We start from the raw sequence: 140,867 nt of genomic DNA, 5'->3' as shown, positions 1-140,867 counted from the left end.
AACAAGCACAGTTACATTTTTCACTTAGGGGTAATATAGACCTTGGTGACAGCTGGTTCTTTTACCTGTTCAGGAAGCGTGAGGTCATTCCATGGACCAGCTGGATGACATCACCGTGACGCACAGGCTGAGGAGGACCACTGACCACCAGCTCCTGTCTAGCAAAGACACATTAGACCAGGACTACCCTTCCCATCAGACCCCCTACAGACAAGTAACCCACCTGCCAGGGTCTTTAACAATCCACCAATTGTTGATGTCTTTAAAAGGGTAACATGTGACCTGCTGCTGGTGAGAACTTCCTCGCCCATTTTCATATCTGATGACAACAAACAGAAAGTGGTGTCTATGAAACATGAAGACAGTTCACTGATTAGCCCTCGTGTGCATGAACCCAGTACCTGACTGGATAGTTGGCTTTGTGTGAGTGGAGCCAACAGGGGATTGGCTGAGAAGCTGAGCTCCTTAAAGTCACCTGACTGCCATACGCAACTTCCAGAGGCTGACCTTGAGTGATTCTGGAGAGGCCACCCTGCACAAAATCAGTCAGTCACTCAATGTTTGTGCACAACTGCTGCATGTGACTGTTACCTGAAGGCCAGCCTGGAAGGCGGGGCTCATCAGTTGGTCATGTGGTCCACTACGGTTCAAGAGACTCAGGTGAACGTAGAACCAGAACACATATAACAGAACAGGAAGTACCAACAAACACACCACTCGACACACACACTGAACACAGACACTGAACTACACACACACACACACACACACACACACACACACAAATTAAAGCGATCAATGTCAGCAGCTATCAATAAAATGTTTGAGTTGGGAGTCTGGACAGTTAGAAACTCAACATTCCTGTTGAACTGCAGGTTTGGTGGTAAATGTAGCAACAAACAAAGACTCACGTGACTGACTTTGCGGTCTCCAATCACATTCCAAGTGTGCACAGAGGCTATGGTCAGCAGCAACAGGTAGGAGAAAACACCTGTGTACTTCACTCTGACATCACACACACACACACACACACACATTAGAAACTGTACGTGTAGATACGGCGAACCATGGTTGCTGAGAACAGTTTCTTACCCTACAGCAGCAGAACAGGATGCTCCAGATAGGAGAAGCCAGCAGATCCTGGTGCTGCTCAGTAGGACAAAACACACGTTATGTTCTGGTCAGCACAAACTTAGAAACATTATTAATTCTGAAAGAAATTCAAGCTGCAGCAGCATACATCTTCTAAAATAAAATAAAAGTGCAAAAATGGGAAAAAGAGAGGGGAAAAAATGACACAAATAAGAAAATAAACATCATGTTGTGTCTGTTCTTTAGCCTTTTCAGGGTCACAGGGAGGGTACACAATGGGCGAAGGCAGGTCCACCCCCAGATGAGTGGCCAGTTCATCGCAGGGCCCATGTGAGCATTTGTGGGTTCAGTTCCTTGCTCAAGGGTACCTCGGCAGTGTTCTGGGACCTACTACCCTCCGTGTTCTGTCTGCACTGGGGCTGGAACCACAAAACCTCCACTTCTCAGCCCAGTTTTCAACAGACTGAGCTGCCACCACCCGAAAAACATATACATTAAAATATACATTATTTACATGATTATAAACTTATTTACATATATGCTGTGATAAAACCAAGAAAAAGAAAGAAAATACTATATAAATATGATGTATAATAACACATTTATTAATGTACAGATATCTATAATATCATGTACAAATATATGAAAAATGTTGAGAGAAAAACTGTGTAAAGATCAGTTTGATGTTATTTCAGTCATTGCTGCAATGCAGTCTTCTGGCCAGGGATGCCTGTCCTGCTGACAGGAACGGACGTGTGTCCAGGAGCCTCACATACAAACACTTATAGACTTCATATTGAAACCTGGCCTACACCTGAATCCAAGCACATTTGCATTATAAATCCCAACCAAGATGGAATTGACCACAACAATTAGAGTACCAGGCCCCTCCCGCACCAAGTAATACATATGCAAATATATATAAAAAGGGGTCCCAACAAACCATCAAATCAACCAGCCATGAGTCCCAAAGAAAAGAATTTTACTGATTGATGGAGATACTCCTCAAAGAAGTGGAGGCACAATAAATATTGTTTGGCACAGCGATAACAGAAGAGGAATTCTAGCCTGTACTAAATGAAATCAGTTTCCATTTGAGTTTCATGCCCCACCAACATGGTTTGAGTCCTTTAAACACAGAAGGCTTGTTGTGTATGGACACAGGTAGGACCTGGCTCCTGGCCATGTCACATTCCAAATGTGGCCCCCAGCTCCACAGTTCCATGAGGATGGCCCTTGGGGCCCTAAAGCAACTAATGAACCAGTCCTTTCTCTGCTCACTGCTCCATTTGCAACATCTCCTGATAGCACTTAAAAGGTTAAAAAATTCAGTGCTGAAGTTAAAACTCTGAGATTGCCAACAGGCAATGTGTGTGTGCGTGTTAACAATGTTTTAGCTATGAATCCTCATATTAAAATAATCAATGTTAATCATCACAGCTATGATCATGTAAGCATGAACCGGTGTGTTTTTGCTTAGTTTAGACCAGGGGTGCTTACACTTTTTCAGCATGCGAGCTACTTATGAAATGATCAAGTCAAAATGATCAACCCATTACAGTGGGACCTCTACTTACGAAATTAATTGGTTCCGGAAGTTGTTTCGTAACCTGAAAATTACGTAAGTAGAGACGCGTTTTCCATGTAAATGCCATAATCCATTCCAAGCCCCCAAAAATTCAGACATAACTTTTTTAATAAATCATAAAAATGCATCAAAACATGTAACAAATACATGTTACAATTAGATTACCGCACAATAAATGTAGGAATTCAGTGCAAGGCTTCTCCAGGAACAAAATGAACTTTATTTCAGGCTAATCTTACATTACTAGCAACGAACATTAACACTTGGTGCAACACCGCCATCTAATGGGCAAACATACGAACACCCACAATAAATAATACCACCAACAATAACATATTTAACACTATAGAGGTAGTCTCTGTTCCACGGTTAAAAGTTCACCAAGCACAGAGCAGGGGAGCGGTCAATCACCAAAATCTTATTAAAATTAATACTGAAGCACAAGTTGGAGAAACTAATATCACAATTAAGTGTGGACTGTTAAATATTAGATCTCTTTTGTGTAAATCCCTGTTAGTGCACGACCTGATAGCGGATCATCACATTGATTTATTCTGTTTTACTGAGACCTGGCTTCAGGAGGAGGAGTATGTGAGCTTAAATGAATCTACTCCTCCTACCCATCTTAATTATCATATTCCACGTGTTACTGGTCGAGGAGGGGGAGTGGCAGCAATCTATCACTCCAAGTTATTAATTAATCCCAGACCAAAACATAGCTTCAGTTCATTTGAAAGCCTGACTCTTGGCATCACTCATCTGAACTGGAGGACAGAAAAGCCACTTCTGTTTGTAGTTGTATATCGGCCCCCTGCTGGGCCACATTCAGAGTTCCTATCTGAGTTCTCTGACTTCTTATCTGACTTGGTCCTTAGAACAGAAAAAGTCATTATCATTGGAGACTTTAACATCCATATGGACGTTATAAACGACAGCTTTAGAAAATGGCTTCATTTCATTACTTGAGTCAGTTGGTTTCCTCCAGCAGATAAACCAACCAACTCACAGCTTTAACCACACCCTAAATCTAGTTCTGACTTATGGTGTTGAGGTAGAACATGTGTCAGTGTTCCCTCAGAACCCAGTCCTGTCAGACCACTCTTTGATCACTTTTACATTTATGATTAAGGATTCTTCTATGCTCAGAACAAAGTCTTACTATAGCAGATGTCTTTCAGATAACGCTGTAGCTAAGTTTAAGGAAGTGATCCCTGTGCTGATCCCAGGACCACCGTGTGTTTCCCCAGGGATCAATCATTATAATCTTAGCCCTGCTGAGGTTGACTCTATTGCTGAAGGTGCAGCAACCTCACTGAGAATCACGCTTGATTCTGTTGCCCCCCTGAAAAAGAAAATAGTAAATCAGAGGAGGTGTGCCCCCTGGTATAATTCACATATCAGGACCCTCAAGCAGAAAGTGCGAAGACTGGAAAGGGAAAGGAAGTGGCATTCTTGTAAGATAGACAGCTACCATGTAGCCTGGAAAGACTGTCTATTAGTTTACAAAAAGGCCCTTCGCAAGGCTAGAACAGCTTATTTTTCTTCTTTGATTGAGGAAAATAAGAACAACCCCAGGTTTCTCTTCAGCACTGTGGCCAAATTAACCAAGAGTCACAGTGTTTTAGATCCACGTATCCCTTCTTCCCTTAGTGGTGAAGACTTCATGAGCTTCTTCACTGATAAAGTTCTAGCTATCAGAGAGAAAGCTAACCAGGCCATCCCTACAACTGGACCATCACCAGATGTGCCGACTGTGGGAACATACAGGGTCTCCAACGAGCCCTTAAGCTCCTTCAGCCCTATATATTTTTCTGAGGCGTCATCGCTAATTCAGAAATCCAAGACCACTACGTGTCTTTTAGATCCCATCCCAACACACCTGTTGAAGGATGTTCTACCACTGATAGGCAGTTCTATCCTGGACCAGATCAATGGTTCTTTAGTGTCAGGTTATGTACCCCGGTCCTACAAGGTGGCAGTGATTAAGCCGTTGCTTAAAAAACCATCACTGGATCCTGATGTCTTGGCAAATTATAGGCCAATATCCAACCTTCCTTTTATCTCTAAAGTTCTAGAGAAGGTGGTGGTGACTCAGTTACTGGAGCACCTGCAGAGGAACAGCCTGTTTGAGATGTTTCAGTCAGGCTTTAGAGCTCACCACAGCACAGAAACAGCACTTCTTAAAGTCACTAATGATCTTCTCATAGCTTCCGATCATGGACTGGTTTCTATGCTGGTTCTGCTGGACCTCAGTGCTGCTTTTGATACAGTTGATCATAGCATCCTGTTACAGAGACTGGAACATGTGATTGGGATTAAAGGGACAGCACTAGACTGGTTTAGATCATACTTATCTGATAGATACCAGTTTGCCCATGTCCACGGCGTTCCCTCCTCATACAGTAGGGTTAGCCATGGAGTTCCTCAAGGTTCCGTACTCGGACCAATCCTCTTCACATTGTACATGCTTCCCTTAGGGAACATTATTCGGCAGCATGGGATAAATTTTCATTGTTATGCTGATGACACTCAGCTTTATTTATCCATGAAACCAGAGGAGACAGAGAAGTTAGTGAAGCTTCAGACCTGTCTTAAAGACATAAAGTCCTGGATGTCTTCAAATTTCCTCCTCCTTAACCCAGGAAAAACTGAGGTCATGGTGTTTGGTCCTGAACCTCTCAGGGATAGATTAGATCACATGATCACTCTAGATGGTATCTCATTAACATCTAGTCTCTCTGTGAGGAATCTAGGAGTAACTTTTGATCAAAATCTCTCCTTCAACTCACACATTAAATTAGTCTCTAGAAGTGCCTTTTTTCACTTGAGGAACATCTCAAAGATCAGGAAGCTACTGATGCAGCCTGACGCTGAAAAGTTAGTCCATGCATTTGTTACTTCCAGGCTGGACTACTGTAACTCCTTATTATCAGGGTGTCCAAACAACTCTTTAAGAAGCCTCCAGTTGATCCAAAATGCTGCAGCCAGAGTTCTGACAGGTATTGACAAAAGAGATCACATTACTCCTGTACTGGTGTCGCTTCATTGGCTGCCCGTTAAATTTAGAATAACTTTTAAAACCCTTCTTCTGACCTACAAGGTCCTCAGAGGCCTAGCTCCATCCTACCTGGAGGAGCTAGTGATACCCTATCAGCCCAATAGACCGCTCCGCTCTCAGAATGCTGGTCTACTTGTGGTTCCCAGAGTTTCTAGGAGTAGAATGGGGGGCCGGGCATTTAGCTACCAGGCCCCCCTGCTTTGGAACCAGCTCCCTGTCCAGGTACGGGAGGCTGACTCCATCGCTACTTTTAAGATCAGACTCAAAACCTACCTCTTTGAAAAAGCTTACTGTTACTAATTCAGTAGTTCCAGCTACTATCATAGACAGACAAATTATCATACTTAGGGGGTCGTCTAATCGTTAGGTCACATCTTAGTTATGCTGTTATAGGCCAAGGCTGCCGGGGTCCGGAAACATGATCACCTGACAGGCCTCTGTCACTCCACTGGGTCATGGTTTCCTCTCCTTTCCTCTTCTCATCAAGCAGACTAGTTATGTTGATTCTTGTGTAGTTTTTCTGCTTCCCCCCCCCCCCCTCTATTTATTTGCAGGTATCACTGCCATCGGAGCTGCATAATGACCGCCGGCCCCGTTGAAGTGATTGTGCATATTTTTTGTTTGTGTTTCTGTGCTCTGTGCCTCTCCTCTCCCTCTCCTCTCCTCTCCTCTCCTCTCCTTCTCCTTTTCCTCTCCCTCTCCTCTTCTTTCCTCTCCTCTTTCCCCTCCTCCTCCTTCTCCTCTCCTCTACCTCCCCTTCACTCTACCTCTCCTCTCCTCTACCCCTCTCCTCTCCTACCTATCCTATCCTCTACCTGTCCTCCCACCTCTCCTCTCTCTTTACCCAGCCGGCCATCAGCAGGAGGGTCCCCCTACATGAGCCTGGTCCTGCTCAAGGTTTCTTCCTGTTAAAGGGGAGTTTTTCCTTGCCACTGTTGCTTGTCTGGGGTCAGGCTCTGGGATTCTGGAAAGCGCCTTGAAACAATTTTGATTGTATAAGACGCTATATAAATAAAGATTGATTGATGATTGAAATAAAAGTTAAACGAAGGCGACGCTGGGATACACACAAACCTGTACATATTGACATCCCTCCTAGCCAATGGGATGACAGGAAGATGCTAGGCGATAGCCAATGGCAGAGCAGCTACAAGCATGTTTACGTTCGCTATACTCCGCGAGCTGCGAGTAGCAGCGGTAGCGTATTTTTGCCTTTCGTATCCTAAAATTTCTTTCGTAACAAGAGGAAATATTTTCCCGTTGAGACGTTTCGTAACCTGAAAATTCCGCATGTAGAGACGTCCGTAAGTAGAGGTCCCACTGTATATTTATTTAGAAAACTATTGAGGATTCTTACAATTTATGTTGATGTACGTTGCATAACCACGTCGCACCACAAAACATAATTAACGATGTACATTTTTTGCCATTGTCAAAAACAACTGGGACTTTAGTTCCTTCCCCTTTCTCAGCTCGCTTGAGCAGTCCGAAAATGCTGCTCCACATTTCCCTTCTTTGGTATTGCGATGGTAGACTGGCAGATGAGGCAAACGCACTTTGAAAATGTCATTGTGAAAAATCCTCCTCCCATTCCGTATGAAAGCGATAAGTTTTATTCTTCTTACTTGGTCCCCCACTCATTTAAAACCCTTTCTTATGTTTAAGAGAAAAAAATGAAAGCAAAACATTAGCAGTAACAAACTGACAAGCTTGTTAGCTTTGCTGCACTTAGAGCTGTTGTTTGCACATGCACAGTGACTTAAGTGTCAAAAAAATTCAGATGTTATCCGACTGGGTGCCCTTTATATTAATCAAGTGACGAGATGGATGATAGGCCGATGTCTATATATTTTTTTTATTGTCATGCAATCTACTGATAGTACCTTGGCGATCGACATATTGAGCACCCCTGATTTAGACGTTGAATGCTCTTATTTAGTCATCATCTAAGCGCTGACAGTCCATGCTGAGCTGCTAGGCCTACGGTACCTCATGTCCCTGGAAGATGTTGGAACAGACAGAGTTTGTTCCAAAAACAAAAGCTATGTAATGTGGACCTGGTTGTAAATTGGCTTAGTGAATATAAAAACTAGCTGTTAGTATTCGGGAGCAGCACAAGGCGTCATCCCAAGTCTGGAGAGGTCCAGTTGGCCTGGTGAGCGTTCAGGTACCTCGGAGACCAGAGGCAGTGCGGTGGTGACTTGTGTTCCAGTTGACTGATTATTTGGGTTTTATTTGTCTTAGTTTATTTTTTGACTCACTGGCTGTTGTAATCCTGACTCCTTTTTGATCTTCAATAAATGCTGGGGGACGTTTTGAAAAGAACAGCCTTCTGGTACTCTGTACCACATTTTTTGGACATGAACATGCAGACAGGTGCCTTATGAGTGGAAAGGCATTTCCACCTTTTCTTCCTCCTCCCCAAAATCGAGGCACTGAAGAGGAGGCTGAAAAAATCCTTTCAACAACACCAGCTCTGCCAAAGTTGTTAACGGGTTTTCTGCACCATTTCACAGTTTTATATCCACTAATGTAATCACAAAGACCTGGGTGTGTTCATTACTGTTAACTGCTAATGCGCACATCACTCTCAGGAATGCCCTTTTAGACATTCTAGTAGGATCTCTGTGTCAACTGGTCTTGTCAGGGTTTTTCTTGAATGTGTTTCACAGGTGTCACCAGTTGACTTCTTCAGTTCTGAACTGGAGAGACCTGGATGATTGAGATTCTACACAGATACCTTGTAGACATTATTAACAGTCTCCCTGCATCACCTCGGAGGGGCGCCATCGGCTCAAAAGCACTAGAAATGTGCGTACACGATGTTTTTGTGCATCCCTTCAGGGTCCTCCTCTCTGCCACTGGTGAGACTCACCTGTTGGGCCTGTTGTGGAACCGCAGGTAAGAGAAGAATGCCAAAAGCACGAAGAAGATGAGCACAGACTCCAGCAACATGAAACGTGACTGAACAATCAGGGAGTTCTCTGGAAACACAAAACGTGCCAGGTGTCAGTGTGCATATGTTATTTTAAACTTTGGGATGTGAGGCAGCAGACCTGATGGTGAAGGTGGTTTCTGAGGAGGACTCACCCAGCAGAACTAGCAGTGCAGTCCCCAAAGCTGACAGATGGCAAAACCTGAGCTCCAGAGTGAGCAGGTAAACCAAAGGAACACAGAGAGCTCCACATACAGCAGGCAGACACCGCAGACTCCACACACTTACATTGTTGGGATACTCTGTGCAACAAAACAAACCCACCCACACCAGAGATAAACTTCTTCAGTCAAGCTCAGGTTGGTTCATATGATGCTTACCTGCTCCAATTTGGTTCCAGGCGTAGTTCCCATTGAATCCTCCAAGATAAGCTGGAATAAACACAATAGTAACCCCCAACTATTCTCATGTTGACTGTGGGATCTTCTTAACTAACCTCCAAGAGAGAGGATCATGTGACCCAGAGGTGGTCCACTGTCATCGATGAAGAAAACTTGCTTCATGTAGAGAGACACAAACTGGCCATAATACACCTCATCAAATCTGCACCACCCCAACACACACAGAAAACAGCATCATTAAAAAATAAATAAGACTTTCTAACAAACGTGTGTGTGTGTGTGTGTGTGTGTGTACAGCTCAGGCATGGACACTCACACCACAGCATTAGGGTAGCTGAGCTGACTCAGTCTGGTCCACAGAGCTACTACTGTCACCAACACCAAGACCACGTCCACCTGAAGAGTTGCCACCAATGGAAGCTGCAGATGCATGATGGATACCTGCCAAGAGGTGAGACGTGTAATGGATGGATATATATATATATATATAAAAACTCTAAATATGTTTCATTTAAATTATCTAAGCTATCATAGCATTACATTCGATGTGATTACTCAACACATCGGGTTACCTTTATCTGCTGTAGCTAAAGCTAACTGCTAGTATTTATTGTTGCAAGCCACCCTTCATCCATACACTCATTCTTTCCATCATCATCATTGCGCAGAAATGCAGCAGCTGGTATTAAGACCTAACAATGACAGATTTAATCTTCAAAATAAGCACAAACATGGCTTCATGGTGTAGGTAAAGTACCGGCTCCACGTCCGCTGTTCTCCGGAGAACTTTCTATCTGTGGCTAAAAGCTGCCGTTCGATGCCTGTTGTGTTTAATTGTGGAGCTTCTTCAACTTGTATAAGCTTTCATCGCACACTCGTACTGCGGTACGTGCTGCCACCTCCTGTACGGAGTTATATTACATCGGTCAGGATCAGTCATTAGTGCAAAGAAATGATCACAACATAAATCCAACGCCCCCCTCACAAAAAAACCCCCACCCCAAACACAACTCCATCTTCAAACTTCTATCTTTAAGATAACAATAGAGGACTCTTCAGCATTCCCTTACCTCCCATCCAAAGAATCACTCCAAATTCCACAGATGTTAGATCTCCAAATCATATTTCTGATTACATATTCCACCTAAATAAACATTGAAGAAACTTTAGATTAAAGACAACACAGCTGTGAACTTGACCTTTACATAAAGATTTAAGTGTGTGAAACAGTCAGGAATTCTCTCTCAACAGTCAACAGGTCAGTAAAGGTGTTTAAGTCATGTGTTATCTCATCATCAGATCTGTCTGTACAGATCCAATCCACTTTATTTTTTTAGAACACAATTTTAAATAAACACAAAAGGTTCCAGAATGCTGTACAGTAAAATATACACAATAAAAAACATAAAAAATAAAGAAAACAATTGGTCCCCTCTGAGCTTCAGCTTAGTGTCAGGAGCCCTTGGGAGTAGCTGATGTGAGATCAGCTGAGTGTGTAAAGCTGCAGGAGCTCAGCGAGGTACGATGGGGCAAGACCAGTTACAGTTTAAAAACAAATAAACAAATTTTAAAATGGATTGTAAAGCGAAGGGGTAGCGAGTGCAGTGAAGCTAAAATCAGTGAAATATGCTGTGTTGGATCGCAATACCTCTCGTGTGTCACTGCCGATCGCAAATTCAGTGGTTCCCAAACTTTTTTTCTCAAGCCCCCCTTTGATGATATAAGAACATTGTAAGCCCCCCCCCCCCACCCCTCCCTGCACCCGATCCCACCCACCCCAAATCAATCACACCTCCTTTGTTTTGAATAAATTAAATAATACATAAAGATGTTTTCTTTCTAAAATATGTACATATCACTTCATATTTCGATTTTACAGTTTTTATTGTTTGTTATGCTGAAAAATAGCAATACTAACAAACTTTCAACTCAATTTAAAAATATAATTACCGGTATATACAGAGCTGACATCATAGCAGCAGAGAGCCTCCATCCTTAAGAAGAGCTTTAACTGGGACTCTTCTTCCTCACTGAGTTCCCTACTCTCCACCATGTTGAACAGCAGTGAGGAATTTAAACTGAATTCACCTTTTCAGACCAGATTTGATCCAGAACACTGGAATGAATCCAGAATAACAAACACAGTTTTAACCAGAATTTGGCATCTCAGTTAAAATTAATATTTGTTTCTGAAATTGAATTCTAGTATTCATCCAGCATTCAGACAAGTAAATTTAACTTCATATTTTAACATTTTAATTTAGGAACAGTGCAACACCAACAAATTTCAAACTGAAATGAAAACCAGATCTGCATCAACATCATTCGTGCTACAAGTGCTACATATCAAATCAGTGACTGGTGTGGGCTTGCTTTGCTTTGCAAATTTTTTCAAAGCGGGGTTGCTGTTTGGAAATAGCCACTCTCAGTTCATGCTCAATGTTCAACTTGGATCTATATTTGGTCTTAATTGCAGCAACTGCAGAAAACTCTGTTTCACGTAAATAGGATGTGGCAACAGGCAACAGTATGTCCATAGCTCTTTGGCCAAGTAGTGGGTAGTCTTTCTCCACTCCAAACCAAAACACAGCCAGTGAAGTGGACTGTAGTCTCTTTCTTGAGTCAGATGTCATGTCAATGTACTGTTCTTACTCTGTGGCACTGAGGTCTGCAGGTGCAGTTGCTTGAAAGGGGTCTCGTATCCAGTCATATTTTGCAGAATCCTCAGGGAAATACCTCCCAAAGTGCTTTTGCAGGGCTGAGATATGAGCCTTCATACATCGAAGAATTGTATTTTCCAGCTCATTTTTTTCAAGGTATGCTTTCAGGTTTTCAAAGGAGTCCACATTTCCCTCTGCAAGCCTTCTCTCCCACATCTTCATTTTTTTGTGAAAGAAGCTATTTTGTCTATGAGTTGTGGAAGATGAGTGTTGGTACCTTGCAACTGTAAATTCAGTCCATTTACCTTCTGAAATATGTCACTGAGATAGGCAAGCTTTTTAAGAATTTTTCATCATGAAACTTGCGGGCAAGACCATGCCCTTCTTCAGTCAAGAAAACTCCAATCTCATCCTTCAGTTCAAAAACCCTGGACAGGACCTTTCCTCGTGAAAGCCATCTACACTCACTGTGCCACAAAAGAGCTGTGTGCTGAGATCCCATTTCTTCACATATTGAAGATAAGATTCTGGATTTCAGGGGTCTGGATTTTATGTAGTTGACTGTTGTGATGACATCTGTCAACACTGAGTTCAGTTCAGGACTTAGCTCTTTGGAGGCAAGTGCCGCTCTGTGAAGCAGGCAGTGTGTCTATTGTGCTTTGGGGGAGACGCGTCTGATGAGAGCTTGCAGTCCACTGTGTTTACCAGCGATCGCCTGAGCCCCATCTCTACAGACTCCCACAGTCCTCCCACTTCAGGTCTGCCTCTTGCAAATAGGTGTCAATAATTAGGAAAAGCTCCTCTGTAGTGGCTCTGTTAGGGATATATTTGCAGAAAACAAATCCTCTTTTATACCTTCCACATCAATATACCTGACGTATGTTATTAACAGACTGTCTTTATTACTGTCTGTTGCCTCATCCATTTGCAGAGCAAAACGACCATCTTTTATCTTTTCAATAAGCTGCTCTTCCATATCTGCAGACGATGAAGAAGAGGAATTCGGGATGTTGGACACTGAAATAGCGCAGCTGTTTAATTCAGATACAGAAGATAAAAACTTTGATGGTTTTGTGGCGGAAGAATGAATATTTTGTTCAATAAATGTGTCGAAACTCACTGTTTTACTTCCATTGTCATTTTTTACTGTATGTTTTAGCATGCCCGTAATAATACGGTGCGCCTTATGTATATTTTAAATACAGATATAGCACCCATAACTGAGACTGCGCCTTTAATTACAGTGTGCCTTATGGTCGTGAAAATACGGTATGTTTACATAATAAAAACTGCAGTTGAATGATTATGGTGTTACACTTTTAAAATCTCCATAAAGCAACATTTAATTATGAAAGAAAAAAGAAGTGAATGACAGATGAGCTAACTAGATAACTAGCTAGCTGTCAAGATCAGATAGACATATTCACAGGTAACTTTGGAGACGTTTGGCTGAGAAGTCTTAATGTGCATATTGTCACTTTATAAATACTAGTTCACAATAACACACGCCACAGCACTCACCACAACCAGGAAGAACAACTTCATTTCTTTTTCTCCTCTTCTCAGGTTCTGACGGGGTTCAGCCGTTGCTGGACCTATACAGGCCATCTGTCACAGCCCCATTCCCCTAGGTCCTTCCTGTCCCTCTGCCCCAGTAATTTTCCACTCTCCCTGCCTCTGCTCCACTCTACCTGCCAGCCACTCCCACCCCGTCAGCTCAACTCCACTAACCTGCAAGCACAGCTGCAGTCGATTTCCAATCAGCCTGGCTTATAATCCTCCCCTGCACTCTCAGTCTTTGCCAGATTGTTCTTCAGCGCTTCCATGCATGACTCTTCAGCACTTATCTGCCTTCGCTGCTGCTCATCCCCAGTCGGCTCTGCTACTTCATCGGCCTCATCGCCTGTAAGCCCCTCTCTGTCACTCCTGCCCACTGTAAACGGAACTGTACGGGTTCACGTCCACCCCCTCGGCTCCACATTCCGGCTCTGCTCAAACCCAATCCCCGAGCCCGACACCCATAGACTCTGTGTGGGCCCTGAGCCTGAAGAACGGACTGTTTCCTGTGTTTCCTTGTCTGCCAGAGTTCCTGTTTGCCTGTGTACTAATAAAGGGTCACTACCAACGGTTCCAGCTTTCCAGAGTGCTGCTTTTGGGTCCAAATTGCTCCTGTCACACCATCAGCCGTTTACGGACAAACCGTCACTGCTCCCTCGTTTTCACCTGGAAGTGTCTGTTGTTTCTTACAGTGGGAAAGATGTACCCACGAGGGTTGTTCCGCTATCCGCACCGCTGTAGGTGTCTTCAGCAGGATCTGGAACGGACCTTCCCAGTGTGGGTCACTCCACTTGGCTCTTCGAATGCGCTTCACCCACACATAATCTCCCACACCAACGCTGTTATCTTCTTTCTGGGGAGGCAAAGGCATATCTGGCAGATTATTCATTCTTTGAACATCTTTTGCTTGCAGCATTTTTCTCATGTAATCTGCAACTGTCATTTCTACTTCATCATCTCCTGTCTTTTGTTGGAATGGAGGTAAGACGTAAGGTCTTCCATACATCATTTCAAATGGTGACAATCCTGTGGTTGCATGTGGTGTAATATGCATCCACAATTTTACTAAATCTAGACAATAAATCCATGATTTTTCTATTTCATCCATGCATCTTCTTAACCTTGACTTGATTGTGCCATTTGCTCTCTCTACGAGGCCTGCACTCTGTGGATGATTCTTTAAACTAATGTTAAATACTTGTCCTACCCTGTCAATTATTTCATTCACAAAATGTGATCCATTGTCACTCCAAATGACTTTTGGAACCCCAAATCTAGGTATAATTTCTCTACATAGTGCTTTTGCTACCGTTACTGCATCTGCTTTTGCTGTAGGAAAAACTTAAATCCATCTAGTAAAAGGATCAATTAACACTAAGCAATATTTCTTTCCTTCACAGGGACCAAGTTCAATGTAATCCATATAAATTGTGTGAAAAGGATAGGATGGTATAGGTGTTTTACCTTTCTGTGGCTTAATACCTCCCTGAGGATTATGCTTCAAACAAATCTGACATGCTAAACAAATTTTTTTTAGAGTAAGGTTGAAATCCTATTGCATAGAACTGTGATTGTACTACCTTCACCATCCCTCCTGTTGAGACATGGTAAGGCTCATGGCTCACAATAGCCGCCCATCTATACATATTTCTTGGCAATACAGGTTTTCCATCAGGCATTGTGTAAATTCCATTCACTATCTTAGCACTGTGTTTTTTCCATTGCTTTTCTGTCTTGCTGCTGTGTGTTTGCATGTCCCTCAGAAATTGTCATGATTCAGTTTGGAATTCAATCAATCTCAATCAATCTTTATTTATATAGCGTCTTATACAATCAAAATTGTTTCAAGGCGCTTTCCAGAAACCCACTTCGCTCTGGGCCTTGACACAATGTGACAGATGATACCATGTTGGCAATCCTTTGACCTGGACCGCCGTTCCGGAACAACGTACAACTTCAAGCGGACCCCGACGACGCTTGTCAAACCATTTTCTCCGAAACACCTTTACAAACACCTTATCTCCATTGCATTGTGGTGCTCCTCTGCTCGTCGAGCCTCTGTTGTGCCTCTTCCCGCTGCTGCCTGTCAGAAACATATGTGGATATTCTTTTATGAAGAATAGCCAAATAGTTAACATAGGCACGCATTTCATCTTCAAGAGGTGCCAGACTTGGGTCTTTGCCACTTGTGCGCCAACATGGAGTTGGCATTCGTCTGCCTGTCGCTAGTTCATGCGGTGTCAAATGCAAATCGCGAAGTTCACTCAAGCGGCAAGCCATCAGGGCGAGTGGGAGAGCTGTCACCCAGTTCAAGCCTGTATGTTGACAGATTTTAGCAATGCGATTTTTCAGAATGCCATTCATTTTCTCACAAATGGCTTGACTTTGTGGATGATAAACAGCTCCGAGTCGCTGTTTAATCCCCAATTTTTGGAGGATCAGCTTTACAGTCTTGTCCACAAATTCTCTACCATTGTCTGAAGATATTCGATCTGGAAGCCCCCACCTGCTGATGACTTCGCGACACAAAAACTTTGCGACCGATTGGGCGTCTTTTCGTTTCGTTGGACATGCTTCGACCCACTGGGAGAACCTGTCCACAACAGCCAACATGTATCTTTTACCTTCCACTGGTCTAATCATGACAACAAAGTCAATGACTAGTTCACGCATGGGACCTGTGGGCGTTGGAACATAGCCCAGAGGAACTGTCACCCTACGGCGAACATTGGGCCAGATTCACGAAGCGTTCTTACGAACAAATTTGTTCTTAAGTCCCACTTACGAACAGTTGACGAAGATTGTGGCATTCACCAATTTCTTCTTATCCTGGATTTATTCGTAGGTAAGAACAAATCCTACGAACACTCAGGAGTACTCTTGCGCACATTTCAGTGCCGACATGTTGGTATGGTTGGGTTTTCTTCTCTTGTGCAGTTCAATAAAATTCAATATTACAATGATAATTCTGTCATATTTATTTATTTATTTGTTTATTTCCTATTTTTGGTGATTTACGGAGAATTTTAAAATTACGTAAATGTGCCAATGACTTAACATTAATCAACCAAATTGGAAACCATGCCAAAACTGTCTTTTTATTTGATTTTATCTTGATTTATTTTATTAGGGGATCGAGGATATGCCCTGGCTCCCTGGTTGTTGACACCACTGACCAACCCTCAGACTCCACAGGAGTTTTATTCAATCAGATGCATGCGCGCAGTCGCTCCACCATTGAACGCACCATCGGCATGTTAAAGGGGCGCTGGATGTGTTTGGACACAGAGCCACAACCCCGTGAGGCTGTGCGTCCTGACGCAATGATGGGGCCAGACTGCAGGCACGCGGTTCACGTTCGAGCGCGATTAATTGCCCGTTTGTGAATAAAATGCATTATTGTCACAATCCGAGCACAGCTTTTACACGTTTATTTTTTTTTTACATTCTTATTTTTTTACATTCTCGTTGATTTCTTTAAGCGTGTTGGCTATAGTCATCAGGGTTGAGGCAATTTTATCAAGCGTGTTAGCCATCCTTTCTTGATTGTGCAACACGGCGTCAGAAATCAGGCGTGGAGAGGCAAGCTTTGGGCATTTCGCTTTGGGCATTTGGCTGCTTTTTGCTCTGTCTACAGGGTCCTGCTGCAGTTCCTTTTATGGGCATTAGTGGGCGGTGACTTATGCTAATCGTATGTTAATTAGACTCACCTGGCACGCGCTTTCAATTTACGAACAGATGGCATTCATCAATCTAAGAACACAGCTGCGAACAATTCTGGGGCTTACGAACGCGTTGATGAATCCGACGTAGGGTTTTCTTAAAAAACTTCTTAAGGACAACTTAAGAAAGAATCTAAGAAGATTCGTAAGAACATATTGGTGAATCGGGCCCATTGTTTCTCAGGCAGATAGCACATCGGCCAATGACATAATCAATTTGCTCAAGCAGATAAGGAGCCCAAAAACCATATTCTTTGGTGATTTTTCTTTTCACCTCCCCCCTTGCAACATGGGCCAACCCATGTGCCTCCAGGATCATCAGACCCAAAAGATCTGGGGGTGCCATGATCGGGCCCTCAGGATTTCTCCAGAGGCCAGAAGAATCTTGGATGGCCCCCCGATCCTACCAAACTTGTTTATCCAAGGGAGAAGCGTCATTTTGCATGACAACAACGTCCTGTACTGTGACCTTTTCCTCTAAAACTATTTCATGAGTGAACAAAAAAACCTTGCCAGGCTTGTTTGCTCCCATAACTGCTTTTTCTGCATCATCGGCAGCTTTATTTCCTCGTGTAATCCTAGACTGGTCGGTTTTGTGTGCTGCACATTTAGCAATAGCTATTTCTTTTGGTTTCATCATAGCTTGTAGAAGTTTCATGATCTGAGCATCATGCTGAATGGGAGAACCATCTGTCTTCTTGAAACCTCTACTCTTCCACACTGCCCCTAAAGGAATCAAGTTCAGATGCGTCAGAAGTGTAAAGAGGAAAAAGAAAAATTCAATAATTCATAAACTACTGAGCTCCTTCAAGAAAAATACAAAGTGTATAATTCTTATACATTATCATTAGTTATCAATAGAATATTAATTAGAGTGTTCTTATCATTGTTTTATTAAACTGTAGCTCCACCTCTAGCTCCATCTCTTAAAGTTGAGAACCACTTCCTGTTCACTTCTGCTAGTCAGAAAGTGAACATCCTTTCTCCCTAGCCCGAGCTGGCCTCTGATTGCAGGCCCCACACACAGCTGCACAGTGTGAGCCACACCCTAAGATCCGAAAGGTCCAAATCAACCAACAACGGATAGAACCAATTTTTCAAAATACATTTAAATAAGGTTCTCTAAAGATATCACATAAACATGTAAACCTGCAAGAAGAAACTTGAATATTTCTTGGTCTTTCTTTGTTCACCACTGCTCCAGCATCATACATCTATATGTGTGTGTTTGTGTGTCTGTGTATTTGTGTGTGTTTCAGAACTGTGTGGTCCTGCTGGATCACACCTCATTTTCTTTGTCTCAGCACAGACTTATATGATGTTTCTTCACTACCAGGACCACCCTTAGGTCCTCTTTAGCTTCAGATAAACTCTCAAACGTTCTATCTGAGGTACAAAAATGATTTTCCTCTTTTTCTTCTTTTTTTTTAGAATTTCAATTAATCACACAAGTCTTTCTGCCTCCCCCTTTTTCCTTTTTCTTTTTAACAACACACTATAACAAAGTCCCCCATAAGATAAATCTCACAAGGACAGGGAAGAGAGAGAGAGATGGGAGAAAAAGAGAGAGAGAGGAACAGGAGGGGGTTAAACAAAACACATTAACAGAGTTCCGATCCAATCACGCACACACACCATCTGCTTGTGCAGATTTAGCCAATTTAAGACATGTCTGGCGCCGCTGCCATAAACCACAGTTTTTTGCGACTGCTCGCACTAAATTTACATCCCTGAAAAGTGGGCACCTGACCGTAAAAGAGTGTCTTCAAACGCACTCGTCAGCCATGTCAGAGAGGATACCCCCGACCAGGTGTTAACCCCAGTTTTCCGGACACTCGAAGGAGAGAGACCGGCCCGTTACAATTGTCCTGAACCTGCGGCTATTTCCTGGCCATAACACGACACATCCAGTGCCCGCACGCTCAGTTGCCAATCCTGTACATAACACAGTGTACAGACCGAAATAAGATAAATTCAGAATCAGCTGTCCCTTTTAGCTGAAATGAGCAGTGCAGTAAATCTCATGGCCTGTTTCTCCTCCAGAGCCACTGCTTCAGTCTTTCATAAAACACAAAACAGGTCAAACAGGTCAAACAAAAAAGGTCAAATTGAAAAATTTAGAAGGAGCATTCCTCAACATCAACACAAAAATGTACACCCACACTAATTATCTTTATGGTGTGTCTAAATTACTCCCCAAAAGCTTAATTGAACTAACCAGCACCCCAATATGTGAAAAGATGTTCACTTTACTTGCCGGCTTGGAGCGGGAGTTGGTCCGAGGAAGCAGATGGAGAAGAAGACAGCCACAACGGATCGTGTCCATGATGCCAATTTTGTGGTAAATTTCTTCTGGTGATAGTTGAGATGTGCTGATGAAAAAGGAATCTTCGTAGACACTGACTTGGTTATGAGAGATTTTTATTGGAGAGAACAGTCAGGCATCAATTGAACACTGCAGATTGTCCAAGGGAGGTTTCGTGGTCCCGATGGTGAAGATCTCCCAAGTGCTTTGTTCGGTAGACCCTTATATATGGTCAAGTAAACACATTCCTTTCTAGTGACCCCAGCACTCCTTCACAGCACCAAATCACGAGCACAGGACAGGACACAGATGGGACATGTTGATATGGTGCCATGATGGCTGAAGAAGAAGATAAGATCTCTAAAGCTAAGATCCTCAGAGGTCAAAAGTCAGGATTTGCTAGGGATCAATACACATTCTTCGGACACTACAAGATTGCCATTCTTCCCTCTCATTTCCTCGGCCTTCGAACTCCTGGATGGGGCCACAATATTCACAAAACTGGACGTGCGCAATGCCTACCACCTGGTCCGTATTCACAAGGGAGATGAGTGGAAGACGGTGTTCAACACTCCCGCACAACATTACAAGTACCTGGTCATGCCCTTTGGCTTTACCAACGCCCCATCAGTTTTCCAGGCATTGGTCAATGATGTACTCCGGGACATGTTGAACCAGTTCGTGTTCATTTACCTAGCTGACATCCTAATCTTCTCAAAGAATATGGATGAGCATGTCCACCATGTTTAGACCGTCCTTCGATGCCTCTTGGAGAACTTGCCCTTTGTCAATTCCGAGAAGTGCAAGTTCCACACTCCTTCTGTCTATTTCCTGGGATTCATCATGGGACCGGGGAGCTTGCAGATAGACCCTGCAAAAGTTTCTGCCCTTACTTCCTGGCCCACGCCCAGCTCCCACAAACAACTGCAGCGATCCCTGGGATTCGTTAACTTTTACAGGAGGTTCATCAGTGGCTACAGCACAGTGGCGGCCCGCCTCACTGCATTGACCTTCCCCAAGGTAACCTTCAGGTGGTCAGCTGCGGCCAATGAGGCCTTCCCAGCCCTCAAGGCAAGATTCACTTACCCTATCCTGACTATGCCGGACCGGGAGAGACAGTTGGTTGTGAAAGTACATGCCTCCGACGTGGGAGTGGGGGCTGTGCTCGCTCAGTGATCGACAGAGGGCCAGAAGCTACATCCCTGCACATTCTTCTCTCGGAGACTCTGGCCTGCAGAACTATAACATTGGCAACCGCGAGCTTCTGGCCGTCAAGTTGGCATTGGAGGAGTGGCATCGATGGTTGGAGTGGACCAAGCAGCTGTTCCTGGTGTAGACAGATCACAGAACCTGGAATATATGCGTACAGCCAAGAGCCTTAACCCTTGACAGGCCTGGTGAGCCCTTTTCCTCACCAGGTTCATTTCACCCTTGCCTACTGGCCAGGATACCGTAATATGAAGCCCGACGCATTGTCTCGTCAGTTCCTGAGGGACTAGGATATGGTCTCCCGTCCGGACACCATCCTCTCCACATCGCATCTCGTCGCTTCTCTCACGTAGGAGATAGAGGAGAGAATCAAGGCCACACAGGAGGGTTAGCCAGGGCCCAGCGCATGTCCAGAGAAGTGGCTCTTCGTTCCTCCTTCACTGCGGTCGGACGTTCTCCAGTGGGCCCACAATTCTCACCTCACCTGCCATCCTGGCGTACAGAGGACCATCAACGTGTTACGGCAGAGATTCTGGTGGGGTTCCTTGAACGAAGACACCCGGGGCTTCGTCAAGGCTTGCGCCATCTGAAACTGCCACGAGGCCTCCCACCAAGCTTCTTCAGGCCTCCTGCATCCCTACCGGTCTCTGGTCCCACATCTCACTGGACTTTGTCACTGGTCTGTCCATCCAGGGCCACACCGTCACCTTGACAGTGGTGGACAAGTTCAGCAAGATGGCCCACTTCGTGCCTCTGTCCAAGCTTCCCTCTGCCAAGGAAACCGTGGAATTAATGCGACACATATTTTCCGCCTGCATGGGCTTCCGGTGGATCTGATGTCAGACCGAGGTCCCCAGTTCACGTCATTCTTCTGGAGGGAGTTCTGTACCCTGGTGGGAGCCTTTGTCATCTGGGTTTCATCCCCAGTCCAATGGTCAAACACAGAGGATGAACCAGGAGTTGGAAACAGCTCTTCGCTGCATGGCTTCACAACACCTGTCATCCTGGTCTCAACAGCTCTTGTGGGTAGAATGCGCCCACAATACGTTGACCTGCCCTGCCACTGGACTGTACCCCTTTCAATGTGCCTATGGTTTCCAGCCCCCCTCCCTGTTCCCTGACCTGGAAGAGGAGGTCTCTTGCCATTAGTCCAGGCCGTAATCCACCGATGTCATCAGTCATGGGCTCGAGCCAGAGCTGCCCTGCACCGCTTGTTCTAGATTTAATTGGCAGCCAGTGAAAAGATGCCAGTACAGGAGTTATGTGATCTCTTTTGTCAATACCTGCAACATTTTGGATCAGCTGGAGGCTTCTCAAAGAATTATTTAGACCTCCTGATAATAAAGAATTACAATAGTCCAGCCTGGAAGTAACAAATGCATGGACTAACTTTTCAGCATCATTCTGTCAATAATTTCCTGATCTTTGTAATGTTTCTCAGGTGAAAAAAGGGACCAACCACCGGGCCGCAGACCAGTACTGGTCCGTGGATCGATTGGTACCGGGCCACACAAGAAATAATTAAATATTTCCATTTTATGTATTAGCTGAGTCTGAACGATCTTTTATTTTGAAAAACCGTTTGAGGAATGACCGGATTCTCTCGGTTATGTCTTACACGCCAAAATTGAACCCACAAGCAAGCAAATAATGGCAGAATACCCTGAAATCACCACCACAGCACTGAAAACCCTGTTGTCATTTCTGACATCCTATCTGTGTGAAGCTGAATTTTCTGCAGTGATAGCAACCAAAACAAAACAACGGAGTAGACTGGGCATAAGCAACACACTTTGAGTGTCATTGTCTCCCATCACTGCCAGGTTGAGACCGTCTCGTTGCAGAGAAACAAGCACATGGATTTGTCGTTATTGTGAATTAAAATGTTCATGAAAATAAAATGTTCTTTATATTTGTTTTTGTGGCATATCTGTATCTTATTTAGAAAGGATGTTTAGAGAGTAGAAGAGAGTAGCGCTTGTGAGTCTTCGCAACCACACTTATCTGACAGTTCAACCCTCCCGGGCCGCAGTAAAATTGTCAAACGTTGACTGGTCCGCGGTGATAAAAAGGTCGGGGATCATTAAGTTAAAGGACAGATTTTGGTCAAAAGTTACTCAAAGATTCCTCACACAGATACCAAATGCTAAACTAGATACCAGCTACAGTGATCATGTGATCTAATCTATCCCTGAGAGGTTCAGGACCAAACACCATGACCTCAGTTTTTTCTGAGTTAAGGAGGAGGAAATTTGAAGACATCCAGGACTTTATGTCTTTAAGACAGGTCTGAAGCTCTGTCTGCTTTGGTTTCATGGATAAATATAGCTGAGTGTCATCAGCAAAGCAATGAAAATGTATTCCATTCTTCCAAATAATGGGCCTCATTCTTTTTATTTGATTTTATCTTGATTTATTTTATTAGGGGATAGATATGCCCTGGCTCCCTGGTTGTTGACACCACTGACCAACCCTCAGACTCCACAGGAGTTTTATTCAATCAGATGCATGCGCGCAGTCGCTCCACCATTGAACGCACCATCGGCATGTTAAAGGGGCGCTGGATGTGTTTGGACACAGAGCCAAAACCCCGTGAGGATGTGCGTCCTGACGCAATGATGGGGCCAGACTGCAGGCACGCGGTTCACGTTCGAGCGCGATTAATTGCCCGTTTGTGAATAAAATGCATTATTGTCACAATCCGAGCACAGCTTTTACACGTTTATTTTTTTTACATTCTTCTTTTTTTTACATTCTCGTTGATTTCTTTAAGAAAATCAACGAGAAATTATCTGGTCCTACTTTCCTTTTGCTCTTCACTCAAGATCAAAGGTAGGTTTTAACAAATAGAAACGGATCTCACAAATATAGCTACACAAGAGTGTGTATTTGTGTCTTACATTATTGACCATCAAGTGCATGATGGTCTTGGGGATCAGGTCTCTGACAGTGCGGTGAATGATGGACAGGTATGAATCCACCAGGTTCCTAACAATCTCCAGCTGAGGGTCCAGACTGTGGATGTGACCATCTCCACTGGCCTCCTCAACCACCTCCTACACACCGGTTCACTTTAATCAGAATACACATACAGGGGATAGATATGCCCTGGCTCCCTGGTTGTTGACACCACTGACCAACCCTTAGACTCCACAGGAAATGTTATTCAATCAGATGCATGCGCGCAGTCGCTCCACCATTGAACGCACCATCGGCATTTTAAAGGGGCGCTGGATGTGCTTGGACACAGAGCCACAACCCCATGAGGATGTGCGTCCTGACGCAATGATGGGGCCAGACTGCAGGCACGCGGTTCACGTTCGAGCGCGATTAATTGCCCGTTTGTGAATAAATGCATTATTGTCACAATTTCAGTCTAACAGTCTTGATTCACTTCAAAAAGAAAAAATAAGAGACCAGTTTCAGAGCTTTTACACGTTTTTTTTTTTTTTTTTACATTCTCGTTGATTTCTTTAAGCGTGTTGGCTATAGTCATCAGGGTTGAGGCAATTTTATCAAGCGTGTTAGCCATCCTTTCTTGATTGTTCAACACGGCGTCAGAAGTCAGGCGTGGAGAGGCAAGCTTTGGGCATTGTGCTGCTTTTTGCTCTGTCTACAGGGTCCTGCTGCAGTTCCTTTTATGAGCATTAGTGGGCGGTGGCTTATGCTAATCGTATGTTAATTAGACTCACCTGGCATGCACTCTCAACTTACGAACAGATGGCATTCATCAATCTAAGAACACAGCTGCGAACAATTCTGGGGCTTACGAACGCATTGATGAATCCGACGTAGGGTTTTCTTAAGAAACTTCTTAAGAACAACTTAAGAAAGAATCTAAGAAGATTTTTAAGAACATATTGGTGAATGCGGCCCAATGTTTGTAAGGGAGGCATGTCCAAGTTTAAAAGGATTGGTCCAAGTACAGAACCTTGTGAAACTCCATGGCTAACCCTACTGTATGAACTGTACTTTTCACCAGCAGCTTTAGATTGGCTTCTATGTCTGTGTTTCTATGTGTAACTGCATCACGTTCACATATTTTATTTAATCTGTAGCTAGCTCAGTATCCAATGCTCAGAGAGGAAATTAAGCGAATTGTTACTCAGCACATCAGAGACCGAGAGAGTTGCACAAAAGATCACATGTGTCCACCTAACTTCTGCAGTTAGTTTGTTAGCAATGCAAATGCTAATGCCTGTCTCTCTGTTTAGGTAATGTTGGTAATTGATATTGAGCTGTCTTACATCATTACAAACCATGATGACTTCATTGGCTTTGCAAAGTAAGTGATGTTTTGATTTAAACAAGGTTGGCATCATCACTTTTCCCTCCATACAAAATTGCCAGAATATTCTGGTTTTACTTTCACTGTTCTGGTTCTGCAGACATGAGCGAAGCATTTTGTGAACATCTCCAACACCTGAATACAGTATTTTTAACAGCTCGACAGCAGCACTGCTGAGCTCAATATCAACAACAAAGAGATTTACAGAAAAAACATGTCTGTGTCTGTCAGTGCTCAGCAGAAAAGCAGTCAGATAAACAAGAAGACGACAACAGGAAACCAGGCAAGTGTGACGATGGTGGTGATGATGGTGGTAGTGATGATAGTGATGATAATGGTGATGATGATGGTGATGTTATTTTTTTATTCTGTCATGTCATCTGGCCTCAATTGCCATGGCAATCAGGATGAGCTGTGGGTATGAGTGGAACCAGGAAGCAAGTTTCTAAGTCTAGGTCAGGGTCAGCGGGTCAAGCAAAGGACAGTGAAGGAGGGTGACAAAGTCCAGATATTGCTGCCATTGGGAGGTCACATGGGATTTTTACCAGAACCTTTTCTCTGGATTAGAGGCCTCTGTTGAAATAACATCTATAGTTTTAGGCGAGAACTTAACCTGACATAAACTTTTCAGGAACGTGTACAAAGATTACCGTCAGCTGGAGCTGGCCAGTGAGTCCCAGGAGGAGGTGGACAGCTGGAAAGCTTCCTTTTATGGGCTGGAGTGTACACTGAACGCACCATGGTATATAATACTATACAGAGTTTTTACTGCTATCCTGTGTTCCTCTGATTTGTTGTGTTTGTTTTCTCTTGCAGGACAAAGAGAAGGTAAGAGTGTGTATGTGTATTCTGATTAAAGTGAACCGGTGTGTAGGAGGTGGTTGAGGAGGCCAGTGGAGATGGTCACATCCACAGTCTGGACCCTCAGCTGGAGATTGTTAGGAACCTGGTGGATTCATACCTGTCCATCATTCACCGCACTGTCAGAGACCTGATCCCCAAGACCATCATGCACTTGATGGTCAATAATGTAAGACACAAATACACACTCTTGTGTAGCTATATTTGTGAGATCCGTTTCTATTTGTTAAAACCTACCTTTGATCTTGAGTGAAGAGCAAAAGGAAAGTAGGACCAGATAATTTCTCGTTGATTTTCTTAAAGAAATCAACGAGAATGTAAAAAAAAGAAGAATGTAAAAAAAATAAACGTGTAAAAGCTGTGCTCGGATTGTGACAATAATGCATTTTATTCACAAACGGGCAATTAATCGCGCTCGAACGTGAACCGCGTGCCTGCAGTCTGGCCCCATCATTGCGTCAGGACGCACATCCTCACGGGGTTTTGGCTCTGTGTCCAAACACATCCAGCGCCCCTTTAACATGCCGATGGTGCGTTCAATGGTGGAGCGACTGCGCGCATGCATCTGATTGAATAAAACTCCTGTGGAGTCTGAGGGTTGGTCAGTGGTGTCAACAACCAGGGAGCCAGGGCATATCTATCCCCTAATAAAATAAATCAAGATAAAATCAAATAAAAAGAATGAGGCCCATTATTTGGAAGAATGGAATACATTTTCATTGCTTTGCTGATGACACTCAGCTATATTTATCCATGAAACCAAAGCAGACAGAGCTTCAGACCTGTCTTAAAGACATAAAGTCCTGGATGTCTTCAAATTTCCTCCTCCTTAACTCAGAAAAAACTGAGGTCATGGTGTTTGGTCCTGAACCTCTCAGGGATAGATTAGATCACATGATCACTGTAGCTGGTATCTAGTTTAGCATTTGGTATCTGTGTGAGGAATCTTTGAGTAACTTTTGACCAAAATCTGTCCTTTAACTTAATGATCCCCGACCTTTTTATCACCGCGGACCAGTCAACGTTTGACAATTTTACTGCGGCCCGGGAGGGTTGAACTGTCAGATAAGTGTGGTTGCGAAGACTCACAAGCGCTACTCTCTTCTACTCTCTAAACATCCTTTCTAAATAAGATACAGATATGCCACAAAAACAAATATAAAGAACATTTTATTTTCATGAACATTTTAATTCACAATAACGACAAATCCATGTGCTTGTTTCTCTGCAACGAGACGGTCTCAACCTGGCAGTGATGGGAGACAATGACACTCAAAGTGTGTTGCTTATGCCCAGTCTACTCCGTTGTTTTGTTTTGGTTGCTATCACTGCAGAAAATTCAGCTTCACACAGATAGGATGTCAGAAATGACAACAGGGTTTTCAGTGCTGTGGTGGTGATTTCAGGGTATTCTGCCATTATTTGCTTGCTTGTGGGTTCAATTTTGGCGTGTAAGACATAACCGAGAGAATCCGGTCATTCCTCAAACGGTTTTTCAAAATAAAAGATCGTTCAGACTCAGCTAATACATAAAATGGAAATATTTAATTATTTCTTGTGTGGCCCGGTACCAATCGATCCACGGACCAGTACTGGTCTGCGGCCCGGTGGTTGGTCCCTTTTTTCACCTGAGAAACATTACAAAGATCAGGAAATTATTGACAGAATGATGCTGAAAAGTTAGTCCATGCATTTGTTACTTCCAGGCTGGACTATTGTAATTCTTTATTATCAGGAGGTCTAAATAATTCTTTGAGAAGCCTCCAGCTGATCCAAAATGTTGCAGGTATTGACAAAAGAGATCACATAACTCCTGTACTGGCATCTTTTCACTGGCTGCCAATTAAATCTAGAACAATTTTTACAATTCTTCTTCTGACTTACAAGGTCCTCAGAGGACTAGCTCCATCTTACATGGAGGACCTAGTGACACTTTATAACCACAATAGACTGCTCCTTTCACAAAATTCTGGTTTACTTGTGGTCCCCAGAGTCTCTGGTAGAATGGGGTGCCGAGCATTTAGCTACCAGGCCCCTGTGGAACCAGCTCCCTGTCCAGGTACGGGAGGCTGACTCTATCTCAACTTTTAAGATTAATCTTAAAACCTTCCTCTTTGAAAAAGTGTATTGTCAGTAATTCTGTGGTTCCAGTTATTATTCTAGTCAGAAGAATTTAGAGGGTCTAATTATAAGGTTAACATCTTAGTTATGCTGCTATTGGCTGTGGCTGCCAGGGGCCACAAACGTGATCACCTGACAGGCCTCTGTCAACCTTTCACTGCTTCCTATCCTCTATTCTCCTGCTGACCCACTCATTTGTTATACCAGCAGTTTGTTATAATTAATGTACTTGCATGATCTCTGCCTATTGTCTCTTCTACCTGTCCTCCCCCCTCTCCTCCCTCTCTACCCAGCCCCCATCAGCAGGAGGGTCCCCATATATGAGATTGGTCCTGCTCAAGGTTTCTTCCTGTTAAAGGGGAGTTTTTCCTTCCTGCCACTGTTGCTTGTTGGGGTCAGGTCCTAGGATTCTGTAAAGCACCTAGAAACAATTTTGATTGTAACAGATGCTATATAAAGATTGATTAATTGAAAGAAAGAAAGAAAGTAAGAAAGAGACATATCTAAAGTATGAAAGAACTTCCACATACACAGGGTACACAATTTTACAGGGTGGTTCCTGCTTTTCAGAAGTGTTAACCAGCTCTAAACTTTCATGCATCAAAGCACCTGTACTGTGTGACTGACCCTCCTACCAGAGTCGTGATCCACACATCAGCACCTTCTGAGTACACTGCCTTACAGTGTTGACCAGCTCGACAATCACCATGTCCACACATTTCTGACATGGTTCTTTGGTCTGAGCAATCAGACGTTTCACGATAGTCTCAAAGGCCATATCTGGTGTGAAAAGACCAGTCCTGCAAAGATGACAACACATGAAGTTACAATTTGGTACACACATTCTATCACATGTTCAGTCTGACTTCAACTTGCCTTATTCTGTGGATGTTCTTAATGACGTAACTGATCTCTTTGCGTAGAGTTTTCTCATCACTCTCCAAATGAAATCACACGCACCAGTTTCAATCCAACAGGCTGCTGTCTGACAGAGTGTGTCTGACAGTGTACATGGATGTGCATGTGTTACCTTGACCAGCTCAAAGGGAAAGCGTTCATGGAAGATTTGATTCATCTTGGCTCCTCCTGACAGCTCGTACGTGTCCACCTGATCTCCAGATCCTTCAATACACTTCTAAAAAGTCCACTGCAAACTGCTGTACCATCCTGTTACAGAAACACTTATAATAACACACACTAATATAATAGTTTTCTCTTCTTTAGTTGCCATAGTTTTCGTTCTGGTATGTATTCATGTGATATGGAGTACCTCAAAATATATAGTAACATACATGGTTTATTGTGTGTTTAGTAATCACTGGATTGTACCGTATTTTCACGACTATAAGGCGCACCTAAAACACAGATTTTCTCAAAAATCGACAGTGCGCCTTATAATATGGAGTGCCTTGTGTGTGGACTGAGTTCCAAAATCTGCTGTGCGTCTTTGGTGGGTGCACTACGGTAAGCGCTCCGCCAATCGATTAGCGGCACACATCCGCGTAAGGATCCCCTAAAATGGCGCCGGTCAAGCGAGATGAATGAATGAGGCTTACTTTAAACTGCAGGTCATCAAATATGCGGTTGAAAAATGGCAATCGAGCAATCTTAGTGTTTTCGCTTTATGAGGAGGCGGCATCTCTCCTTACACGCGAGGACAACTGTTGCGCAACGGCTGCCCGCGGATTACCAGGAGAGGGCAACCATCTTCCTCACCTACTGCCGCGACAAGATAACCGCGCCCAGCCACATCACCAACATGGATGAGATCCCTCTGACTTTTAACATGCCTTTGACCCACAAAGTGGAGAAAAGGGGACCAGCGATACGCACAACGGGGCACGAGAAGTCGTCGTTCACCGTGGTTCTCTGCTGCCACGGAAACGGACAGAGCGAACACTCTTTCACAAAGACTATGAGGCAGCGGCGGGCAAGTTATGCCACCATATGCGGGTGGATTGTAGACGCATGGGCTATGATACCGTCTTCATGTATTGGAAGAGCTTTCACAAAATCAACGCTGAACCGGAACCGGTCGGTGAGTCCGATTCAGATGATTAAGAAGAGGAATTCGGGATGTTGGACATTGAAATAGTGCAGCTGTTTAATTCAGATACAAAAGATGAAAACTTTGATGGTTTTGTGGTGGAAGAATTAATATTTTGTTCAATCAATGTGTCGAAACTCACTGTTTTACTTCCATTGTCATTTTTTACTGTATGTTTCAGCATGCGCCTAATAATACGGTGCGCCTTGTGTATATTTTAAATACAGAAATAGCACACATAACTGAGACTGCGCCTTTTGATACAGTGCGCCTTATGGTCGTGGAAATACGGTACTGACTGAAGCAGAGCTTTCGTCTTCCGTCCTGGATCATCGGGTCTGAAGTTCTTATATTCTGCCACCTCCTTCTCGATGGACAGGAGCTGACTCTGAAGTTTGCTGCGTAACCCTGGCAGTGTGTCTCTGATGTGATTGGTCAGTTGCTTGGAGTAACAGACAGTGAGAGTCAGGTTATAGCCAGGAGGCTGCTTTGGTTTTTATCTATGTGCTCATCTATGGTGTAGTTTATGCATGTATGTGAGTCTTTCTACCTGACTGAGGACTTTCTGTAGGTGGGCAGTGCCCATGCGATCAGCCAGGTATCTGTATGAGGGGTGCGACAGGAACTTCCTCTGAGCCTGAAGTGCTGCTGTGATGTCTTTCTTCCCATCTATGTCTTTCTGCTGTGGTTGACCACGCCAATGTATCCTGACAAAGTTGAACTGTGTGAGGCGTCTGTGCGACATGATGATGTTCTAAACGTGTGACTACCAAGTCTGTTTCTGGACCCATATCATCTGATTACCTTATCAGACTGAATGCTTGGATTATTAAGTCTAAAATCATTCAGTACATCTCCAGAAGGTCCACTGTTCTGACTTCTGAGAACCACTGATCAGAAATGTCTCTTGCCAATAAGTTTCAACAAATTTCTCATCTCATCTTCTTAATCACTTTATCCCTTTCAGGATCACGGAAATCCGTAGAGCGGCTCACCCCTGGATGAGTTGCCAGTTCATCTATGACTCAGGCATGTCAAACTCAGTCCTCGAGGGCCACGATCCTGGCGGGTTTTCTAACCCACTGAACGCATTTTCAGCCTGGTAGGACAGAAAACCCAGAAGGATCGTGGCCCTCGAGGACTGACATGTGATCTATGTCATCTAATATGAGCATTTGTGGGTTTGGTACCTTGCTCAAGGGTACCTTGGCAGTGCTCTGAAGTGTTGCGGCACCTTCCCCTACTACTGGAACACCTTCCATGTTTTGTCTCCTCTGGAGCCCGAACCAAGAACCCTCCACTTCTCAGCCTAGTTCCCTACAGACTGGGCTATCAACGCCCCGCTCGAACAAATTTCTGTCAACACCATTTCACAGATTTGATCAGTTTGTGTTTCATATCAATGTATAATTTACTGAACACACCATCACATCAATATAGTATGTCCAAATGTCCTCAAGCCACTTAGAGAGCAAGGTGTGCCACGTACTTGCATACCTCTGCGTAATGGCAGCAGTTTGTTCTCCAGAATGTCTCTAGCATCAGTTCCTTCATCCATCAGGTCCAGTTTAGTGATGACTCCGATGCTCCTCAGACCTGAGCAGAGAAACACAAACAGCTAATTTCCTGTCTCTGCAGGAGGTTCAAGTCCCTACAACACCATACTGAGTCTTTGTAGTACTACTATGACCCTGTGGTGGCGCTAAATCTTTGGGGACTCTAACCTGATGGATGCACCCTTATCATCGTGTTCTTGTGTGTTACAAAATTAGCATGCGTGGCCACTTTTCACTCCAAACATGCCTACAGTCCCACAGACTCTCCTGAACTGTTCATGGAGTTCTGATAACAGGTTTTAGATATGGGTGAGTTGTACTGGACCCACAACCTCGCTGCAGGACATAGTGGCAATAAAACCAGTCTCTCCCTCAAATACCATATGTGTTCTTTGTATGTTTGTGCACTCATGTGTGTCAACTAACAGTGTAAAAAAAGTCATCTCCCCTCCTCTGTGGACTAACAAAGGATTCTTCTTCTTCTCCCGGTGAGAGGTGTAAGTGGAAGACAGAGAGTGAGCTTCTGTAAAAGCGTTTGTTTCTGTAGTTTTGGTGCAGTTTGTTTTTGTATTAGTTTCGAGTGTGTGAGTGTGTGGGTATGTGTGGTGGCCAGGTGTGTGGCAGTCATGGCAGCCAAAGGCGGCTTGGTCAGGCTGAGCAGGAAACATGGAGTATAATTGGGCTTGGGCTCTCTGCTCAGCGTGGCAGCGGCTCTGGCTGTGGGGCAAATAATCAGACACAGCTCCGTAAAGTCCTGCGCGATGGTGCTGTTTTTAGCGATAGTGGAGCAGGTGAACATGTTGGTGGAGGTGGGGATCTCTATGAATGGGCTGTTTGTTCAGGTGGCTCCACTGATGCAGTGAGGATCACCTTCTCTAATGTGGCTCCCTTCATTAGTGATGAGTTTCTAGAGAACTGTGGTGTCACCCATTAGGAAGAGCCTATTCTGTCCAATCACACGTTAAAACAGTCTCTAGAAGGGCCTTTTTCCCACTTATATTATATATTCGGAAATTATTTATGCATCATGATGCTCAAAAGTTAGTCCAGCATTTGTTCCTTTCAGGCTGGACTATTGTAATTCATTATTGTCAAGAAGTCCAAACAAGAATTTTAAAAATTATTCTAGATTCAGTGGGCAGCCAATGAAGAGACACCAGTACAGGAGTTATATGATCTCTTTTTTCAATACCTCTACCTGTAGCATTTTAGATCAGCTGGAGGCTTCTCAAAGAATTATTTGTTCCTCCTGATAATACAATTATAATAGTTATACCTTTAGCAGTAAATAAGCTCATGAAGTCTCCACCACTAAGAGAAGAAGGGATACGTGAATCTAAAACACTGACTGTGGTTAATTTGGCCACAGTGCTGAAAATAAATCTGGGGTTATTCTGGTTTTCTTCAATTAAAGAAGAAAAATAACCTATTCTAGCCTTACAGGGGGCCTTTATATAGGCCCCCTGTAGGTATCGATTTTACAAGAATAACACCTCCTTTCTAGTTTTTGCGCTTTCTGCTCGAGGGTCCTAATGTGTGAATTATACCAGGGGGCACACCTCATCTGATTTACTATTTTATTTTTCAGGGGGACAACAGAATCAAGCGTGATTCTCAGTGAGGCTGCTGCACCTTCAGCAATAGAGTTAACCTCTGCAGGGCTAAGATTATCATGATTGATTCCCGGAGAAGCACTTGGTGGTCCTGGGATTAGCACAGGGATCAATTCCTTAAACTTAGCAACAGCATTATCTGAAAGACATCTGCTATAGTAAGACTGTGTTCTTAGTATTAAGATTAAGATGAACTTTATTCATCCCCGTGGGGAAATTGAATAATATATAGAATATAGAAGAATATATAGTATAGAAGAATCCTTAATCATAAATGTAAAAGTTATCAATGAATGATCTGACAGAAGTGGGTTCTGAGGGAACACATGTTCTGACACATGTTCTACCTAAACACCATAAGTCAGGACTAGATCTAGGGTATGGTTGAAGCTATGAGTTGGTTGGTTTATCTGCTGGAGGAAACCAACTGACTCAAGTAATGAAATGAAGCCATTTCTAAAGTTGTCATTTACAACGTCTACATGGATGTTAAAGTCTCCAATAATAATGACTTTATCTGTTCTGAGGACCAAGTCAGATAAGAAGTCAGAGAACTCAGACAGGAACTCTGAATGTGGCCCAGCAGGGGGCTGATATAGAACTACAAACAAAAGTGTTTTTTCTGTCCTCCAGTTCAGATGGGTGATGCCTAGTGTCAGGCTTTCAAATAAACTGGAGCTGTGTTTGGGTCAGAATCAGAATCAGATTTATTGCCATTGTTCATGTAATACACAGTATTACACAAGCTAGGAATTTGTCTTGGTGTGACGCTGCGACATTCAACATAAAGAAGACAACACTAGAATAAGATAAATAAAATAAGACATATATACAGTATATATATAAATAGTAAGAAATAGTGCAGGTCAATGCAGGAGTAATGTATTGTTCGTGAGTCTGACTGGCTGCTGTACATGGTGCTTAAGTGATAAGTCACTTGGCTCAGCGCTCCCCAGGGATCGGCCCGCCCCTGGCTGTCGCTCCTGCAGATGAAGGGAGGAGGAGAGAAACGAGTCACGTTCAAAACCGAACCACAACGAAGAGCCCTTAGTTCACAGAGCCAGGCTGGACATTTCCAACGCAGCTACGCCTGGACTGATGGCAGCACATTGCAAAGTACAGACCCTGGTTCACAGGCACATAGTGAACTCTGCCGGGCCAGAACTAATGGACGCCCAGACCGTGGGATCTCTATTGGGCTTCATCAGGATAGCCAAAAAAGTGCTACAACTATGGAGGAATAGGCTCAGCAGGAGCAAGATGAGCCTTCTTATGGACTACAGGCAAGGGACCCAACCAGATCGCAGCAATCCATTCCCTGAGGTCAACTTGAGTGTCCATTACAGAGATCTGGACAGTCCTCTCCTCAAGGTACCAAATACATTTAACCTGCACACAATGGTCAGGAAAACACTATACAAGAATTGAATGAAGGTGCTGAACAAGAGGGGACTGTGTGAAAGAACAACCAGCATGTGGACTGACAGGCTTACTGGAGGTTACTGCATAAGCCACCCCTAAATACTGGACTGCCGACCACCAGTGGAGACCCCTTCATGGAGTTGTTGCCTCAAATGCTTTTATCTTTGTGATGAATCCTGCTGTGTCAAGCCAGAGGCCATTCTCTTGCCTCTGTGAGAGTTTTCCATGCGTACAGTGAGTGTGAGAGACTCAGTGTTTTTTTTTTAATGTTTCTAATCATTTTGATGAAAGATTTTCTATTAAAAAATTTATTTATGGAGCAGGGTACAACAGAAATCACCAAAATAAGATGGTGATTTATATGTGGAGGAAACACAAAATAATTGCCAAAGCTGTTCAAGAAGCTGCCTCATTGTGGCGCTGCAATGTCCGGTGCAGGCTCAGAATGGAATTCAGCTTTCACAAAATGATCGACGACTTTCTCTTCGAACCACTTCTGTGACACCTGGTGTTACATAAACATTGTCTGCACTGTCATTGTCTGCGCTGTCAATGTGCATTTTGCACATTTTCTCCAAGAGTGAATGAACTGCAGACAGACAGACAGACAGACAGACAGACTTCAGGTATTTTAAAATGTGGTTTGTGATGCTGTGAAATTGTAAAGAAAGTATGTTTGTAAAAATCAAATCAAAATCTTCAATGGTGAAAACAATACTCAGCCAAAGGAAGGGTTAGCAAAGACATACTTCTTGTCTGAAATATTTTCCTTTACAAATGTAAATAAAATTGGCATTGTTGAATTCATAGTAAATATTATTTTCCTAAAATAAAACTTCAAAGTTGCCTCCGTAGTTTTTACTTTGTTGAAGTTATTTGCTATTTTTTGCTGATGGTAATGTTCTCTGCCCTAAAAGGGCTTTAGGATTTGAGGGTCTCAGGACAGAGAATGTCACAACTGTGAGGCTTATAAAAGGACTTATTGAGACATCACAAATTTGCACAATAATGTTAAAACAATGTCAAATGCCTCAAGTACTTTGAAAAGAATAATACTAAGTGCACTTTTGAAGACATACATTTTCTATCTAAGCCTGGACCCCCAACACAAATTTGAAAACAATCAAGCTTCATAATAACTTGGTACGCAGTGCACTGACCTTGAGGATCAACCTCCTTGGCAATCTTCAGAGCATCAGAGTTGGCGAGGTCAGAGTTTGCAAGGGAAACAGCCAATAGGAGGCAGTTGTCTTTGGTGACAAACTGCATGATTATTTCTCTGATCTGGTGCTCAATGTCGGGGGGCTGATCCCCCACTGGGACCTCTGTCATTCCAGGGAGATCCACCAGAGTCAAGTTCAACACTGTCAAGACAAAAAGTCTGTTTTAAAAAGGCCCACCTTCACTTCAATTCAACTTTATTTACTTAGCATCTGTTAAAGATTCTGGGAAGTAAAGCAGCTCTGAGAACACAGCATGGCCTACTTCATTGATGCACACATGTGTGTATGTGTGTATCTTTTACCATTAGGGGAGTAGACTCTCAGGTTTATTGGGACCGGGCTGATTCCTTTATTCTGTCCAGTTACTCGATCTGTTTCAGCTTCGATCTCCTGACGAACCTCATCAAAGTCTGTGAACTTCCTCCCTTTACAGTGCAAGAACTCTGCATACTCTGCTGAGAGGATAATGAATCAGTTACAGGGTCCAGAATGTGACATCATAGCACATGCACTCCTGATAGCTGACACTCACCTGTTGGACAGTTGATGAGCTGCAGCACTAGGGGTCGTCGAGTGATGATGCCTGAACCACAGGGCAGGAAGTCCCTAAAAGCCATTGAGGACAGAGGAAGTTATGTAAAAATCTTGTGGTCCTGGAGGTCTCAATGTTTTTAGCTTCTCATATTTGTGGTGTCATTTTTGTCAGCTGATCATTGAAGAACAGAAGCTGAGAAACTCTCAAAACCACTGAAGAAGAACGATCTGTGGTGATGTCATCAGTTCAAATAATGTCACAGTAACAATTGTCATGACAACATGTTGAGGTGAAGTGCATGTGTAGAGGATGAAGATGGGACTTTTGGAGGAGAGAAAAGGAAGGATGAGGTGCTACATAGATTCCAGCTTCGTGTTATTTTCCAATGTTGTCTATTCCTGTTGAACACGGCGACATCTGCATTGTTACTGGTAAGGTGAGATGTGATTTCCTCTTCTCACCACTTCTTTCACTGTGCTGGTGACGGTCCACTTCTTAATCAATTATACTTCCTAAAGCTAAGTAAATGTATGTTCCATTAATTTGTGCACCAGTTGAATCATTCCACTTCAGTTAGCATCAGTTAGGTGTTGTGAGGGTTCAGACGGAGCAGCTTCGGAACACAACTGGAAAAGAATCAGCAGGCAAATGAAAATGAGATGCAGATGTTAAAATGAGATGCAGATGCTGCTCCTTCTCCTGCCATGACCTTCAGCTCCTCTTCTCCTCCACCACTCTTTACGAAGCGGTTCTACAAAATTCTAACGCACACATCCGATGCGGCTTTTCACAATAAAGCTCCAGTCTGACGGCCCGATTAACTCTTATGTTCTCAGCTGTTAGACCTTCTATAGACAGAATTCTATCCAGAATCAGAATTCAGCACTATTATCTCAGTTTTTCCCCAACTGTGCAATTGGCTGTTGAAATTCCTGACCAGCAGACCATAGGTAGAACTTCAGGACAATGCGCATTAAGCTATCAAAACTAGACAAATACATCCAGCATCATCACACTGACCATGTGTGTCCCGAGGATGTGTTCAAAGCCCTGCTGACCCATGACTGTACTCAATCATACTCATTCTCAAGTCAGATGACAACTCTGGTGGGTATCATCAACGGGGATGAGTGACAATACAGGAGCGAGGCGAGCCACCTGGCCTTGTAGCGCAGACAACAATGTCTCTCTGAACATTGAGAATACGACCCCAGCGTGCTCCTCTAACTATCAATTGTTCATCAGTGGAGAGGGTGGGCACCAGGTTCCTGGGTGTGGACGTCACAGAGGACCTCTCCTGGCCTGCCAACAACATATCACTATGCTAGGAAGACTCAGCAGCGCCTCTACAACCTCCAAAAACTGGGGAGAACTTGCCCAACTCACTGCTACCACAACCTGCCATGGAGGAGACTGTGTCCAGGACAGCAGGCTCAGTCAGACTCAACCAATAAAAAGGAATTTTTAGCATTTTTTTCCGGGATCATGAAACTTCTGACAGATGCAACAGAGAACCTTTTTTTGATGAAAAAATTGCTTTATTAAATGTTTTCACTACAGCGGAATGACTTGAGAATGTGCCATCACGTCTTGGCTTGAAAATGTCAAGGGACACTAATTATTTTAGGTAATAAGTAATTATTATTGTATTATTATTGACATTAATATTTCATTTTATTATATAAAGTTAATTATCGGGTAAAAATTGCATTTTCATAAAATGACCGCTGAATGTATTTCTGATGGGTTAAAATAATTAAATGGACCTGGCCACTTTGCCCGGCGACCGGTTCGTAATTATTATGCGACACCATGACGTCACTTTACGTGCGCTGTAAATGACGCCGTTGTCCGAATACTAACTTTAAATTGAGTGCACTACGTAGTTCACTCAATCCATGTCCCCCATGTAGTGAGTAGTGAATAGGGAATGAGTGTGTGGTTTCGGAAACAGCCGCTGTGTCCGAAACCACCTATGCCCTAATAGTGCACTCAATAGTTTGTACGCCATTTTGAAATAGTGTCCGAATTCTTAGTGAGCATCGCTGTACCCTATGTAGTGCACTCAATGTATCCCACAATGCACTGCGAAAAGTAGTGTACAACCAATGCACCCTAACTCGGTTTGATATAGGACATTTTTGGGAAATAAGAAATCAATGTGTAGTTTACAATTGTTTTCAGTAGGGGTCCAATATGATCATCTTTACATATTACAACATAAATGTGTTTTTGGATCGCAATACTCTCACATGTGTCACTGACGATCCGCGTGTTCTCTGAATGAAGACTTTAAGAAGAAAAATGCCAATTTCAAAATGTATTGAGCAAATAGAACCAATTCAAGATAAAAATATTACAGAGCTCTGGGCTAATTCAAAACCCTACAATAACAAAATCAATTGTCAGGGCATGAAGTCTGACAACCTAACTATCCCTTGACCCAGTCTTTTATAGAAACACATAGGCAAATTATTGATGCTAATCCAGTCCGATGTTGTCTTCTGATTGGATGAGCTCGTCTTCTTGTTCCAGTTCCAATGGATGCTGGCACAGTTCTTGTTCTCCGTTGTTTCCCAGATAGCCAGGTCAAAGTTCACATTCTTCTTGCAGAGGAACTTATCAACACCACTAAACTATGCTGTCCACTTTTACGATGGATGTTTAACACTTCCAATCTGACTGTCTCTCCTGATTACAATTATCTAAACAGCCATGTCAAGGGAGGGTCAACTGACTACCGTATTTTCACGACTATAAGGCGCACCTAAAACACTGAGATTTTCTCAAAAATCGACAGTGCGCCTTATAATATGGTATGCCTTGTGTGTGGACTGAGTTCCAAAATCTGCTGTGTGCCTTTGGTGGGTGCACTACGGTAAACGCTCCGCCCATCAATTAGTGGCACACCTATGCGTAAGGACCCCCTAAAATGGCACCGGTCAAGCGACATGCGTATGAGGCTCACTTTAAACTGCTGAAAATGGCAATCGAGCAGCTGCAAGACATTTTAATGTAAATGAGTCCATGGTCAGAAAGTGGAGAAAACAAGAAAGTGAACTGCGCCAAGTGAGGAAGATGAAGCTGAGTTTCCACGGGAACAAAGCAAGGTGGCCCGAGCTGGAAGACCGAGTGGAACAGTTGGTTGTGGAACAGCGAACAACTGGAAGGGGCGTCTCTACTGTCACCATTCGACAAAAGGCCAAAGCGATTGCTGAAGAAATGGACATTGAGCATTTCCAAGGAGGTCCGTCTTGGTGTTTTCGCTTTATGAGGAGGCGGCATCTCTCTATATGCGCAAGGGCAACTGTTGCGTAGCGGCTGCCCGCAGATTACCAGGCGAGGGTGGCCATTTTCTGCACCCACTGCCGCGAAGATAACCGCGCCCAGCCACATCTATGAGGCAGCAGCGGGCAAGTTATGCCACCATATGCGGGTGGATTGTAGACGCATGGGCTATGATACCGTCTTCATGTATTGTAAGAGCTTTCACAAAAGCCGGCATCAACGCTGAAGCAGAACTGGTCAGTGAGTCTGATTCAGATGATGAAGAAGAGCAATTCGGGATGTTGGACACTGAAATAGCGTAGCTGTTTAATTTAGATACAGAAGATGAAAACTTTGATGGTTTTGTGGTGGAAGAATAAATATTTTGTTCAATAAATGTGTCGAAACTCACTGTTTTACTTCTTTTGTCATTTTTTACTGTATGTTTTAGCATGCGCTTAAAAATACGATGCACCTTATTTATGTGTTAAATACAGATATAGCATCCGTAACTGAGACTGTGCCTTTTATTACAGTGCGCCTTATGGTAGTGAAAATATTGTTGTGGTTCTTGAACGCAACTCATTTCTTCCCTCCTCCCTTCACCTGCAGGAGCGACTGCCAGGGGCGGGCCGATCCCCGGGGAGCGCTGAGCCGCTGACGCACCTGCAGCTCGTTGTGTTAATTCGGCAGCTACTTAAACTCCCCTCTCGTTGCCTCCTGTGCCGGATTGTTGTTTCGCCACTGCATCTAGCTCCCATCCGTTGTGATTTCTAGTTTTATTTAATTTTACTATTTAAAGTTAATTCTAGCGTAAAATATTGCATTTCCAAAAAACGACCACTGAATGTATTGGGGTGTGTTTCAGATGGGTTAAAAATAATTAAATGGATCTAGCCTCTTTTACTGGCGACCGGTTCGTAATTATTATGCGGCACCAATTATTAGGCTCACGTCATTTTACGTGCGCCGTATTGTCCGAACGATCATTTTAAATTCAGTGCACTACATAGTTCACTCAATCCATGTCCCCCATGTAGTGAGTAGTGAATAGGGAACGAGTGTGTGGTTTCGGACACAGCGACAGACAAGAAACAGAAGGGGAGGGGAAGAAGGAAACACTCGGGAACTCCTAACTCATTATTCTTTACTTTGAGTTTATTGTAGCCTTTTTGGTGTCTCCTGTCATGTCCTGGTGGATTCTACTATCAAAGTGAAGAAATTTGGCCTTGTCCTCACACCTTCACGATCAGACTTGGTTTTATGGGTTGGGGTTAGAGAATGTTTTAAATCTATGAAAATCCACGCAAAGATGTATGTACAGGGATGTGTGTTTGAAAAATCCAAACCACCGGGGGGCGACACAACTGAAGGGTGACGTGATGAACTAGGAGGATGTGCTGATTGTCTCCCATTTCAAGTTTGTGGGATGGTTTGTGTGGTTGTTTGCTGGGGTTCTCTGCAAAGCAAATTTCCCCTTTTTTGTTTTTTCCTAACCCTCAGTGATAGCACAATTATGTTATGTCATCACATGTTATGTTAATGACATATTTCTAAATCTGGCAGGAGGTCTAAAGTTCAACCTGACCAAGTCTTACTTAAGGGGCAAGAGAGTTCAAAATCACAGAAAGAGATTTCCACTCCAAATTTTACTAAAGTTAATTGTTTATTTTGAGCTTTTGGAAATTTTAGTTCATTTTGGAACTGGCATCTGAGTCCACAGTTCCCAGGATGCATTAAAAGATAAAGGTTTTCCAAGTTTAGACCATCACAAACCAATTCAACCAGTCTGTCACTGGTCTGAGGAAAGCGCCAGAGAGATGAATTAGAAACCTAAAATAGAAAGAAAAAAAACTTGAAAAGACCTAATGGGGTTGGGGTTAGTGGGGTCACTGGTCTGGGGTCACTGGTCTGAGGAAAGCGCCAGAGAGATGAATTAGAAACCTAAAATAGAAAGAAAAAAAACTTGAAAAGACCTAATATGCTACAGAACAGAAGTTTATTAAATTATTTATGGGTGAAACTGGAATTTCACAGAGAGATTAAAAACAAGAGAAACAGAGTCCAGAGGGAACAAGCAGCAATGATTAAACAGCATTTACAAGGGGAAATTATCAAAATAAAAACAATTAATATCATTTGTACTGCAGAGGTGAAAGTTGTTGACCTGGGTGTCAGATTAGACATAATATATGTAAAATAGGCTCAGAGGTGGGTGAGAACACAACATAGGAACTCTTGGGAGAACCTGACTCAGAGAGCTTGTCTACCTCTATTGATATCTTGCCAAGTGACTATTGAAACAGTAATGTTTATTGACAGTTTATGTAAACAAAATTTGATCAGCCACCTTCAAAATTGAGTCATTTTAGGGTGATGAAGATAAATGTTTACCTAGTATCCACACGGACCTCTCAGCAAGGGGAACCAATAGGACTGCTGCCTCCCACAACAGCTTTTTTGATGCCCCTGCTTATTATAAGATCACACCAAGTTATTTTTTTGTGTTTGACAGTGTAGCTTTATAGATTTTATAGAGTTTGAGACACGTTGGCAAACCAGCTGATGGGAACACCAAGTAGATACAGCCTGGACACGTGATCAGGAACGAACCCAAGATCATCCGATGCTCTGGGTCTCAGATCATCACACATCCTCACTTGGGTGACCCAGCCAGGGTAGAACACTTCCTTTTACCATTAGAAATATTTGGATCAACGTGACTAACAAAGTCGACCTGAAGTGTTGACTAAAGTGTTGATCACTTTACAAAGAATTACACTTTGAAAACTTCAGAAGTTTGAGGCATCAAATGAAGACTGACTTTAAATATGTTGTGGATTTTGTCCAGCACTTATCACAACAGGCAGCTAACTGGGTCTAAAAAGAACTGTTTCCAAAAGCTTTAAATTCTTTCATATTTGCACCATACAAAATGTTGGGCAAGCCAATACAATAGTTGCTGTCATGGTAACAGCGCTGATGCCTTAGTCCAAACAGCTTCACCGACACTTCAGGATGGTTCGTTCCTGCTGTGGATTCTGAGCTCAAGGTCACCACTGTACGAAAACCAAACATTTTCAGCACACGTGATAGAAAAAACTGCTTTCTTGTATTTTTAATCATAAATTTGATACAGTTCAACATAAAGTCAGACACAGTAGCATCAGCCACAGTCCTAATATTAGCTCTATCATACATGAACATCTGTTATTCATCGTCTCAACTAGAAAGTTTACTTCAGTCTTTGTTAGCAGTTAGCATTTAGCAGTAAATCCAGCAGCTTTGGGCTGTCACGTGTAGATGTGGAGGGGAAACCATCTTCGAGCTCTCCCACGGATCAGAAACTCTGTGCTTCAATCAAAAAGCACAACTTTAGAAACCAGTGCCAATACAGCAAGAATCAGAATGAAGTGCATTTCAGGAACCAATGGGTGATGTCAGGTCTAACATTATAGAGACAGAGCAGAACCTGGAGCCACGGACAGGCCAACAGTCCAGAACCATATTAGCTGAGTGAGGATTAGAACCCAAACGAAAATGACTCTTGGTAAAGTCAATGTATAGAAGAGCCGTTCAGGTGAAGTTCTTCCTGGCAGGTTATTATGATGATGAACACATGACCAGTCAATGGGAAGCATCAAGGAGAAACAGGATATGATATAAGGAGTTCAAAGAGGAAACATGCAACTAAAAAGTGGCATGAAGGTCAACAGGTGGTTTCACATCCATCATGGAGGAGGCAGATGTTGACCACAGCTCTGGGGAGGCTACAACAGTTTTAATGGTTAAACCATGTTGGATACTTATTGATTACCATAATTCACACTTCTTCATCCTTTCGCGGAAAGTTGGAGCTCAGCTGTTGTCGGTGTTACGGAACTCTCCGTTTTCAGTGATCTGCAGGGAAGAGGTGTTGCTAGGAGACAAGCCGTTTCGCTGCGACGTGACTGTGTAACGCTCCTTCAGCTGAGTCAGTGCTGCCATCAGACGACTGTTTGCTGCATCAAGACTTGTGATCCTCTTCTCCTGAAAGACAGAAGATAAGTGGTTCTAGGGGACCTTTCTCAATAAAACCCTACATTTTACAGTGAAAGTACCTGAGCCTCTATGATCTTCTGTTTGGAGTCCACCACGGCCTGCATGTCAGAATGGTCCTTCTTTAGCTCTTCTTCTACTGCCATTAACCTGCATGACAGGTCACATGGTCAGAGACTAGCGACTGAGGAAACCAGGGGGAGAGGAGAGAGAGAGAGAGATAGAGAGAGAGATTTCTTTTGGATTTTTCAAAAACTCAATTTAATTTGTCATTACAAAAAACAAAAACATTATCCAAACAAGAAGAAAACAGAAAACACACATTCAGTTGAGGAGGCCTCCAAAGACCAGCTCCTCCTCCTCCACCAGACATAGTTCATCATTCAGGCACCATGTGCTCTTAAACTCTTCAATACTGTTCGTTGCTCGGTAAAAATTAAACTCCGTTTTTATCCGAGCTTTGACCATCCTAGCGAAGATGGTCTGAAGATCACAGTCCAGAGACCCGCCTATCTTGTTCCTCCTGCTCACGTAGATGGCTGGTTTCGTCTGACATATAAAGAAGTTCAGCAGCTGGCATTTAGCTTTCCCTCTCCTGTGGTATCTGAAACCCAGATATATAAAGATAGTTTGTGAAAAAGCTTCACCAAGCAGGAAGAACATCTGATTCAGCAGCAGGAACAGCACAGAGAGGCGGTTTTTACTCGGAGAAACAGTGGCACACCGTCTCTCTATGGTCACAGAACACTCGGCACCGATGTCTGGGTTGATATGCGATAAGAACCCATTGACTGCGATGGCCCCATGAAGGATTCTCCATTGTAGATCCCCACCCCTCCCGGTTAGAGGTAACTTGTACAGGGACCTCCACTCTGGCCTCTGGGTCTCTGTGAGGGCCAGTTGCGTCCTCCATTTGGTGTCGATACGGCCTGCCAAGCTGCGTTGGTTTAGAACCTTGACCAGTGTGTTGTACATAAGCTTCCCCGACGAGGAACTTAAATCGACAGGCTGCACCTTTCTCAAGAGTGGTTGCGAGCCAGGAACATTCTCCAACACTGGCGTTAACCTCACTTCTGGAAAGGGGTCATCATGATTGGCTGGTTTCCATCCTTTACAGAACTCGCTCACCAGCTCCAGCTCACTGGCCGCCAGTTGGTGTCTCCATCCACCCAGCATCTGGTTCAGGACCCTCACTGACCTGCACCTGTGTGCCGAGCCAGCGCTGCTGCATTGTCCAACCGGGGGCCACACACGTTGACCAACTGCCTCAGTGTGAATACACCTGTCTCTTGCATTTTCTGGGCCAGTTGTGGTCCTGCCTCATACCTGAAACGGGCCCCATAGACCATCGGCTCCTCCAGAAGCCAGAAAATGGAGTTGCAAGTGGTCCGTCTCCCCTGTGTAAACAACTTCCATACCTGAAAAAGTCTGTTGTAATACCCTGGGAGTTCATCCAATCTGACCCCTGTTAGGTCCATTTAAATTAGGGTTGCTGCCAACCTCATTCCACCACATCGCCTCAGCACAGCTTGAGCCACAGGTCTCCAGACCAGATCCAATGGACCACACAGCAGCCTTTGGACAAACTAGAGCCTGAAAGTCGCTCCTCTGCTCTCCAGGTGGACCAAGCCAAGTCCTCCTTCCTCCCTCTGCAGAAAAAGGACACTCTGTGGTATCCAGTGCAGACGATCCCAGAAGAAATCCACCATAACCGCCTGTATCCTGGACAGGAGGAATTCTTGGTCATAAAGGCTTCATCACCAAGGTGGATGCCCAAGTACCTCAACCCCCTCTGCCCTCCAGGAGAGCCCCCCCGGTAATGTTAGCTGCTTACACCATTCTCCCAATGCCAAGGCTTCAGTTTTGGCCCAATTAACCTTTGCCGATGACAGTTTGTTAAACCTAGTAACAGTTTCAGAGAGGTTAGTGATGTCGTTCTGACTACTGATGAAAACAATGTCATTGGCGTAGGCAGACGCAACATAACGCCTCAGACAACCTGGAATGATGAAACCCGATAGCTCTGCTCTCAGTCTCTGGAGGAGGGGCTCAATAAACAGAGTGCAGAGCATCCCTGACATTGAGCAGCCCTGCCTGATTCCCCTCCGGACAATGAAGGGAGCACTTAGGCCACCGTTGATCTTCAGCACACTCTCAATGCCACAGTACAAGGCCTGGATCCTGGCTATGAAACCTGGGCTGAATCCGAAGGCCTGCAGCGTCCGCCACAGGTACTGGTGTTCCACCCTGTGAAAAGCCTTTTCTTGGTCCAGAGAAATCAGACCAAGCCCACGACCCAATGAACCAGAGAGGTCCAAAATGTCTCAAATTAAAGCTATGTTGTCAGAGATTGAGACCTGCTGGGCACACAATACGTCTGGTCCACATGGATCACCCTCTCCATCACCTTTCTCAGCTGAGTTGCCAACACCTTGGACAGCAGCTTGTAGTCGGTGCATAGTAAGGACACCAGGCGCCAGTTCTTTACGTCCTGTAGGTCCCTTTTCTTTGGGAGGAGGGTAAGGACGGCTCTCCTGCAGCTCAGTGGCAGCCGACCTTGGCTCAGACTGTCCCTGAGGACGCACAGCAGGTCCTCGCCGAGAACAGGCCAGAAGGCCCTGTAAAACTCCGCTGGAAGCCTATCAATGCCTGAGGCTTTCCCACCAGCCAGGCCATGCAACGCTCTTGTCAGTTCCTCAGCGGACAGAGGAGCATCAAGCTCTCCGTTGTTGTCTTCACCCACCTGGGGTAGACCGCTCAGGAAGGACTGCTCCACCTTAGGCTCTTCCCGGCATTCCTTCCTGTACAGATCCCTGTAGTATATGACCGCCCGCTGGCGAATCTCAATAGGCGAATCTTAACCTCAAGCACCTGTCCATTGTTGGCAAGCGAGGCAGAGAGCGTTACCAGCTGAGAACCTGGCCGTGGCTATTTCACACACATTTCTCTCGCCGCTGCCTTGCACTTCCTTCAGGCGATGACCTTTGCAGCAATATTTCCGCAGACGTGCTGTTAATAGACAGACCTTGACTTCCTGCTGGTAACGTATTGCGTCACTTCCTGTCTTCTCAATCGTTCGTTGGTTGCATTGTGCACGGGGTGTTGTATTCACTTAATATTGAACACTTTGAACACTTTGTGTGTTGTATTCACTTTAATTAAAATTTGAACACTTGGGACATTCTAGTCGCCTGATAACAACAGTGAGAAATAACCCATATTAAACAAATACAGGGCTTCGCCGATTATTAGCGCTAGCATGGCCTCACCGTCTGTTTCACCCGGTGTCTTTGTCTGTTCAGCGTGTGAAATGTTTAGTTACTCCTCTGCCTCCCTTAGTGAAGGGAATAGGTGCAGAAAGTGTAGTTTATTTATGGCTATGGAGGTGAGACTTAGCGAGCTTGAGACGCGGTTCCGCAGCTTGGAGTTAGCTGGAGTTGCGTCAGGTAGCCAGGATAAGCTAGCTGCTGCGGAGCCGCCTAGCATAGCTACAGCTAGCGGTCCCCCGGCAGCAGCCGAGCAGCCGGCTAGCCAGGTCGGCTGGGTGACGGTTCGTAGGAAGCGTAGCCCAAAACAAAGGCCCACGGTGCACCATCACCCGCTTCCCGTGGCTAACCGCTTTTCCCCACTCTGCGACACACCCGCTGAGAAACCGACCCTGGTAATTGGCAACTCTGTTTTGCGCTACGTGAAGCCGACTCCAGCGACCATAGTCAAGTGCATTCCGGGGGCCAGAGCGGCGACATAGAAGCAAATGTATGGCTGCTGGCGAGACGTAAACGTAAATTTGGTAAAGTTATTATTCACGTCAGAGCCAACGACACCCGTCTTCGTCAGTCGGAGGTCACTAAAATTAACTTGGAGTCGGTGTGTAACTACGTAAAAACGATGTTGGACTCCATAGCATTCTCTGGTCCCCTCCCCAATCTGGGCAGCGATGAGATGTTTAGCCGCATGTCGTCGCTTCCTCGCTGGCTGTCACGGTGGTGCCCCGAAAACCAGGTGGCCTTTATAGACAATTGGAGCACTTTTTGGGGGAAATCTGGTCTGATTAGGAGAGACGGTGTCCATCCCACACGGCATGGTGCCTCTCTCATTTCTAGTAATCTGGCTAATTTTATTAGACCCAAAGTGACCTGACAATCCAGGGTCCAGACCAGGATGCAGAGTTGTAGTCTTACACACCTCTCTGCTGCTTCCTTAGAACCCTCATCTGCCAACAATAACATATTTAACACTATAGAGGTAGTCTCTGTTCCACGGTTAAAAGTTTACCAAGCACAGAGCAGGGGAGCGGTCAATCACCATAATCTTATTAAAATGAATACTAAAGCACAAGTTGGAGAAACTAATATCACAATTAAGTGTGGACTGTTAAATATTAGATCTCTTTTGTGTAAATCCCTGTTAGTGCACGACCTGATAGCGGATCATCACATTGATTTATTTTGTCTTACTGAGACCTGGCTTCAGGAGGAGGAGTATGTGAGCTTAAATGAATCTACTCCTCCTACCCATCTTAATTATCATATTCCACGTGTTACTGGTCGAGGAGGGGGAGTGGCAGCAATCTATCACTCCAAGTTATTAATTAATCCTAGACCAAAATATGGCTCCAGTTCATTTGAAAGCCTGACTCTTGGCATCACCTATCTGAACTGGAAGATAGAAAAGCCACTTTTGTTTGTAGTTGTATATCGGCCCCCTGCTGGGCCACATTCAGAGTTCCTGTCTGAATTCTCTGATTTCTTATCTGACTTGGTCCTTAGAACAGACAAAGTCATTATCATTGGAGACTTTAATATCCATGTTGTAACGATGTTGTGACGTTGTAAATGACAACTTTAGAAATGGCTTCATTTCATTACTGGAGTCAGTTGGTTTTCTCCAGCAGATAAACCAACCAACTCATAGCTTCAACCACACCTTAGATCTAGTTCTGACTTATGGTGTTGAGGTAGAACATGTGTCAGTGTTCCCTCAGAACCCACTCCTGTCAGACCATTCTTTGATCACTTTCACATTTATGATTAAGGATTCTTCTATCCTCAGAACAAAGTCTTACTATAGCACATGTCTTTTAGATAATGCTATAGCTAAGTTTAAGGAAGTGATCCCTGTACTAATCCCAGGACCACCGTGTGTTTCCCCAGGGGTAAATCATTATAAACTTAGCCCTGCTGAGGTTGACTCTATTGCAGAAGGTGCAGCAACCTCACTGAGAATCACGCTTGATTCTGTTGCCCCCCTGAAAAAGAAAATAGTAAATCCGAGGATGTGTGCCCCCTGGTATAATTCACATATCAGGACCCTCAAGCAGAAAGTGCGAAGACTGGAAAGGAAGTGGCATTCTTGTAAAATTGACAGCTATCATGTAGCCTGGAAAGACTGTCTATTAGTTTATAAAAAGGCCCTCCGTAAGGCTAGAACAGCTTATTTTTCTTCCTTAATTGAGGAAAATAAGAGCAACCCCAGGTTTCTTTTCAGCACTGTGGCCAAATTAACCAAGAGTCACAGTGTTTTAGATCCACGTATCCCTTCTTCCCTTAGTGGTGAAGACTTCATGAGCTTCTTCACTGATAAAGTTCTAGCTATCAGAGAGAAAGCTAACCAGGCCATCCCAACAACTGGACCATCACCAGATGTGCTGACTGTGGGAACATACAGGGTCTCCAACGAGCCCTTAAACTCCTTCAGCCCTATATATTTTTCTGAGGCGTCATCGCTAATTCAGAAATCCAAGACCACCACGTGTCTTTTAGATCCCATCCCAACACACCTGTTGAAGGATGTTTCACCATTGTATAGGCAGTTCTATCCTGGACCAGATCAATGGTTCTTTAGTGACAGGTTATGTACCCCGGTCCTACAAGGTGGCAGTGATTAAGCCGTTGCTTAAAAAACCATCACTGGATCCTGACGTATTAGCAAATTATAAGCCGATATCCAACGTTCCTTTTATCTCTAAAGTTCTAGAGAAGGTGGTGGTGACTGGAGCACCTGCAGAGGAACAGCCTGTTTGAGATGTTTCAGTCAGGCTTTAGAGCTCATCACAGCACAGAAACAGCACTTCTTAAAGTTACTAATGATCTTCTCATAGCTTCAGATCATGGACTGGTCTCTATGCTGGTTCTGCTGGACCTCAGTCCTGCTTTTGATACAGTTGATCACAGCATCCTGTTACATAGACTGGAACATGTGATTGGCATTAAAGGGACAGCACTAGACTGGTTTAGATCATACTTATCTTATAGATACCAGTTTGCTCATGTCCATGGTACTCCCTCTTCATACAGTAGGGTTAGCCGTGGGGTTCCTGAAGGTTCTGTACTTGGACCAATCCTCTTCACCTTGTACATGCTTCCCTTAGGGAACATTATTCGGCAGCATGGGATAAATTTTCATTGTTATGCTGATGACACTCAGCTTTATTTATCCATGAAACCAGAGGAGACAGAGAAGTTAGTGAAGCTCCAGACCTGTCTTAAAGACATAAAGTCGTGGATGTCTTCAAATTTCCTCCTCCTTAACTCAGGAAAAACTGAGGTCATGGTGTTTGGTCCTGAACCTCTCAGGGATAGATTAGATCACATGATCACTCTAGATGGTATCTCATTAACATCTAGTCTCTCTGTGAGGAATCTAGGAGTAACTTTTGATCAAAATCTCTCCTTCAACTCACACATTAAATTAGTCTCTAGAAGTGCCTTTTTTCACCTGAGGAACTTGACAAAGATCAGGAAGCTACTGACGCAGCCTGATGCTGAAAAGTTAATTCATGCTTTTGTTACTTCTAGGCTGGACTATTGTAATTCTTTATTATCAGAGTGTCCAAACAACTCTTTAAGAGGCCTCCAGTTGATCCAAAATGCTGCAGCCAGAGTTCTGACAGGTATTGACAAAAGAGATCACATAACTCCTGTAATGGCGTCTCTTCATTGGCTGCCCATTAAATTTTGAATAATTTTTAAAACCCTTCCTCAGAGGCCTAGCTCCATCCTACCTGGAGGATACCTTACCAGCCCAATAGACCACTCCGCTCTCAGAATGCTGGTCTACTTGTGGTTCCCAGAGTTTCTAGGAGTAGAATGGGGGGCCGAGTATTTAGCTACCAGGCCCCCCTGCTATGGAACCAGCTCCCTGTCCAGGTACGGGAGGCTGACTCCATTGGTAGTTTTAAGATCAGACTTAAAACCTACCTGAAAAAGCTTATTGTTGGTAATTTTGTAGTTCCATTTACTATCATAGATAGAAAAATTATCATACTTAGGGGGTCGTCTAATCATTAGGTCACATTCTAGCTGTGCTGTTATAGGCCAGGGCTGCCGGGGTCCGGAAACACGATCACCTGACAGGCCTCTGTCACCCCACTGGGTCAGGGTTTCCTCTCCTCTCCTTTCCTCCTCCTCATCAAGCAGACTAGTTATGATGATTCCTGTATAGTTTTTCTGCTCCCCCCACCCCCCCCCCCCTCCCCCTCTCGCCACCTTTCGGAGCTGCATGATGACCTCTGGCCCCGCTGACCCGTTGTATAGTGTATTTTTTTGTGTGTTTCTGTGCTCTGTGCCTCTCCTCTCCTTCTCCCCTCCTCTTCCTTCTCCTTCTCCTCTCCTCTCCTCTTCTCTCCTCTCCCCCTCCCTCCCCTTCTCCTTCTCCTTCTCCTTCTCCTTCTCCTTCTCCTTTTCCTCTCCTCTCCTCTCCTCTCCTCTCCTCTTCCCCCTCTGTCAGCAGGAGGGTCCCCCTACATGAGCCTTGTCCTGCTCCAGGTTTCTTCCTGTTAAAGGGGAGTTTTTCCTTGCCACTGTTGCTTGTCTGGGGTTAGGCCCTGGGATTCTGGAAAGCGCCTTGAAACAATTTTGATTGTATAAGACGCTATATAAATAAAGATTGATTTGATGATTTGATTTGATTTGATTTAGGGAGTGTATCATCCTCCTCTGGCCATTCTTCCGTTCCAGGCCAAAGAAAAAGTGAGAGGGGGCATCCATCTGGGCGATGTGTTGGAACCTTGAGCGGACCAGAGCGCCCTGAGCAGCCACACCCAGCAGGTCACCTAAAGCAGATGATTTAGTCTTGAGAGACTGAATATGCTCTCTTTTTCCTGCCAAAAGTTGGAGCTCCACCACTTCTCTCTCCAGGTCTCTCATGGACCTGGCCATGTCCCTGCTGGCATTGAGGGTGTACTGCAGACAAAACTGTTTGATGTGGACCTTCCCAACATCCCACCACTGATGAGTGGAGCTGTAACTGTGTTTTGTCATTTGAAAATTGCTCCACAGGGTTTTGAAGGCTTCATTAAAAACATTATCATGCAACAGTTGGGTGTTAAAGTGCCAATATGCACTTGCACATTTTGCATTCCTTATATAAGCAACACAACTTACGAGAGAGTGATCAGAGAGACCAACCGGGCTGATAGACACCCTCTTAACTATATTTATATGGTGCCTAAAGAAATAGAAACGATCCTTCCTGGCCAGAGAGAGCTGGTTCCCCCTGGAGTGGGTCCAGGTGAATTTTCTCTGACCCGGATGGAAATACCGCCACACGTCACACAACTCACAAGCCTGCACCAGCTTTCTGAGGGTACTTTTTGATGGCAGATGAGGTTCCGGGTGGTTCCTGTCCAGCAGGGGGTTCTCTGTGCAATTAAAATCTCCGCCCAGGAACAGAAACTCATTGTTGTTACAACTGGCGACAACCTTCTCTACCTCGTTTAGCAAAAGCAGCCTGTCCAACCCAGCAGTGGGAGCATACCCTAACCCTAACCCCTTCCTCTACAGAGGAGGAGAGAGGTACAAAATCTCTGGAGAAGAGGACCCCCACCCGTCCACTGTTGCTGCTCCTATGGCTAAGAAACAGCTGCCCCGCCCACTCCCTTCTCCAGTCAGGCTCATTGTCCGGAGTGCTGTGGGTCTCCTGAAGAAAGGCTACGCTCAGTTTTTTGCTGGTGATGAGGACGAAAACTGAGGCCCTTTTCGTGTCCTCCCGAGCAACATTAATGTTCAGAGTTCCTAACCTGATATCTGCCATGATGAGGCTGCATGTCAACCCCCGTGAACATGGACAGAGTGTGTAACCTAGTCGGCGCTCTCATGACGAGACCGAACCTTCAGCAGCAGTTTTTTGAGGCGGTATAGTTCCTGGTCAGTAAACGAGGGCTCGCCGAAGCTCCCAGCCCTCACAAGGTGCTTGGCGGACTCATGAAATAGCTGGAGGTCCGGGAAGTAGTCTACCTGTACAGACCTCATCCCCTTTGTGGTCCTGAGGAAAAACCTAATCTTTGAGAGAGAATAACCATGATGTGTCTCCACCTGAATGTTATCATTATCATTAAAAGTCTCCTGCATGTCTCGTGAACTGTTGCTTTCCTGTGTGTCTAACAAAGCGTTTTGTGCACTCTCTGTGTCCGTTGGGGTGCTGTGTGTGTCCTGTGATTTGTGTGTGTGAGGTGAGTTGTTTATGTGTGCACCGTGGTGTAGAGGTAAGATCGGGCCTAAAAAATCCAGCCCGACCCGACCCAGGCCCGCGGGCATTAAAGCCCGACCCAGCCCAAGCCCGACCAATTTACTTGATTTGCAGGCCCGAGCCCGAAGCAAACCCGAAATTATAAATTAAATTAATTAAATTATAAATTAAAATAGATGTAAACTTGCGGATGCGGAGGGAAGATTACATTCACGACATACTAACGTTTTGGCAAAACGTATGCAAAGCGGCTTTGCGCACGTTTCCCAAAGCGTGCTCTGGCTCTACACTTCCTGTTTAGTAGTAGTTATATAGCAATTACCTTACAGCGCCTTCTCTGTTTTATCCAAATTATTTATTTATAATAAGTATTCCTTAGTTTAGTATCCACACATCGTTTTAGTGTATATTTTTATAAACAAATATTTATTAAAAAAAAGTCAGCGAGAGAGAAGCCCGGCCCGACCCGACCCGAACGTAATGATTGACATTTTACGCATTTTAAGCCCGACCCGAATTTCGGGTTGGGTCGGGCTCGGACTCGGACTCGGGCTCGGTCTTAAGATCTTACCTCTACCGTGGTGGGGAGGTTGTGTGTTTCGACCTTACCATGACCTGCCCGTCCTGGAGGCCAGGTGTGTCCACCGCCGGCTCAAGAGCAGGAGACACCTGTTCTTCGGTGGACAGTTTCTTTATCTTATCATTTTTTACCTTTGTATCTGTATTCTTTCTTTTGGTTGATACATTGAGGCTGTTCTCCACGACAACATCCTCCATCTCTAGGACAGTCTCAGCCACTCTTGTGGCTGTCATCAGCTTCATCAGCTCCCTGGTGAGAAACTCACTCCCTAGGTCCAGGTCCAGCCCTGCTGGCTCCTCCACCTCCACGGTCGTGACTACCATTGTGCCCTGTGTGTGTCCCAGTGACTCTGTGTTTGTGTTGTGCGTAAGTGTAACATTACCTGTGTCACCCTGTCACTGCCCCCGTCGTGCATGCGTGGCGCTGCGCTGATGGGCGGGTCGGCTGGCCAACGAGGGAAGGAGAGCGTTTTACCTGCTTATAATGCTGTTCATTTGCAGATCTTTGTCATCCTGCCGTCTGTCCCGAGAGCCTAGCTCTTAAGTTGATTAGGAGAGGCTCAATGGCCAAGGTATATAACTGTCCAGAAATAGGACATCCCTGTCTTATTTCCCATTGAACGCTCATTGGACAGCTCAGCCCACCACCAACCATCGCTAAACAACAAGCACCTCATGCTTCCAGAACTAGCATACACCATGTAGTGTCCCTCTCCATGTCTCACCCTGAAGGACACGTCTATTGTCTGTGTTGGACACTTGAGGAACATGAAGCACTGCCTCCTGAGCAAGAGCACGTGCCTTAGTTTATCGCTCCTACAGTCCAGACCCACGGTCCTCAGACCACTCGCCATCTTCCTGAAGCCCTGCAGCTCCTGCTCCAGAACCTCATTAGGGATAAACGGGGGAACACTTGAGACAGTGACCCGAGTAAAGGGCACAGCGAGCAGGAAAACCTGCAGGTACGCGCCATTCAGAGTCACCCCCCTTGCCACCAACTCAGCCACCAGTCGCTCCTCTTTCACGAACACCACCACTCCTCTATTCATCCTGGAGGCGTGGGACAGGTTAGAATGTCCCACATGGTCTCCTACGGTCAGGAGAACCTCCTCCACCGGCACCGACGGGTCAGGCTGAACCCGCACCCCGTGTCGGATTGAAAGAGGCGGCGTCACCGATGACGCCATCCCCACCATAAAACAGGACGAACCCTCCGCCAAACTGCACCAAACCACTCGACTACAACCACCCCGATGATAGTGGCAGACACACCGCCAAGAAGGGGAAGACTCACAAACTTACAGAAAACTCAGCACGCTCTCCAGCAAACTCCCAGCACGCGGTCAGCGAGAGAGGGCGAGAGAGAGAGAGAGAGAGAACATAGGACAGGAGCAGAAAAGGAGAGAAAAATGAGGAGATTGACAGAAATAGAAGTAGACGGGGCAGAGAGTTTTACCTGCTGATAATGCTGTTCATCTGCAGATCTTTGTCATCCTGCAGTCTCCTCAGTCGACTCTCTGTGTCCTCGAGTCGAGCCTGGCACACACACACACGCGCGCGCGCGCACACACACACATTTTTGCTGATTTCTAGGGTCTGTATACAGGGCTCTCTTTTATGAACCAGCATCAGTCAGCTGACCTTGGGTGTTGCCTCCTCACCTGGTATTCCAGCAGCATTCTCTGGTTCTGCTGATCCTGGATCAAAAGTCGGGCTTCACACTCATCCTGACGCAATGCTGCAATTCGTAACTTTTCCTGTAGCAACGCAATCTCCTGCTGATACTGTACAAACCAAATGAAGTATAAAAGGTTATTTATGCCAAATCCTCTCAAATATAAAATAAACATGTAAAAAAATTAATTAAAAAGAATCTCCAACTACACATAATGGTGGAAAATTTGTGCCGAATGTGCAAAATATTCTGTTGTAGTTTGGCCTCCATAACAGGTGGTGGCGCTCGTAAGAAGAGGGTCAATTTAAAGAGACATGACAAGAATCAGATAAAAACCAGAAGAAAAAGTCTAACCCTCCAAAACATCTTTTCATCCCGTGAACCCCAACATACAGCCAGAATCAGTAAAGAAGCAAAATGTACCTTCTCTATGAGGGAGTCGTCATTTCGATCTTCATCTGCATCACCATAGGAGGATGCAGAGTTCATGTTGAGCAGCCAGGCAGCAGTTCGGTCCAGAGCACAAGGAGATGGAGCCTGAAAACAAACAAGCTTTAAAGTCTGTTCGGCCCTGTTCTGTTCTATTCTTTACTATCCTCTTCTAGAATATCTCTTTAGCAGGGGGAAAATTGGCCTTTTCAGATTCCCCATAATTCCTAAGGGCAGGGTTGTGGCTAATTGGTGAACGCTGCAGGCTTTATGTCAGTACTATAAGCTTCACCTTGTTTGTATATTGTTTTAATAGACATACTAGCATTACAAATGAGGAAAGTTGAACATTTAGTCAACATTTGGACTTAAACTGAACCAGTCTATGAAAGAGTAGCCAATCAGCTGGTGATACCAAATGTATGGCACTCACCCAAATACATCAATGGCAAGAAGGCAAAGGACAGTTGCAGTGGGTCAAACCCCGTACCACACCCCATATGCCATCAGCCTAATTTGAATTATTTTCTAGAAGTATGAGATGTGGTGTGTTATAACGGTGTGTTATATCCAGCTAGTGGGAAATGGAGGAAAGGAGAGGAAGTGGGGAGGTGTACAGTGCGCATTTATGTTTCACTCTTATGATACAGTATAACAAAATTCAAAGATTTAAAGATCAATCTACATTCAAAAGCAGGCAGACCACACAGTGGAATATTTTAAATAGAAACCTGAATTTCTTTTCAAAGACTTCATTAATGCCTGCAAATACATCAGCATTCCTGTTGAAACAACAAAACCCCACTAAACCTTAAATATCTCAACTAAAAACAGACTCTTAGGAAAGACAGACTTCTTTAGGCTAAAGGACTGGGAAATAAAGTAACATACAGAGGTCTAGCAGAGCATCAACTGGATTGTTGACAAACTGGAGGACATTTCTCCTCATTCCAGAGGCTTCTTCAGTCATTAACAGCTTTGTCCTGACTTAAGTTGAGACTTTTTGTTCCCACTTGACACAAGAGCTGTGCTTCAACATATTCAGAGCACTGCCGAGGTGCCCTTGAGCAAGGTACTATTCCTGTTACATTCAGAGTGCCTTTCGAGGACAGCTTCCTCAATGATTATATCTCCATTCTTTGTATGTTTATGTATATGCTAATAATGTGTAAAAATTGTGATTTTCCCCTCTGGAGGTTGGTAAAGTCTGCTTCCAGTGTGCCACTCTAACCTCTATCTCAATGTCACTAAAACAAAAGTATAAATATTTGCCCACCCTCACCTCAGATCTCATAAACAAATCAACAGTAGATGGCCAGCCAGGCATGGGTGTTTCAGATTGCATGTTTTTCATTCTGTTCAGTGGTGGCAATGGATGGGTGCTGTGGCAATAGTAAATGAAAGTAAAACCTGTGTGAAAAATGTTTGGTTAAAACAAAAGCTAAAATATTGCACTGATGCAAGCATCCAGACCCTTTTAGGATGATTTGAAATTTAGCTATCTTTTATTTCGATGTTTTAATTTAGGATGTTGACATGAGATGTTCCTGCACCTTGATTGTAGATTCAGTTGACTGGACATGATGTGTATATATATAGAAGATTACAGTTAAAACCAAAAAGGTCAGATCAACTGCCTCCAAAACTCAGAGACTGCATTTTATTGAAGCACAGATTAAGGGAAGAAACTCCTGCTTAAGAAGGATTCAGAAGGGCAACCATCACTGCAGTTCTCCACCAATGACAATCCAAGGTTTATGAGTGATCACAAAAATGTCAGAAACTGATGTAAAGGTTGTAATCAAGAATGACTTGTTCTGATCTGGTCTGATGTCCACCTGCCTGACACTGACAGGGACCATACAATCAGCATAGTGGGGGAAGGGTTAGGTTAAGGGGTCAGATGCAGCAATGAACCAAGCAAGTGCTGAGGAAACCCTAACCCAGCATTACCAGTTACAAAAACCTGCAACCCTACAGCCATACCTTGGCAGCAGGTCTTTTCTCTGGACTGTCCCCTTTTGATGAGGATGACATCTGTCTGAGTCGTGATTGGCTACTGTTCGGCCAGTCTGGACTGGACGATATCATGCTGCCTGAAGCAGGGCGGGGAGGGTAGGCTGAACTTCCACCCCCACTGGTAATGTTTGGAGGTGTCCGACCTCGAGGGGGTCCTGCTGGGGTAGAGCAGGGGAGCGGAGGCTGATCGATGCGTCTCTGAGGACATGAGACGTTTTGACGCAGGGGGATGGTGCTTCCTGTGAAGTGGGACAACATCAATGGTATTACCAGGTCAGTAGATCATAGAGTTTGATTGAGGGTGTAGTTGTCATGCATGCCGTACCTGGTGTCTCTGATAGAGACAGTGCACGTCTTGAGTATTCCTCCCCGCTGCTGCTGCTCGATAAGGCTGACATTCTCTCACCCCTCTCGGGTCCTCCCAGCCCCACTGACATCTGTGTAAGGAATGCTGGTTTGGTTGCTGTGGTGTTCCTGTCTTCAGCATTGCCCTGTGAACCCACAGAGCCATCTGAAGGTGGGGCTTCAGTCTGTTGCCGTGGGGATGTAGTAGTCATGTGATAAACAGGGTTCTGGAAGGACAAGGGAAGGAGCCCTGTCCTACGCTGCCATTGGATGTTGTCAATAACATCGCCTGAGGAGGATTCCTGCAGGTCAAGCAGGGACAGACTGCGATTTTCATTGGTCAGTTCTGCCCCTTCTTTTCGTCCCTCATTGGTCAGTTCAAAGGCCACCTCATTTTCGTTGGGCTCAGAGTAGGATGAACTAGGAGCTGGAGAGTCCTGAGGGCCTGCTGGAAATTACATTGCAGCAGAGGAGAAAGAGAAAGGTCAAAGTGAGGTCAAACATCAGAGATTGAATTAAAGTCAGAGTTCCACCTGATGTTGGCTGCAAACTGGAGCCTTTTGTGACAAAAAATAGGTCTTTGTTCTCTGGAGTTGGCGATGGAAGTCTGGTGAAATCCACCACCCTGCACACAAAGCAATAAGACTGGTAATTGTGTCTGAGTCAGTAAGCACCATTTATGTGCTAACTTATGTTCTGTGTTAATAGAATACTAACCCTCCATCACTGTCACCCTGTAGGCCAACGGAGGGATTACAAGTTGTCAGAGGTGGAGAAAGGGGTGGGGACGGACGAGGTGGGGATCTACTCTGCCCCACATGATGGGACAGGGGAGAGGAAACTGACATACCCCCTTGATTAACCACACCCCCTGGATTAGCAAGAGCTGCTGACATCTCTCGGAGGATCCGAGGGAGTGGAACTAGCTTCACTAAGCAGACCTGTGGTGGAGAGTGGGACAGGTGAGACAGAGACAGAGTGAGACTTTTAACACCACTTTTAGTTACTGTGAGAATAAGTATTCTATTGTTATCATTTAAATGCATTTGTATGTTTAGCACCTAAGTAGCTGAAGAAGAAACAGAGTATTTTTCACCTATCTTGATTTAGTACACTTGTCCAGAGCACCAGATTTACTGTGAGATTATCTAAAACCTTAAAAGCATCTTGGGAGGAGGTGAAATTCCACAAATATAACGAGATAATGAGCTGATGTGAATAAAGGAAGGAGGTTTGCAGAGGAGCAGCAGAATGACGTAGGGTGTTCCAGAGTGAGCTGCTGCTCGTTCTCCCTTGCAAGGTGTTGGATCGCAATACCTCTCGTGTGTCACTGCTAATCCATGTGTTCTTTGAATGAAGACTTCAAGAACAAAAATGCCAATTTCAAAATGTATTTAGTAATAGAACCAATTCAAGATACAAATATTACAGCGCTCCGGGCCAGTTCATAACCCTAGAATAACTGAGTCCATTGCCAGGGCATGAAGTCTGACAACCTAACTATCCCTTGGCCCAGTCTTTTATAGAAACACAGATGCAAATTATCAATGCTCATACAGTCCAATCTAATCCTTCTTCTTGGATGACCTCGTCCTCTTCTTCCATTCCCATTTGATGTTGTTGCAGTCGTTGTTCTCCGTTGTCTTCCCAGATGGCCAGATCAAATTCACATTCTTCATTCAAATAAGCTTATCAACACCACAATGCTCTCCCGTTTTACAATAGGTGTTTAACACCTCCAGCCTGACTTCCTCCTGAGATCTAAACAACAATCCTGTCAAAGGAATGTCTCTGATCTTTAATACACTTGCTAATGATTCTACCATGCCTAACTTCTAAAGTACTTTTAAGAGAAGACAGGAACATATAGTAGAACACATGATAACAAGATAAACACAACTCTTCAATTGCCACCTGTGTCTGTGTCTTTCGTCACGCAGGGTTTTGCTGTGTTGCTCTGTTTCAACTCTAACATAAGTTGGTCCTTCGAGCTGTATACCGACATCTGTGAGGGAATCTCGTCAGCGGGATGCTGACCACCGAAGACTGTGCACAGCCAGAACCCATCAATGGGGGTTCTGTATCAAAGACCTCGGTCGTGAATTTGACGCGAGGTCAGTTGGGTGGCCTCTTGAGATGAGAAGTCCTCCAGTGACGGACTCCGAACTACATTCTGGTGAACAAACGACATAGACGGGTAAGTAGCATTCCCGCAATTGACTGAGGTTCATTTGGGGAACCAAGACCCATCGGTGGTCTCGACAAAATTGTCGTGGGGATCCTATACTATCCTCCTGAGTTGGAAGCAGAGGCAAGACTTGTCTGCCTCATTGAGGTAGAAGCCTGACAAGTACCAACGAAGGATTTTAAAGGAAGTATAGAAGTCTGAGATTATATGTCCTGTAGAGACTCACATAACTCAAACTGGGACAAGGATAGGCAAAAGACCAGTTCGAAATCCCTCCATGTTGTAGATACATGGGGTCAACAAATTTTGTCAAAATATGGCATGATCAATTTGGATTTGATGGACAATTGGATAAACCAGAGAAATTAAGGGCCTTGATGAAAGAAATAAAAGAAAAGACAGAATCTGTCCAGGCGTCCAGGACCCCCAATAGGCTTTGGTGATTCATTCATCACAGTAGCAGAAGCAAAACCTGGCGTCGAAGATGTTTTTCCAATGATAGAAGTCGCCAAACCAAACAGTGGTGTAGGACTTCAACCCCACACAATGCTGGTCTACAGGACCTGGACACCAGAGGATTATGAAAAAGCTTGTGCTGAAATTCCTAAGCCCGACACAGACATCGAAGCTTGTATAGAGGGAATAAATGAGTTAATTAGAAGTTACTATACAAATGGGGCAGAAACACAAGTCCTGATGACTGTCTTAGGCCCTAAATGGTCAACAGTCAGAGGAAATTGGACTCCCATAGAGCAGGCAACAGGACGGCCCTGGGCCCATGACACAAATGATCTCAGAACTCAAATTGATGGTATATTTGGGAGAATGAGAGGCAAATTCACACACTGTGCTGATTATAGTGCCATAAGAAGGTGCAAGCAGAGAGAAAATGAATCATATGAAGAATATTCTCATAGAATGAGAGATGTGTTCCGTCAGATAAGTGGTATTCCGATAATGACAATGGGCCATATCAACAGCAATTAAAAATAGCACTCCATAATGGTACACATGCAGAAATAAAAGACTTCGTAGAGAACCACATGAGAGCATTCCCTACAGTATCTGTAAATGAATATGAAAACCATGCCATGCACGCAGAAAGGCATATGAATAAGAAAAAGGGAAAGAAAAGTAGTGAAATATTCCTAGAAGATTAAGTCAAAGCATGTTATTAAGAACAAAGAGGAAGAGGTCACGGCAGAGGAGAGATAATAGTTGTCATTATTGTTGCAAGCCAGGTCACTGGGCAAGAGATTGCAGGAAAAGGAAGGCGGATGAGGAAAGACAGAAGAGAGAATAAGGGGGAGGATAAGTCTCATCCATGGGACACATGACTAGATGTAGAGGAGGTAGAAGTGAATCTTGAGGAGATTTTTAGTGTAAATATTAAAAGACCTTAAATTCAGTTGGAAGTTGAAGGGAGTTTTGTTATGGTTTCTTGTGGATACTGGGGCAGGAAAGACAGTTGTAAAAGATGCTGTTCCACACATTAGGAAATCAACAAACACAATGAGACTGAGATCAGCAAATGGAGTTGTAAATAAAGCAAGACTGTCAGAAGATGTAAATGTTATAGACCCGGTGTCAGGATTACGAGCTAAGACTCAAGTGATTCTGTCACCACAATGTCCAGTCAATCTATTAGGATGTGACTTAATCTCTCAGTTGAGGATTGCACTGTTACCAAGGAAGAAAGGACAAATTAAAATCCAGCACATGACTACAGAAGTAAATGTGTTGGAAGGCCTGGATGAGCTAGTACCCTATTGGACATTAGATGTCGTAGAAAATGCTGGTCCAGCAAATTTCGTTAGATTTGTAAAAGATAAAATATGTGAGCTTGTGTTAGACACAGCTGAATGGCACAATCCACATACACTGCATGTAACCATGCATTATGGTGGACTGCCAGATCCAAAGTATGACAAGAAGTTTGCTCAGCTACCAAAGACAGTTACGGGCGTGGCACAAGATGTCTATGTTCATGAAGAAACTGCAGTGATAATGGTAAACTGCCTGCCATCAACGGCAATAGCTTTGTATCACGTTCCAGGCTCAGTCACACACATATCAGTAGCTAAGCCAAAGGATGGTATGTGGAAGCAATTAGGATGTCAAGCAAGAATGTGGTCGGCCTTGATTGATTGATTGATTGATTGATTGATTGATTGATTGATTGATTGATTGATTGATTGGAAACAGGCGGGTCCAGATAGATTGTACAACAGCAGATACAGAGTGTGGAAGGTCACGCTGAACCAAAGAGTGGCTTTCACTCCCTCGCAACATCTCAGTGTTGAGCATGAACAGACATGAGGTTTGTTTATGTTAAAAGAGAAAGAGAAGCTAAGTTCACTCTCTCCTAAATTGTGGTCATAAGCACCTGCAGATGTAGGATTGATTAAAGGAGCAGAACCAGTTAAAATCAGACCAAAGAATGATTATAGGCCTCATCAGAGACAATATTCCCTTAAACCTGATGCACAGGAGGGGATAAAACTGGTCTTACAGTCACTACTGAATCTAAAAGACATCTCTGAGTGCAACCATCTCCATTTCTTTAATTTTTCCTCAACCTTCTCAACAACATTCTCCCAATTCTTTCCGACCATGCACTAATTTCCCAGATACACTCCAAGATATCTCAGGCCATCCCTCCTCCAGGTCAGACCTCGAGGGAGAACGGGGAGGCCCTGACGCCACTCGCTGACACCCAGGGCTTCGCTCTTCCCCCAGTTCACCCTCGCAGACGACACATCACAGAACTTATTAGTAATGTTTAAAACTGTGTTAATATCTTGGTCTTCAATAAAAACAACCACATCATCCGCAGGCCTTGAACACACAAGCAAAGCTTATGGAGGAGGGGTTCCAGGGAGAGCGCGTAGAGCATCCCAGACAGAGCACAGCCCTGTCGGACACCTCTACAAACTCTAAAACAGGGGTGTCCAAACTAGGGCCCGCGAGCCAACTGTGGTCCTCGGTCCATTCTTAATTGGTCCGCAAGACATTTTATGAATAGAATATGGCCCGCACTTCAACTTTTGCTTGAGTGTATTTTATGTCTTAGTTTTAACACCAGGGGAGCTACTGTTGGCATCAAGGCAGTTGCTCCACCAAAAAGGACTGCTTTTGTGCACCACTTTCTTATATGTGTGTTAACAAGAAAATTGCAGAGTACACACCGATGTGTACAGCGCACACACTGCACATGCAAAAGCAGCTCATCTCATCTGATGCAGATTTGCTCCTTGATCATTTGTCCAGATTTTTGGCATGAGTGGTGTCAGATCAGCTTGATGGCCCGATTTATATACCCAGTCCAGCTGATACTCACCAGAATCATTTACTAAATTTATATGCACGTCCAGTTCGGTCTGTTAATGTTGATAACCGTTTCAAGTAAACGTTATTAGGTGTGCTCCTAAGCCTAATAACTTAAATAACAAGCTTGAAATTTACCAGTTCCATTTTCCCCTTTATTGTTTTTTCTCTGCACTGTAAATCTTCTAAGAAGAAATCTTAGGCTGCTGTTCTAGGAATGAGCTACCAAAGCTTTTTCTGAATAATTCAATAAAGATCCATTTATGGAAAGCTGTGATGAAGGCAGTTTTGTCATTAATTATATTCAACAATATAACATATTTGACCACTTTTAATTGATTTTTCTAACTTTAATACACTAAAGTTAAGGCTATATACCTAATTTCTAGTAAGTGACCCAGCCCCTCCTATATGTTTATGTATGTGGCCCTCGGTGAAAAAAGTTTGGACACCCCTGCTCTAAAAGGAGTGCACAAGCTGCCATTGACCTTCAGCACATTCTCAATGCTACTGTACAGCAGCTGGATCTTGGCTATCAGACCAGCGCTGAACCCAAACCTCTCAATAGTTCTCTAGAGGAAGCTGTGTTCAACATGGTCAAAAGCCTTTTCTTGGTCTAAAGAAAGTAGACAACACTCAACCCTGATGAACTGGAGATCTCCAAAACATCCCTAATGAGTAAGACATTGTCTACCATGGACCTGCCAGGTACACAGTACATCTGGTCCGGATGGATGACCTGCTCCATGGCCTCCCTTAGCCAGATGGCCAACGCCTTGGAGAGAATCTTGTAGTCTGTGCAGAGAAGGGACACAGGGTGCAAGTTTTTTTTATGTCCTGCAGGTTTCCTTTCTTCGGCAGGAGAGTGATGACAGCCCTCCTGCAGGACAGAGGCAAGGAACCGGTGGTGAGACTCTCGTTGAAGTCCTCCAGAATGTCTTGAGCGAGAATGTCTAAGAAGGCCTTGCAAAACTCCACAGAGAGTCCGTCGATGCCCGGGGCCTTTCGGCCCTGCATTGTCTGTAGGGCCGTGTGCAGCTCCTGTGCTGTCAACGGGCGCTCCATCCAGCAGTTGGTCTCCTTGGAGACCCTGGGCAGTCCTTGACTAAAGACACTAAAACCACTCAAACAATCCTCACTGTCTTTAAAATCAGTCTTGTATAATGACGTGTAAAACTCCACCGCTCTCCTCCTGATCTGCCCCAGGTCATTCAGCTCCTGCCCCGTGTCCAACAGCAAGGAGTGGATGAGCTTCCTCTGCCCAGACTTACTCTCAAGGCCAAAGAAGAAACTGGAGGATGCATCCATCTCCAAGGTGTCCTGGATTTTGGACCGGACCAGGGCGCCCTGTGCTCTGGCACCCAGCAGGTTGGCTAAAGCCTCTCTTTTTTGTCTTGAGGATTTCAACAGATCCTCCATTTCCTGTGGACTCATTCAAACATTCGAGCTCCACTATCTCAGTCTCCAGATCCCTGATAGATCCGGTGACGTGACGAGTAACATTGAGCGTGTGCTGCTGACACAACATTCTTATCTGTATCTTTCCGTGGTCCCACCATTGTTTTAGGCAGCTAAACTCGCCCTTTCTCTGCCTAAACCCAGCCCAAAAGTAACTAAAACTCACACCGGAGGCTAAAACTGAACTAAAATACCAGTAGGCGCTTCTTGGTAAAATGTTGTTAATGAAAACAGCACATAAAACTAAAGCATGATCAGTAAAACCCACTGGCATGATACTACATGATTTAAACACATTAAAATTGTGTTTAAAACAGTAAAAGTGATCTAAACAAGCTAAAGACACCATATCCTCTCTACCATGTATACTGTCTGCAGCCTGTGTGAGTCCTTCTCCACACCAGACCATGGGAGTAGACCAGCTGCCTCAGGACCTGCTGCAAGGATGGATGCGGCTCTGCGTGGTTCCGATCTAAAACCTCATCTTCAGTACAGTTAAAATCACCACCTAAGAGGAAATAATCAATAGAACCACACCCCTGGAGTTTGTTGGCGAATGTCCCTAAAAAAGAGCGTCCTCTCTGCACCACTGTTGGGAGCATACACATTAATAAAAGCAGCTCTGAACTGGTCAAACTGGGCCGTGATTAAAAGACACCTTCCTTGAACAACATGATCAACAGTAAAAGATGTTGGGCTTAAACTCTTAGAGAAGAGGATCCCCACCCCAGCACTGAAGTCTGTGCCGTGGCTTAAAAACACCCTCCCCTCCCATCTACTGCACCAATCAGCCTCATTAAAAACATCACTGAGTTTCTTGCAGAAACATGACACTAATCTTCTTTAAAATCATTCTTTCAAACACTAAAACTCATTTTTTCTCCAGTCTACCTCCATGTATGTTTAAACTCCCAATCTTAAAACTACTCATTAAAAGTGGAAGATAAAATAAAACAGAGAGTAATAAAACAGTGATTTGGCTGTGTGTGGACACATTTTAATCAAATGTCCTGCTTCACCACAACCAAAACACTTCATGTGCGCTGATGAGGCGAACAGAACATAATCAAAGTCGTACACCTGAACTTTAAAAAACACATTTAAATCCTCATCGCCGTTATTAAGGATCATATAAACCTGCCGGCGATGAGACACTACGTGTTTTAGTAGTGGAGATTTACATCCAGACATGACTTTTCTCATAGGAGAAACAATCTTGCCATGTCTGGACAACTCCCAACACAGAAACTCATCCGTAATGAACGGGGGCACGATGGACAGGGTAACTTTGGTGGCCGGCTGACCCGGAGGCAGCGCCGCCTCGAACTGAAATGGAATTTGATTGTGAAATGTAAATTGAGTGCAAAAGGAGGAAATTGAAATGGAATTTGATTGTGAAATGTAAATTGAGTGCAAAAGGAGGAAATTGAGATGGAATTTTATTGTGAAATGTAAATTGAGTGCAAAAGGAAGGGTTGAAATGGAAATTTAGGAGAGCAGATGAAGTCCGTTTGCCACCTCATGCATTTGCAAGAAACAAAGGTTCAAAGGAGACCAGTGTCAAATGACTGAGGGGGGGAACATTCTCAGTCATTCAACTTCTTGCACCACCCAGAACACATGCTGTGAAGGCACCAAACACCTGCGGTGCATGCAGCGCGCACCTACTGTGTTGACGTCCTGTGCTCTGTGCATGCAGCACACACATGCTGTGAAGACGTCCTGTGTCCGCGCCTCAGAGGCGGGCCTTCAGCTATATAAGATCAGAACTGTGAACACTTAATAGAGATCTCTCCGCATGCTTCCATGCATGTATCCTGACCAACTGACTGGAATAAACCATCTCCTACACAGTAACTTAGATTAATTGTTTACTTCTCAAAAGGGCTAAAAATTCCATGACAAACTTGGTGTCAGAAGTGGGATCCTGGGTACATCCGTCGGGACCCGACCGAGGGGCTGGCCACCTGAATCCACAAAAGGCGATTCATCCTCAAACCCCGCAATCGTAAGGAGGAGGAGGACCCAGTCGGTCCCGATCGACGGTCACGGGATTCCTCAAATTCCACGGCTGAATTTAAATTGGTAAGATGTATTTATCCTAATATTTGGAACGAATTACTGCGTAGGATAGACGCTAACCTTACTCTGCTAAATGGTGAGTGCCGCTAAACAGCTTAAATAAATACGGAAATCCTGTGAGATCATTGAGGAAAGACCAGGTATCAAAGTGAAAATCCCGTGAGCAAGAAAAGAGGCAAGGCCAGGTATCAAAGTATAAATCCTGTGAGATCATTGAGGCAAGACCAGGTAATAAAGTGTAAATCCTGTGAGCAAGAAAAGAGGCAAGACCAGGTATCAAAGTGTAAATCCTGTGAGCAAGAAAAGAGGCAAGACCACGTATCACAACGTAAATCCTCCTCCCCATCCTGGAGGAGGGCAACCCTCATGATTGCGTGGCGGAACTCTTGGTGTCTTGTTCCCCATGTCCTGACCTCATGGATTGTTCTCTTTGTCGATGGGTCAGCACCCCGGGATCCGGACACAGGCCGGTGCAAAGCCGGTTACGCAGTCTGTGACTCCTGCGACACTGTTGAATCTGCATCATTACCATCCAACTACTCAGCTCAAGCCGCTGAATTGGTGGCCCTTACCAGAGCTTGCCACCTCGCAGCCAACCAGTCGGTTACCATCTACACCGATTCTATGTACGCCTGTGACGTAGTTCATGACTTTGGAGCATTGTGGAATCACAGGGGTTTCCTCAAGTCTGACGGTGCTCCTATCTTGAATCATCGGCTAGTGGTGGCTCTTTTGGACGCTGTCCTTCTCCCCTCACAGATCGCAATCTGTAAATGCACCGCTCACACTACTCTCTCTGACCCTGCTTCTGCAGAAATCTCACTAAATCTCTTACAGAAATCCGGGCACGTGTGAAAGCACCACTGCCGTCTCCAGTGGACCAACAGCTCCATCCGTTACATCCAGAGGACTACGTGGTGATCAAGGACTTCCGGAGGACCAGGTGGAACCAGAAAAGGTGGCAAGGTCCATTCCAAGTCCTGCTGGTGACTCAAACCGTGGTGAAAGTAACTGAGAGAGCAACGTGGATCCACGCGTTCCACTGCAAGAAGGTGCCAGAACCGAAGGAGCCGGTCAGTAGGGAGTGAAACTAGCGTCCCTGCTGCTCCAAGTGGCGTGCCAAGCCACCAACGAAAGAACAAGATGAGCCTCCAAGGAAAGCCTTTGCATCCCAGGCGATGGACCGACCTGATCCTGAGAAAATTCCTGTGTGTCCTGGGTGTGATATCAATCGCAGCAGTACTACTCATCTTCTCCCTAGCACCACACAAGAAACCGGACTTTACAATTCATCTGAATGTGAACTGGAAGAGGGTTATAAAGATGGACTAAGTTGCTGATGTATTTCAAGTTTACTGCCAAAATCAGGTTGATCCAAGTAGGATCAAAAGGGGGGAATTGAAATGGAATTTTATTGTGAAATGTAAATTGAGTGCAAAAGGAAGGGTTGAAATGGAAATTTAGGAGAGCAGATGAAGTCTGTTTGCCACCTTATGCATTTGCAAGAAACAAAGGCTCAAAGGAGACCAGCGTCAGCCGGCCGGAACACATGCTGTGAAGGTACCAAACACCTGCGGTGCATGCAGAGCGCACCTACTGTGTTGACGTCCTGTGCCCTGTGCATGCAGCACACACATGCTGTGAAGACGTCCTGTGTCCGTGCCTCAGAGGCGGGCCTTCGGCTATATAAGATCAGAACTGTGAACACTTATTAGAGATTTCTCCGCATGCTTCCGTGTGTGTATCCTGACCGACTGTCTGGAATAAAACCATCTCCTACGCAGTAACTTAGATTAATTGTTTACTTCTCAAAACGGCTAAATATTCCGCGACAGAACCTTCCACCGACACTGATACCAGCATCCACCAGCCGGTTCACCTGCTCCACCTTCTCCACAAAAAAAGACTATGGCCCCGTTCATCCAGGCAGCCGACTTCATGGACCCATGTCCGATCACCTCCCCCACAGCCAGGGCCACCTCCTCCACAGTGTACAGAGACCTGGCCCCCACCTTAACGCCATGTCTCCGCGTTAACCGGGAGAGATCCCCACTACCACCACCAACCACCATGGCATCAGACACCAACCAGCCAGACGAACGCTGGCTGGTTACACTCCAAAACACCGAAAAACTAAACTAATAAACACAAGACACCACCAACACCTAAATAAACTATACCGACAAAAACCTAACAAGAAAACAGCTTAAACAGCTTGAAAAGGTTGAAAAATTCTCAAATCTCAGCTCACACCATGCTCCTCACAGAGACAGAGAGAGAGAGATTTGATTTTTCAAAACTCAATTTATTTTGACATTACAAAAACCAGGAACATGATTCTTATAACAAGAAAAGCAAAAACAAACAGTCAGTTGAGGAGGCCTCCAAAGACCATCTCCTCCTCCTCCACCAGCCATAGTCCATCATTTAAGCACCGTGTGCTCAGGAACTCTTCAATATTGTTCAGTGTTTGGCAAGACTTAATCAGAGAGATAGAGGGAACATGTGTGGCCTAGTCTGTAGAAGTCCACAGCGTACCTCCTCATCACACTCTGGTCAGCTATTTGGGAGCTCTTAGCATGTTTTAGCCTTTTTTCTTCTTTTCTGTCCCAGCATCTTTCTCGTTGCTGTCATGTATTTCTTTAGCCGGTACCGTTTCCTTTCGTCGAGGAGGTCGACTCCCACAGCCCTCTGTAACGTCAGCGCACTCTTCAAAAACTTTTCTGGGTCTGGGAAAAAATCAGCCACCTTCACAGACTGGCCGAAGGTTTCATCCAGGAAGGTGGTGATGTCCTCCAGGGTATACAGGTCCCCAGTAAGGGACTGGGAGTCCGCTACAGACCCACAGTCGGAGTCAGAGTCAGACTCCATCACCTCCTCCCCTCCCTCATCAACAACTAGCATCTCTACTGGCTGATCAGGGAGCTGCACACCAGCAGCCTGACCTTGGTCACCACTAACCACTGAAGGGAATTGACTTTATCTTGTTACTATGTGTTCTATCATATGTTCCTGTCTTCTCTTAGAAGTACTTTAGAAGTTAGGTATGGTAGAATCTTTAGCAAGTGTAATAAAGATCAGAGACATTACTTTGACAGGATTGTTGTTTAGACAGTTGTAATCTCAGGAGACAATCAGGCTGGAGGTGTTAAACATACGTCGTAAAAAGTGACAGCATTGTGGTGATGATAAGTTGATTTGCATGAAGAATGTGAACTTTGATCTGGCCATCTGGGAAGACAATGGAGAAGAAGGACTGTACCAACATCAAATCAACATCGTCCACACAAGGGGAAGTTTGCAGTTGGCAGGGTAAGAAAAATTATAGATTTTACTGACATGATGTGACATGACAGAGTCAATGGGTTCCGATACCTCTTGGTGTCAGTGGATGCATACACTGGCTGGCCAGAGGCGGTTCCCGTAGAAGTAGAAGATGCAAAAAGTGTTATTAAATTTTTGATTAATTCGACACATGGTTTCCCCAAACAAATTAGGTCTGATAATGGAACTCATTTTAAAAATAAAGATTTACAGGAAGTAGAAAAGGCTTTAGGCCTTAGACATGCATTTGGCATCCACAATCACAAGGGAAGGTAGAAAGAATGAATCAAGCTCTGTTAGCTCCCGAACAGGATTCACCCCCTTTGAGATCGAGCGGGGTGTTCCCTTTCTGGGACCAGGAGCAAAAAACCCATAGGCCAGCCCAGCACTTTTATGAAATCTTATTTTGTTCAACTAAAAATGACTCTCTCAGTTTTCTCCCAACAGGCAACCTCTGTAACCACAGTCAGTGAGGATCCAGGAATTCCACACACAGCTGAGTGGGTCCTTATGAGAGTCATCAAGCAAAGTGGTCAGAGCACAGGTGGACTGGTCCCTTTGAAGTTGCATAGCGAACATCACATGTTAACCCTAACATCCTAACATACTAACACCCTAACACCTTAACCCTAACTCTGGTATCACTGGAATCAATGTACCCCAGCAGGTAATTCACAGAATGTGTTTCTGACCAGGTGAGGGGAGAACTGAGGAAGCTCCGGCCCCAAAAAGCAGCTGGACCGGATAGAGTCTGCCCCCGGCTCCTCAAGACCTGCGCTGCTGAACTCAGGGAGCCGCTACAACGGGTCTTCAACCTCAGCCTGGAGCTGGGGAAAGTGCCCACCTTATGGAAGACGTCCTGCATAATTCCAGTCCCCAAGAAGAACAGACCGAGTGAGCTGAACGACTTCCGGCCGGTGGCACTCACCTCACATCTGATGAAGACTCTTCCTCAACCTCCTCAGGCCCCAGGTGCAGCACGCTGAGGACTCCTCACAGTTCGCCTACCGGGACAAGGTCGGTGTAGAGGACGCCATCATCTACCTGCTGCACCGAGTCCACTCGCATCTGGACAAGGGGAGTGGCACAGCGAGAATCCTCTTTTTGGATTTCTCGAGTGCCTTCAACACGATCCAGCCCCTTGTCCTACACGACAAGCTTCTACAGATGCGAGTGGACCCCTGCCTGGTTGCTTGGATCTCCAGCTACCTCACCGACAGGCCGCAGTTCGTCAGGATGAAGGACATCACGTCTGACACTGTGGTCAGCAGCATCAGTGCTCCACAGGGGACTATGCTGTCCCCCATCCTCTTCACTCTGTACACCTCGGACTTCTGTTACAACTCTGAAATGTGTCACATTCAGAAGTTTGCTGATGACACAGCCATTGTTGGATGTATCAGAGACGACGAAGAGGAGGAGTACCGGTGCCTGGTGAGGGACTTTGTTGCCTGGTGCCACAACAATGGCCTGCAGCTCAACACCTCCAAAACTAAAGAACTGGTCATTGACTTCGGGAGGGACTGACCGAGACCTAGACCAGTTCAGATAGGAACGGAGGAGGTGGAGGGCGTGCAGACCTACAAATATCTTGGGCTGTGGCTGGACAATAGGCTGGACCGGACAAGCAACACGAGGCAGCTGTACAAGAAGACCCAGAGCAGGATGTACTTCCTGAGGAGACTCAGATCCTTCAACATCTGCAGGAAACTCCTCTGGATGTTCTACCAGTCTGTGGTCGCCAGCGTCCTGTCCTACGCTGTGGTGTGCTGGGGGGGGAGTGTGACAAAAGCACACCTCTCCAGGCTGGAGAAGCTGATCAAGCGGGCCAGCTCGGTGGTTGGGATGAAACTGAAACCTCTGGTGACAGTGGCAGAGAGGAGAACTATTGACAAGCTGCGGAGCATCATGGACAATGTCCGCCACCCTCTGCACACTGTCATCCACAGCCAGAGAAGCCTGATCAGCCAGAGGCTGCGCCTCCCCAAGTACAGGACAAACAGACTGGGGAACTCATTCATCCCCCGAGCCATCAGACTGTTCAACTCCTCACTGGGGGGGAGGAGGGCCAACAGAAGGACTGGAACAACACTGCAATAACATAATACTGGGACATCCATTCATTCAGTTCATTCATTCATTCAGTTCATTTATTTACATTTCTATAGTTTTAGATTTTATATTTATATTCTATTTTTAATTTATTCTATTTTATTTTTTATTTTATTCTATTTTTATTTTTATTATTTTTAATATTTTTTAAACAGTGCAGTACGTTTCTTTGGGGAGATGCTAATTTCCCTAATGGACACCCCCTAAAGGGATCAATAAAGTACTCTGATTCTGATTCTGATTCTATAAAAGACTGGGCCAAGGGATAGTTAGGTTGTCAGACTTCATGCCCTGGCAATGGACTCTGTTATTGTAGGGTTATGAACTGGCCCGGAGCTCTGTAATATTTGTATCTTGAATTGGTTCTGTTGCTAAATACATTTTGAAATTGGCATTTTTCTTCTTGAAGTCTTCATTCAAAGAACACGCGGATTAGCAGCTACACACGAGAGGTATTGCGATTCAACACCCCCTCAGCTCCTGGCTGCTCCACCTCCTCTGCTGCTCCTGCCTGCTCCTCCTCCTCCTCTGCTCCTGTCTGTACATTCATTCCCATCTGCACCTCCTCTACTGCTCCTGTCTGAACCTCCTCTACTGCTCCTGCCTGCACATTCACTCCCAAATGAACCTCCTCTACTGCTCCCGTCACAACACTCATCCCTGTCTGCACCTCCTCTGCTGCTCCCTCTCTTCCTACCCTAACTGCAGCTACACATTCACCTGCTCCTCCTTGCTCCTCTACCTGTCCACTAGGGCCTCCTCCTGCATCGGCCGCCACCGCTGCCACCTCGTCACCACCGCCGGGGCGACGTGGCTCGACATGACGCCGGTGCGAGCACCCTCATTAGCGGGTTTGTGACACGCTTGTGTCCCACATCCCCGCACTCAAAGCACCTCATGCTCCCAGAGCTAGCATAAACCATGTAGTGTCCGTCTCCGTGTTTCATCCTGAAGGACACGTCTAGTGTCTGTGACGGACAGGTGAGGAACATGAAGTACTGCCTCCTGAGCGAGAGCACGTGCTTCAGCTTATCGCTCCTGCAGCCCAGACCCACGGTCCTCAGACCACTCACAACTTTTTACTGGGGACTGTTTACCCTCATGCCCTCTGGGAGGCGCTACAGGAGCCTCCGGACAAAAACCACCAGGTTCAGAAACACCTGCAGGTACTCTCCATTCACCGTCACCCCCCTCCCCACCAACTCAGCCACCAGTCGCTCCTCTTTACCAAACACCACCACTCCTCTGTTCATCCTGGAGGCGTAGGACAGGTTAGCGTGTTCTACCTGGTCTCCTACGGCCAGGAGAACCTCCTCCACCAATACGGACGGGTCGGGTTGGACTCGCACCCTGTGTCGGATTGAAAGAGACGGCGTCCCCCGAGGACGCCATCCCCGCCGTAATACACGACGAAAACTCACCAAACTGCACCAAACCACCCGACAACAACCACCCCGATGATAGTGTAGATACACCGCCAAGAAGGGGGAGTTAGTCAGGGAAAAACACTCACAAAACTCGCAGCAAGCTCCCAGCACGTGGTCAGAGAGAGAGAGAGAGAGAGAGAGAGAGAGAGAGAGAGAGAGAGAGAGAGAGAGAGAGAGAGAGAGAGAGAGAGAGAGAGAGAGAGAGAGAGAGAGAGAGAGAGAGAGAGAGAGAGAGAGAGAGAGAGAGAGAGAGAGAGAGAGAGAGAGAGAGAGAGAGAGAGAGAGAGAGAGAGAGAGAGAGAGAGAGAGAGAGAGAGAGAGAGAGAGAGAGAGAGAGAGAGAGAGAGAGAGAGAGAGAGAGAGAGAGAGAGAGAGAGAGATCTTTTTTGCTGAGTCATCAGTTCTGTTGGATTTACTACTGGCTGCAAATATGCAAAACTTTATTTTTGTTACCTGATCGAGGTCAGTCAGCAGGGTGTGCAGACTGGACAACTCTCGTCCCAGGTCAATGTATCCATCAAAACCGGCAGTATGGCTCAGACCGTCTGTGTTTGAGATTTCCTGCAGAAACCGCTGCATGCTGCTCCACTGACACTCAACAAAGTCATTCATGAAGAGCATGTACTCCTCTATTGTGCCAAACCTGCAGCGCACAGGTGACAGGAAAGAATCGTCAGGTGTGTCTTCACTACCTCAATACTAACAGAAAGCAGCAAAACTAAACAGGTCCAAGCCTACTTGCTGAAGTTGGCGAGCGTCTGAATCACTTTAGCGATGAGTGTTAAAGTTCTTGCTGAGCGTTCATCTGGATATTCCTGCATTAGGTCAAAGAGTGATGGCGACATCACTGCTGGACACAGAAAGCGCAGGAACAACGAGGCACTGATGAGACGCTCACTGATGTCTGGTCGCCTTCGGTTACTGCACTCCTGTCGCCATGACGCAAACACCTCCTTCAGCTCACGAGGGAAGACCCTATGAAGGAAACATTTAGTGATGTGGGGAACCTTCACACAAAAACTGTGTGGTCTGGGTAGTGCAGAGAGCAGGCATACTTGTAGGAGTCCAGGATCTTGCAGAAGGCCAATTCACAGCACATCCTCAGGTTTGCTTGATGTTCTGAGAGGTCAGAGGTCGCACAGCGAGACGGATCCACCTCGCAATTCTCATCAGACTCATACAAAGCTTTAATAAACTCACCTGAAACACATATTGCACAATTCTTCTGGTCAGGGGTGTGTTGGTGTTAGTGTTAGTGTTAGTGTGTGTGTGTGTGTGTGTGTGTGTGTGTGTGTGTGTGTGTGTGTGTGTGTGTGTGTGTGTGCGTGTGTGAGTGTGTGTGTGTGTGTGTGTGTACCAAGGGCATCCTGCAGGTACTTCTGGCCAATTAACTTAAGATATTCCTCAATACTCTTTGTCGCCAGTGTGTTCTCTCTGAAAATCAGCTGCTCATTGTCACGGCAACGGTCCACCTCTGACATCATTAGGTCTGTGAGGAAGTCCTGTGAAGATACAGAGGCGGTTGGCCACCTTCCACCAAGGGTGTTTTATCATAGAAAAACTAAAAAACTAGAAAAAAGCCCTGAGAGAGCTCAGACCTCCAGACCAAACAATTTAGCTCCCCACATATTACCCGTTTTACAGCAGATCACAGGTCAGAGTCCCTCCAAAATCCAGAAGATCACCAACATTTAATCGGCTCTTCTTTGGCATATTGTCAAAAATTCCTGACCATTTAATTAAGTCTATCAATAAATTTTTTTGAGTTATTTGGCTCAAAAACAGAAAGACAGACTCAGACAGAGAAAGGCCGGCTGTCACATGACCTCCTGATGGAGGCGATGACAGGTAATGGCGTTGTGATCATAAACAGCTTTAGTGGGAGGGGTCACCTTGGCCTTGCCAGTGCTGTGCAGAATGTGCACGAGTGCTGCAGCAAGCTCCTCTTTGGCTCTGAGGCTGATGGACACCTCCAGTGTGTTGCAAAGGAGCAGATAGTTGGAGCTGATGTACTCTGCAAACTCTTTGTATTGCTCCATTGGAAGTATTACGATACTTTGATATCGCGCTTTGATCCGCAGCATCGGCACAGATTTCCCTGAAAATCACAACGTTCACAACTGAGTCCACACCTCTGAAAACAACTATAACAAAAAAGAACAGGGAGTTTATTATTTCCCCATAATTGGAGAAGATTAAAGCCTCAAAATCTTCAACAAAATGGGTCCATTCTGACCTATTTACAGCCATTTTTTAGTTTGTGACTTAAAAAGTAAGTTTTCTTTGTCAAATGGACTATTTTTCTTCTCTTGAAGAAGTTTCGCCTTCTATCCAAAAAGAAAAACAGTCCAGTTGACACAGAAAACTTACCTTGCACAACTAGGACCTGGATGATTGAGAATCTACACAGACTTATTCATTGTCGTTTAATCAAAGAAGTTTGAAAAACTCTGATAAGATGTGTCTTTTGGTTCCCAGTTTCTCCATCTTCAGGAGGTAAATAATCATAACATTTTCAGAGAATATGGAGTCCATAAAGATCAGCAGGAAGTAGCTTTCTGAACAGACACTGCTGACATCTTCAGACTGATGTCAGCTGTCCAAATACTTTTGATATCCATAGAATGTAGAAACTCTGAAGTCTAAACTTTTTACTTTGTTAAAAAGATTTAAGATGCTGTAGGTTTACTCTTCTGAGGAAGCTACCATGATGCATGATATGTCTTTCTATTTCAAAAGAAATGAAGACCTTTTTTGTAGACCTGATCTACATGGCCAATTTAATTCAATGATCTTTAATTCAATCCAAAGGAATCTTATTAGCATTGCATCTGTTAGAATGGTCACCTCTAGCACACAAGCCCTGAGACCCCCAAGCAAAGCAGAAGAACCATGTTGTGAACTTGTTTTATCAACTAAACTTTGTCTTGAAGAATCTTTATTGCCAGAAAATACAAACCCAGGAAGTGGGACATACCTCTGCTGGTGCTGGGTGTGCTCACTGTGTACCATTTCTCCACCAGTTGTCTGCCATTCACCGTGGCAACAGGGATGTTGACCAACCCAATGTAACTGCTCTTGTCCTTTTTCCTCTTCCTGTCGGTATCTTTGTACAGGTGCAGAGTGACGGCATTGATGGATGGCAGACTGCTAAAGTCAAAACGTTCACCCCAAAACACATTGTCGGCCTTCATCTTGCATGATGTGCGAGCGTACAAACTGTCATCCAGACACAGCTCGCAAAAGTACCTGCAGTACAAATACAATAGATCCAACTTGAAACCCTACCCTGATCCCTTCAGTCAAAATGCTCAAAAGTATCAAAAATGTACCTCTTCTTGGCAGGCAGTTCCTTGGCCTCAATCACCCAAACGATGAGAATGTTCTCCACTCTCCAACTGTTGTCTTTGTTAGGATGAACCGCTCTTCTTAGGTTTTCCATCCATTTATCACGTTCTGCTGCCGAGCGACAGGAGAAACACTTGGTTCCTGTTGAGGTTGTGACCTAATGGAATGAAAACAGACCTTGTCACAAACCAATCTATCTAATTTAATTGTTGGTGTAGTTCTGTCCTGATTCTGTCTTTGATCATTATAGAAAACATTAACAAATTGTTTATTTAACTATTATTAAGATACTATTTTAGTACAGCAGCTCAGTGGGAATAAAACATTATCTAAATGTATCAGAATACAAATGCAGACAAAAAAACAACACCAGATATGGGCAGATAATGAGGGGAAGGTCAGGCTGAACACTTGTGTTGTTCAAGGAAATTTGAAGGAGGGTTAATGTTTCAGATCTCTGGGGGAATAAAGGGAGATGGGAGTCCCATGGTGGACAAACAGGCAGGAGGAGCAGAGAGGAGGAAGATATTGAGGGTGTGGAGGTGTGTGTGAGCTAAATTCTGGTGGGATCTGAAGGTGACGAGCATTGTTTTAAAGACTGGAGAGCAGAAGCCAGTGAGGCTGTTTGAGAACAGGGCTGATGTGCTAAGAGGAGGCAGATCTGGAGGTTATGAGGAGTTGAGTCCATTTGGTTTAAACCGTGAAGAAGACCGTTACAGAGATGCAGCTTGAATGGGAAAATTATGTTGACTGGTATGGTGCTGAGTGATGGACCAAGGAGGTTGATACTGTGGACATGGAAGAATGAGGTCCAGGAAATGTTGTTGATGTAAGTAGTGAAGAAGACGCTACTGTCGAGCACCACGCCCAGACCCTTAACAAGAAAGGAGGGCTAGATACTGGAACCATTGACATATATTGGGAAGTTAGCAACTGGAGCGTGTTGATTTGGTGCCAATCAGAAGGAGTTCTAATTTTATTTTCTCTCAATTTAAAACAACTGTGGAAAACCAAATCTAACATCATCGAGGCAGTCAAGAAGAGAAGAGGGAAGAAGTGTGGCAGATGGTTTAGAACAGGGGTAGAGCTGAGTGTAATCAGAGAGAGAGTTACCTCAAAGCAGTAGTCCTGTCCCAGCAGGGAGGAGTGAACTGGTTTGATGATGACTGACTGGTCCATCTTCCGTTCCAGTAATGACACACTGCCAGTGTTTAGCAAAGACTCCTGGTTAGCACAGTGTCGCTGCTGGATCACACACCTGGAAGATAGTGATGATGTAATCAGGTATAGAGGTAAAGGTCAGAGTGAGTGCAGGTCCAGCTGGGCAGCTGTATATCTCTTGATGCTAATATAATAACCAGTGTGACAGATAACTGTTGTGACAGTATGTTGGATATTGGTGTAATGATAAAGAGGACATCATTTTAACATTGGTAGCATGAGAAAGATGTGGCTCGCGCACACCCATAGCATGAGTGGGATGACTGTCTTCTTTGGTTCCGTCAACGATACCATAACATGATGCTACAAAGATGATGCTGATTCTGATCATTCTCCTGTAGCCTCATCCTCTGTAGCTAACACTATGCTAACTGCATGCAGACGATGTACAATGCATGAATTCATGCTCTCTCTCTCTCTCTCTCTCTCTCTCTCTCTCACACACACACACACACACAGAGCAGCAGCACAGGTCTTATTGAGAAGATAAGGACTATCGAACCACTAGAAGGTGAATAAATACATGCAGATACTAACCGAGCATCCTGAACAAATGTGGAGGAGGAAGAGGAGCGGCAGCAGCAGAATGATGAGAAGGGATTATGTATCCATATTTTGCTTCAGCAGGAAGACTGGAAGGAGAACAGAAAATCTGCTGCTTCTGATGCTGCTTGAAGACCAATCAGCTGTCTGTCTGTTTAATGCTTTACTCTCTGAACAGCTAAGTGACTCATCCTCCCTCTGAAAATAAGCCCCTCCCCTACAGCCAGGCTGCCCTACTTCCCCTCCTTACCCCCACCTGCCTTCTCTTCCCCCTCATCCCACTTCCTTCTACCCTGCAAATCAGCATCCTCATGTCTCCTTGTATGTATCAGTGTCTATTCACACACCCACCCCATATGTATTTGTGTATAACTGTACATACATATGAAGACACATATGTGTATACATAAACATATACATGTATGTAGATACATAAACGTGAATAGTTGTGGTTTCCAGTGAGAAGAGGTCACTTCCTGTTCAAACGTCTTACAAAGCCTTGTGAGGTATTTCTATCCTTGAAGTACACCATTTCACCTGTAGGTGGAGATCTTTAGCTGTACAGTAGCACTGTTACCATGGAAACTAGGTTGTTCTACCAGAGGCAAGAGCAAGTGTTTGCTTGCACCATTATACTTGTCTCGATGGGTGTGTCCATAGTGGATATGTCTGTAGACCATCTGAAAGACACCATGAGTAGTCCGTCATGGTTAACAGGGGTTGCCATGGTTACTTGGGATTATAATGCTTTCACAGTGACCATTCATTCATCCATCCATGTTCTGTTTTCTTCACCACCGGCTGCTACCTTTGATCCACCCTAGACAAGTCTCCAGCTTATCGCAGGGCTGTCAGAGACAAATGACCCCTCACACTCACCAGTGGTCAATTTGAGTCACCTGTTCACACCAAACTTTTGTGTTTGGCCTGTGGAGGGATGCCAGAATACCAGGACGGACGTGACACATTCCAGAGAGGCCCTGCTATCCGAGGACAGAACTACACTGCTTAGCAGTCCTGGGTGACTAAAACTATTTAGCATTGTACTGAATAGTGTTGAAAATCGTCAAGTCAGATCTGAAGATATATATCGCAAATTGTGTATATATATATATATATATATATATATATATATATATATATATATATATACACACAATCTCCAAAATGTCCCCACAATAAAGGTGTCCATTATAGATCATGACTGTTACATGTAAAAAAAAAAACAAAAAGCAGCCAAACAGTTAAACATACAGACCAGACCAAAAAACAACTTCCATTGGTTTGTTTAACACTTTAATGTAGTCAACAAGATATCAGCTGCTTGGTCAAAGGTCATAATTGTTCATTTCAGGTCATGGTGGTAATTCATTTGTCAGTTATTAATAACATCACATGACCAAAACTATTGTCACAGTGCAATGAGGACAGCATTCTTAATATGGCGGTTATTTAAAGTAACAGTTTATCGTCTTAGAGACGTTTAACTCGATTAGCTTTTTGAATATAAAAACAAAGGGCTCTGTAGCTTCAAGCTAACAAAACAAAAAAGGATCTAAATGCTTTTATTGCATAGATAACTGGAAATAGAATATGAAGTTGAACACAAACACAGCAGTAAGGTGAAGATCCCTACTACTCTTCCTGACACTGAAGTAAACTTTGGCTACATTTGCACGACAATGTGGTCACCAGAACCGTAAACATTTTTCTTTGAAGTTTCAAAAGTGCTCTATCTTAACACAGAGGCTTTGTGAAAACAAGGAAAAGGCTGTCGTGAGCATGCCAGGCCAGTGGTTGGTGATGTTTGACAGATCGTTAGCGATAGATGTTGGACGAGGAGGTGTGGGTCAGTCTCTGTTCTAATTCATCCCAAAGGTCTTTCATTGGGTAGATATCAGGACTCTATGCAGGGACATTAAGTTCTTTTCCACCAATTTCCATCATCCAGGTCTCTACGGACCTTGCTTTTTGCACTGGTGCAGTTATATTGGAACTGGAAGGGACCACCAAACGTTTGCCACAAAGCTGAAAGCATGAGATGATCCAAATGGCCTCGGCATGCCGCAGCATTAAGAGTTTCCTCACTGAATCTAAGGGGCTGAGCCCAACTCCTGACCCTCCCCCACACTATAACTTCCCGGCCAAAGACTGTTACACTTGGCACAATGTTCAAGAAACGAATACTATTCTCCCCAGTCATTGTGATTGTTCATGCCAGAGGACACGCGCATGATTTAAACCACCGCAGTTGACGCTATGTAATGTAAGGTTTCCATGCAGCCATGGAAACCATGAAGCTCTATATGCGCTACTCTTGAGCTAATGCAAAAGTTTGGAGGTTTGTAGCTGTTGACTCAGCAGAACATTGGCGATCCCTGTGCACTGACCCTGCTCAGTGATTACACGGTGTTGTCCTTCCAAGTCACTTCCATTTTGTTAAACCACCACTAGCATTTGTCCTGCCAGCAGTGAAAGTGAGCCAAAACAAATGAATTTGTGGTTTAAGTGCCCCAGGTTGTCCACACTTAACACCTGAACTATATGTTTGTGTAATTGTGCATGCTACTTATTACGGGTCGGAATACACATTTTATTTGCAAAGTGAGGATGTTTTGCCTGGTGATCAAAACGTGGTTTTAAGGTTCAGGTTCGGTGCAGTTTAGTTGTGATGGTTAGTGGGTAGGAGCCAGGGAATAGATCATGTCAATGATAGTCCTTCCACTAATGGAAGTACAAGAGTGTGTGTCTTGTCATCTTTGGCTCTTCACTAAAAGCTTAAGCTTCAATAAATTTCCCCAAAAGAGTTGAGTTTTAGCTCAAGGTTCAGTTTTAGCTCCAGGTTAATTCATTTAACTTCTTGCATTCCAAATCCAAGAAGATCTTCATGTTCTTCAAGACAAGATCAACCCTCTTCTGTTACCTGTACTACGATAAAGTGCATGCGTTTTCACCTCGGTTGTTGTTTTCTGTCACTGATGGGTTATTACATAGGAAACTGTTCAACATTCTCAACTCAGATCATTAGTTGCTGGACATCTCCACTGGCATGACCAGTGATCATAGCCAGTCTTGCAGAGAAAAAGCCACTTTTCTTGGTCTGGTCACCAATGTTTTTGACATTTCAATACTGTAATAAGTTTGAGAACGCACAAACAATTTGAACTGTTACCAAGTGAAATCTGTATTCAGTAGTGACTTCTCTGAACCAATTAAACTGAAGGTTCACTGTCATGGTACAGAAATGAGATTAAAGACAGCTGTCACCTATAAACCAGCTATGTGTTAATGTGCTAATAAGGTGTTGCCCCCTCCCACTCCAACAAGTACTGGACTGTCCCCTGAGGAGTGATCCTGCGAGCCAACACCTGGTACCTCTCCCCATTGGTCAGCCTACCTGCAATACCAAAATAAGACGAAATGGATGAGTGGAGGTGGGATGAGTCAGAGGGAATCTCAGAAGGGTCAGAAAGGAAATGGGAGGAATTGGACACATGGGTGTGGATCATAGAATCTTGGTCATCAAGCAAAACAGAAGACTCCTCTGTCATCTCTCTGTGACTGGCCCACTGGCAATGAGTGTTACTAGGCAACTTCCTCTTCCTGCTTCCCACCCTTCTCCTAGACAGAGAAAAAGAATCAACATGAAACATAGCTGGAAAAAAGTTAATCTTCGGCTCCAAACAAGAGTGTTCCTTGTTTAACTTCTTTCCTAAGACAACATCAAGATGAATGTCTCTCCTTCAGTTAATACACATGCAGAATCACCCGAAATGGTAGGAGGTGCTGGTTGTAGCAGATCCTGAAGTGGAAACATCAGTGGAGTCTTGATCAATACTGACAGCTCGACTGGAACTACTGTGAAAGAAACTTACTTAGTACCATGAGAGACTGCGATCATAGGTAAAATGGTCTCCCATTACCTCTTGAGGCTCTGCAACTCATCCAGAGTGAAGTCAAAGATGTTTGCCATGTGATGGTTAGAAGCCCAACTTCTACAAGATATTCCATTCTACAAAGACAGAGACAATGTTGAACAAAAGAAGACTGGACATGCAAAGAAAATAGAAAAGTCTTACATTTGGAATGGCATCTTCTAGAAGCCACTTGGCCTTCCTCTTCTTTCGCTCAGCTGAAGAGCTAGAGCGAGAGAGAGATTTGTTTTTTTTCCTTTGAAAAACTCATTTTAATTTAGGCCATTTTTAGAAGAACAAACTATGATCCAGGCAAAAAGAAAAACATTCAGTTGAGCATACACGTTCACAAAAACAAGCTTAACATTTTCAAATACAGTGCTTATTTTGAACAATCGGCCTGCAACAGGAGGTACAAAGTCTCTAGAGAAGAAAACACCCCCCTCACCCCACTGTTGCTGCTCCTATGGCTAAGGAATAGCTGCCCTGCCCACTCCCTTCTCCAGTCAGGCTCATCCAGAGTGCTGTGGGTCTTCTGAAGAAATGTTACACTCGTTTTGTTTGCTGTTGATGAAGGTGAAAACTGAGGCCCTTTTTGTGTCCTCCCGAGCACCGTTAATGTTGTCAAACCTGATCCCATGTCCCATGATGAGGCTTCATGTCAACACCAGAAAACATGCACAGAGGCAACATATGTGGCCTAGTCAGTGCTGTCAAGACAAGACCTCATGCCCCTGTGTTACCTTTGGCAGCAGTTTTTTGAGGCGGTCGGTCAGTCTGGAGGAAAGACCCAATTCTTGAAAAATATTCTTGAGGATAGCCACTGCGCCTGTGAGATATGTGTGTGAGGTGAGCTGTGTATGTCCTCTGTGCATCGTGGTAGGCTGGTTGTATGTCTTGATCTGAGCTTATCCTGTTTGTCCTGCAGGCTACGTGCGTTCACCGCCAGTTCAAAGGCAGGACACTTTTACTCTTCTGTGGACAGTTTCTTTATCTTGTCACATGTTGCCTTGGTGTCTGTACTCTTCCTTTTGATCAACAAATTGAGGGTGTCATCCACTAAGCTCTCCTCCATGTCTAGGATGGCCTCCAACAACTCTCTGGTGAGACGCTGACCCCTGCAGGATCCTTCACCTCCACGGTTGTGATTGCCAGTTTGCTCTGTGTGTGTCTCTGTGTTTGTATTGCGAGTGTGCTTGTGTGTGATACTACCTGTGTCACTCTGTGCGCCTTGCGCAGACTCGCTACACTGATGGGCGAATCGGCTGGCCGACAATCCCCACGCTATTTGGCCACGACTGGATCACATGACCCTTCTCCCCACAACCAAAACACTTCAGAGAATTGGTGGTGACATGAACGGTTTAATCAAACTCATCCACTCTGAAGCGACGAGCCAGATTGAGCTCTTCCTTGTTATTGCTGAGAATCAGCAGCAATAAATCGTTCTTGAGGGAAGAGAGTGACGTTCGCAACCACCACCTTCTTAACCGGGTCAGCCAGAGGAAACACCGGCATCAGTGCACCGTTGATGACCACACCAGCCTGCACCAACTTATTAGCCTTATCGGTGCTGTCCACAGACTTCATGCTTCTGTGACCCACAATCGTCTCCACAGCCAGGCCGCACTCCTCCACAGATGCACCAACCGGTGGGGAGAGTTTGACGCCGTGTCTGCGGGTTTCTCCAACCTGGAGACTCCCGGCGGCGCCACCGCCATGATGGGCAGGGTGGCTGTGACTTCCAAACAATTCCAAAACCCAGCGAACAAAAGACAAACAATTACCGTATTTTCGCAACCATAAGGTGCATTTAAAAGTCTTACATTTTCTTTAAAATGGACGGGATACCGTATAATGTGGTGCACATTATGTGTGCACCGAGTTCCAAAATGTGTAATTCCAAAATGTGCTTTTCGGCTTTCACAATAGCCATTTCGGATTCATTTTGTTCATTTCGGATACAGAAGATGATGTACGTGAGTACATTAACTAAATACACGCTAGCGTGCATGTTTTCAGCCAGCATATAGTATGTTTTACCATGCCCGTGCCCTATAATCCGGTGCGCCTTATGTATGTGTTAAATACAGAAATAGCACCTGTAACTGATACGGTGCCTTTTAATACGGTGTGCCTTATGGTCGCGAAAATACGGTACAGAAAAGTGCTCCCCCATATGACTAAACACCACCCAGGGTGATAATAAAGGTTAGAAATTAGAAAAGGTTTAGATAAAAAACACTCCTAACAATCACTCACTCCCGCAGCCTGACACACTCACCACGCTGACAGAGAGAGACAGTAATGGTGACTGAATTCTCAGCTTGATCAGCTTAAACAGGTACCATGGACATTCTGTTCTGTTGCATAACTACAGGTGTTAAAAGGAAGCACATATTGAAAGACAGCTACTGGATGTTTGCAAAAAGAAACTCAATTTGATCTGAGTGGTCAGATCTGTACCGTAGCATCTGTAATCAATTATTTAATTTTTTTATCTGAAAAATAAAGAGACCTTCACTTAAACCAGAGGGCCTCAGGGTTAATGTGTGACCTCTATCCTCAATCTATTAAGGTGTGACACTAACCTGGCCCGGACGCCAAACTTCTTACAGCCTCGCCCACCATCACTTTGAATCCGCTCAGGAAACAACTTGGAGGAGGGATTGGGGGGGACTCTTGTCCTCAAGCGAAAGATGCATTTCCTTTTTTTGATCTCTTTCCCGCAAAGAAACCTTAAACACACATCAAAGACTTATCTGACGCACATTTCTGCAGTGTGTGCATGTATGTCTGTGCATGCGTTTCTTACTTGCTTTTATATTTATTCAGAGCGTCCAGTAAGTGCTTCCCCCGATCTGCTGCAGGAGTGTTAGACAGCTGCAAACACAGACAAATGTTGTTTAGGTTCATCACAATTAACATAACACAACTAACCATAACCCGATTAAATATTGAACTATGGAACAGATGTCAGTCAAGACAGACAGGCCGCTATCAAATGTTTAATGATGCTCCTGAAACGGCAGATTCTGTGAGTGCTTCAAGAAAGGTGCGTTCACTCACCATCACACATGGTTTTAACAGCAATACATGTGAAGACACCATGAAGGCAGCATCATAGTCCCAATTCTCAGGAGCACCACAGGCATCCACACTGTACAATACTACTCTATATTTGTTGCATTATTTGCTCTTCAGTTGCTGTGACGTGATTATGATGTATTAAATCTGTGTAACATAAAAGCAGTCAGAACTGAAGAAGCCTCTTGGATACGACGTGTAATAAAATAAAGGAAAAATAGCGGAAGTCCAATTGAATTTTCCTAAGTCAAAAACTCTTTTAGCTGAATGACTGAGAACATTCACTGACATAAAAGCAGTTTGTTTTCGTAAAAATGGTGATAGGCTGAGACAGTCTGAATCCGATCCAGTCAGGCTAATGATTTCCATAAAGTTTTAATGAAAATGGATATAAAGCCAAATGTGAAAAAATAAAAAATACTGTATTTTCCAGACTATAAGTCGCACTTTTTTTTCATAGTTTGTCAGGGGGTGTGACTTGAACGCCGGAGCGACTTATATGTAAATAAATACATTACGAAATTTCACATGTTCGTTTTCACACTGATAACCACAAGAGGGCGCTCTAGGCGCATGTACCTGAGGAATGAGTTCCTTTAGCGACACAGAAGAAGCGGTGCTTCGAAACTAGACTTGAAACTTCCTCGGATGTTCTTTATGCTATAGTTATCTGAATAACTGTTAACATGTTACGTTAACAAAGCAGACACGTACTCAGTTCGTTGTGGGTCATGTAGCTGAATTTGTTACGTTAGCATACTGTAACACTATTGCTAATCCATTATTATTTTAAATTGTCTTTCAAGATGAAATGTATGTTCTTGGTCTCGGATTTTATCAAATAAATTTCCCCCCAAAATGCGACTTATAGTCCAGTGCGACTTATATATGTATTTTTCTTTATTATGCATTTTTTGACTACTGCGACTTAAACTCCGGAGCGACATACAGTGATCCCTCGCTATATCGCGTTTCATCTTTCACGGCTTCGCTGCTTCACGGATTTTTTTTTGCAAGTCGTTCATTGCAGTTCTCAAATATAATCGAAGGTGGCATATCCGTTTATAAAAATCTTCTTGCTCAGAAAAAGAAAGAGCGCCAACAACTACCCATAACAATGTTCTTCTCTCGGAGAAAGACTCCTGCACCTTCAGTAGAAACAGACGCTACAGCGGAGCGGAGTCAGGACGAAGAGGCACAGCTGGGACTGTGAAATACGCGAGTGACAATGTTTCCAACCTTGTATTACTATATTAAAATTATTGTTTTAAACACATTTTGGGCTTTAAAACAGGTTTTGATTTTTTGGTTTCATTCTATAGTTCAGTATTGCATTGTAAAATAATAAAAAAAAAAAAAAAGCTGACTACTTCACGGATTTCACTTTTCGCGTGTTATTTTTGGAACGCAACTCCCGCGATAAACGAGGGATCACTGTATACCGTATTTTCTAGACTATAAAAAAAATAAAATAAAATAAATCTCTTCCATGCCCTCCTGAGCGGTGCCTCCTTCCTTCCTTCAGACTCAGGTCCTCTACCAGAGGCCTGGGAGTCTGAGGGTTCTGCGCAGGATCTTAGCTGTTCCTAGGACTGCGCTCTTCTGGACAGAGATCTCTGATGTGGTTCCTGGTATCTGTTGGACCCATCTACTCAGTTTGGCTGTTACTGCCCCTAGTGTCCCAATCACTACTGGGACCACTATTGCCTTCATGCCCCATATTCTCTCCATCTCCTCCTTCAGCCCTTGGTACTTCTTCAGCTTCTCATGTTCTTTCTTCCTGATGTTGCTATCACTTGGGATTGCTACATCTATCACCACCAATGTCTTCCGGTGTTTATCCACCACCACTATGTCAGGCTGGTTGGCCACCACCATCTTGTCAGTCTGGATCAAATCAAATCAATCTTTATTTATATAGCGTCTTTTACAATCAAAATTGTTTCAAGGTGCTTTCCAGAATCCCAGGGCCTAAGCCCAGACAAGCAACAGCGGCAAGGAAAAACTACCCTTTAACAGGAAGAAATCTTGAGCAGGACCAGGCTCATGTAGGGGCACAGAGCACAGAAACACATACAAAAATACACTGTTTATGCAAGCCGCCGGCCAAGTGGGTCAGCAGGGCCGGAGGTCATCATGCAGCTCCGAAGGCGGCGATACCTGTAAATGAATACGGGGGGGGGGGAGCAGAAAAACTACACAAGAATCAGCATAACTAGTCTACTTGATGAGGAGGAGGGAAGGGGAGGAGAGGAGAGGAGAGGAAACCATGACCCAGTGGGGTTACAGAGGCCTGTCAGGTGATCATGTTTCTGGGCCCCGCAGCCTCGGCCTATAACAGCATAGCTAAGATGTTAATCTAATGATTAGACGACCCCTTAAGTATGATAATTTGTCTGTCTATGATAGTAACTGGAACTACAGAATTAGTAACAATAAGCTTTTTCAAAGAGGTAGGTTTTAAGCCTAATCTTAAAAGTGGCGATGGAGTCAGCCTCCCGTACCTGGACAGGGAGCTGGTTCCATAGCAGGGGGGGCCTGGTAGCTAAATGCTCGGTCCCCCATTCTACTCCTAGAAACTCTATGAACCACAAGTAGACCAGCATTCTGAGAGCGGAGCGGTCTATTGGGCTGATAAGGTATCACTAGCTCCTCCAGGTAGGATGGAGCTAGGCCTCTGAGGACCTTGTAGGTCAAAAGAAGGGTTTTAAAAATTATTCTAAATTTAACAGGCAGCCAATGAAGAGGAGTTATGTGATCTCTTTTGTCAATACCTTTCAGAACTCTGGCTGCAGCATTTTGGATAAGCTGGAGGCTTCTTAAAGAGTTGTTTGGACACCCTGACAAAGAATTACAATAGTCCAGCCTGGAAGTAACAAATAGATGGACTAACTTTTCAGCATCATGCCACGTCAGCAGTTTCCTGATCTTTGTGATGTTCCTCAAGTGGAAAAAAGGCACTTCGAGAGACTGTTTTAATGTGTGAGTTGAAGGAGAGATTTTGGTCAAAAGTTACTCCTAGATTCCTCACAGAGACTAGATGTTAATGAGATACCATCTAGAGTGATCATGTGATCTAACCTATCCCTGAGAGGTTCAGGACCAAACACCATGACCTATGTTTTTCCTGAGTTAAGGAGACATCCAGGACTTTATGTCTATAAGACAGGTCTGAAGCTTCACTAACTTCTCTGTCTCATGGATAAATAAAGCTGAGTGTCGTCAGCATAACAATGAAAATGTATCCCATGCTGCCGAATAAAGTTCCCTAAGAGAAGCATGCACAAGATGACGAGGATTGGCCCAAGTACAGAACCGTGAGGAACTCCATGGCTAACCCTACTGTATGAGGAGGGAACACCATGGACATGAGCAAACTGGCATCTATCAGATAGATACGATCTAAACCAGTCTCGTGCTGTCCCTTTAATCCCAATCACATGTTTCAGTCTCTGTAAGAGGATGCTGTGATCAACTGTGTCAAAAGCAGCACTGAGGTCCAGCAGAACCAGCATAGAGACCAGTCCATGATCTGAAGCTATAAGAAGATCATTAGTAACTTTAAGAAGTGCTGTGATGCGCTCTAAAGCCTGACTGAAATATCTCAAACAGGCCGTTTCTCTGCAGGTGCTCCAGTAACTAAGTCACCACCACCTTCTCAAGAATTTTAGAGATAAAAGGAAGGTTGGATATCGACCTATAATTTGCTAAGACATCAGGATCCAGTGATGGTTTTTTAAGCAACAGCTTAATCACTGCCACCTTGTAGGACCTGGGTACATAACCTGTCACTAAAGAACAATTGATCTGGTCCAGGATAGAGCTGCCTATCAATGGTAAAACATCCTTCAACAGGTGTGTTGGGATGGGATCTAAAAGACATGTGGTGGACTTGGATTTCTGAATTAGCGATGACACCTCAGAAAGATATATAGGGCTGAAGGAGCTTAAGGTCTCGTTGGAGAACCTGTACAGTATGTTCCCACAGTCAGCACATCTGGTGATGGTCCAGTTGTTCAGATGGCCTGGTTAGCTTTTTCTCTGATAGCTAGAACTTTATCAGTGAATAAGCTCATGAAGTCTTCACCACTAAGGGAAGAAGGGATACGTGGAAACCAACTGACTCAAGTAATGAAATGAAGCCATTTCTAAAGCTGTCATTTACAACATCTACATGGATATTAAAGTCTCCAATGATGAGGAACTCTGAATATGGCCCAGCAGGGGGCCGATATAGAACTACAAACAAAAGTGGCTTTTCTGTCTTCCAGTTCAGATGGGTGATGGCAAGAGTCAGGCTTTCAAATGAACTGGAGCCATGTTTTGGTCTAGGATTAATTAATAACTTGGAGTGAGATTGCTGCCACTCCCCCTCCTCGACCAGTAACACAAGGAATGTGATAGTTAACATGGGTAGGAGGAGTAGATTCGTTTAAGCTAACAAACTCCTCCTCCTGAAGCCAGGTCTCAGTAAGACAAAATAAAATCAATGTGATGATCCGCTATCAGGTCGTGCACCAACAGGGATTTACACAAAATAGATCTAATATTTAACAGTCCACACTTAATTGTGATATTAGTTTCCCCAACTTGTACTTTGGTATTAATTTTAATAAGATTATGGTGATTGACCGCTCCCCTGCTCTGTGCTTGGTGAACCTTTAACCGTGGAACAGAGACTACCTCTATAGTGTTAAATATGTTATTGCTGGTGGATGAGGGTTCTATGGAAGCAGCAGAGAGGTGTGTAAGACTACAACTCTGCATCCTGGTCTGGACCCTGGATAGTCAGGTCACCTTGGGTCTCATAAAATTAGCCAAGTTACTAGAAATGAGAGAGGCACCGTCTCTCCTAATCAGACCAGGTTTTCCCCAAAAAGTGCTCCAATTGTTCACAAAGGCCACCTGGTTTTCGGGGCACCACCATGACAACCAGCAATGAAGCGACGACATGCGACAATATATACTCTGATTAAAAAGTGTTCCTCTAATTTTTTGAGCAGTATATATATTTGATTGTTCTTTAAAGTTTTAGTGGTACTGTGCAGTCTGGCTGATGTAGAAATTACAAATTCTCCAGTTAGGAAACAGTGTATGCACTTATTTTAAATGCCACCAGTTCTTCATCCTTTCCTTTATGTCACGGTCACAGAGCAGTGAGGCCAGATCCTTTGTTTCTGCATGTTTAAGTTTCTCTTACTTACGTTAAAATGATGTCAATCGGAATTAAAAGTTTATTAATTCAGCTGGTATCTTTAAAAATGACTGAACTGATGCCTCAAATGAAGCCAATGTCAAAGTCAGAAAATATTTCTTTTTAAGGGTCCATTATATCCAGACTCACCTTGCCAAGCTGTAACTGGTCCCAGTTTTCAGAGACAAAGTCCAGAATCTCATCCAACTCAAAGTATTTCTTTTTGCTGCTCACTGAAAGGTTGTAGAGTACCAGGTGAACGAGGTCCACCCACCTAAGAGACAGGCGTCGAATGTACTCAGATCCTTTATTGCACACTGCGCACAGGAACAGGTAGAACCTGAAAGTAAAACATTAAAATGACCAGTGAACATAAAACACAAGAAGAAAGAAGCAGTAGAGGAGGAGGCTCACCTGTCTCCAAACATCATGGAGCACTGCAGACACTGTGTGCACGCCTCATGGAACCACTGCTGACACCGAAAACACTGCAGCATCTTCAGATACCACCTACACACACACACACACACACACACACACACACACACACTAAGCCTCTAGTCTGACAGAAAATGTGCAGCTCTGTTAATTGAACTCACTCTCCTGGGCCTCCACAGTAACAGTAACACTGCTGCTGATTGGTTCGGTGCTGCGAATCCCAGTCCAGACTCTCCACCTTGTAAGGTAACACTTGTTTCATAGCCCATAAAGTTTTGGAGAGTGGACCTTTCTTCAGAGCTCCACCTTTCTGTGTGAAGACAATTGCAATGACACTGTGACGTATCCATGTGCTCAGTCAGTTACCTGTCTTTAACAGTTGGCATGGGACCAAGAGGGAGCCTGAGATAAAGTGAATGTGTGTACCCTGACAGCCAGAGCAAAGACACAGCGTCTACAGAACCAAGGGCTGGTGACGATACTGCCCTCTACTGGAGGCACATGACAATGCTGGTGGAAGCCTGAGAAAATAGAACGATGGGCAGAGATACAGATTATTATTTTTACCATTGGTTACAATAATGAGAAACTCAAACAGAAGAGATGTTGCATGTTGTGCATCCATGTTTGACATCTACAGAGGTTTGACATAACCCCACACCTTTTAAATGAGCACTCGGCTAAAATATCAAAACTGAGGTCTACAAAAATGCAATAAAACAAAGCAGCACAGAAAGAGCCACAGCACAGCTCTGAGGACATTTACCACTACACATAGAGCCAATATTTTTATTATTCACAAAAGAACAAAAAGAATGTGACCAGAATTAATAAAAACAGCTAAATCCACATTTGACAACTTTGAAAAGTTCAGTCAGATACATGGAGGGGACAGGGCCTATCACACCAGGCTTACTCACCAATGCCACACTTCCCACAGATCAGGATCTGGTTGCTTTGGTTTGTCTGGTTGTCACCATCTATATCACCCTCTTTACAAACTGAGCAGCGAGGCTCCTCCCCAGGTACTCCAGCTGCAGTCATTGGATAAAAACTGTTACAAACAGACAATCCTGCCAGTCTCCCTCCCTCCCTCCATGATTTCTGTATTGCAGTCAGTGTAATGGGGTTTCTACATATTAATAATTAATACAGTAAGACTTAATGCCCGTCCACCCCTGTGTCCATCTTACCATGTTGGATGTCCTTCCAAAGGACCCAGAATTTGGAGTTGTCCTCAAATGTAACAAAGCAGCTCTGTCTAGGGGGGCTGACCTGCCACCAAGAAATCACAAAACAGAGTTAGAGGTGATCAGAACTGACTGACTGACATGCATGTCTGTCTGTCTGTCTGTCTGTCTGTCTATGTATGTGTTACCCTATGGATCTTGCCCAGGTAGTAAAGTCCATCTGACCAGTGGCAAAGAACAAACTGGCCAACAGTCAGATTTGATGCCATCTCTTCTTCCAGACCACGTCCTTCTCCATATGTTCCACCTCTTGGTGACACGTGAGGCTTCAGATCAGAAAAGGGTCCAGTCAGGTTCTCCAACATCCTGGAGATAGTTTTCTGCCATTACTTGTCCAGTCTGGTGTGTAAACTCAATCCAGTTTAGGATTGCATTTGACATTTTCCACCAGCATCTTGCTGCAGTTTGGTTTCAATTTAATCTTCTGCAATTTCATCATTATGCAAAAGTAATCACCACGGAGATAAGAACTATAATTGAAAGCTGTGGAAAAAATTGTGTGACTGGTTCAAAAGGTCAGAAAGAAAATGAGCAGCAGCCTTTACCTTACACACATTCCCATCATTGGTTATATTTGATAAGGTACCTTTGCTTTATCACCTTATTAAATTTTTAAATTAGAGCATTAAATCTTTATAATTTGGATAAAGTTAAGAGGCTATTTAAAGTAACAACAACTGAATACAAAGTTGCACTTTATGGAGGTCTAGAAGATGTAGATGACTGAACAGGCGTATGATTTTATTTTAGTCTGGTGATGTAAAAGGACGACAGTCTTTTTCCGTGTTAGATTAGATTTTATTATTTTAGCATTCTCTCTTCAGTGGTTTGGTTACATTCACTTATGCTGCGCGAATCATTTGCATGTAAATTGTATGAAATCTTACAGACCTGTGTAATGTGTACATCATTTCTGCATCAGCTGGTACAGGAACATACGAAGATGGACAAAATTGTTGGTATCCTTTGGTTAATGAAAGAAAAACTCACAATGGTCACAGAAATAACTTGAATCTAATAAAAGTAATAATGTAAAAATCTATGGAATTTAACCAGTGAAAGTCAGAAAGTGCTTTTTAACCATGCTTCAAAATAATTATTTTTAAAAATGCTTAACTATTCTAACATAACTATTTAAAAATTAAACTTATGAAATAGGCCTGGACCAAAATGATGGCACCCCTAGAATGTGACCAAAGGGACATGTTAATCCAAGGTGTGTCCACTAATTAGCATCACAGGAGTCTACAATCTTGTCAGTAGGCCTTTACATAGGCCTACAGGTATGGACCAGAGGAAGCAAAGGAAAGAGTTGTCTCAGGAGATTAGTAAGGAAATTATAGACAATCATATTAAAAGGTAAAGACCCATCTCCAAGATGCTTGATGTTCCTGTGACTAAGGTTGCACATATTTACATAACAGAAATTTAAGATCCATAGGAGTGTAGCCAGTCTCCCTGGATGTGGGCACAGGAGGAAAATTGATGACAAATCAAAGAGACTGATAATACGAATGGTAACAAAGGAGCCCAGAAAAAAAAAAAACTTCTAAAGAGATTAAAGATGAACTACCAGGTAAAAGAACATCAGTGTCAGATTGCGTCGCCTGTCATTTGAGTCAAAGTGGACTTAATAGGAGACTACCAAGGAGGACACCATTGTTGAAAATAAGTCATAAAAAAGCCAGACTGGAATTTTCCTAATTACATGTTGACAAGCCACAAAGCTTCTGGGAGAATGTCCGATGAACAGATGAGACAAAAATACAACTTCTTGCCAAGGCACATCAGCTCTATGTTAACAGATGGAAAAATTAAGCATATCAAGAACACACTTTCCTACTGTGAAACATGGAGGAGGCTCTGTTATGTTCTGCTTTGCTGCATCTGACACAAGGTGTCTTGAATCTGTGCAGGGTACAATGAAATCAAGACTATATAGGGATTCTAGAGAGAAATGCATTGGCCAGTGTCAGAAAACTGTCTCAGTCACAGGTCATGGGTCTTGGAGCAGGACAATGACCCAAAACACACAACTAAAAACACCCAAGAATAGCTGAGAAACATTGGACTACTCTAAAGTGGCTTATGAGCCCTGACCTAAATCTGATTGAGGTCTTTAGAATGAGCTGGAAAAGGCACCCTTCAAACCTGAGACAACTGGAGCAGTGCATTTAGCCAAAAATACTTGCTAAGGTGCAGAAATCTCATTGCCAGTTACAGGCATCGTTTGATTGCAATGATTGCCTTGAAAGGATGTGCAACAAAATATTAAGGGCACCATCATTCTTGCCCAAGTCTGTTTCATGATTTATTTATTTTTTTTAAATATTCTATCAAAGCATGGTTGAACATCAATGTCTGACTTTAATTGGTTAAATTCCATGGAATTTTATTTGCTTTTAACAGATTCATGTTATTCCTGTGTCCACTGAATTTTCCTTTCATTAGATAAAAGGTACCAACAATTTTGTCCACGTGTGTATATGCATTTATTTTAAATGTCACCAGTTCTTTCTCCTTTTCTTTGTCACTAGTACAGAGCAGCGAGGCCAAATCCTATATGCTTCTGCATGATAAAGCTTCTCTGGTTTATGTTAAGACCATGTGATTCACAACACTCAAAGTTTACCATTTTGCTCTCAGAAAACGGACCCCTCTGATAATCCCACTTGTGAGCAGACAGACCCACAGGGATTCACATATCGGAGCATGCGCCATTGTCTTTGGTCATATTAAGTTAATTTACGACGGTTCCAAGTTACGTTCTCGCCATACAAACGGCGAAAGGCCTCCATAAAGACCGTAGGACCTCCACAGTTCCCGGACAGAACCAGAGCGACAGGCATATCTGACAGGTGTTACTAGACTATGTTCCGGTTGTAACTACTGACATTAACACAGCAGTCCTACCTGCTCTGATCCCGTCCTCGGCTAGCAGAACGCCACACACGTCTGTCTTTTGTCCGTCGTGTCAGTTCCCTATGTGTTCGTCTCCGACTCGTAGCGCCAATCTTCAAATTACACTAGTCGCCATTTTTAAACTTTTCCCGCGAATGAAAGGAGGAAGTTCCTTTACGTCATTAGGAAAGAACCGGAAAGGATTCTAAACTTTTGAAATATGTAAGCTACCCCCACATAATGACATACGAATATTCTGTGTGTACCCTTGGTACAATGATAAAAATGTTCTTTTCAAATATTTTAAATTCAATATAAAACCATTTTAAAAAATTAATTAAAAACAGCTGTTCGAAAATATTTTAACTGTTTTGACACAAGGGAAATCAAAAATTCATCTTCCCTGTTGACTGACAAAACACCTCGCTGTGGACCTACAGTGTCCTCAACAGGTCAGAGGACTGTCAAAGACTCTTCCATGGGGAGATATAGTGACCTCAGGAAGAGAGGAAAAGAAACAGAAGTTAGTCTTAGTCAATAGCACAGTCTTGCAAATGCTTGAGTTTCCACTGGCAAAGACAAAATGATCTTATGACGCTGTCAGCTGCTCAAAAGGGCTACCAATCGTCCTGATGCAGTTGTGGTGCTTGACATCCTGAACAGAAAGAACTGGAGGCCTGTGGCGTTGCTCTGTTCCAACTATAAGCTTTTTTTGAAAGTGCTCACCAATGAGCTATGCATTGATGCTACATAAATAGTTAAGATTAATGGTGTCAGTTGACTTGAGATAAGTAGCTGATTCTGAACAACCCGTTCTTTGAGGTGAATGTGCTGTAATGCATTTGTAATCAGCGATATATCTACAAAAATCCAGCTGCTTTGGCATGATCCTGTTTTTGCTGTGTCAAGTTGTTGTTGCTCTGTGTTTCCCCTAGGGGTGGTGGTTGACCTGTTTCTTGGCTCGTTCTGGCTGCTTTCAGACCTCTGGTTAATCAGTGTAATTGGGGGCCCCTTGAAGCAGCCAACACCTGCTGATCAGCAATCATTTTCAACATAGTGGTAACTTCAGCATTAATCGACTTGTACACTTGTACCTTCATGTGACTAACTTCTGTTTTCTCTCCTTCCGAGGTCTCTACATCTCCCTTCACCGAAGAGCACTGATCCTTCATTTGAATTAGGCACGATTTGCCACTGGACATTTGTGCTGCAGCTGCAGTGGGGCCATTCATCCCAGCTTACATGCCAATGAGGCTGCACTTTGTTTCCCTTTGTTTCCTCCAGCAGCAGTTCTGGTCGTTCTCTATGTCCGAAGAAACAAAATCCTTCATTGCTGCTTGCCTCATGTGTGCCCGAGGGAAGTCATCCACCAGACTGTCCGCCGGCCTCCTCAATTCTCTTCCCATTCCATGACGCCCCTGGATAAACCATGGATTTTGTCCCTCCATCCACCAGGCATACCACCTTTCCATTGTTGACTGTTTCTCAATATCTGTCCACCACATAGTTGTAAATAAATATTTTCACCATGAGATCACAACTCCTGTCTGCATTCTCAGGTCCCATTTTAGTCAATTGTAACATGCTTTTAATCTAGGTTCTATTGAACAGTACATTTTCGCTACAAGTTGCAGAAGTAACCAGTATGTGTTGCACTAGATGTACAAATTGATGACTGGACTGGGAAGATTCAGCCCTCTTTTTGTTTCTATTTTATTATTTGTATTCACATTTGTCACATTGAGGTGTAGTGTTCAAAAATGTTCTATCATACTGAGCTTTAGTACCGGTTAAATAGAAAGAACTGACAATGACTTTCGATATGAGAAAATCTCTTAAGAGTTCTACATACTCATCTGTAACATTGTGTCAGGACATAAAATTAAACATCAAACAGTGACAGATTACATTCATTACACAGTTTGACCCTTTCAGAAGGAAAGCTTCTAGAATGCACCCTGCCCTGAGTTAACCCTGATATTCCAAATTCTGTGTCAGAAAAAAATCTTATTTCCAAGATTTTAAAAAATGTCAAAATCAAAGCAGACAAGCATGACATGTAAAACACAAATTTTCTTTTAGAATAAATAATTCATAAATAATTGTTGGAAACACTTCAGTAAGATAGGTTTGCATAGTCAGGGTCTGGACAAGTGTAAAGGTCAAAGGTCAGGTTGCAGGTACAAACTCAGGAGACTGGTTTAAGATGAGGTCGTATCTTCATCTCTGTGAACCTGAGTGAGTACTGCCAGCCTGTCCAACTGGACCACTCAACACCATCGGCATAGGAGGCATGGCCTCCACTCAAGTACTGCCCATTGAGGTTTGATGTGTGGCAGTTACGATACCACCATGCCCCCTGATAATATGATGCACAGTTGTTCTCTGATTGATCCTGGTCTCTGTCTTTTGTTGTGAACCTCATTCCAGAGTGCTTCAGTAGGGAGTCACCTAAAAAACAAGCAAACATCACATTGAACGGTGCAGTGCTAATATCTGCAGCGATGAAGCAGTACATGTACTTGTACCTGCTGTCCCAGAGTAGCCTTCTACATTTAGTGGGTATCCGTCCTCTTCGGGGTTCACCGAGTCTCGACCAACAGAAAACTCGGAGTAGTGAGCAAAGGCTGTAGCATTATCGAAATCTGCCATGTCAATACGTAACTCATATCCACCAGATCTGGTGAGAAAGTATATCCTCTGGAGACCTGACACGGGGAGACAGACCGGCAGCGAGACATTTATATTTAAATGTGTAATATTCATCATTCCATCCTCATTAAGAACCATTAGTAGGGTCACTGTGTGTGTTTGTGTGTGTGCGTGCATGCGTGCGCGTGCGTGTGAGAGAGAGAGGTAGAGAGAGAGACCTAGCCAGTGCTCTCCCGTAGTTTTCCCAAATCCTTCTTTGTATGCTTCCCAGCCTCGAAAAAAGCCAACAGACCCATCTTCCCTCCTCTGGATAACCTGCAGATGCATTAAGATTCCATTATTACCAAGGTTAGCAAAGCACAGACTTCAGCGAAGAGACTGAGTGCACATACGGTCCAGCCTCCTCCATCTGTTGTCATGTCACAGTAAACCATGAAACCATCAGGGTCGTGAGTTGGAAACACAGAATAAACTCCATTTTGATTATTACCATCGTCTTGGACATCACTGCAGTCTCGTGGTCTGACAGCTGAAGACAGTCAGAAAATTAGGCATTTACAACAGTAGACACCCTAAACTTGTATCAGCTGTTGAAAATGTATTAGAGTGGATCATGTGGCGCAGTATTGAGGATTACAGTAGTGTAGCAGTTATCCCTATCCTATCCCTAACTCTAAGACAGTGCTGACAGTACAGTACCTCTGTGTTTGCTGTTGCCCAGCAGCTCGATGTTGACTTTATTTAGGTTCTCTGTCTCCCTCTTTAGGCTGAGTAGAGAATCAGAGAACCCTGCTGCCAGCTTCAGCACACCCGAGTGACTCTCAGACAACATCTGCACGTCAGAGACACCAATGGGCACATGTTACTTTATTCATCATATTTCATTCCCATGTAAAAATGACAAGTGCAGTGGGAACCCTAACAAAAACTGGGACTATTGGAAACAAATATGAATATTTTAACAGTATCAGAGCCTGTCCATTCTACATATGCACGTATTGTCAGAACAATAAAGTGTAACCTGAAAGAACAACTACAGGTTGCCAGTGTGTCATTGGACAGCAGGCCATAGATTACAGCTGGGGGCACCTTCGGGGCCTTTGACACATTCAGAGAAGGCCTAAAAATTCTGGGCCAAGTTTTTTTTTTTTTTTTCATAAATTTCTATCTCATTTAATTTAAAAGATACCTTGTGTCTCTTCATTGGCTGCCCGTTAAATTTAGAATAATTTTTAAAACCCTTCTTTTGACCTACAAGGTCCTCAGAGTCCTAGCTCCATCCTACCTGGAGGAGCTAGTGATACCTTACCAGCCCAATAGACTGCTCCGCTCTCAGAATGCTGGTCTACTTGTGGTTCCCAGAGTTTCTAGGAGTAGAATGGGGGGCCGAGCATTTAGCTACCAGGCCCCCCTGCTATGGAACCAGCTCCCTGTCCAGGTACGGGAGGCTGACTCCATCGCTACTTTTAAGATTAGGCTTAAAACCTACCTCTTTGAAAAAGCTTATTGTTACTAATTCTGTAGTTCCAGTTACTATTATAGACAGACAAGTTATCATACTTAGGGGGTTGTCTAATCCTTAGGTTAACATCTTAGCTATGCTGCTATAGGCCAAGGCTGCCGGGGTCCGGAAACATGATCACCTGACAGGCCTCTGTATCGCCGCTTTTGGAACTGCATGATGACTTCCGGCCCCGCTGTATTAATAGTGTGTTTTTATTTCTCCTCTCTCTCTCTCTCTCTCTCTCTCTCTCTCTCTCTCTCTCTCTCTCTCTCTCTACAAGCCGGCCATCAACAGGAGGGTCCCCCTACATGAGCCTGGTCCTGCTCCAGGTTTCTTCCTGTTAAAGGGGAGTTTTTCCTTGCCACTGTTGCTTGTCTGGGGTTAGGCCCTGGGATTCTGGAAAGCACCTTGAAACAATTTTGATTGTAAAAGACGCTATATAAATAAAGATTGATTTGATTCGATTTGTCTTATCAGTGTTCTAAAATTCAAGTTCACATCAACAATGAAAGGGTTACTGTCCTGGAAACATCTTATCAAAATCATTGTCTCTATCAAGGCCTGGTTAGCTGGTTCATTAATCGGTCAGAACTTCATGAATCAATGGTATGACTACAATCTATGTAAATTTACCCAGGCTAAATGTTACTATCAAGTAGTTTAGTAACTTCCTAAATAAAGCTACTGGTATGAGTCAGTTATTGCTTTCGTGTAGGCCTTAAAATCCACAAATATAATGACATCCAGTTCATTTGAAAAAGGCATAAGTATTTTTATGTGGAGTGTTCTGTCTTTAAGTGTTTCTTCAATTTACCGGTATTATGTTTCATACAGTCTAATGCCAGAGCCTGGAAACACAATACACAGAAAGGTCTTTCTTCATCTCCTGCCATGTTTATTGTAAATCCAAGAATGAGATACGCTTTGTCGTGGTTTAATGTCTTGGACTTTGGTGGCGAATCATTGGTCACATCACCAACAGTGTTAATTTTTTTTTCTATTCTTCAAACATCCAGTATTTCTAGTCACATGACTGTGCTCATCTTTGTCATATGTCACGTGAAGAGATCCTGTACCCCCCTGTAAAGCCATAGTGTCCAATCCTGCAGGTATGCCCCACAAAAACGTTGCACTAAACCCTACTAAATATGTACTTTGGGGGGAAATAGTGATGGCTTTTGTGGTTGTCTGTGGTGTGAATGGTCACCTGTCTGAAACAAGGATACACTGGTCATTGAATTTGCCAGGTGTTTGCCCTTCACCTGTCCGTTTTGGTGTTTTGATCATTCACAGATAAACAGACATTAAGTCTATCTAGACTTGGGTGAAGGAACTCAGATGTCATGTTATCTGTGACCTCCAATATCAGTGCAAATAAAAATATTTATCTTAATGCTGACCATAACAATAGATTTCTTTATATGCTCTAATAATAAAAATAATAATAATAATAATTAAAAAAAAAATAATAATACACATACTCTGTAAATTTGTCAGTAACTATGAGATTAAATATGAGACCAAAACAATAATCTCTCAAAGGTTAAAATATTAAGATTGAAATGTTAAAATCATTTTATGAACCTACCAAATCAAAAGTTAAGTTCTGGCCTCACCTGGATAATTCGGTTCTGCTCGCTCCAGAGTCCATCCAGTCTTTGTTCAAGAACACCTTGCCCTCTCTTCAAGGATTCACTTTCCACCCTGAGGTTGTGGGTGTGGCCCAATATAATCTTTAGTTCTTCTGATAGTTTGTGGACTATTCCAGTCTCTTGCCAGTCACCTGTACTGTGACCAGATAGCACTTGTAGCAGGGAGCTCTGCAGTGCCTCCCAGCGTACAAACTGTTCATTGTAGTCTGGACAGTTTGGGTCCAGAAATATGCTGATTGGTTCTCCATCTGTGATGCAAGACACTGTCACCAGGGCTCCAGATTCTCTGGGATTGGTTGTGATTACAGGCGAGAATGATGAAACCCCCTCTCCATTTCTATGACAACATTAATGCAAACATGATAATAGAGGTATAATAGCAAACAGGTCAGACAACAAGTCAGACTGAATTTACCTGTAGACAAAGGGCAGAGGGTACTGGTTCAGGTACAGGATGGCAGCTGTTGTTATGATGATGGCAACTATGATGACCAATGTAACAATGGACCATAACAGGAGACTGCAACATTTCTGAATGCACACACACACACACACGCACACACACACACACACACACACACACACACACACACACTGTTTTCACCATACCTGTTCCCAAAACACTCTATCATCGGTCGTGCTTTATGTCAAATCTATAAAACTGCATCCAAAACATAACAGAAAAAAATTTCCATCCTTTCTGTGGGCCAGCATGTGTGTTTGTAATGGGGGGTTACTGGGAATCAGCAGTGTGAACCATGTGTCTCTGTAGTATTTAGGCTGTAACGCACTCTTATCCTAGCAAAGTCGACAGCTGCTTCAGATTAGAGAAACCTTGAGCTGACAGTTTAACTCCAGATTAACACAATTCAGATCACTGTGATCATCAGTGTCTCCCTGCCTTGTTTTTTACACTTGATATGTCATTGTTAATTTTATATAGATTTATGTTTGGATCATTTTGGGAAGGTAGTGAGACAGGGAAATGCTAATGTAGTAAATCAGGGTAGGGTAGTGATAAACAAGTGGTAAGCTAGGGGTAAAGTAATGTAGGACAGTGATAAGACAACTGTGGGTCAGTGGTTAAAAAAAACATTAAGGCAGTGGTAAAACAGTGGTAATGGAATTGTGAAATGGTTGTGGTGGATTCCACTTGCCACTAAGCGCATCAAGCAATGCAGAAGACCCCACCCACCCACTCCCAGCAGGGATTGGTTACACCTCTGTACACTGAAAACTTTTAAATTGTGAAATGCAGGACTTCCACACTTAAGAACTCTTTCCTTCTCTCTGCCCTCAGACTTCTGAATAGCTGATGGGACTCTATCGCCATGACTATCTACTGCAACAACACTGACTCTTTCCCCAATTGTAGGATTATCCTCTGCACCTTTTCATGAAGAGGTGCACAGACAACAATCCTACAATCCCAGAAAAATTGCCTTTTCTTAACATGAATTTTGGCATATAATTCTTTAAATATAGTGCTCCTTTTCAGCTCGGAAAAAATACATCATTCTGTAGGATCGGGCCTCTACTATCTACAACTGTTGTAGAACTTTACATTAATCAGATTTCTCCAAAATGAGCTGCTGGGCCCACAAGTCCATTGTTTTCAACCATTAACTCGATTTTTCTTTTTCTCTACTAATTTATTCCTTTAAGGGTCATGGGGAGAGTGCTGGAACCTATCCCATCTACATATGGGTGAAGGTAGGGTACACCACTGAGTAAGTCACCAGGTCTTGTAAGCCTTTAGGGTTTGGTCAAAGGTCTCTTTTCAGTGCTCTGAGGATGTCCCTGCCCTGCCCCCTGCTACCAGCACACCTGTCAAGTTTTGTCTCCCCTGGGACTCTAACCAAGAGCCCTCTGCTTCCCAGCTCATTCCCCTACAGACTGAGGTACCACTCTCCTGTCCCATTAACTCCCATACCACATCCAAATTTAGTACCATATTGCAGAAGCTTTGGGTCGGTCATTTGATCTGCCATCTGTCTGTCTGTCTGTCTGTCTGTCTGTCTGTCTGTCTGTCTGTCTGTCCGTCCGTCCGTCCGTCCGTCCGTCCGTCCGTCCGTCCGTCCGTCCGTCCGTCCGTCCGTCCGTCCGTCCGTCTAGCTATCCAATAATGTAAATATTGCAGTTATCCCTTACATTTGCTGGTGTGTAAATAAAAATGGTGGTAAAAGTTGTTGAGTACTGTGACCCTGAATAGAACTTAGACACACCTGAGTTGGATTTGTGAGATAACGGTGGAACAATGGGAAAAGGATGAAAAGCAGTTGTTAAACAATGGTAAAACAGTGTAAGTAAATGTTAATAAAGTGATCAGGAAGGAGTATTTTTTGTGGTGTTAGCCAACATGCTAATGCTACCATGGCACATACCTTGTGTTTGTTTGGTCTTTTGCCATCCAACTCTGAACTGCTGTTGTTCATGATGGTCCATCTGTCATTCAGCATCATTTCTGAATTGCCTGGTGACTGATGGGGTCATAACCACCACTGAGATCATTCACAAATACCTTTGAAATTACTTTCACCTTTGAACTTTGATTGAATATAACTCATAGAACATGTAGAGCTCTTCATAGACAACACAAATATCTTGTTGAACTGAAAACCTCATGAACATTAGTCATTGTCAAGGAGGACCTTATTCACTTTCACACACAAACCTTAACATCAATTCCTGCCTGCAGATCTAATTCTTTTTAAAATTCTTCAGAAAATGTTTTGGAAGATGAATATAAAACAATAAAAGCTGTTCTTAAGATAACAAATAAAGAACATTGTCTTCATTTGTTAACCATAACCAGCACAAGTAAACACCCTTAAACTGACCTCACAGACATGCAGCCTGGTTGATTTTATAAAGGTGAAGAATGTGTCAAAGAACCAGAGAAACGTCTGGAGTGGATTAAAGCTGATCAGCTGGGTGAAGGTTCTCAGTCTGGCTTTGTCAGATTCACTTTGGAGAGACTTATCACACTGTTGTCATGGACAACATAGAATAGCTCATCAAAGAGCAGATTTACCCAATGTAGCCATGTATACAGTGACCCATTAGCACTGCTATCTGTTTGAGAAATGTTTAATGTGCAACACAGACCAACAGACAATAAAGATAACTGCAATTCAACTCTGAACTACAAGAAATACTAAAATGTGATCAACGTTAGAATTTTACCACACTAGAAATGCACGGAACAGTAATTAGAAACAAAATGTAGTAAAAAGTTACCTTAAAGTTAAAGTCTGACTCCAGACGACCACAGCAAAACTCTTTAGCTCTGTTTTCCTGCTGAAAGGAATGTGCTCACATCCATATGGAAATGGATTAAAAGAGAGAGAGAGAGAGGGACTGAATGAGGGAAGGAGGAGGGAAAGACGGGTGGAGGAAAGAGAGAGACCTAGAGATGGAGGAAGGAGAGAGAAGGAGGGAGAGGTGAGGGAGGGGAGCAAGAGAAGGAGCAAGGGAGGGAGGAGAGAAAGAGAGCTAAGGGGAGAGAGGGAAAGAAATGTTTAAGTAGCAACAACCTATCAACATAAGCTCACCACATTTCTGCTCAAATTTCAGATTCTTTCATTGTGCAGTTATTTTTAGTATTTAACATTTAGTTTTATTCATTAATGAAGTAACAGTTTGAGTTTTCTGTTACATGTTCTCAGCTGGTTACCAGAGAAACCAACTGATCCTGACTTTATCCCTTTCACAGGAAATGAGGAAGTCATGCTGAAACTAAGTGCTGCAACAAGGAAGTTGGACAAAGTCTTCGTAGTATGAGCTTTATCAGGTGATGTATTTATTCCTACTGATGTGAAAAAACTGACAGATTCTTCTTTCCAGCCTATTAGTTTGACAGTCAAGTATAAATTCCTGTGAACCTTTGTGAGACGAAACCCAGAGTTGAATAATGCTCAAGCTTTTATTTTGGCAAGGTTTATAGGAAATATAATTGCTATAAGTTATGATTTTACATTGTGAAGACTGGCTGCAAGTTTGAATTTTTTCTTCTTTTGGGTGAAAACTAAAGACTGAACGTTAGATAAGTGTGACAGCATCAAAAAATGGTGAGTCTAAAGTCTGAATTAATTATTGGCTGATTACTTCCATTATGATTTGTTTCATATACTTCGGAGGCCAAAAATAAATTAGTAATGTTACTACTATGACTATTACCACCACCACTTCTACTACTAATAACAATAATAATAATGATAGAAATAACATTTTTTTCCCCCAACACTTCTAACACTTTTATTTTTACTCACTGCACGTTTTGAGAGAAAGTTATAACATCAATTCAATAAAATAAACAATGAAGCAATAAAAAAAGAAAAGTGAGAAGAGTTTTGAAAGGATTCAGGTCTATCTTGAAGAGAATTGTCTTTATCTTGTTACTATGTGTTCTACCATATGTTCCTGTCTTCTCTTAGAAGTACTTTAGAAGTTAGGTATGGTAGAATCTTTAGCAAGTGTAATAAAGATCAGAGACATTCCTTTGACAGGATTGTTGTTTAGATCTCAGGAGCCAATCAGGCTGGAGGTGTTAAACACCCATGGTAAAACGGGACAGCATTGTGGTGGTGATAAGCGTATTTGCATGAAGAATGTGAACTTTGATCTGGCCATCTGGGAAGACAATGGAGAAGAAGGACTGTACCAACATCAAATGGGACTGAAGGAAGAGGACGAGGTCATCCAAGGGGAAGGACTGGATTGGACTGTATGAGCATCTGTGTTTCTATAAAAGACTGGGCCAAGGGATAGTTAGGTTGTCAGACTTCATGCCTTGGCAATTGACTCTGTTATTGTAGGGTTATGAACTGGCCCGGAGCTCTGTAATATTTGTATCTCGAATTGGTTCTATTGTTAAATACATTTTGAAATTGGCATTTTTCTTCTTTAAGTCTTCATTCAAAGAACACGCGGATTAGCAGCTACACATGAGAGGTATTGCGATCCAACAAGAGGAACCAGACCAGGGATGTTTGGAGTGGGATGAGGACGATCACTGGCTTCCAGAAGAAAGGAATACGCTCAGCTGATGGGAACATGGACCAAGCTAATGAGTTGAACCAGTTTTTCAACAGGTTTGATTCTAGCTCCCCCTCCACCAGCTGTCCCAATATTCCTCTGGATAACAATGGGTCCCCTTCACACCTCCCAGAGCCCCTAACACCTCTGCCAACTTATCCCCCCTCACCCCTGCTGACACCCTACATAGATACCAACATGTCACCCATCCCCCCGACAGGACTATCCTTCACATCTAGCCAGGTGAGGAGAGAGCTGGAGAGGCTCAACCAGAGAAAGGCTGCCGGACCAGACGGCATCAGTCCACGAGTGCTGAAGAACTGCTCCAGGCAGTTGTGTGGAATACTGCAGCACCTGTTCAACCAGAGCCTTCATCTTCAGAGGATCCCAGTGCTTTGGAAGACATCCTGCCTGGTCCCGGTACAGAAGAAGACCCATCCTGTGGCACCGAGTGACTACAGGCCAATAGTACTGACCTCCCACATTATGAATGTCATAGAGCGGCTGGTGCTGACACACCTCAGACCTCTGGTGAGCCCCTTTCGAGACCCTCTGCAGTTTGCCTATCAGCCCAAGGTGGGGGTTGATGACGCAGTGATATACTTGCTACAGAGGGCTTACTCCTCCTTGGACAGACTAAACACCACAGTGTGAGTCATGTTCTTTGACTTCTCTTCTGCCTTCAACACCATCCAGCCAAGACTGCTGAGGGCTAAGTTGGAGAACATGCAGATGGATGCTCCCCTTGTTTCTTGGATCGAGGACTACCTGACAAGTCGACCACAGTTTGTGAGACTGCGGAGCTGTGTGTCCGACCCCCTGATGAGCAACACAGGAGGTCCCCAAGGAACTGTGCTCTCCCCCTTTCTGTTCACCACCTACAGAGCTGACTTCCAGTACCACTCTGAGACATGTCACCTCCAGAAGTACTCAGATGACACAGTCATAGTCGGATGTGTGGAGAATAGACAAGAGGATGAATACAGGGACCTTGTGGAGAGTTTTGTTAGGTGGAGCAGGGAGAATCTTCTGCAGCTCAATGTGACCAGGATGAAGGAGATGGTGGTGGATTTCATTAAAAGCAAGTCCCCACCCTCCCCAGTCTGCATTAGTGGGAAGGAAGTGGAAATAGTCCCATCTTACAGGTTCCTGGGTGTTCAGCTGGACAATAAACTGGAGTGGTCCACAAACACTGATGTTGTTTACAAGAAGGCCATGAGCAGACTCTATTTCCTCAGGTCCTTCAGTGTTTGCAGCAGGATGCTCCACATGTTCTATCAGTCTGTCATGGCTAGCACCATCTTCTTTGCTGTAGTGTGCTGGGAAGCAGGCATTAAAGCAAAGGATGCCAACAGACTCAACAAACTCATCAAAAAGGCAGGGTCTGTTGTTGGCTGTAATCTTGCAAACCTGGACGAGGTGGTGAGGGACAGGATGGTGTTGAGATTGCGGACAATCATGGAAAATCCCTCCCACCCCGTCCATAACACAGTGGACAAACTGAGAAGCAGCTTCAGCAACAGACTCCTGCAGCCTCGCTGCTCTAAGGAATGGTACAGGAAGTCCTTCCTGCCGTCCGCCATTAAACTCTATAATTCACCCAAACCTACTCAACAATAATTGTGTAATGTTTATGTTGTAATTTTATTCTATATTTATGTATATATTGTCATGAACCAGCTCAGGGCTCAGACAAAGTAGGGAGAACACACAGGATGGATTTTAGAACAAAGGGAATTTATTGCTGGATAATACAAAACAACAAACCAAAACAGAACACCCAAGCAGACCTGGAGGGAGCCAAGCAAGAGAGTGACTGCCCAGACTGTGGAGCATTTATAGCCCTCACAGCTGATCAGTCCAGGTGAGCTGGATCGCCACTTAGCAGCACTTGGCCCACCCACTGCCTGCAGAAGGGAGGAGACAACAGAGAGGCAGGCAGAGAACACACAGCCAGGGTCGTCACAATATGCTTATAATGCTTATTATATATATATATACTGTATATGTGCTTATTCTGTTTCTATACTTTGTAAATACAAAACCTAGTCTACAGTTATATTAATCCACATTAGGCTGCTACTACAATTCAGTTAAAGTACATCTTGAATCTTGAATCTTGAATTGCATTTTAGGATTTATTCTTCTGAGGAACCACCATTTTAAAGTACCATTTTTTAACTGCGTCTAATATGATATACCGTATTTTCACGACTATAAGGCGCACCTAAAAGCCTAGAATTTTCTAAAAAATCGACGGTGCGCCTTTTAACCCGGTGCGCCTTTTGTATGGATTACGGTAATATTGGTTAATCGCGGCTACCGTAGTCAGTAGGCGTGGCCAAAGTAACAGCAGTAAGAGCGATAAATAGGAATTCTAGTTCAGTCCCAAACCATTGCTGTCTGTAAAGACCCCAAAATGGCTCCTTGCAAGAGACACGCTTACGACACAGAGTTCAAACTGAAGGCTATCAGTCACGCAGTTGAACATGGAAATAGAGCAGCGGCAAGAGAATTTAACGTGAACGAATCAATGGTGCGGAAGTGGAGGAAGCAACAAGACGACCTGCGCCAGGTAAAGAAGACTCAACGGAGCTTCCGAGGAAACAAAGCAAGAAGTGGATTAACAAAGGAACTCCAGCCACTAGATATTGGTGTCAACAGGGCATTCAAAGCTAGACTGCCAACTGCGTGGGAGCGGTGGATGACAGAAGGCGAACACACGTTCACCAAGATGGGGGAAACAGCGCCAAGCAGCATACGCCACTATCTGCCAGTGGATCATAAATGCCTGGGCTGATATATCAGTCTCGACCGTGGTCCGAGCTTTCAGGAAGGCAGGGATTGTCACTGAAATGCCAGACAACACCAGTGACACTAACCCTGATGGCGACTTTGACGAGACGGAGCCGGCCATGTTGGACGCCGTATTCGCACAACTGTTCAATTCGGACACCGAAGAAGAAGAATTCGAGGGATTCCTGGATGAGGAATGAACTGATAAAGTGAGCTTTACGTGTTTCTTTTGTGTGTTAACAACTTAACAAGGCTGGTCATACTGTGAATATGGACATTACCGTTTGAACAACGTTGTTATATTGCTATTGTTATATTGCTATTGCTATTGCTTTGCACTACTTCGAGAGTTCGAGTTACCGTATATTGTGTTTGCACTAACGTTTGACTTACCGCAACGGTACTACGTGATAAAAATGTTGCACTAAATCGAAGATTTATTAAACTCCACTATCCACTTGTGATAAAAATGTTGCACTGCCTGTTATAACTCGCTGTTATTAAACGAACTGTGTTACGCGAAAACACTACGTCACTCGGGAAAAATAATAAAACAGCTGTTTATTCATTTTAGGAGTGAATGGAGTTGTGAGAACGCCGGTTTGTATTCTATTAATAAAGTTTGACTGACTTATCTGACTGTTTTATTGACATTCCTTTTAGCGCAGCTCGATCTAGTGAATGCGTCATGAAACCACAGGCACTACGCGGTTTCTATGCTATGCGCCTTATAACACGGTGCGCCCTGTGTATGAAAATTGTTCTAAAATAGGTCGTTAATTGAAGGTGCGCCCTACAATATGGTGCGCCTTATGGTTGTGAAAATACGGTACTATTCAATACTTTCATTTGCTATATTTTTTGTTGCTTGTTCTCTTGTTTCACATTCTTTGGAGATAATATGTGGTTTTCCACAGTTTGAGTATTTCACATCAGCTGCCAGATCACATCTGCTTTCCTCATGCTCACCTCTATAGCTTCCACAGCTCTGCTTCCTTTTACAATAAGCTGCAATGTTAACAAATTTCTGGCATTTGTAACATGGTGGTATAACATGATATACCCTATAATCTCACATTATATTTTATGAATCCAATTGTGATTGTGATTTGGGGATCATAAAATCAGTTGATTCTATCACTTTCATAGATGATCCACCTTGTCACCATTTCCAAGTTTTCAAATGTCTACTACGTGAGACATTTCCTCCTCTGATGTTTCCCTCCTCTGATGTTATCCTTTAATTTTTGTTGGTCTTCATCAGTATTTCATACACTACTCCACATACTTTAGGTTCTTTGTATTATCTATTTTTCTGATTTTCTATTTGGATATCTTCTTTAACTCCATGACCTTACTTCTCTGTTCCTCACTTTTACAGAGAAGTCTCATTTTATCGAATGCTTCCTGATTATACGACTGAAAGGGAGTATCTATATGATAAATAGGATGGGATCAACTACTGAACCTTGTGGCACTCCATGGTAAACTTTAGTGGGAGCAGAATATTCATTGTTAATATAAGCCAGCTCAAGGCAAACCCTTTTTATACCAAATCTTTTTCCATTCTTGGTAAAAGACTGTGATGGTCAACTGAATCAAAAGCAGCACTGAGGTCCAACAGAACATGAACAGATATCAGTACTTTATTTGATGCTGTAAGGTCATTAGTGGTCTTTCAGGTTTTTCTGTACTATGATGAGTTCTACATCCAGAATGAAAGTCCTCAAATATCCATTTAATTGAGGACCGCATTCTTAAAAGGGAAGAATGGATTAAAAGAAATTCCAAAAAATTATGGAGGTAATTTTGAGAGAATGTGAAAAAAAATCTGAAGATGAGAAGTGGATGGCTTGTACAGACGGATGAAGATCCTCACCACACCACAGAATCCTGCATGGACCACCTTAAGAGGTGCAAGTTCAAGGTTTTGTAATTACCCTTTACAAGCTGTGATACTGGCCAAAGGGAGTACTAACGGCATAGTGTCCAATCTTCTGCTCTGTGCCCTTTCCCTTTTCTGTACTTTTGAAAATGTAAAAGATGAAATTAAAAGCAATTTTCTATTGGAGATCGTTCCAGCTTACTCACAACACCTCCTTCTTTTTTATTTATTAGACAATATCCTGCTACTCTGATACAGCAGTGTGCAGTCACAATTTCCCCAACTGTATCAAATGTAAAATAAGACTGACATTTAAAAATACTACTGCAGTTATTATGAAGCAGAAAAGTGATCCAGGTGAAAGAAAAATCTTGAAAAATAAATCTTGGTTTAAGATAATTAAACTAGAATTCAATCAAGAGGCTTCTTCAGATCTGTGAGAAGTGATTTGTGTAATAAAACATTTATAAATGCAGTGCCATAAATGATTCTTATATGAATTCCAAAGCTCACCAGGATGATATCAGCACTGCTATTTAAAGACACAGCACCATGGAAAATCGGCGCCCTCCTCACTGCAGGAATGTTGATGAAAGTGTGTGTGACAGCCATATAGATAAAAACACTCAGATCGATGTCAGTGTGGCTGCAGCTGCACAACTATCTACCAACACCTGTGCTTAATAATAAAATATTTAAATTCCATAAAACATCAAAGCTGAAAGCAGTAACATAGGTCCAGCAGGACAGACATGCTGCAAACATTTTACTGTTTTTTTTTTTTTACTCTTCTCACACATTAGTTATTTCTAGTTTTGTGGTATTGGTACAGCGGTAATAATCAGAGTACTTAAAGAAAAAGGCCTTAAACTAGCATTCCTGTTAAACTGTGAATTGGATTTAACCTGACCAATCTGTGGGTTAGCTTCTATGTACTTGTCTGACACTCAGGTATTTGGGTTCTCCCCGATTACTAAATCTTATCTTGAGTGTTTCTAATCCAGTTTTCTTCCATCTTTGGTCATCCTCTCTCTCATCTCTGTTTCCCTTTCTGGCCCCTCCCAAATCAGGTATATAAGAGTTGTGCATGTCCAACTACATCCATCTTCACTTTAAAATGGCTCCTAAGAAAGTTGAAGCAAAAAAGATGGAAGTGAAGAAGACAGAGGTAAAGAAAGAGGACTCTGCTCCTCCTCCTAAATCTTTAGAAACAGATGCAAAGCCTCCTGAGATAAACCTGAAGGACATTGTGGTGGACTTCACTGCAGATCAGATCGAAGAATTCAGAGATGCTTTTACGTTGTTTGATGAGACACCAACGGGTGAGCTGAAAATCACGTTTGCTCAGTGTGGTGATGTGATGCGAGCGCTCGGACATAACCCTACCAATGAGGAGGTCTTGAAGCTGTTGGGCAGGCCAAAAGTGGAGGAGCTCCACATCAAGCTGTTAGACTTCGACACCTTCTTACCCATGCTACAACACGTAGCCCGATCCAAAGAGCAGGGAAGCTTTGAGGACTTTGTGGAGGGTCTGAGGGTCTTTGATAAGGAAGGCAATGGAACCGTGATGGGGGCAGAGCTCCGCCATGTCCTCTCTACTCTGGGAGAGAAAATGACGGAGGATGAGGTGGATCGGTTGATGGTGGGTCAGGAAGATTCCAATGGACACATCAATTACACTGAGTTTGTCAAACACATTCTGGCTGGTTAGAACCTATGAATGTGTTCTGGTTCTGAAAGACATTTGTGTTGAATAAAAGAACATCTGTTCATCTTGCTATGACACTCCTTTTCTTTAAATACATTGACACTTTTAACAATTGGTCTAGTTTCATGTTCACCCTCAGTTATATGATGGTACAAATGACATATTTACAAATGGTATCAGCTATACACGACTACAGGGAGCCGCTACTGTTTTAGAGGAGAGTTTTGACTGCAAAAATAGCCCCTGGAAGCTGTGCAAAACTGCCATGACACACACACGTGCGCATTTGCACACACACACACACACACACACAATCCCTTTTGCTCTTTTTGAGACACACATTTTCTTACCCCAGCAGCTAACATTGATTTGGTATCATATCATACATAAAACGGAAATATTTAATTACCAATCGATCCATGGACCGGTACCGGTCCACGGCCCGGTGGTTGGGGGACCACTGGGCTATAGTACTGAAAAAGTGTTTTGCATATATGCCCTTTCATGATATTTTTAGGAAATTTTGATACTGGGTCAAGTAACTAATAATAATAATAATAATAATAATAATAATAATAATAATAATAATAATCAGATTTAACACATAATATTACATTTCCGATAAAAATGAATATATATTATCGACCGGATTTACTTTTTCTTTAACGGAGAAGGGTTGAATGAGGATAGTAGCGACCCGTATCCACACTCCACACAAGTGGATGGCGGTAATGCACACCATTTCTTTATGTACTATCAAAAGAAAAAGAATTTCTCCTGCGCATGCGTTTGTCCAAACAGGAAGTTTACGTACACGTGCAGCTTACGGAAGTAGATCAAACTGATGAAACCGATTCGTTTTCTTGTTCGATTTGTGGTTCTGGATCCGTTCAGAATCGGACAAGCGTGACAGCTTCTGTCTTATCCGCTGATAGAACAAAGAAACAGGTAAGCAAAGACACAACGGCTACACAAACTACTGACGCGTGACAAATTATACATTTGAGATCGTCCCGTCGAATTACTGAGCGGTAACTGGTGGAGGTGAAGGACCTCTTGGGTTCCGTCGTGTCGGGTAACATGCCTTAACATGCATATTAACAGTGTCTAACATTAATTATGTGTCTAACCCTAATAACGAGTCTAATCCTAATAAATGTGTATAACCACAATAAACTCTTAACACTCTAAACTTAATTAGTCTAGAAGGGTACAGTCGTCAAAGCCTGCATGTAAAAGTGCACCAACGCACACAGCTAGTGACAACCGCAAGTGTTTCCGTTGTCATTAATCAGGTAATTTAATTTCAGCTGTGGAAAACACCCTCTCAGATGGCACAGATACACTGGGTACAAGTATGCCCTTGCTATTTTTGCCATTTGGGGATATTTGTTTTTGTCAGTTTTCCACCAGTCCATGGGATCGATGTGGAGGGGTGGACATACAGTATGTCTATTGTTTCCACATTGTAGCATCACTTTGTGTTATTATTTTTGCCATCTGCTCAGTTTCTTGGGATTCAGCTGCTTTGAGTTGTTAACTTTTCCAGATATAAACCTCAAGCGTTTGTACCTCGGACCCAGGAAAGGTGCGGTCACTGCTGCTGACACCCTCAGGTGCAAGCTGCTGCTCTAGTGAAGCAGACATGGAGTGCTTGGTCTAGGGAATTTTGGAAGACTCTCCCTCAGTTTCTTTGAGGCGCTTTTATAGATAGGTTGCTGTAACCAGGTAAATATTGAGGTGGAGACTCTGGAGATTCTCCACACAACACAGTAGTAGCACATTTCTGCAAATGAAGTAAAGGTGTGAGCTGTTTATTACATTACCATTACACTCCAACTGTCATCTGTCAGCTTGAGGGGTTTGTGCATCTGATAGATTGATGAATGTTCTGTTTTACAAGACTGCACATATTGCCTATCTTTGTTCAAGTGGAACATATGAATAGAATTCCACCTTGTTTAGCAGCACTGCACTAATTTGTGTTCAACCAAGTCCTGAAGTGATGCTTGTGTTGCATTTGTGATGGAAATGTGAACCTAACCAACTGGCAGATACAACCACAAGGTTTATATGTTGAATCTTGAATCCATCATTGATGGGAAATTACAGCAAATGTACAAAGTAGAACTTTGTAGAACAACATGTCGGAGAAGGAGTAGGATGAAGCATAGGCTTATTTATACCTATCCCTTGTCCACTACTGGAATAACAATCTGTCTCTCCAGCGTACATATTTGCATAACAAATTACAAAAAAGAAAATAAATGTAGTAAATAAACAAATGCAAGTCATAAATCATTGAGACCTCACATATGTAAAGATAACCCATAACTATATTCCTAAACTGAGACTTTCTTCATCAATATTGGTTGGGTAGCAATTGGGCAGTGTTTCTGGCTGGCCAGCGTAGATTTATTTCATTCATTTCAATTTTATATTTGTCCTGCTGGGAAATAATTTTAATGTCTCGAATGTGCAGTGAATAAAGCAACATGAAGATTGATTTACTGCATATTTTCTTGTGATGGTATTTGTTTGCAGTAACATCGACATCCTCATGATGACACCCCCTCCCGACTTTTCAGCTGCCTCCACTCAAAAAAAGAAGAAACGGAAAATGTCAGAAAGTCAAACAAGAAGTTTTCCGTATGTTTACATTGACACACCTGAACAAGAAGAGAAGAACAGGAAGATTTTTACTACACCTGCTGAAAAGAAAAGAATAACTAGAGAAGAGGAGACAGAGAAGGAGCAGCAGAGTGCTGGAGCCACTCGAGAGATTGGGAAGGCAATAAAAGGAAAACTGGACAAGAAAGCTGAAAACATTACAATGAAGAAAAAAAAAAAAAATAGAAGAGAGAGTGGGGATAAACATGATGTGCAGAAAATAAAAAAAAGAGGGGAGAAGAAACAGAGAGATAGCGATACATGTGAAGGGAAGAAAAAAAGAAAAATGGATAAAATTTATCTGAAACAACTGGAGGGCAAGTCAATGTCACAGGTAGGAGTGATGAAAGAGGATAAGAAAGACGACTGTTTGATAGACATGACGTCAGAGAATCATGAAGGACTGGAGACGGGTGACCACAGACATCTGCTGATTGGTGAGCTTCAGGAGTTTATTCCAGATGTGAGGAAGAGATCAGCAGATAACATTAATAAATTGATCAGATATGACCTGCAACGCTTTAGGAACTTCAAACAACAAGGTATGAATGCTAAAGCTATTGGATCATTGATCTTGTATGGTACTGTTACACCTGTATGTGCTCCACAGGTGTGTCTCTGCGCTGGGGGCGGTGTTCTCAGGAGGAAAACCTGCGGATCAAGCAGAATGTCCTAGACTTCCTGTCTCTGACGGGCATCAGCTCAGCCAAGCAGCTGCTGTTTCCTCACAGGTTTAAAGAGCAGGAAGAGGAAATCAAACGGCTGAAAATACAACATCACTTCTTGACAAGGATTGGTATGAAAATACGCTTCATCCTACTTTAGTCTGGAGCATCATGGGGAAAAAACATTAATACAAAGACTATAGTGAGTGATTAAACTGTACATAAATGTATTTGCAGGAAAAACTATTTAAACATTTTAAGTTCTCTGCTGATGAAGACATAATTGTTTTGTTTTTTTTGGGTTCTTTTTTTTGTGGATAAGTAATAAGGATAAATAAAACACGGGTACGTTCTAAAGACTCCATCATACCTGTAGGATGAAGCATAAGCTTGAGAGTAAGATGAAGTATAAACTTATTTATACCTAACCCATCACTACTCAAATAACAATGTCTCATCAACATTCATATTTGCATTACATATAAAAAAGAAAGTGAGTGTAGTAAATAAACAATTGCATAAGTCATAAATCATTGAACCTAAATCATAAATCTCTTTTGAACCTCTCATATAAAGACAACCCATAACTATATTTATAATGTGAGATTTTTTCATTAATATTGGTTGGGTAGCGATTGGGCAATGCTTCTGGCTGGCGAGCGTAAATTTATTTAATTCATTTCTCATTTCAATTTCATAATTGTCCTGCTGGGAAATCGCTTGAATGTCGCATTCTCTTCCATCTCATCCTTTCATGCTTATTATGAAATCAACATAGAAGAATAACTGTCTGCCTTTCTGTCTATCTGACCAGCTGAAGGAGTTCCTCGCACATGTCAGCAGGTTTACACCAGAGCAGTGAAGATGTTTGATAAGAGGAATCACAAGGGAAGGTCATGTGTTTTCTTCCAATTTCATGTAAAGAAGTTTCAGTTTACAGTCAATTCAATTAAAAGGCTATTAAATGTTATTTAAAAACATGTATTAAAAATAACCTCTTTAAAATTAGACTTAAAATGAAACTCCTGCCCTGAAATTCAGTAATTATAGACATATTCTCACATTTGTAACTGTTCAGGAAAAAAAATCCTCTTACACTCCATGTTTTAGTTAGTTACTGTATGTCTTTTCCTTTCTGTACTTGCCTTACTGTTGTGAGGATCTGAAAGATGCGTAAAGTAAAGCTTATCGACATGTTTAAGGTGAACACAACGTTTTTCACGAGCGAGCTGGAGTTTGTGTAGCTGTTTGTGTGTGCCTGCCTTTCGATTCCAGATTTTTTTTTATTGTTGCCATTGCTCTTCAGTGAATTTAGAACATGCTGATGTTTCAGCAAAAATGAGTTTCATAAATGTTGGATGATAGAGGAAGCATGAGGACTACTCAACCTTCAGCCAGCCTAGTCCAATTTGTTCATGGTCATGTGGTCTCTTACAGGTTCTCAGAAGAAGAGTTGCATTCTCTGGTGAAATTACAGAACCTCTATGGTAACAACTGGAGAATCATCTCAAAGAAGATGGGCCGCAGCGTGTACTCTCTACAGAAACGTTTCTCCCACATCTGTAAGAACTTACACATTCTGTAAATTCTGTTGCATCCTGTTAGAGTTGACATCAGTCATGCATGTTGAACTCTGGAATGTTTCACCCAGCTCTAAATCGTGGTTCTTGGAGTCCTGAAGAGACATCCAAGTTAATGCAGGCTCTGAAGGCTCACCTGGAGAGTCGGGTCCAGCAGAGTCCAGCTGGGTCTGTTCTAAGCAGAGACCAGCTATGCAACAACCTACCCTGGAATAAGATCAGCTTTCAGGTCGGAACCAGATCTTGGAGCCAATGTCGACTTAAGTGGTCAGTACACCTGCTGATTGATGAACCCACTTTGGTGGGGGGGGTTTTCAGACCAAGTGTGTTGTCACAAGCACGAAGTCCAATGCACAGTGAAATGCATTTTTTTGCACATACGTCAGACAATTCACTCCAGTTCGACATTATACATCGTCAATTACAGCCGGAATAGTCTTAAGGTGCTTTACAGAAACCTCAAGGTGCTTATGTGGGACCCTCCTCTTGATGGATGAATTGAGGGAAGGGAGGGGGCAGATAACAAGAGTGATTGGCAGCTTGATAGACTGGTGATAGGTGATGAGTTTCTCCAGCAAACCATTTCTTTTCTTGGCACTCTTCAGACCCCTACGCACCAATTGAGCATTATTTAAATGCCTACCTGAATATTGTTGCTGGACATTTTCATGCCTTGATGACCACAGTGGACCATCTTCTGATGCCTACTTGGAGCAGGATAATGCACCATATGACAAAGCTCACTGTGACAGAGTTCACTGTACTCCGGCCAAGTTCCACAGTCACCAGACCTCAATGCAATAGAGCACCTTTGGGATATGGTGCATCATAAAGTGCGTTTATGTGCACAGAAGGAAGCCGAATTCCTGGGGTAATTTGATTACATAAAATGCATGTGGATCCTGCAGTTTGACTAGAATCTGCTCAAAGTAGTCCGAAAATAGCCAGAACAACCAACCTCAGTTGTAAGTTCACTTACAAGAGCATTTGGACAGGGGGTTGACCAATGCGATCTCCAACATTTCACTTATATTTAGCAAAATTGGAAGTAGAAGCTTTGCAAACAACAGCTGGTTGTGACTTAGTATGGTCAATTATATTGTAAAGATGTGGAGATGTCACGATGCTGATGTATCTGACAGAACTCATGGACGGGCACAAAACCCTAAATGGGGATTTATTTTAAAAAGTTGCCGTGTGACTGGCTGTTTCCACCATGAGACTCTTGCAATAAATGTTGGTTGCGTGTACCACCCAGTGCTCATGGTGGCTCTTAGGTGCTCCAAAAGCAGAACATGTAAACAGTATTGACGCATCATGTTGATTGTACTTGGAGCAATTGTACATATTCATGTTCACTTAGGAAACATTATTCAGCAGCATGGAATAAATTGCTATTGCTATTCTGATGACAACTATATTTATCCATGAAACCAGAGGACACAGAGTTCAGTTAGTGAAGCTACAGACGTCTTAAAGACAGCCTTGAACCCGTAGATAAAAACCATCTCAAAATGCACCTTTTGTCATTAGAGAGACATTGCAAAGATTAGGAAATTATTGACATGGCATGATGAAAATTTAGATCCGCATTTGTTACTTCCAGGCTGGACTATTGTAATTGTTTATTATCGAGAGGTCCAGATAATTCTTTGAGAAGCCTCCAGCTGATTCAAAATGCTGCAGCTAGAGTTCTGACAGGTACTGACAAAAGAGATCACATAACTCCTGCCTTGGCATCTCTTCATTGCCTGCCCATTAAATCTTGAATAGGTTTTAACATTTTTCTTGTGACCTACAAGATCATCAAAGGTATAGCTCCATCCTACCTGGAGGAGTTAGGAGTTAAATGCCCCCCCTCCTCCCTCCCCCCTCCAATTCTACATTTAAAGATTCTGGCGGGCCAAGCATTTAGCTACCAGGTTTCCCCTGCTGTGGAACCAGCTTCCTATTCAGGTACGGGAGGTCGTCTCCATCTCTACTTTAATATTAGACTTAAAACCTTCCTTTTTGAAAAAGCTTATCATCAGTAATTCTGTAGTTACAGTCATTATTCTAGACTTCGGACTAATTTATCACATCTGCCATAGAATAAGGCTGCCCGGCTACAGAAACATGATCACCTGACAGGTTTCTGTCACACTGTTCCCTCGGTCAGGGTTTCTCTAAAGCACCCAGAGACAATATTTGATTGTAACAATAAATAAAGATGAATTCAGAATGAATTCCTATGCAGATTACACTCAGCTGTGCCTGTCATTTCCACCACCTCCAACTTAACCTTGGAAAAACTGAAATCCTGGTTTTCTCACCCTTGAAATCCATTCATTACAACATTGATATCAACATTGGTACTCTGTTTCTTGGTCCTACCAAGGCTGTTGAAATCTTGGAGTCATAATTGATGAGCAGCTGACTTTTTCTGATCATGTAGCTTTAGTCTCCCAGTCGTGCCCCTTTGCCTTATTCATCATCAGAAAAAGCCAACATGCCACCCAGCTGCTGATACAAGTCATGGTGATCTGTACATTGACTACATGGACCCTCTTCTGCTGCGTTCCTCACATGAACATCTGGCAAAGCCATCTGTACAGGGATGGCAATCCAGACTATTCTTTTACCTTGTTCCCCTCATCTTTGAAAAGGTCTTGAAAACACAGCTCTTCTGAGAGCTCCTGCTCTCCTTTCAGCACTTATCATTCTCATATCTCATCTTTCCATCTATCCTGTTTATATCCCTCCTCGTTCCTTCTCCTTAGCTCTGCACTGATAATTGCTAGTTGTACCAGGTGTTTTTCCACATTGATCTCAATTACAATACATGCCGGCTTGATTGTGTCTCAGTGTAAGTCACTTGGGAAGGAAGTGTCTGCTAAATGACTGAAATGTAAATGTAGAATAACAACAAATTCAAGGATGATATAATTTAATAAAAATGTGACTTTCAAGGGTATTTTATTTAATTTTTTCAGAAAAAATTTGAACAACCAGTTGCATTGACACACAGGAAGCCGAAAGTTAGTCGTTTAGGGTGTTTCTGCTGTTTGGAGGTTTCCAGGATTCTATGTTTTTCCAGGTTTGACTTGTTGAAGACCAAGTTATCTTCACGTGGCAGCAGATTCAGCTCAACAGCTGACAGACTAAAATTCAAAATTCATCTCATCAACACGTAAGCTCACGACACTCATATACCCTTATTAATACAATTGAAATCCAATTTCAAAGTTCATGTTCTAACTGACATTAGAGTAAAATAATGAACATAGATTTGGGGAGTTATGATTTTGGGTTTCTCTTGACCTGAACTGTTGGTATTTTTATTTTCTGCAGTGAAGAACACATGAAGTTTTATCATTACCTGTCTGAATGAACAGGACCTGCACCATACCTGTGTTTCAGGATGTATAACATGAATGTGGAAGATTTAGCAGACATCAGCTGGGAAGACATCACTGAATTTATTGGGTAAGGATATTTATTGTCATATGCACAAAAATGACAACAGCTATCACTGGCAATACAGGTCTCAAGCTCCAACCCGAATATAGCAAAACCATAACAATTTAAGATGTATTACCATATTTTCATGACCATAAGGCGCACTGTAATAAAAGGCGCAGTCTCAGTTATGAGTGCGATATCTGTATTTAATACATACATAAGGCGCACAGTATTATTAGGCACATGCTAAAACATAGAGTAGAAAATGACAACGGCAGTAAAACGGTGAGTTTCGACATTTTTTGAACAAAATGTTAATTCTTCCGCCACAAAACCATCAAAGTTTTCATCTTCTGTATCTGAATTAAACAGCTGCGCTATTTCAGTGTCCAACATCCCGAATTCCTCTTCTTCATCATCTGAATCAGACTCACCGACCGGTTCCACTTCAGCGTTGATGCCGGCTTTTGTGAAAGCTCTTTTGCATTTTTGTTGTTGCCTTATTTCACTCTTGTCCTGAACTGCACATAGAATAGACTAGTAACTGGTTTTGTTTTTGCAGTAACACCACTTCCGTCTGTGTTCAAAAAGTGTTCCACAGACTGAAAGTTTCCAAAGTTCCCAACTGGACTAGGTTATCCTATGGAGGTCTGTACTGCAGCAAAATACAGGCTCTGTATATCAGGTTGCTGTTAACATTAACCTCTTTTATCAGAGATCATTGACTTCCTGCAGCTACAAATCATCCCTTGCCTGAAGGACAAACTGAGGATGTTGAGCTCCGAGGAGGTGCAGCAGGAGACACAGCAGGAGTTGCACCAGGGAAGCATGTACCTATTTTCAAACATTTTCTCAGAAAATGAGGAAGACTTCACTGAATTGGACAACAGCAAATAGGACAGATGTGGACACCAAGGCACACCACTGTTTCAGTAATTGGCTGTCAGCACTTTGTTGACTCACCTGTTGAAGAAGCTGGAGCATATAGCCTTGCTTCTGTACTTCAATGACTTTGTTTATTAATAATTATTAAATTGTAAAGTTTTCAATGAAGTAAGATTTAAATGACTTCTTACTATAATCCTTTGTGCTAAATGAGGTGTGAACACACAGAGGGGTACATCTGGAAAATAGTTCTAGAAACTGAAATGCTTTCTATGGGGCTCCTATACAAAAAACAGATTTGAAAAAAATCTTAAAATGGAAACCTTTTAACATGAAGTTTAGAGTTTTTTGGTAGATACTCAGCAGAGGGGGATTGTGGGTATTGCAGCCTCAGCTATGCACTCTGGGAATTATAGTTCATCTGTTGGCTGTGATTTTCTGACGGCTGCTTGCCCTTTTCATGATATTATGGACAAACAGGAGTCCTGATGCTCGCTCAACCATTTCAATAGGAACTAAGAAATGCTCCAGGGGAACCTTTTCTTCAACTTGATCATTTGGTAAAACATAGGATTGAAGTTCAACCCCACTGCCATCAGCCTTCTCCAGGATCAGTACCTGAGGAGGCAAACTTTGGGTTAGTGCCTCATGAAACAGTCAACCAAATGACCCAAAAAGGAGGACTCACCTTGAAGAAGTGTGTTGGCACAGCAATTTGGTTTTTCCCTATGACCTGATACTGAACATAGAGTTTCCCATCAGCTTGTTGCCTAAGAAATATACATGTTGTGAGTTGTAGCTTCACACAGCTGATAAAAACTCTGAGGTTACCTGGGCAAATACAGGGGTCCTGTGCACACGTAGACATTCATGTAATGTTTGGTAAGAGAGCGACAATGTTTTTCCAGATTGTTCCAGGTATTCTTGTTGAGGTGAGGATTCTAGTAGGAACAGAACATCAGCCCTGGTTGTCCTTTTCAGCTATTACAGATGTTGCTGCTACATGTTTTTACCTGTGGGGCCACATTGCTCAAATAGAATGTGTCTTCCATGGCTTTTTGACTCCATTTATGATTGGCTGCAGCAGCCAGGTGTCCTCTGTCAAATCCGCTCCCTTTGTAGTCTGCACTGGTTGCTCTGTGAAAAATGTGCACACTGTGGGGGGGGGGGGGGGGGGGTGTAGACACAGATAAGTACACAAATTTACAGACTTGCTATATCACCTTTCAGCTCACCTCTCATCCTCTTTAAAATCACAGAACTTCCTGTTCGATGGGCCATGCAGGGAGGAATGATTCAGTTTCTCAATAACCCAGGATGCAGTCCGTGTACGTGGGTCATAGGACGTGATGTAAGATTCTCTGGTCTTGATGTTAGCCAGTGAAGGAAAACCATATTTCATGACCACAGCTGAGCTTCCATGAGTCACCTGAACAGTCCAGAAACCAGTACAACAAATGTACTCTGCTGGTGTGTTTTCTACTTAAATGTTGATTATTTACTTATTTATAGACTAATGTAGATGGGTTAAGTTATGTGGGCCCATTATGAACAATCATAAATGTACATTATGAAGGCAGATCAATAATCAGTCCAGCCAGTAAATTTTCTGCTTAGTCTGTCAAAATGATCCGCAAGGATTTAGGGGAAAGCGACTATTTCTACAAATAAGTTGATTTGACCTTTATGTCATATAAAACAGTGCCAAAATAATTAATTGTGGGTTACAAAGCAGTTCCGTTTTCCAATCGTATATTACAGGTATTCCTGGACAGAATTTGCCCGGAACCGTCCTTAATTCGTCCAAATCTAAACTTGGAAAGATCAAAGCCTAGAAAAGGGAATTTCTTCCATCGATGACCTTTCCCTCAATGTGTAACCCTTTCTTCTATTGAGGTACCAATATGCACGCGTACTGACTGTCAGCTCCGACGCCTGGACCACCGGGACCACTGGGAGCCGGTTCAGCAGATTGGCCTCTTGCTCTTCGTCTTGAACGCCATTAATGCTCAGCAGGCGGCTCACCGAAATTCCGAGTCCCGCTCCAAACAATAAGGTCGCTCCGGTCCGACAGAAGGGCTTCATTTTGCCAGTAAATCAGTGTCGCGGTAAAATGACGTAAATTCCTGTCGCATTAAAATGTATCCTTACACATATATAATTAACTATCGCTATTCTATCTCTTTTCATTTGTATAGCTCATACTATTAAAATATACATTATGTGTTAAACAGTTTTCCATATGATTTAAATGAATTTACGAGTTTCAAGTCGGAAATTTCAACTAGTCCTCCCCCTCGAAATCGGATTTCCTACTCGGAAAGTCGAAGAATCCTCAACAACCGGAGCACTCACCCTTCGGTTCCTTTTGTAAACACCAAGAGAAAAAGTAGGGTACGTTTTGTGTTTCCTCCTCGTCCACATAGTTTAAAAGTTGCAGAAGGACCACATGTCGGCGCGAGAATCGCTTTCGCGGAGATCACCATCTTCTTTTCCGACTTTGTAACTGGAACGCTGGTAACTCGTCCGTGACGTTATTCCCAGCTCCGACTTCCGAAATAAATACTGTATATCGGCCTGTCAGAGTTCAGTGCTGGAGGAACAGTCGATCAGCATCAATTTCCCCCTTGACTGCTGAATAGAAAGCTACAAATCTGAAGCAAACTTAAGACAAAGTCCTTTTGCCTTTATCCTCGACATTGCATTTCCACATTTCCTCAACCTTTTGTCTTTATTCTTGAAGTGCAAGGTAAAGTCAAAATCTTCTTCCTCTCTCTTTTCCCATCATGAGTGACCCTAGGACTCTTCTATACGGTACATATGTATGTCACAAATAGAAAATGTTTTCAGCAAGTACAACTTAAGCAATGAGACCAAAGGCTGGAATATAATCAAGGCTTTATTTAACAAAACTGTACAAAATTTATATACAGCATACTGTTATATACAGATACTTTTCAATAATGTTTTTGGATTTGAATGCCATGACCACGGGCACCACCAAGTAGCAATTTCTAAAGTCAATCAAAATTAAACTGAATCATGTAGGCTAGTAAGTGCTGAGGAACTAATTTTCACCTTTCGAATGACAAACAAGCTACACGGATGTTAAGATAATCTCTGAGAATCCATTAGTTTATTTTGAGTTGAAATATGACTATGATGAGAGATACTTACCTCATCAACATCATATGCTTCAGCTACAGTAAAATCTAACTGAATGCAGTATATTCCAAGACGACTAATAAAAATGCTGTGATTCCTGACTTGCACCGATATGCTACTGATTCGATGTGATGTCTCTGCAGATATGACTGAACAGGAGAGTGGGTTGTTAGTTGCTGGTGCTATCTATTGTTCCTGAATGTGCAAATTAACTTAGTGTGACATATGAGACCCTGTTTTTAAAGAGAACGAGTGGTCAGTAGAAGGTAGATGATATAACCCCCAGGGTCAGCAGGTAAAGCTGTACAGTTAGAGTGGTAGAGGAGCCATTTGTATCATCAAGGCAGCTGTTCTCCTTAAGGCAGATGCTCTTCTCACAAAACACACCTGAAAATGTGACATTACCAGACCCAGCCATTAGACTGCTCACTAACTTGTAACATCAAACTTCAGAACAATTAAATTAACGTGTGCGTTACATGCCTGTAAAGCTGTCGGGACACATGCAACGCTGAAAGTTAATGCACGTTCCTCCGTTCCGACAAATCAAATTCTCCTCATCACACATCTTTTCTGAGAGCACAATATGATCAAGTGTTAATTAATTTAGTTTAATTAAAACCTGCACTGTAGTTGTAGAAATGTCGCAACAGCTCACCTGTGCAGCCTGATCCATTACCTCTCCAGGTATATCCAGGTAGGCAGGAGTCACAACGACGCCCTGAGGCCCCAGGTTTACACTGGCATATGCCATCATCCGAACAGTGAGGGGAAACACTGCGTTCTTCATCACAGTTACACACTGTACAAACACCAAAATTATTCACAAACCACTGTAATGATAACAAATATTGAATGTGTGCATTACTGACCAGCACAAACGTTCTCATCACTGAGCGGAAGTGAAGCATTTCTATAGAACCCAAGACGACAGTACTGACACCTCTGACCCCGTGTGTTGTGTTTACAGCTCACACATGTGACAACATTGATGAAATCAATGTAACTGCAACGACTTGAGTGATCGTTACACTCACAATCTGGGCATAAGACAATTGAGAGAAAGGCAGAGAATAAATTACAAAAAAAGGGACGTAAATGAAGAGGGATTTTTGACTGATTATTGATTAGCATTTTTCCTGTTGATTTGTGATATCTGTTTAGGAAGAATTTCTATTGACTGCATCAACCCAATCAACACCATTGATGAATGCAAGACCAAACTGTAAAAACAGGTACAGAGAAATAGACAGTTCAGGCTTGAGCAAGTTTCCGGGGGAAGGTTTTTATTATTGTTTATTTATTTAATTTTAACAAACGAAAAATGTATTTAACTTTGAGTGGGGGGGTATGGACTGCTTACGGGGAGATGGACATCTCCACTTTCCCTATCCTGTAGTGGTCAATGGCATCTGAACGTGCCAAGGTAGTCTTACCTTGGAAGCTGATGTAGGCAATTTTGGACAGTTGACTGAACTTTGAACCCCCTGGAATCAGAATCTTCTGTGTTGCTTTGGGCACAAAAACGGTACACAACAAAGGTAAACAGATCAATTTCTGTAACTGATATTTGTCTTTTGCTCTTTCTCATCAAATTCATTTTTGGGTAAACACCAAGATATACCAGGTGTGCTTTTTCTATGGTGCTATGAGTTCTATGATTAGGGCTAGGACTAATACTAATGTCACTTCTAATAACGGCCAGTGGCATACCTTTTTTCTCATAGCCTTTGTCATCTTTCTCTTCTCTACCAGTGTCTTTAGTTTGCTTATTGGGCTCAGTGACTGAATAATCAGAAATGGAAAATCTTTATTTTCATCAGCTACATTTTCACCGTATTACATCACCAATCTGAGCTACATTTTTACCTGTTTCTTGATTCTGGTCTTCTATATTCTTGTCTTCAGGACCTTTGTTTTCTGACTCTTGTGTTGATACAACTGTGGGTGACTGTCCTTCCGCCTGAACAACCAGTGACTCTTCTTCTTGGGTTAAATCTAGCTTGTATTTTTTACTTTCACTGTTTTGGGAAGAGGAAATCAGCCCCATAGATCCAGTTTCATCATTTACTTTGTCATTGTTTGGCTGTTCCAAAACAGAGTTATAGCCAGACTCCAAAGGCTTTGTTATAAGATGGTTAGTAGGTGCACTGGAATCATCTGAAATATTCCGAGGATCATCAACGAATACTGGCACAGAATCTAACACGGGGTCAAATGACTTAGAAACGTCCACAAAAGAGAAGTTGAATTTCACAGGGGGCAAATCAATTACGGAATCAGGCTGATCAATGGTTTTATCTGGTACAGCATTGTGTCCAACTTGTTCAGAAGAGGACATTAAGGACACAACAGAAACTTTAGCTGACACTGCATCTAGTAAAGGCTCACGTAGATTGTCTTGGCTCTTAGATGAAAGTGTTCCAGGAACTATATCTAGAAGTAGCGCTGTAGTAGATAATATATCTGGAGTAAGTACATCCACAGGAGACAGATAAGTGGGAAGTGTGTCAGGAGGGATTTCATCAAGACGAGGTACTTCTGGAGGTATATCAAGGAGAGGTAAATATGGACGAAGTACAGCAGGAGAAGGTATATCTGGAGTTAGTACATCCACTAGAGATACATCAGTGGAGGGGTCATCAAAGCGAAGTTCTTTGGGAGATACAGCAGGCAGAGGTTTGTCTGGAAGAGGTACATTTGGGAGAATTATATACAGAGGAGTTTGAGTAGAAGACATAGTTATTAAAGGTGAATCTGGAGGTGGTTCATTTGTAAAAGGTTTGCTTTGAAGTGTTTCATTAAAAAGAGGCACATCAGGTAGGGCTATATTAAGTTGGCCTTCCTCGGAGGGAGATATGTTAAGCTTGGGCACTCTTGGAGGTACGTCACAACAACTTATATCTGGCAGTGGAAAACTGGAATATGGTACTTCCACAGGGATATCGGGGATTAGTACTGACAGAAGTTCTGGCATGACAGATACATCAGGAAGTAGTGGTTTCATTGGAATATCTGAAGGAAAAGTTCTCTCATTTCTTGCTGTGAATGAACAGTCTACTGCCAAATTACAGGGAGGCTCAGCACTGCGTGGAATTAATTCTGGGATGGCTGCTGTTGTTGGTGCTCCTCTTGATGTTTCAGTACCATCATTCAGTCGGGTAGTACTGATGATCTCGTTTGGAGCATAAGTCCCAGAGATGGTAGTGTCTGTGCTGTCCGATGACGAGGTAGCAGTGGCAGAGCTGGTGAAAGTGGTATAACAAGTCACACAAGCAGTGGTAGTCCCTAGTGGTATAGGAACTGTGTCACCAGTTCCCAGGGCTGAGCTCCCGGATGCTGTGTCTGCTTTTTGTACTGCTGTATCAGTTAAGTCTGGAAATGCCACTGCAGTACCTGTGTCAACCATTGTTGCAGAATCTAAACTTTTATTAGGAACGGTAACAGTAACACTAGTACTAATAAAGTAAGTCAAAAATAAAGTGTTAGTAATGGGAATATTAATACTAGAAACACTCTCAGCATCAAATACAATGGCATTATTAGTACTACTAGTAGTTTCTACAGAATCAGAGGTATCAGTGGTACCTCTGACGATAAGAATATTTGGAGTGCTTGTCGAAGTTTCATCTTTGATCACTCCATACATTAAAAGTGTGGTAGTACTCTGTGTATTAGCAGAAGCTGTACTGGCAGTGACAATACCATCATTAAGGAATGAACCACCAGTTGCAGTGACAGTAGTAGCAGTACCTAAAATATTGTCAGTAGAAGTTGTCGTAGTAGTCTCAGATGTAGAAGTGATAGTAGTAGTGTCTCTAACAATGTCAGTAACTCCATCTGATGTGGCAGAAGGTCTGATAGAAGCTGTTGGGTTTGAGTCACCAGCCACTGTCAGAGAGGAAAAGTTACATTAGTTTTTGTTTTTCCATGAATGCTAAGCAATATGTCAGAAGGCCAAAAACTGGAAATCTCTGCTTTAGTTAAATATGAGAAACGCAACCCAGACTTTAAAGCTGCAGATAAGGCTTTTGTTGTTTTATGTGTTATGTTTGTCGCCTTTAAATTCCTGCTAATTATAGTTCATAGTGGTATGCTTCCTTGACCTGTTGAAATCGGCTTTACTAAAACAGTCTTTGTTTCAGCAAAGCCCTGATTAGTTTTACAACCATTTACCGTAACTTCATTGAGTGTGAAATTTTGATTTTCAGAGAGGTAGATGCTTTTACAATTAGGAAGTGTTTCCTTAACACTCCTGCTTCTGATGGAATGTTGATATAATATCTAAATGATAATTAACAAGAGTTTGATGTAATGATCTTCTTTATGCATGCTAGGTCATGAGCTAACATTTTTTGCAAATGAATTGTTGAAAATACTGCAAGTCTGTCAGACACAGACTCTACCCAGCACAGTTACTGTGAAACCCTAACCCAACAAGTGGAGCTAGTCCAAATAGAGCATGTATACTGAGGTATAAATGAGGCCCGCCTGACTCCAGACCTGGCTCACAAACAGCCAGACTGTTCCCAGTGTGAAAAGGACATTTTTCTAAGCATTTACGTAGTAAAGATCGGCAGAAAATAACCAATCACAATATTAAATAGAATAGGTTTTAGTCTAGGCTTAGAATACGGGTGTTGTAAAAGCTTATCAGTTCTCACAAAGTTAGAAGTACAAGGATGTGTGTGTGTGTGTGTGTGTGTGTGTGTGTGTGTGTGTGTGTGTGTGTGTGCGCGCGCACTGTTATTAACTAACCTAAATCATCAAATTTTGTTGTTAGAAGATAGAAATATATTCTTAATTCATTGAAAGATATACTCTGAAATTATCATTATCCACAAATACAACTGAACCCTAAAAAGGTTCTATTAGTGTGTGAGGTATGAATTGATTTTATCATTGGTTCATAGTCCTAAATCTATCAACTGTGACTGGTTGGTATCTGAGCTTGTTGTACTGGTGCTTACGTCTTGATCTCATAATGCAACAATGACAACAATAGTACTGTTGTCAGTGTGACAGACAGACATGATCAGAAAAAAGGTGTGTTCATGCACGGGCGAACAGATGATCACACAGACAGAAAACCAGACACCAGCTGAACAGGGGTGCTTACTGGCTGCTGTTTCTGTTGCTTCACCTGTAAAACATGTGAAAGGATCAGTGTGTAGAGGAAAAATTAAATAGTTGTCTAAAACATGAAAACATTTTCAGTTTCACTAAAAATGTAATCATTGGATGTATTTGGAGGTTTTCAGGTACATACAGATGTTGGCTGTGCCTTTGGGCAGAGGCAGATATGATCCTGGTTTCCAGCTTTGAGATTCAAACCCAAGGCTGCATCGTTGACAGTCCTGTCCACTTGTGTTGTGATCACATTCACATTGGAGTGTTGCATCACGTAACATGCACTGAGATGCATGGAGGTTACATTTACACCTGCAGGAGACATACACATTTGTTATTGAAATACATTTCTACAGTGAAAATGGTCTGCATGATATGCATATGGCATATTAATGATCAGCTAATCTCATCAGGACTCTGGAGGATCATGGCTTTAGCCTCTAGTTTGTCTGTGAGGAACTTTGGAGTAACAGTTGAGCTGGATCTGACCTTTGACGCTCATATAAAGGTTTCCAGGAGCACTATTTTTCATTTAACATTACAAAGATCAGGTCAGACTAAGTCAGAATGATGCTGAATGTTCGTCCAGCATTTGTTCTTGAATGGTTGTGATACAGTGTTATCAGGGGGTATGAAGAAGTTCTGTCAGAACCTCCCGCTCCAGCTGGGTTTCTGTAAATATCCCAGATATGTGACTGTGACATGCTCTAGCTAAATAAATCTAAATAGATTTTTTTGGCAAAGGGGTGGGGAAGTAGCATAGCACGTTTTACCAAATTTAGATGTTACCTTGCTGGTACATCGATATTTGAAATTGCATAGAAGTATTTGAGCAAGTTATCTCTCTGAACATAGGTTCCTCCCAGTGCTGGACGCAGGAGTCGCAACCGCAGGTTGGTGAAGGTGAAGAAGTCTTTCAGATTCTTCATGATCTCCATACGGGTGTACAAGGCGTCCATGTTGATCAACTTTGGACCTGCGAACACTCCAAACCTAGCACGCACCTCAAATACAACAATTTTCTCTTCCTGTTGGTGAAAGACATTGAGCAAGTAAACTGTCTCATTGCACAAATATTGATTAATGCTTCAATGATATATCAATGTTGTCATGATCATGATAATTTAGTCCTGAAATGAGACTGTTCCAGTAGGAAAATAAACACCTACCTTTGCCCCAACCCAGCGAGAGTACTGCTCAGTACAAATGACCCGGGTTAAGTTACTTGGTGCTAAATCAGAGACCCTTTTGGGTGACATTCCAAAAGCCTCCAGACAGTCATCAGCGTAATATTGATATGGCTGCCAGGTTACACCTGAAACATCAACAAATTCTTACAACTTACAGCCTCAGTCATCTATGATGTATGTCCACTTGTTGAAGCTTTTGTGAGGATCCAGGTTTCTTTTTGTTTTTGTCCTTGATTTGTTCTGGATTCTTTTAGGTTCAAACTGTTCATATAACAATGCTGTAACTACTTATTATCACTCCTGACCAGAACCCTGACCTACTTTAGCTGATGTTCTATCACCTCGGGATAGCAGGGGACAACCTGAACATCCTGTGACACTCCATCCCCCATTTTCTTATATGTTCCTTTTGTATATATCATGCTTTGTTTTATCATGTGACGCTTATGCTTTATCATATGACGTTTACACTTACGCTTATTGTAATCTTACATGTTCGTGTGCTAGTATAAGAATAAACCTCACCAGGGCCCACACTTGTAGCCCACACTGCAGACGTGTGGTTGCCCTTACAGCAAGTAAACTGAAGCTTCCGTCTCATTCCTCTGATGGCAACAGCATGGGAAGAAAACTGATCACTTTCTCCCCAACAGATTCATACATAGTTTTTGATGACTTTACCTAAATTTGGGTTGCTGTTTGTAGTCCACTTCATAGCCAAAATTTGATCTTTGGATTTTTGTCCTCCATGCCTTGTTTGGAAAATTAACCTGGACTTGACCTCATTCCATGCCAAACTTCAGTTAGTTCAACCTTTCTCATTCTCTGCTCTGGCATTCGGTCATGATGCATTGAACAATTCCAGTTATTATAGACCCAGTGTGTACTAACCATGTTTTGGAAGCCTTTTTTTGGTGAGTCACTCTCATTTTTTAGATTTGATGTACAGCAAAACTTTATGACAGTTACAATGTTTGAGACCATTTGACTTGCCACCAGGATAAATTTTTAATAAATTTTGATTTATCAGATCCCTGTGGTTGTAAGTCTCCATAGAGAACACTTGATTAAACTCATGGGGATTTGGACTAAATTGTACACTGTAATTGCACTATGAATGGTTCCTTTTAATTTTGTGGCTGTGTAATAAATCAGGCACAAATATACACAATTATGAAACATGAGACTGTAGGTGAGAACTGGCACTAGAGTAGAGTGTAGCTGGGTGATGAGGAAGAGCAAGAAGGCCCAGTTCAATTAAGAATGATAAAATTAGTTCAAACTTTAAAGGAAAGCAAACTTGGTGTAGAAGTCCAAACCGAAACATCAAAACCTACAGGTAACAGGTAGAAAATGAAGTCCAAGTAAAAGTAATGGCTGCATTGACCATCTCTTTATCATCTCTGTTTTAAACACCACTTGATGTTGTAAACATCTAAACTCTTAAGGCATTACATGGACCCATTTTCAGATTCAGAGGTTTAGATATTGTGATAAAGTAAATTATTAAAGTGGATTTCTCAGTTCTTTGTTTAAATGCCCAGCAATTATCATCTGATTTTGCCTCCAATTTTCAAGAATCTGATTTTGTTAAAATGCTCACTATTTATTGATTCAGTACTTATGAGGTAATACAGGAAAGCCCTACAGCGCATCGTGAACATAGCTGGGAGGATTATTGGTGCACCACTCCCCTCCCTGTACGACACATACACCACCCATCTGACCCGCAAAGCCATCACAATTGTGAGCGATGCAAGCCAAACGCACTCAACCTGTTCAGGCTCCTGCCATCTGGAATGAGGTACAGGAGTCTCCACTTTCACACTACCAGACTCACGAACAGTTTTCTGCGAAACTTCTGAACTCCCTCCCCTCCCCTACCCACCCTCAGCCCCAGCCAGCAGAGCCAACAAACTGCCTGAATCCCCCCTAAAAGCAATCACTGACTCACAGAGTTGATCTGCACTATGTAACCTACAAACACATGCTGCTATTATTTTTATCATTATTACTGGTAGCCTTACTGCTGCTATAAGCACTATGCACTAAAAACGCTCACCAACACTTAAAACCAGGGCTGCTACCCCACAGTACACTACTTTCCAAATATACTGTTGAAACACAACTATCGTTAAATTTGTATCCTGTAATTTAAATCCTCCTATTTTAGTACCAGTTAAACAGGATAGGCCTTAAGGTATTTGTTTCTGTTGTGCCTGCGCACTCTGTTGTTTAAAACCTGCTTGTCAGTGAGAAATGCAATCTCAATTTCTTTGTATGTCAAGTACATGTGAAGAAATTGACAAATAAACAAATTCAATTAATTTCAATTCAACATTGGCTCTTTGTGGTATAACCCTACCCCTAACAAGTACATTCACTTTCCATATTCCCTTCGATCTGATATTGCTTTTCACATTGTATTTGCCAGCAGCTTTATTTTGAAAGGCACAAATAGTTACAAGCAAGAGGTAGATCACATTTTTCACCTTTGTCCAGTGATTTCTCCAGCACCATGCTGGTTGGTCGGCCATACTCAAAAGTGAGTGTGATGTCATCAACTAGCTCCAGACTTTTGTTCCATGACAGAGTGATGTTGGCCAATAGTGGTTCAGGAAACTTGGACCATGTGACTGATTGCCAATAGGTGATGAGTCCTCCCCGCTCCCTGTCTCCCATCAGCTGTGGTGGGTGAGACAGGTCAGGGCTGGAGGCATCACACTCATCACTGCACAGGTATGGGTTCTCCTGCAGCACAATGAGCAGGACAATGTTTAGTCAGGCCTGTACCTGATTATTTGGAAAACTGAAGTGTCAAATATTCACAGTGTTCACAGTCTAGCAAATAGTGGTGGCTCCTGACAAATTTCTGAGGGGGTTACTGTTGCAATAATTGGAAACGTTCAATGGAAAAAATAATAATAAATTAAAGACTGAGCTCATGTTATGATGTTACATTCCATTTTCTTATTTGGTTTGACACTAAAAAAAATCACTTTAAAACATATTCAGTGAACATTTGGCTTGCAATATGCAATCAATACAACTATTTACAATTTAATATGTGGATACCAACAAAACTCACCATTTAATAACACACTCACTAATCACTTGTACTGTAATTTTTCTGGCTTCTCTTTCAAGCAGGCATAGTGACCTTTTACCCTCTCATAGAAATCGGGCATGTTCATCATAGCCAATGCATTCAGACATTCCAATCTGATTGTATTTCTCAGGAACTTCTTGATTCTCTTCAACACGGTGCTTATAAGATTGATCAACAACACCACAGTCTCAGAAAGGGGTCCTTTATGTTATAGCTCTGTAGAACCTGGCCAGAGCTCCACAGCAGCCCCTTTCATAGATGAGATAAATTTAATTCCTGAGATTTTGTTTAGCATAGGGTATTCCCTCACTGTGGTATTCAGAGCCTCTTCAGGGAATGTTGTCAGATGCCAGTAAAACATGGCACCCACAAGATGGCTGGTGAAGGAGAACCCGCCACTATTGACCAGTCCACAAAAAATCCCAGGGTTGCTGGCTCCATTACTTTTATCCATGTCTTGCAAAGCTAAATCAAACACTCCACAGAACTTTACACAGCCAATAAGGTGGTCTAGGTTCTTGGGCACCTCACCGTTGTGAGAGCACACAGCTGTCCTGTAGCTCTCATCCAACTGTGCTGCCATGTTAACTGTCGCAAAGGCTGAAAGTTTTAGGCAGGTGTCCATATGTATCTTTGAAGCTTCACGTTTCTTCTCTTTTTCCAGAGATGGCATTATATAACTGACACCTGTCTTTGTCCAGGAGTGTCGATGTTGGTATCAGGGTGAAGCCAGACACAGGGGTAGTAAATCAGAGTATTAGCCACGTTTTCCATTTGTACCAGCTCCTGGTAATCCACGACTGTATGTCCTCCCGCTTTTGTTGGGCACGCACACACACGCACGCACGCACGCGCCCTCTCGGATTGTGCAGCCGCTCGGTGATATGAGGACGTCTCACTTTTGTTGACACCTGATTGATATTTGAATTTGGTCTGGGTGGGCCCAATTCTTTAATAGGCAATTTATCAACATTGCTTTGACTGCTGAATGGCAAATCCCTCAGTGAAATTAATTGTTAGCAAATGTAGCCATGTCAATTTTTTGGTCTTCTGACCCATGCACGCACTGCACGTATATAGTCCTCTCATCAGGGCTGCAGGTAGACACTTCCACTGTTCAGGAAGGTTATCCCTCGAAAACCATTAATTCCAACTTCATCAACAGCCTTCAACAATGAAGCAAGCAGTGCCTGTACACCATGGTCATGGTCCTGTCTAAAAAGAATTTCTTAGGGATTTAATTTTGTGATCTATTGTATTCAGAAGAAGAAAATGAAATGTTTGCACACACATCAATTCTTGACAATGAATCTGACCTCTGCATTTAACCCATTTTGTTTTACACACCAGTAGTGAACACACACATAGGCCGGGCACAGGAGCAATGGGCAGCACTTTACAGCACCTTGGGAGCAACGGGGATTGGGTGCCTTGTATATTTGTATATACCATGCACACACATACACACGCACGCACAGACTGATGAAGGACTTCCCATGAAGCACTAGGCATTTGCACTGTGGGGTCTGCATATTTATGTTAATCTGCATATTGTAACATATGCCACACTATACATGTGTAATTGATAATAAATCAGATGAAGATTGTTGTTTTTTTGTGTCATCTTTTTCTCAACCAATCAGAACCTGACTTTGTGTGTGTTTGTGTTCCACTAACATACATGTAAAGATTTACTTTGATGTTAATAAGATTACTAATCCTATTGCTGCCTCCTTTGAACTAATCTGGTTTACATAGCTGCTCGCAAGCTAACTGTAGCTAATCAGATAATCAGGTGATTCTGCGCTGTAGTTATGTAGTGTTAGTTAAAAGTTGGCTAAATGTTGGTCACATGATAAAACAATGTAAATGGTTTAATATGATCTGGTTACAAGATCATAATGATTCTAAATGACAGTTTAAAACTGTTTCGGTTGCTCTGTAAGCATGCTTGTTTGAATTTGTCGATGCATATGTGCTTTGGGAAATTATATTAATTAATCATTTATATTTAATATTAATTATATCTGCTCCACTACATTAATAATTTACAGATATATTTCCCCCAAAAGAACAATTACACCCACAGCAGGGTGTCTGTGAATATATTTGAGTGCATTGATGCATGTGCATGTGCGATTTGGTTAGAAAAATGTCTTAATCATGTATTATATTATAATGTATTGCTAAGATAAACAATTTTGATTGTATAAGACGCTATATAAATAAAGATTGATTGATTGATTGATTAAGATAACCTTGATGCAGGGAGTCAATATAGGATCTCTCTTTTTTTTTTTTTTTTTTACAGTGCACATTCACACACACAAATGTAAATTGGTCCAATAACAAGCTTTCTGCAGGTTTGTGTTCAATCAGTTGTGTGGCACTGACCAGTGTGCAGAATCTCTCAGGTGGGTTTCCACAGGTGATGCCAGGGGGGTCAACTCTGATCTGCATCACCTCTTTCATGTTGGAAGGTGAAGGTTGACATGCGTAAAACTCCCATCCTGGCCCCCCTTCAGAGTCCCGCAGATTCCGACATACATCAAACTGACATTGAACCAGCAGCGGCAGGAAGAGCAGTAATGTAGCAATAGTGGCGGGTTGGGCAGCCATACTGGTCAGACTGGCAGAAGGTAACCAATAAAGTTACATCATTCAAGTCGCTGCCCACTTTTTAATCTACACCATCAAACACAATGTCATGGTTACCTGTTTTTTTCCTTCACAGTTGGAGCCTTGGTTCACAATGGCAATGTCAGATCAAATCTGTGGGAAATCCTGTGGGAAAAACTGAAAAAATAATTTGAAGGAAGAGACTGAGTTTATAAAAATGCAAACATATTTTAAACAAACCTGGAACATTACAGACCATGCAGCACTCCAGTACAGTTGAAATGTTCTGACCTGTACAGAGGATGGACCAAACAACCTTTCCACAGACTCATTGTCCAAAAAAAAGAGCTACATCAGGACAGAACTCATCAGGTCTCTTTCAATTAAAGGAGAGAAAAAAGAAATGCCATTCTGACACATAGAGTATGTATTATCTAAGGGAGGAGACATCTATGTTAAACATTCAACTCCAAACAAGATGAGGTCACCGAACATTTAACACTTGACCAAAATGGCCACAATTTAGTTCACACTGGATTGTGTTTGAACAGAGTCACATCATCAAGGGTTAATGATGCTGGTTTGTTAACCAGTCCAACCTCAAAGTTCTATAAACCAGAGACACTGAACCAGGTTTTTAGAATTTAAGAGGTTTTTTAATGAGAGGTCACACACTCTAATAGAAAAGAATAAATGCCCTAGGTTGGTGGTAGCTGAGCCTGTAGGAGACTGGGCTAAAAGGCAAAGGGCTCTTGGTTCAAGCTCTGGTGCGCAGTACAAAACTTGGGAGGTGTTCTGGTAGTAGGAGGAGGTGCCAGGACATCTTCAGTGCAGTGCCAAGTTACCCCGGAGCAAGCTACTGGTAGGTACCCGATAAGCCATAACCCCATAAATAAAGCAGTCCAGAAAGAGAAGAAAGGATAAGAAGGAAAAATGCCCTAGGGAAAAGGATTTAACTACTATTAACTGGATTATTCAGGACCCACATCAACATCTCCAAACATCTGAATCACTAAAATATGAAAATAAAATATCAAAATATAATTTTCTTCTGTTCTGTATGACATGATGACTGTCTCACTGTAACAATTAATCTGATGACACTCACCTGGTTGCCTTTAGGGTCAACAGAAAACAGGTATTTTCTTCATCCTCTCTTTTTCTCTTCTGTTTCTTTCCTAATCTCATTCCAATCCAATTTCTCTGTGCCCCTCCCCACCTCGTATCCACCCATTTTATCTCTGTCACTCAGTTCTCAGGTCCTCCTCCTTAATGCTCCTCCCATCTCACTACACCTCCCCCTCATTCTGCTCCGCCCCCACTTTCCTCTTCATTTTGAATTTGTATCCCACTCAATTTATCAATTAACCAGTTAATCTGTCTCTTAATCAATTGACCAAGAGATGGACAGCACTCATTAGGACTTTTTTAGGGAAAGCTGCAGCATAAATTCATTTTAGTGACATACAACAGACAAATCCCCTGCTCATCTCCTCCCCTTCCACTGAAAAAGCTATAAATCAGCAATGGTTTGCCCCTTAATAATACTTGAAGATACCGTTTACTATTTAATTTATATTTCTGTTTCTGTTCTATTTATGTTTTATATAATTAAAGACAAACATAGACAAAAAGTCCATTGAGACAAAGAAAGCACACCAAGATAGTGTATACACAAAACCAAAATAAACAAATTAAATTGACTAATAAAGTGACCTTAGTATGTAATGTTATAATTATCCAATCAGTAGCTTAGTCTGGTGTAAATATAAATTATGTTCTACTAATTAGGACAGAAATTGGGTTCTAAATCTTATTAAATTTGACTGGCTACAGCTCAACAGCCTATTTTTGTCAAGTTTTAAAAGACATCCTTCAGCCAGCATGCATGGGAGGCAGATCAGACTTCCATCTCAATAGAATTGAGTGGCAAAGGTTGGCAAATGGTTTCCCCCTTGGTGGGAGGAGAGGCTCACTTGTTTTAAAAATCTTTAAAACAATTATTAATTTCCAGCAGGTCAGAGGTTAAACCAGATTCTTTCTGTATTTGAGGCATTCATTGGGAGGACAATTTGACAGTCTGTGAGCCAATAATTTGCTTTGTCTCCATGCTCATAGAATGTTGACCTGGACCACAACAGTTGCTTTCTAGCATGTTGTGTCGTTCATAGGTCAGGTTTAGTTTGCATTAAAAAATTTCTTTATATACTATATATCCAAGGTAGTTTTCTCTGTCAACTAGACTGTGTTTCTTCTCTTTGAAGACGTTTCACCTTCTATCCAGAAGGTTTCTTCAGTCCTGAAATCGCTGGGGACCGAGCTTGAAAATATAGCCCCTATGGACCATTGGCATGTTAATGATCCGAGTGGTCACCTGAGAGTCGTTGGCAGGATCGTTGATAGAGTCGTTCACCTAGTTTCGGTTGAGGTGTCTCTCCTTTGTCTGCTGCCTCACTTGGTGGCGAGTCACCAGGTCTCCTGGAATGGTGTGAACTTTGGTTTGTTGTTGGAAGGATTGGAGCCAAGGTAGTTTTCTCTGTCAACTGGACTGGGTTTCTTCTCTTGAAGACGTTTCGCCTTCTATCCAGAAGGCTTCTTCAGTTCTGAAATCGCTGGGGAGAGAGCTTGAAAATATATAGCCCCTGTGGACCATTTGCATGCTAATGATCTGGGTGGTCACCTGAGAGTCGTTAGCAGGGTCGTTGGTCGGGTCGTTCACCTAGTTTCTGTTGAGATGTCTCCCCTTTGTCTGCTGGGTCACATGGTGATGAGTCACTGGGTCTCTTGGAATGGTGTGAATGTTTGTTTTGCTGTTGGAAGGAGTGGAGGACTGCATTGTATGTGGGTGATAGGAAGTGCCTCAGGCCACCACCTCTGTTTAAGGATGGTTTCTCCAATTTAACATGGATAGCTTCCTTGACCCCCCTTTCGAACCAGCGGTCTTCTCTGGCCAGTATCCGTACTTGGCTGTCCTCGAAGGAGTGCCCACTCTCCTTTAAGTGTAAGTGGACTGCTGAATCCTGACCCGAAGAGGTGGCACGTCTGTGTTGTGCCATTCTTCTGTGTAGAGGTTGTTTGGTTTCCCCAATGTACAGTTCCTTGCATTTCTCCTGGCACTGTACAGCATAAACAACATTACTTTGTTTGGGTCTTGGTGTCTTGTCCTTTGGGTGTACTAACCTCTGTCTGAGAGTGTTGCTGGGTTTGAAATGAACCGGTATGTCGTGTTTCTGGAGGATCCTCCTAAACTTCTCCGAGACTCCAGACAGGTAGGGGATGGAAACGCTGCGGCCTTTGTTTCTCTCCTCCTCTCCTTTGCTGAGGTCTCGCTTTCTTGAGGTTTTGGTGAAGG

General features: G+C 43.2%; 9 protein-coding genes, 1 long non-coding RNA gene and 1 pseudogene across 29 annotated transcripts in view; 3 read left to right on the top strand and 8 right to left on the bottom strand.

Moving 5' to 3' along the window:
- pomt1 (protein-O-mannosyltransferase 1) overlaps positions 1 to 13,295 on the bottom strand; it is a 17,410-nt gene extending 4,115 nt beyond the window's left edge. Inside the window, exons 1-14 of one of the 6 annotated variants that reach the window (XR_003886651.1) lie at positions 13,256 to 13,295; positions 10,145 to 10,218; positions 9,806 to 9,976; positions 9,391 to 9,515; positions 9,170 to 9,276; positions 9,054 to 9,104; positions 8,829 to 8,975; positions 8,614 to 8,722; positions 1,093 to 1,146; positions 912 to 1,005; positions 592 to 747; positions 402 to 532; positions 224 to 319; positions 66 to 158 (exon numbers count right to left, since the gene is read on the bottom strand). Coding sequence is in view for 1 of the 6 variants with exons in the window: in XM_011619616.2 (XP_011617918.1) it covers positions 66 to 158; positions 224 to 319; positions 402 to 532; positions 592 to 747; positions 912 to 1,005; positions 1,093 to 1,146; positions 8,614 to 8,722; positions 8,829 to 8,975; positions 9,054 to 9,104; positions 9,170 to 9,276; positions 9,391 to 9,506 (1,154 nt within the window). In the remaining 5 variants the exon portion in view is untranslated. Of the gene's footprint in view, positions 1 to 65; positions 159 to 223; positions 320 to 401; positions 533 to 591; positions 748 to 911; positions 1,006 to 1,092; positions 1,147 to 8,613; positions 8,723 to 8,828; positions 8,976 to 9,053; positions 9,105 to 9,169; positions 9,277 to 9,390; positions 9,516 to 9,646; positions 9,779 to 9,805; positions 9,977 to 10,144; positions 10,219 to 13,255 lie in introns of those variants that run through there. The other 5 variants (XR_003886650.1, XR_965858.2, XM_011619616.2 and 2 more) reach the window with 5 other exon arrangements.
- Positions 13,296 to 21,147: 7,852 nt separating this feature from the next.
- Positions 21,148 to 43,355, bottom strand: LOC101067519 (dynamin-1-like; annotated as a pseudogene).
- Positions 41,445 to 79,246, bottom strand: dab2ipa (DAB2 interacting protein a). Of its 2 annotated transcripts, none has more exons than XM_029830100.1 (18): positions 79,038 to 79,246; positions 78,393 to 78,537; positions 77,264 to 77,436; positions 76,909 to 77,180; positions 75,824 to 76,029; positions 75,289 to 75,433; positions 74,987 to 75,131; positions 74,670 to 74,906; positions 74,385 to 74,574; positions 58,731 to 58,954; positions 58,547 to 58,638; positions 57,994 to 58,461; positions 57,636 to 57,907; positions 55,644 to 55,757; positions 55,207 to 55,329; positions 55,002 to 55,081; positions 43,561 to 43,648; positions 41,445 to 43,489 (listed from the first exon to the last, which is right to left on the bottom strand). In XM_029830100.1, the coding sequence occupies exons 2-18, from the start codon at positions 78,456 to 78,458 to the stop codon at positions 43,319 to 43,321; spliced, it is 3,066 nt and encodes a 1,021-aa protein (XP_029685960.1). In that variant the 5' UTR covers positions 78,459 to 78,537; positions 79,038 to 79,246; the 3' UTR covers positions 41,445 to 43,318. The 2 variants fall into 2 exon arrangements, with proteins under 2 accessions (XP_029685960.1, XP_029685961.1); XM_029830101.1 differs by having other exon boundaries at positions 57,994 to 58,458.
- A 1,076-nt stretch (positions 79,247 to 80,322) lies between these two features.
- On the bottom strand, positions 80,323 to 95,991 carry phf19 (PHD finger protein 19). Of its 2 annotated transcripts, XM_029829771.1 has the most exons (15): positions 95,840 to 95,972; positions 93,818 to 93,890; positions 93,055 to 93,232; positions 92,870 to 92,951; positions 92,597 to 92,710; positions 92,103 to 92,197; positions 91,838 to 91,986; positions 91,653 to 91,748; positions 91,389 to 91,578; positions 85,773 to 85,840; positions 85,549 to 85,695; positions 83,123 to 83,183; positions 82,967 to 83,055; positions 82,812 to 82,901; positions 80,323 to 82,664 (listed from the first exon to the last, which is right to left on the bottom strand). In XM_029829771.1, exons 2-15 carry the CDS (start codon positions 93,835 to 93,837, stop codon positions 82,337 to 82,339), a joined length of 1,707 nt encoding a protein of 568 aa, XP_029685631.1. In that variant the 5' UTR covers positions 93,838 to 93,890; positions 95,840 to 95,972; the 3' UTR covers positions 80,323 to 82,336. The 2 variants fall into 2 exon arrangements, with proteins under 2 accessions (XP_029685631.1, XP_011617916.1); XM_011619614.2 differs by lacking the exon at positions 93,818 to 93,890 and having other exon boundaries at positions 95,840 to 95,991.
- On the top strand, positions 95,634 to 97,359 carry LOC105418824 (uncharacterized). Of its 3 annotated transcripts, none has more exons than XR_003886631.1 (3): positions 95,634 to 95,784; positions 96,763 to 96,886; positions 96,959 to 97,359. It is a non-coding gene; the product is annotated as an uncharacterized lncRNA (long non-coding RNA). The 3 variants fall into 3 exon arrangements; XR_003886630.1 differs by lacking the exon at positions 95,634 to 95,784 and adding an exon at positions 95,989 to 96,049; XR_965857.2 differs by lacking the exon at positions 95,634 to 95,784 and adding an exon at positions 96,453 to 96,649.
- Positions 97,360 to 97,406: 47 nt separating this feature from the next.
- On the bottom strand, positions 97,407 to 104,973 carry LOC101067075 (fibrinogen C domain-containing protein 1-like). 2 transcript variants are annotated; one of them, XM_029829772.1, is made up of 9 exons: positions 104,876 to 104,973; positions 104,020 to 104,115; positions 102,051 to 102,166; positions 101,600 to 101,972; positions 99,179 to 99,311; positions 98,872 to 99,008; positions 98,698 to 98,794; positions 98,356 to 98,535; positions 97,407 to 98,278 (listed from the first exon to the last, which is right to left on the bottom strand). In XM_029829772.1, exons 2-9 carry the CDS (start codon positions 104,095 to 104,097, stop codon positions 98,016 to 98,018), a joined length of 1,377 nt encoding a protein of 458 aa, XP_029685632.1. In that variant the 5' UTR covers positions 104,098 to 104,115; positions 104,876 to 104,973; the 3' UTR covers positions 97,407 to 98,015. The 2 variants fall into 2 exon arrangements, with proteins under 2 accessions (XP_029685632.1, XP_029685633.1); XM_029829773.1 differs by having other exon boundaries at positions 104,020 to 104,136; positions 104,876 to 104,967.
- Positions 104,974 to 112,458: 7,485 nt separating this feature from the next.
- Positions 112,459 to 113,131, top strand: LOC101065484 (myosin light polypeptide 6-like). The gene has a single exon (XM_003978278.3). It carries the CDS (start codon positions 112,471 to 112,473, stop codon positions 113,062 to 113,064), a length of 594 nt encoding a protein of 197 aa, XP_003978327.1. The 5' UTR covers positions 112,459 to 112,470; the 3' UTR covers positions 113,065 to 113,131.
- Positions 113,132 to 113,842: 711 nt separating this feature from the next.
- Positions 113,843 to 122,468, top strand: LOC101066847 (transcription termination factor 1). Of its 7 annotated transcripts, none has more exons than XM_011619608.2 (10): positions 113,843 to 114,009; positions 115,606 to 116,273; positions 116,342 to 116,527; positions 117,211 to 117,289; positions 117,834 to 117,958; positions 118,048 to 118,243; positions 121,053 to 121,145; positions 121,376 to 121,441; positions 121,980 to 122,065; positions 122,133 to 122,468. In XM_011619608.2, the coding sequence occupies exons 2-10, from the start codon at positions 115,622 to 115,624 to the stop codon at positions 122,312 to 122,314; spliced, it is 1,665 nt and encodes a 554-aa protein (XP_011617910.1). In that variant the 5' UTR covers positions 113,843 to 114,009; positions 115,606 to 115,621; the 3' UTR covers positions 122,315 to 122,468. The 7 variants fall into 7 exon arrangements, 5 of the variants coding, with proteins under 5 accessions (XP_011617910.1, XP_011617913.1, XP_011617912.1 ...); XM_011619611.2 differs by having other exon boundaries at positions 122,009 to 122,065; positions 122,133 to 122,275; XR_003886807.1 differs by lacking the exon at positions 122,133 to 122,468 and having other exon boundaries at positions 121,307 to 121,441; positions 122,009 to 122,065.
- endog (endonuclease G) lies at positions 122,415 to 124,791 on the bottom strand. Of its 4 annotated transcripts, none has more exons than XM_029830324.1 (7): positions 124,658 to 124,762; positions 124,328 to 124,428; positions 123,538 to 123,731; positions 123,316 to 123,457; positions 123,134 to 123,243; positions 122,991 to 123,072; positions 122,415 to 122,920 (listed from the first exon to the last, which is right to left on the bottom strand). In XM_029830324.1, the coding sequence occupies exons 2-7, from the start codon at positions 124,385 to 124,387 to the stop codon at positions 122,720 to 122,722; spliced, it is 789 nt and encodes a 262-aa protein (XP_029686184.1). In that variant the 5' UTR covers positions 124,388 to 124,428; positions 124,658 to 124,762; the 3' UTR covers positions 122,415 to 122,719. The 4 variants fall into 4 exon arrangements, with proteins under 4 accessions (XP_029686184.1, XP_029686183.1, XP_011617914.1 ...); XM_029830323.1 differs by having other exon boundaries at positions 124,223 to 124,428; positions 124,658 to 124,723; XM_011619612.2 differs by lacking the exon at positions 124,328 to 124,428 and having other exon boundaries at positions 124,658 to 124,791.
- Positions 124,792 to 125,723: 932 nt separating this feature from the next.
- Positions 125,724 to 127,526, bottom strand: LOC115247523 (netrin-G2-like). The gene is made up of 7 exons (XM_029829535.1): positions 127,337 to 127,526; positions 127,181 to 127,252; positions 126,904 to 126,978; positions 126,340 to 126,507; positions 126,126 to 126,269; positions 125,951 to 126,040; positions 125,724 to 125,854 (listed from the first exon to the last, which is right to left on the bottom strand). The coding sequence occupies exons 1-7, from the start codon at positions 127,515 to 127,517 to the stop codon at positions 125,724 to 125,726; spliced, it is 861 nt and encodes a 286-aa protein (XP_029685395.1). The 5' UTR covers positions 127,518 to 127,526.
- A 68-nt stretch (positions 127,527 to 127,594) lies between these two features.
- On the bottom strand, positions 127,595 to 138,994 carry ntng2a (netrin g2a). Its single transcript, XM_029829534.1, has 11 exons — positions 138,624 to 138,994; positions 137,612 to 137,692; positions 137,291 to 137,525; positions 134,280 to 134,538; positions 131,767 to 131,912; positions 131,387 to 131,625; positions 130,737 to 130,909; positions 130,587 to 130,610; positions 129,221 to 129,358; positions 128,007 to 128,152; positions 127,595 to 127,669 (listed from the first exon to the last, which is right to left on the bottom strand). The coding sequence occupies exons 3-11, from the start codon at positions 137,513 to 137,515 to the stop codon at positions 127,595 to 127,597; spliced, it is 1,425 nt and encodes a 474-aa protein (XP_029685394.1). The 5' UTR covers positions 137,516 to 137,525; positions 137,612 to 137,692; positions 138,624 to 138,994.
- Between the last annotated feature and the right edge of the window lie 1,873 nt (positions 138,995 to 140,867).

Source organism: Takifugu rubripes, chromosome 21 (genome assembly GCF_901000725.2).
Source record: "Takifugu rubripes chromosome 21, fTakRub1.2, whole genome shotgun sequence".
NCBI classification, from domain to species: Eukaryota; Metazoa; Chordata; class Actinopteri; order Tetraodontiformes; family Tetraodontidae; genus Takifugu; species Takifugu rubripes.
Note: the sequence above shows the minus strand (reverse complement) of the source record. Positions and strands in the feature narration are given on the sequence as shown.

Excerpts from the sequence above, each read along its gene's own strand:
- dab2ipa (XM_029830100.1), bottom strand. The coding sequence starts at position 78,458 with ATGGACCAGTCAGTCATCATCAAACCAGTTCACTCCTCCCTGCTGGGA. Across the intron at positions 57,908-57,993 it reads GTCTCTATCAGAGACACCAG|GAAGCACCATCCCCCTGCGT; the intron begins GTACGGCATGCA and ends CCCACTTCACAG. Across the intron at positions 43,649-55,001 it reads ATGAACAGCATTATCAGCAG|GTTAATGGCAGTAGAAGAAG; the intron begins GTAAAACTCTCT and ends CCTGTCATGCAG.
- phf19 (XM_029829771.1), bottom strand. The coding sequence starts at position 93,837 with ATGATGTACACATTACACAG. Across the intron at positions 93,233-93,817 it reads ATGATGTACACATTACACAG|GATGTTGGAGAACCTGACTG; the intron begins GTCTGTAAGATT and ends AACTATCTCCAG. Across the intron at positions 92,711-92,869 it reads TTGGAAGGACATCCAACATG|CTGGAGTACCTGGGGAGGAG; the intron begins GTAAGATGGACA and ends CAATGACTGCAG.
- LOC101067075 (XM_029829772.1), bottom strand. The coding sequence starts at position 104,097 with ATGATGCTGAATGACAGATGGACCATCATGAACAACAGCAGTTCAGAG. Across the intron at positions 99,009-99,178 it reads GGGCAACAGCAAACACAGAG|CTGTCAGACCACGAGACTGC; the intron begins GTACTGTACTGT and ends GACTGTCTTCAG. Across the intron at positions 98,279-98,355 it reads AGGCTACTCTGGGACAGCAG|GTGACTCCCTACTGAAGCAC; the intron begins GTACAAGTACAT and ends CTTGTTTTTTAG.
- LOC101065484 (XM_003978278.3), top strand. The coding sequence starts at position 112,471 with ATGGCTCCTAAGAAAGTTGAAGCAAAAAAGATGGAAGTGAAGAAGACA.
- LOC101066847 (XM_011619608.2), top strand. The coding sequence starts at position 115,622 with ATGATGACACCCCCTCCCGACTTTTCAGCTGCCTCCACTCAAAAAAAG. Across the intron at positions 116,528-117,210 it reads TCACTTCTTGACAAGGATTG|CTGAAGGAGTTCCTCGCACA; the intron begins GTATGAAAATAC and ends CTATCTGACCAG. Across the intron at positions 117,959-118,047 it reads GAAACGTTTCTCCCACATCT|CTCTAAATCGTGGTTCTTGG; the intron begins GTAAGAACTTAC and ends TGTTTCACCCAG.
- endog (XM_029830323.1), bottom strand. The coding sequence starts at position 124,387 with ATGAAGCCCTTCTGTCGGACCGGAGCGACCTTATTGTTTGGAGCGGGA. Across the intron at positions 123,244-123,315 it reads TGAGCAATGTGGCCCCACAG|AATCCTCACCTCAACAAGAA; the intron begins GTAAAAACATGT and ends TGTTCCTACTAG. Across the intron at positions 122,921-122,990 it reads TGCCAACACACTTCTTCAAG|GTACTGATCCTGGAGAAGGC; the intron begins GTGAGTCCTCCT and ends TTGCCTCCTCAG.
- LOC115247523 (XM_029829535.1), bottom strand. The coding sequence starts at position 127,517 with ATGGGGCTGATTTCCTCTTCCCAAAACAGTGAAAGTAAAAAATACAAG. Across the intron at positions 127,253-127,336 it reads AGACCAGAATCAAGAAACAG|TCACTGAGCCCAATAAGCAA; the intron begins GTAAAAATGTAG and ends CTGATTATTCAG. Across the intron at positions 126,041-126,125 it reads TAATGGATCAGGCTGCACAG|AAAAGATGTGTGATGAGGAG; the intron begins GTGAGCTGTTGC and ends TTGTGCTCTCAG.
- ntng2a (XM_029829534.1), bottom strand. The coding sequence starts at position 137,515 with ATGGCTGCCCAACCCGCCACTATTGCTACATTACTGCTCTTCCTGCCG. Across the intron at positions 134,539-137,290 it reads CTGAGAGATTCTGCACACTG|GAGAACCCATACCTGTGCAG; the intron begins GTCAGTGCCACA and ends ATTGTGCTGCAG. Across the intron at positions 130,910-131,386 it reads AATATCGATGTACCAGCAAG|GTGTAAATGTAACCTCCATG; the intron begins GTAACATCTAAA and ends TGTCTCCTGCAG.